At 28.5% G+C, this 120446-nt stretch overlaps 3 protein-coding genes across 4 annotated transcripts; 1 reads left to right on the top strand and 2 right to left on the bottom strand.

Annotated features, from left to right (window-relative positions):
* Positions 1 to 14097: 14097 nt before the first annotated feature.
* LOC100211414 (scm-like with four MBT domains protein 2) lies at positions 14098 to 50318 on the bottom strand. Its single transcript, XM_065811223.1, has 19 exons — positions 50199 to 50318; positions 49890 to 50067; positions 46680 to 46716; positions 45772 to 45839; positions 45096 to 45287; positions 44650 to 44707; positions 42786 to 42973; positions 42613 to 42706; positions 39134 to 39258; positions 37955 to 38213; positions 37494 to 37823; positions 25924 to 26012; positions 20356 to 20599; positions 19922 to 20007; positions 17775 to 18001; positions 16528 to 16781; positions 15972 to 16412; positions 15400 to 15764; positions 14098 to 14844 (listed from the first exon to the last, which is right to left on the bottom strand). Exons 2-19 carry the CDS (start codon positions 49920 to 49922, stop codon positions 14686 to 14688), a joined length of 3249 nt encoding a protein of 1082 aa, XP_065667295.1. The 5' UTR covers positions 49923 to 50067; positions 50199 to 50318; the 3' UTR covers positions 14098 to 14685.
* A 3873-nt stretch (positions 50319 to 54191) lies between these two features.
* On the top strand, positions 54192 to 109137 carry LOC100215007 (myotubularin-related protein 2). 2 transcript variants are annotated; one of them, XM_065811222.1, is made up of 23 exons: positions 54192 to 54400; positions 54690 to 54765; positions 65119 to 65210; positions 65440 to 65556; positions 65661 to 65732; positions 65850 to 65879; positions 72044 to 72127; positions 75090 to 75164; positions 78192 to 78266; positions 83121 to 83240; positions 93448 to 93528; positions 93688 to 93779; positions 93848 to 93941; positions 94043 to 94141; positions 94384 to 94443; positions 94846 to 94893; positions 94988 to 95080; positions 95161 to 95274; positions 95438 to 95485; positions 96392 to 96439; positions 97919 to 98002; positions 108806 to 108853; positions 108927 to 109137. In XM_065811222.1, exons 4-23 carry the CDS (start codon positions 65449 to 65451, stop codon positions 109050 to 109052), a joined length of 1599 nt encoding a protein of 532 aa, XP_065667294.1. In that variant the 5' UTR covers positions 54192 to 54400; positions 54690 to 54765; positions 65119 to 65210; positions 65440 to 65448; the 3' UTR covers positions 109053 to 109137. The 2 variants fall into 2 exon arrangements, with proteins under 2 accessions (XP_065667294.1, XP_065667293.1); XM_065811221.1 differs by having other exon boundaries at positions 54196 to 54383.
* LOC100206696 (beta-galactosidase) lies at positions 109073 to 111331 on the bottom strand. Its single transcript, XM_065811220.1, has one exon. The coding sequence runs from the start codon at positions 111083 to 111085 to the stop codon at positions 109223 to 109225; it is 1863 nt and encodes a 620-aa protein (XP_065667292.1). The 5' UTR covers positions 111086 to 111331; the 3' UTR covers positions 109073 to 109222.
* Between the last annotated feature and the right edge of the window lie 9115 nt (positions 111332 to 120446).

Below are 120446 nucleotides of genomic sequence, written 5' to 3'. Positions count from 1 at the left end.
TAGTTTATATAAAATTGTTACTATCGACGTCAGCGGTTGAATGGCTTCTTTTGATTTTTAAATTTTAAAAATGGCGTCCAAAACATAGTTTTTACATACTGGCCTTCATCAAGATTAATTCCGCGGTTTCGCGCAGAGCACATGTTGTTTTGTATTTCTAGTGCTTCTCTAATTTTTCTTTTAAACTTTTTATTTTCTACCTTTAACGTTCTTGTTTTTTCCCAAATAATATTTTCTTTGCAAAAGGTTTAACGAAATCCTAATGCAGATTGATTATATATATATATATACAGAGCCGGCTCGTGGGCATTTCTTAGTGTGTGCAAAAAAAATTGCCGCCTTAATTTTTAATTAACCTTTTAAAAATATCAGAGAACAACAATCGGCTTAAATGAATGAAATTTCCATCTTCATAGTGTTGATCGGGAAAAAGTTGCCCTAACAGCAGTTTGATCGGTGAACAGTGTTGATCGGACAAACAGCAGTTTATAAACTATTATTTTAGTTTATAAACTATTATTCAGTTTTTAAACTATTATTAACAGCAGTTTATAAACTATTAAATTATTCTTTTTAAAACATTATCCCATCGATCAATTTCATTCAAAAGTTGCTTTTCCGTTAAACAATCAACAGTTTTTGAGCTTTGAAGTCTTCTTTTCAACTCGATCCAATTGCCAATATGAATGATCCAATTGCTTTCAATATAATCAACACTAACTTCGTTAAATTTTTTGATAAATGCCTCCAGTCTCCAGAATCATTGTTGGGCCTATAAAATGTTTCTGAACTTAAAAAAGTATTTGTTTAAAAAATAGTTTGGTTTTTATTAGGGTTAGGACAATTATAATTGTAATAAAAACAATAACAGTAACAATAATTGTTCTTATTGCGTTAACTTAATTTAGAAACAATAACAATACTTGTGATTTACAACTATTGTAATTCTGTAATACAACAACAATAAATATTGTATTGCAATTCATCTTTATAAGACAATAACAATATCTGAAAAAAAAAATGTATTGTAATGACCCACAACAATAACAATAAATATTGTATTGTAATTCCTCTTTGTAATACAATAACAATATACTGTTATTGTAATAAAAGGCATTAACATTTTTATTTAAGAAGAATTATTATGTTTAACTGTTGTGTTACTAAAGTTAATTTTCATATATATTTTAAGTTCCTTTGCAGCATTAAAATCAAGAGGAAAAAATAAAAGGGCTGAATAAAATAATTTGTGACTGTTATTTTTCATAAAAGTAAGGCTATCATCAGACAGGCAATATTTTGAGGCCTTTTTTTTTTTTTTTTTTTTAAATTAAGGTTTTACAATAAATTGTGTAGGCATAAACTGCCTGTCAACCTAATTATATAATACTTGACAATTACAGAGTTTGTATAACTAATAGAAAATAAAATGTGGATTAGTCATAGAGAAGCCATTCATTTTTTAGATGATTGTCTAGAAGCAGTTTAAACGTTTTTAAAGATAACGCTGATACAATATGATTAGGAAGAGAGTTCCATTTATTTATTATTCTTAGAGAAAAAAAATTCATACGTAAATTTAATCGCGAAGATTGTTTTTTTAGTTTATATATATGACCACGAGTAATAAATTTACTATCTATTTCAAAAAGACTTCTGTCACTATTGTTGTTTTTGCACCATTTGTAGACGTTGATTAGGTCTGCACGAAGTAGCCTGTATTTTACAGTTGTCATATTTAATGCCAACAATCTTTGTTCATACGGTAGATCCTGTAATCCATTGATTCGTTTCGACGCTCTTCTTAACACATTTTCTAGTTGCCGTTTGTCTTTGAGAAGTCCAGGGTTACAGATTGATCCACAGTATTCTAGGTGAGGGCGGACTAGTGCTGAAAATAGTTTTTTGAAGGATAATAAGTCTGGATATGATGTAAATGTTCTTTTTATTATTCCTATTATTTGTGTGGCTTTGTTGACTTGAATAGTTGTGTGTTTGGAAAATAATAAGTTCGAATCTATGTGAACACCTAAATCTCGTTCGCAATTTGTGGTTTTAATGTTTACTCTTATATTTTTTTCTGGATCATGCATATTATAAGTATGGGATTTGTTGTTGTTTCCTAAGTGCATTACAGAACATTTATCAATGTTAAATTTCATTCCCCATTTTTGAGACCATGTAACAAGAGCGTCGATGTCATTTTGTAATTCTTGCGCAGATTGAGTATTTTCAATAGAACGGAAGATTTTGGTATCGTCAGCAAAAAGAGCAGCTTTTGATTTGATTACTTCAGGGATATCGTTGACATATAAAATAAAAAGTAAAGCTGAAAGGACGGAGGTTTGGGGAACTCCACTTTTAACGGGTACCCAGTTTGAATAATTACCATTAACAACAACTCTTTGTCTACGGTTTTTCAAAAAGTTTTTAATCCAATATAGTATTGATCCATTTATACCATAAGCTTTAAGTTTCGAAATAAGAAATTTATTTGGAACTTTGTCAAAGGCTTTTTCAAAATCAAGATAAATGTTGTCGATGGGAATATTATTATCAAGTGATGACGTCCAATAATTAATTACAGTTAAAAGGTTAGTTAAGCAGGAATGATCTGGACGAAATCCATATTGGTGTGGACTTAATAATTTATTTTTAATCAGGTGTGTCATAATATGATTTTTTATAATTTTTTCAAAGATTTTTATTAAAGTACAAGTTATACTGATAGGTCTATAATTAAGTGCTTTTGATCTGTCTCCTTTTTTGAATATGGGTGTAATTGTTGCGTCTTTCCATATTTGGGGTATTGATCCACTCAATCACACTGCTTAATCATTTTCCCCAACATCTTCTGCTTCTCCATCGTTGCTTTCTGCTGTAGGCCATTGCAGTAGTTTATTGTAAAAGTCAATATGGTCATGTGGGATATATTTAATACACTTTCTTAAGTCATTCAATTAAGCAGATTTTATTGGAATCTTTCCGTTAGGGTAAAGAAGCTGTTCAGGCAAGTTCACTTTGCTTTGAGTATTTTTTCTCATCATAAAAGTATGTTTGACAATACCATTGATAATTTCACTGGCTTTACATTGACCTATGTTGTCACAATCGTATTGAAAATGGTGAAATTTGCTTATTGCAAACTGAGTTTGTTGGCTTCTGGGTTTACCTATTGTTTCGATTGAGGTAACGTTTTTTTAATAATGAACTGGCCACCAACTTTTAACATCGTAAACTAGAGATGAACTCTCTACATCAACTACTAAAAACTTTCTTTGATTACTACATTTTAATATAATTTTTTTTATTTCTTGAATGCTGTACACTCTGTCATGTCTTCTTAACTCTCTTTTTATAATCGAAAAGTCACCGTCACAGAGTAAAAGCTGTGCCCTCTGATTGGGAAAAATTGATTGACCTTTTTAATCCACTTATTGTCAGTAAGCGCCATAAAAAGTTTTGAAAAGCAATGGTTTTTATTTTGCCCCCCACAATTATCGGCATAAAAGTTAAGTTCATCATACTCTTGAGGACAGGTAGACAGGTAGTGCAAAAGAACGGAGCAAGTTTCATTTGGAGACTTTCTAGCCTGCCCCTCGTGATAAAGGTAGAGCGTTGCAACATTTCTCTTCACATCATGAATAGAAAATACACTAACCGTTAACTGCCTTAGGTAAAATAACTCTTGCACAGGTATTTTGGGCAGTGAAATGTTTTGCATATAATCTACGGCTAGGGACAAAACATTTACATTTTTTTTCCCTAGCGTCCTGTACATCTTGTTTTATGGCTTGGTAAAATTTCTTTGCACGTCTTTTATGTACTGCCAAGTCAGTTACTGCTGCTTGCTTAGCAACTTCATTAAGGTGAGGTGATTTTATCTTTAGCTTTAACTCTTCGCATATGCAACATGTGTCTACTTGATGTTGTCCGAAATGTAAATGAAAGTGCTCATTGTAGTAGTTATAATAGGACGTGTAACTGAACTTTACCATTCATTTTTTTTCATGAACAGTTCATACATTAATTTCACGTTCAAATCTTCACTCAAAAAATACCTTTTCTTTCCGCCATAGTGGATCAGTTTTTTTGGAAAGGAGTCTATGTGAGTGAATACCTTAGCTAGTATATCATGACTGGTAATGTAACTCGTATGTACTCCTCTCAAGTCTTTAACTGCTTTTCCATCAATTTTTAAACCCCTTACTCTTCGAACCCTCTTTTCTGACACAGAAAATATTGATAAAAATGCCACAACACATACCTGTACTCGTTCATCTCCGATCAAAACATGGTACTTAAATTCCTTTTTGTTTCCGCCGTTACTTTTTCTTTTTCTTACAGTATCTTCATTGGCATCACGACTGTTTCCTTTGCTATCTCTTGAACCAGGCCTCTTCCTCACAATATCCGTAACGTCAATCAAGCCATGTAAAAATAAATCCTGCTCATCTTTTGTATTGAACTGGCTGTAGAAGTTTATAAATGCATCATTAAGGTTGTCTTTGCCAATAGATTAAAAACACTTTCTTGAACAACTGAAGAAAAAACATGATGTAATTTTACTTTACAAAAAAAATTATAGGTAGCCTAGTCTAGGAAACACAATAGAGTTTAGTTAAAATACGATTAGTAATTGTAGACTACCCTAAAAATGTTATTTTATTGTCTTTGGTCTACAAATATTTACAACCTAAACAAGCAATCAACAACCTAGGTCTATAGGCCAACTATAGAGTACAGAGCCTAAATCTGACCAAATTTTAAACAAATTAAATTTTAAATAAAATATGGCATAGACTTGTCATGAAATTAAGAATTATTGAGAATTATCTCTTACCTGAATGGATCTCCGATAGACTTTGCATCAACTTTTTGTCCCCTGTGGTTTTCATACGCCACACCAGTAAGCCTAGATTTTTTAATCTTGTTCCTTTTATAATTATCTGAGTTTCTTATCTTTTTTTATAACTTGTATGATCGGACTCACTACCACTATCACCCATTTAAAAAAGCAGTTAATCAATTTAAATCACTATTAAAATGATCAAACGTAATAAATCAACTTTATTTACCACGCTGTTGTACTATCAAAACAACAAAGTGAGTTACGTTTGATCCGCTGTCTTCAGCGCAAAGTTTCTTGTTTTTTGTTAAAAGGGCTGAAGTCCGGACTTCAGCCCTTTTAACAAAAAACCAAAACTTTTAGACACTGTATAGGCTAGAGAAAACTTTTGACAGACACCTTTTTAACACAAAATGAAGGAGCTATCCTTTGAATATACAAATTTGCAATTTTGTAAAATATGTGACTTCCGCCCTTTTAACATTTACCGATTCATATATAAATACGTTAAAATACGTTAGCTTTTCTACTTTAATGTAAAGTAATACACTACAATAGTTATTGTAATTGCTTTCATCAAAACAATACAGTAGTTATTGTAATTTTATTTCATTAAGACAATACAATACAATAGTTCTCGAATTTTATTGTATTGTTAGAAAAAAAACAGTACAATACTTATTGTAATTGTTTTTCATCGCAGCAATACAATACCAAAATAAAATTTTTTCATTGTTTCTGTAATATTACAATACAATATTATTGTATTACAATATATAATTGTATTTAATTTTTACAATTACAATTACAATTACAACCCTAGTTTTTATCACGTTTTTCCTGTTTCTTTAGCCATTTCAGATGGTACTGAAAACCGGACAACTTTTTTCTTTTATCAGTTTTCTAGAAATTTAATAACAATAAAAATTATATAAAGTTTCTCCCCTCTAAATAATATTTCTAATTAAAAACTCGTTAGACAATATTTAATACTTTCCTAATTATTGTTAAACATACTAATAAAAAAATAAAAATCACTAACATCTTATAAGGACTGATCAACTATAATAATAAAGTTATTATGATAACAAAATTGAAAACCCGTCAATTCAAAGAAACAAATTCTATTGGTACTAAAATATGTTGAATAAGCAAAAAAGAATCCTGAAACTTTCTTTAGAGACATTTTTATAAGTAAATTGTTCACAAAAATTAAATATTGAAATATCGATGTAATTTTTTAGATATATATATATGATAATAATTTTTATCAAAACAAAGTATTTTTTGGCAAATTTTCATTTAATGTTGATCTTAAAATTTGCCGTCCCTTGAAATTTGTCGCCTGTGTGCATTGCACACTTGGCACACGCCACCAGCCGACCCTGTATATATATATATATATATATATATATATATATATATATATATATATATATATATATATATATATATATGGACTTTCAAAATACTTGTAGCTATTAAGCTATATTGTAATGTAAATGACAATAAGATTGTTAAACTAATGATAACTTTTGTGTGTTATGTTATAGATAATATATAAAACATGAAAAGAATTGATCTCAAGAAATTAAAGAGCAAGGTTTCAATAAAGTTAATCTGCTTAAATCTTTGTTTAAAGAAGTTTTAAATGTTTATAACCTTCATGAAGATGACTTTGATAAATCAGAGCTTACCAACTTAAAGAATAAGTTGTCTGTTTTTAAAGCAAAAGTGGGAGCTAAATTAGATAAGCATAATAGAAACTATGACAGATTGATTTTAAAAGAAGATGTTTGGCTGCAGGTAAAGAAACAGAGTTATTTGTTAATAATTTTCTTTATGCAATCATTCTATTTAATTAAATTTCTATTTAATGGAGGAGTTTTTCCCCGATCTTGTTAAAAGAATTAAATTTAAAGAAGGTCCAGGTAGAAAAAATCAAGTTTGGGAAAATCTTGGTAAAAGAAGCAAAAGAGCTAAAGTTGCCCATTTAGCTGAAAACAATCACGAAGCACTGGCCTTAGCTTCTTTAAAAAGTGAAGCAACTGAATCCAACATTAATAAAAACAACTTTATTTTTATAGTAAAGAAGGCTTTACTATAAAAATAAAATTGGACCCAGATTAAGCAAATGAAATTAGGAAAAACATATCTATGCTTGAACCTGTTAAAACATAAGTTGAAGATGCTCTCAGCCTAAAAATTCAATGTGATCTGTCCGATGAACAATACCAGATAATCAGAAATAGCTCCTTATTACAAAATGCAAACATCTATCCGTCTCTTCATAAAATTTTAATTAATAAAAAGAAATGCTATCCTGATAATATGACTTTTTCAGAAACATCTGCAGTTTGCTCCCTTCAATCTCCTTTTAATCACACACTGTGTAGAATCTTGAGTCTAAATAGTTGCAACAAAATATTTTCTGAATTATCGGTTAAAGATATCAATCAACATGGAATGATGCATTTCAAAGGTGGTTTTGATGGAGCGTCTATCCAGAGTCTGTATAAACAAAAATATTTACATACAACTCTAGATGAAGTTATTAAAAATGAAGAGAGTATTTTCCAAACATCTATTGTGCCTCTTAAACTGACTGTTAATGATACAGTGATATGGTACAACAAAAAACCATCTAGTACACATTTCTGCAAACCAGTATGTTTGCAGTACAAAAAGGAAACAGATATGCTAATTAAAGAAGAAGAGGAACGATAACGAATTGAGATTCATATTCAGTTTAGAGTCAGAACCAGCTGATTCATCTTTGATGACAGCAATTATAAAGTATAATTTGGATTTGACTATGTTTGATGGAAAAGTTGTTAATGCACTGACAAGTACTACCTCTTCTCAAAGCTGTAATGTATGTTCAGCAAAGCCAACAGAGATGAATGACATTAAATTGATTAGATTTAAACCTGTCAATAAAGAAGCTTTATCTTTTAGTCTTTCACCTCTTCACCTTTGGATAAGATGCTTTGAGTACATTCTTCATCTTGGATACAAATTGAAAATTAGGTCATTTTATGCTAAAACCTCTGAGTAGAAAGAATCAGTTAAAGAAAGAAAAGCATTTATTCAAAATAAGTTTAGGGAAGAACTAAGTCTTATTGTTGACATGCCATAACAAGGTTTTGGAAACACTAATGATGGTAATACTGCCAGAAGAGCCTTTGAGGAATCAAATACTTTCTCTGAGATAATTAGTGTAGATATTGACATCATTTCTAGACTTAAAACAATTTTAAAAGAAGTTTGTTCAGGATATGATTTAGATCCAAGCTCTTTTCAAAATTATTGTAATGATACAACAGATAAAATTCTTTCTAAATATAATTGGTATGTTATTCCTCCAAGCGTTCACAAACTTTTAGAACATGGTTTACAGATTGCCGATGGATTAGAACTTCCCATTGGAGTTTATTCAGAAGAATCAGAGGCTCTTAACAAAGAGATTAGATATGCAAGATTAAATCATTCATGCAAAATTTCAAGGATAAATGTTATGAAGAACCAGTTTAACTTTCTTATGATAATGAGTGATCCAGTTATATCAAGCATCCAATTCACTAACCATAGATGTGAAAATGGGAAATTGCTTCCAGTAGAAGTTCTTTCTTTTCTTAAACAGTCGTGATTTTTTTGTGAAATTTTTTATATATAGTTAAATTTGCCATCAAAAATTAAATTTTTCTATGAATTAAAATTTACAATAGTTATAATAGTAATGCTCAGAGCATTCTATTATATACTCTTTGTTGATGACTAAATTATTATTATTTTTTTTTGTGAAAATTCTTTCAATTGTTGTTTTTTGCAAAAGGGGAGGGGCCCGGCAATAATTATGACTTAAATTTGGATGGTAGTGTACTGTGTTATCACGCCTGATTACAAGTTGGAGTGAGGTAAAAAGAGATTTAAAAGTAAATTATGTATTATGCAAACTATTACTTGATTCGAAAAGTAAAATTTAAAAAAAAAATCTGCTTGCGCGTGTAAAGTTTCATACGCGCGTGTTTTTTAGATACGCGCACGTTTTGCTGGTTGTTGCGCGTAAAAATAACTTAAAATCACATAACTGATTTTTAGACAAAAAAAAAAAAATTAACCATTCATTTAATACATATTAAAATCTGATGGTTATATAATTTTTGCCGTTTTTTCTTCACTTTGAGTCACTGTGCGGTGGATTAATATTAAACTTTCGCGGCATTTTATAATGCGCATGCGCAACTTTTATTAACAAAGAAAACGTTATTTTGCTTTTATTTTGCAATTTTTTTAAACCATACTTAGAAAAGTAGCTAATAGCTTTGCTATAAAGATGTATAATTGATATCCCATTATTTAAATTGATTTAAATATGGCCATGTAATGTATTTTTTTCACAACATTTAAATTTTTAAATTTGAGTATCTCAAAATACGCGGGAAAATCAGACTTGATTTTATGGTTATGTATTCTACTAAAGCTGGATAATTAGGCGCTTATTTAAATTTTTAGGCTTTAAAACCTAATATATTTTTAAACTAGAAGAGTTTATCTTTATATTAAAAAAAAAGTTAGACTTGGGTTACTTTTTTAAGTTTAAAAACAGTGTACATCAAATCCTATTTGGCTATAAATAAATATAAAAATAACTCTCAAATAACAAAAATAAGAAAATGATGTCGAATATGTGGAGAAAATCTGGGAAATCGTAGTGTTCTTTTAACAAACTATGTAATTAGAATAGAATTGCATTTTTTTATACGAATCGTCAAGGACAACCCAAAGATGCACCCACAGAAGATGTGTTACAGATGCTATTCAATAATGAGAAACATAGAAAAAGGTTCAAATACTAATCTTAAATTAAGAACCTGGATTAGCAATTGCAAGAAATGTGAATGTGTTTGCTTCAAAGTAAATGAAGGAAGGAAACCAAAGAAAACTGTAAAGGGAAGGCCCTTAAGTATTGCCAATGAAAAAATTTGGACTCAACAAGCAATAAATAACATACAAGCTAAACTTTCATCTCTACGAACATTAAATCTGAAACTACAAGACATTAACCAAAACTTTAACCCTCGTGTACATCTTTGTGTCAGTTATATTTGTAATGGTATTATGTATAAACCAGTTATTTTAAAAAACAGTCTGCATTCGTTTTGTGCACCATGTATATTACCACTTATCAATAACGAACTATTATCTTAAACAAAATCCCCTAAATGCTCCTTTTCAATTTTAATTGATTGATTGACCTACTCCAGCAATGTTATTGAAATGATAAATAATATTTAAGAAGAATGTAAGCAACGTTGTGGTAGATTATTTAAAGTGTCACAACAGTCAGAACGCATGAATCATCAAAATACTTATTAGACTCCAACACCAATTTCCTCAATCTTGACAACATCATCATCACAAATAAGTCTTTCAGATATATTTGCATTAAATTCAAAAAGTGTTATCACAAAGGATATTGATGCTGTTGTACTTCATGTTATTAAACAAAAAATGTTGCAAACATTTGGCAGTTAACAACCGAACACTTGACTGTGAAGAATTTAACAAATATATTGAGAAGCAACGTCAAATGAAAACAACTTAAGTACTCAGGATCTTGAAGATAAAACATGTATCATAACAGAAGCACTTGAAACTCACATATTATCTCACCCTGAAAATGAAGAATATATGAAGTTAGTATTTGAACCACGCATAAGTAACTTTGAAGAGAAAAAAGAAAAGAAAAGGTTACCATTTTAAAGTTTATTGTTCACTAAAAATATAAATCATAAAAAATGCATTTTGTTCGGATCCTAATAGATATGCTTTTTCTAATATTTTATGTTTTGATATTTTGTAATTATATCTGTATTTTATATTTATATGAGAATCAATTGCCATATTTATATTCATAGATCTCAGAATTAAAAATAATGAAAGAAACTAACCATGTAAAGATGTCATTTGGTCCACTAGTAAATAAACTCGAAGAGGTATTTAATTTGTTAGGCGTGCAAAGATAAGCATACCATTGGGAAAGTTTTGTTGGTAACCATGTTAACAAAATGTTAAAGGTAAACTAATCATATAGTTCTTACATATAAAGTAGTATATTCGTTTAATCCAAATTAAAAAAAAGTATATTTAAATAGTTATGGCCAGTATGTATTTGTTTATTTATATATGTGTATCTAATATATATATGAAAAAAGTGTAAATTGAAAGTGTAATTTAACATATATAACTTATTTTATTTAAAAAACATTATTAGATAAAAATTATCCTCAAACTATGCAACTCAATACCAAAGCTTGTAGTCAAACTTGAGTTCAACAATACTGACATACACAAAAAAACTATTGAACTTTGTCAGAACTCTAAAGTCCTATTTGATAAGTTTGGGGTTTGCCACAAGCTTATTAACTCCTGCAAGCAGTCCAAGAAAGAAAACATTCAAAATCTTGGTATGGCATGTATTATTATTATTATTATTATTATTATTATTATTATTATTATATACATTATTATTATTATATATTCACAGAAAATCAAATTGAAGATTTTATGAAATACTTCCGTGATAATTGGCCAAATGATTCAATTACACCTAAGCTTCATATGCTTGAATATCATGAGTCTTTCATTAGGAAACGGGGAGTAAAACTTGGTACTTATGGAGAACAGGGTGCAGAGAGTATTCATGCTGAATTCAACAACATGAAGAGTACCTTCTGGCACGTGAAAGGAACACATAAACTCAAATGTATAATTGATGAGCACTTTAAAAAAACTAACCAACTGTATAAAAATATCAACAAAAAGCTCTGCCTAAGAAGAGAAAAATTGCAGAAACTTAAAAATAATTTTATGAAACATTGCAAAAGGGTTTTCAAAATATAAATGGCAGTGTTATGGCGTAAATATTACTTCTGTCAATTCGAATAAAAAGAAAACTTATCAATTTTTAAAAGCATTAAATTATAACAAAAAAAAGTAACCCAGTTATAATTATAGTTTTAAATGATTGCCACACTACCATATTTTCAAAAAAAAACTAAAGGTAGTGACTACAAAATGTACAACTTTAAAATATAGACCATAATGTAACACAGGTTAAACTTTCACAGAAAAACAACAGTTTCACATCTTTTCTCCTCCTAATTTAAATGAAAACCTAAAATATTGTTTTGATATAATTTCTTAGAGATAATTTAGCATTATGCACAAATAACTAAAGTTTGAAGTGTATACAACTTTAATAAGAAATTCCTTAAAAACCGCAATTGTTTCTGTTTACAAACGTTTAAACAAAATACGACGCATGCGCGTGTTCAAAGTCCATTAAACCACCGTGTGTTAAAGCCAATTTTTTATTTTATATTTCACCACCCTGCGTATGGGAAGATATATTTTGCTAAGATTGGAAATTTAAAAAAAAATTATTCTTATTCTTTTTTTTTAATTTTGCTAAACAATTCTCTTATATCCAAAAACAATCTTGGCTTAGCATAAGAAAGTCAATAGAAAATAGTAACCGTAAAGAATATTCTAAAGTAGGGTCAGTTATTGTCCAACATTTTATTTAATATTTAGGATAGTTTTAGAATTCATCACTAACAATATATATATATTTTTTAAAGTTACTAAGGTGCTCCAAGAAGACCTATCGGTCTTATTGGGCTAGAGCCAGTTCGAACCACGAGCCTCTTGGTTTTGAGAAATCTAACCTTAGCTGCTCTAATTTGAAAAATTACGTTTTAATTTTGTGATTGCTAGTAATTTTATCGAAATGTGCCACGTGCGCTTCGAGTCTTACTTTTTATATTGTTTTGCTATTCTAGTATAATTATATAACTTTTGTACACCTTTTCAAGATGAAATTGAGAACTTGAAAGTTATAATTAAGAAACGTAAGATGTAATTGAGAAGATTGTAACTAATAAACGTAAGATGTAATTTAGAACATGGAAGATGTAATTAAGAAACGTAAAATGTAATTTAGAAGATGAAAGTTGTAATTGAGAAACGTAAGATGTAATTTAGAACATGAAAGTTGTAAATAAGAAATCGTAAGATGTAATTGAGAAGATAAAAGTTCTAACTAAGAAAAGTTTATAATATAGATTATTAGAAAGAAGTTCTTCGTATTTTTAATTGTGTTGCCTTAGTTTACCTTGTAATTTTAGGTTGGATCAACAAATTATATAAGTTGGTTTTCAATAAATAATATATTATCAATACAATAAAAAAGTGATAAAAAAGCCATTTGTGGTTTTGGCAGTAACTACACCTCTTCCAATGAAATTTAAATTTTCGCTGCGGACCCAACTGTATATAAATTTGACTCCTAAAGTTTGCGTCTGATTCACCCAATCGTTATTTCGCTCAGCACATTCAATAACTCTTCTTCTATCATTCGATGAAGATAAAACATGTTTTCCTTTAACTTGTTCGGTTGTATGTATTTCATGTCTACAAATTGGACAAGGTGGTTCTGGTTGCTCCAGAAGTGGATGTAAACAAATTTGATAAAGTAAATGCTTGCGCGGATTCAACTTAATAACAAACTTTCTGTTCATAGTGTATTGACAAATAACACAACGATATTTCAACTGTATTGATGGTGCATACAAATGCTAAATTTGATATTATTGACTTATCAAAATGCATGTCCAAGAAGATCTTTTATAATGACCTTTGAGCTTACATTGTGAATTTGCAATTACAAATAATGTATTCTCATTTACATAGTACTATTTCTTAATTACAACTTTCCTAATTTTAAAATTTCCTAATTAGATGTTGTTTCTTAATTACATATTTTGACTTCTAAATTACATGTTGTATTTCTCAATAACATCTTGAAAAGGTGTACTTTATATTTCTTCAATAGTTTTTTCATCTTTGCGGACCTGAAGGATAACGTCGGAATAGGAGCTTGAGAAGAGTCTACTATGGTTGGTTAAAACTTTAGATGAAAAAACTTTTAATTATAACTTTCCCCAGCAAAACCTTATTATTTTTTTGTTGCAGATTTTGAATTCCCTTCTTCACCAAAACTAGAAACTTTGACTTGCACTGATTTACTATCGTTATTTGCTACTTGAGAATATATGGAGACTGGGCCTTGTTAAACTCGCAACTGGAATTAAAAACGATTCACTCATTTAATCCAAGGGATTTTTCATATAGCTAGATTAAATTCTTTGGATGGGATATATGAAATATATAAAACACAAAAATTTTACTGTGGCAACCATTAAAAAACATGATTGTCACAAACTTTATAAAGAATTGTCCACATTGCAACCACTTTTAAATTTGCAGTCCGTGCTTAATTTTTAGTAAGCATATGGACCTAAACTTAAAAGTGGAGGCATCTGTAGTGCTTACAATCCAACGTATAAATTATGATTTATTTATTGACAATGATTCAATTTATCAAAAATAAAACTCTGACTCGCCCGCACCAATGTTTAAAGCAATTTCCCTCATCTAAAAAATGCTCGCCTATAAAACTGACAGAAAAGATTTAGAAAAGGAAACTGCACTAACATAGAGAGAGAGCGAGTACCAAACTTCAAAGCGGGATGCGTTAGCAAAAATATATACATAGCATATGACCCTTCTTATATTACAAAGCAAGTCCACGTCACCATATTTACAAAATAATTTTTAGATTAAAAAAAAGTTTCACAAGCGCAAGGAAAAAGTTCGATTGTGCTTTAAAAGCTCGATATTAAAAAAAATTTCGCGAAGAACATTTGCAAAATATCAGTTAAGTTAAAAAAAGCAACGCCTACTATTATCAGAAAAAAATATCAAAACTATCACGTTGTTGTAACGTGATTCGGAAGAGTCGTTATTTGCCACATTTTCTTTAAGCTTTTAATAGCATCTTTTAACTTAGTGATCGGACCAAGTTTGTTTTCCGTTAACGACTCTAACTCATCAAACGATAACAGGAACAACGCCTTACCGTCGATCTCCTAAAAAGCAGAATAATTTAAAATTTGTTATCTTTTTAAACTTTTTGCAAATTATTTTTAACTATGAGACACAAATTATAAGGCAATTGATTCATAAATCCAACACAAAACTATTTTACAATAGATAATAGAAATTTATAAAATTGTTGTGTGCCAGAAAGTGGAAAAAAACTATCAGGATCTTTGGATTTTGAAAAATATTTATTAGCTGTTTAATTACAAAGTGCAAACAAATATAAAACGAAAAAACAAACTAGGTTTGAGCTTATGCAATGAAAACAATTAAAACCAAGAAAACTAGCTCGCTACTCATCTGACCTTGTACCTTAAGCAACTTTATTAAACTTAATTGGCTAAAAGTTTTAACTAATTATTTTAACCAAAACTTTGAAAATTTATAAACTGTATTCTGTAATGCAACAAAATTAAGAGAAAAGAAACTCCCGTTGAAACAGTTTTATTGCCTTCCTCTACATACAATCAAGTCTAGATTCAACACAAAATTACCATTAGACAAACGCAAAATTGCAATACTACTTTTTATTAGATAATTACCTGTTTTTGAAAGGATGGGGCGTGAGCAGGACATCCAATAGCAGTCATAAAATCCATAACCTCTTGTACACTCCATTCGCGTGGATCCTTTGAACTTAAAAACTCTTGATCCAGTAAATTTAGAGGATCAATACCTCTATCAGCTGATGACGAAGAGGGGTTGCAAGGTGAATCTAATGATAAATGCCGTTGTGAGCTTGTAACAAAAGAATTAGAAGTCACTAATTTGTCAGATTGAGGAGAATATTCTTCCATTTTAGCATAATCTTTTTCATCGTAATCATCCATATTGTCATCATCAATAATTTTAACATTATGTTGAGAAATCCCATCAATATGTAATACAGATGAAGACCCATCTCTATCTGTAAAAACAACAATAAAAAACTAATATACAAGGGCTGCAACTCTGTGCTGCAAAAGTAACTATAAAAATAATTTTTAAATCACTTTAAATTATATTTATAAATTAATAATAGAATTTATAAATATAGTGTTTATAATGATTTCTAATATAACTTCTAATCAGCTATATTACTAGGTAGCTCTAATCTAGACTAGATAAAACTCACATATATTATGACAACCAGTGAGACATTTGCCTGACGGAAATCTTTCCTCCACAATCATATTTGGACAACATTGAAGCATTTCACAGATACGTCGCAAGTATTTGGAAAGAATACTGGATCTGCTAGGACCTCTAACACGCCTTAAAAAGCGTTTTCCATTTTTGCCCGTTATTTCAAGACATATTGAATTGTCTAATTTTAAATCCTTATGTCTTTTTGATTGATAAAACTCTCTACTAAATAATTCTAATAACTGGTTGGGATCAACCGCTGCATTAACAATTTCGTGTAAGCTTTTTCTTATACAGTTTTGATGAGGAGGTCCATTTAAATAACCACTTATTGAATCGGGTAGTTTTCTAATTTCATCTGGGTTCAGAAATGGACCGCAAGCACAATATTGATTAAAAGCAAATTGCACTTCTCCTCCTTTTCTCATTTCTGAAATTTAAAAAAATAATAATGATAACACAACAAACAACAAAAAAATATAAATAACACAACTTAAAATATATGTATATATATTGTTATAAACAAAAAACAACATAAAAATTACCTCGTAAATTTCCAAACCTTTGTTTCTCAAATGGAATATTTGATCCAGAAGGAGTACGCTTTAGTTTTCCTTGTTTGGCCTCAGCTTTTCCACCTTTAGCTCCCTTACCAGAAGAATTTCTTCCCGTTGAAGTTCTAGTAGTATGACTTTTATTTAAGGAGCCAGGAGGACGCCCAATACGCCCAGGTGTAGTTGTTCTGCGTTGAGATTTTTTCCCTCTGATTGCTTCAAGAACTGGGTCTGGCGACAGCGATCTATTCAAAAAAATTTTATGATTTAACTTATTAAGGTTTTTGCCTTAACTAAACAAAACAAACATATGAACAAAAAACAAAACATTGTTTTGTACCTTTAAAGTTTGTTAATACAAAAAAAACTACACAAAAATTGCTTTTTATCTTTGAAGTTTGTTAAAAAAAACAAGCATCGTTTTAAATATTGTTAAAATTAACTCATCAACTCAAAAACAATAAATTAAAAGAAAACCTTTAACGGAAACTGCAATGGATAAAATCCACACAACAAAAATTTATATATAAACTTATAGAACATTTAAAAATTTGTTCATGTTAACCTGCCTATAAAATATTCATCTTGAAAATGATTTGAAATTTGAAGCAATTTTTGATAAAACAATTTTAATTTTATCATAAGTTCACAAGAAAACTTTTCATATGAAAAGGAGTATAATGGTAATCTTTTATTAATGGAATATATTTAGAGAAAATCTTTTTCTAATTGAAAAAGATTTTCTCTAAAATTCCATTAATAAAAGATTAGTGATAAAGATAAAATGTTTGTTAGATATTGTTTGTAATCAAACAAAAATAAAGTGTAAACATTTAAGTAGACTACTACTACTACTACTACTACTACTACTACTACTACTACTACTACTACTACTACTACTACTACTACTACTACTACTACTACTACAACTACTACTACTTTCATTATTGCCAGTTAACATGTACAATTTACTGGTGTGGCAATTTTCTGCCACACTGGTAAATTAAAAATTTAAAAACTCATTACTAAGAAGTCTATCCTGTAAATTTTCTTAGAATATATAATACTGTTGGTTAGTTTTTTTATACCTAATCATTGGATTTTTAGATTGATCTTTTTTATGCATGTTTTTATTTAAGTGCGTTTTTAAAGTTTTAAAAAATATAAATCTCATTTTAGACTCCAATACAAAAATTAAACCATCAAATGAAATAAAAAATATAAATTGTATCACTCACCCTGGAGGTTGCAAAGATTTTCCATTTCTTTCACACCAATTTACTGGAAACAAATCATATGATTCGTGGCTAACCCATTGATCAAAAGTTGAATCCCATCCATCAAAGTGGACACGAAGTAAACTACCATGTATGGCAACAATAGTAGCAGGACAAATAAAAGAAGGTTCACGCAAATCCACCGCTTCAACTTTAGTTCCGATCTCAAATGGATATATTCTTTTTTTCTAAAAAAACAAAAACAAGATGATTCTTAAACTAATGTGTATATATAATATATATATATATATATATATATATATATATATATATATATATATATATATTTATATATATGAAGACCTCAGAGGAAAAACCGGCGTTGTCACATTTAAAAAGTATTGAGAAAGTACTTATTGATCATTAATAAAAGTCTTTATTTAAATCAAATGAAACTAAGCAATTTAAAAAAATTTATATTATAATTATTTTATTTAAAATTTATTCAAAACAAAACATTTTGTAATTTTTTATACAAAAATTTTTTTTTCTTTGCTTTAAATAAAGACATTTATTAATGATCAACAAATACTTTCTCAATACTTTTTAAATGTGACAACGCCAGTTTTTCCACTGAGGTCTTCACATATTATATATATATATATATATATATATATATATATATATATATATATATATATATATACACCAATTGTAAAGACTTTAATCATAAACATTTTTTGCAAAAAAAAAAAAAAAAAATTAAAAAATGTTAATAAATATATTACAATTTTTTTACTCATCTGGATTTATTTTTTGGTTTGTCCAAAACTAAACAATCTATGCAAGCAATACTCAGTGATGGATCCAGGAAGGAGCATACTCCCCCCTCCCCCCCCGCCAGAATCTGAAAGTCTTAAAATATCTTAGAAATATAGGACCTTATTTTTTTTTTGGAGACGCAAAAGTGATTAAAAAATATTGCAACATCCCCGCCCCCCCCCCCCCCAAAAAAAATCCTGGATCCACCACTGCCAAAACTAACTATGCAACCAAAAAAAATCAAGACAAAAATATAACTTATGCAATAAGTACAACCGTACAACCTATGCAACGACACTAAAATAACAAAACAAAACAAAAACAAAAATTTCAGTAAACCAAACCTCTCTCACTACATCAACGTTATACATACAACCTTATTTTATTATGCTTTAATTTGATTTGTTAAAAATATTTCAGAAAAAATTTTGTTGAAACTTTCAGCACTGATTGGTTGAAATTTTGTTTTAAAAAATAACTAGTCAAATTTTCTACCAGCACTCGCAATAAGCATTTTGCTTTAACCAAAAGAAAAAAGCTGCTAAGAGTTTATGCTTCAAGAAGTTTATGGTCAACATGCAGCAACTCAACAGACTTATGGTCAACATGCAGCAACTCAACAGACTTATGGTCAACATGCAGCAATTCAACAGAGTTATGGTCAACATGCAGCAACTCAACAGACTTGAAAACTGTAAGCCAGTTTTTAAAGATTGAAAAGTGGTGACATAGTTGCCGGTGATAAAGAATGTGGAATTCTGAAGAATTTACCAGAATTATTCAGCAGAAGAATTCTGGTAACCCAAAAAGTTTGAAGATGAATAATTGGATGTATTATTGAAGGAAAACTTAGCTCAAACATTTGCAGAACAGTTAAATGTTACTCAGGCAGCCATAAACAAACATTTACATGCCATGAAAATGATTAAAAAAAGAAGGAAAATAGGTACCACATGAGTTGACTGGAGACAAAATCAAAAATCATTTAATGGTTTGCAATTCTTTGTTTACAAAACTCTAAAGATGGCCTTTTTTGCATTAAATAATAACTAGTGATAAAACCCTTGCTTTAAATCTAAACACAAAAAATTATTTGTTCATTTAGAGATGAAAATTAAAACGAACCAGCAAAACATTCATCGAAGTAAGGTAGTGCTGTGCATTTAGTGGGATCAGGTAGGAGCAGTTTACTATGCTGTTAAAGCCTAATGAAACTGTTACTGTTGAAAGTTACCAACAACAATTATTAGGACTTGAACCATGCATTGAACAAAAAGCATAACATTCCAACCAATAAACAATATACTAACAAATATAAATATATAAACAATCTGTTTTAAACTTACTAGGTGCAAAAATAAATGAGCAGGGGCTGCAATAGAGTCACATTTAAGCAAATATTTATCCCAATCAAAAGGCTTCCCAATCATATCTAAACATATTAAAATAAAATATTATTACTAAAGACACAAGGAAATACAAACACAATGACACTGAGGAATACAAATACAATGACACTAAGAGAACACAATTGCCACTTGTTTTCCAACAGATAGCTATTAACTATTTGAGTTGTTTTAAACATAAATATTGACACGCATATTTGGTATTAATAAATCATATATACATGATTTAAATGGGTACATAATATGGGTGCTCTGAAATAAGATATATCTTATTTTAGATCACCCATACTTCATATACCAAACGCCAATATGCTTATATATGCTTAATATCTAAAACCAATAAATGTATGCTTATTTGCAATATTAAAAAATACCTTTGGGTGGAGTTAAAAACACTTTGTGCTGTTTAGACCAACCAACAGGAAAAATGCTATTGCTACTAGAATGACAAATAAAAAATACTTCTTGACCATCAAGTCCCACTACAAAATAATTAAAATGAAGTATTTTAACAACACTCGCAACTGTAAGACACAATGGATTGAATGGGTCTAAAGCTTCTAACTTCATTCCGATTTCAAATGATCCATTACTTGAAGGTGGAGTACCCATAGACTCCTAAAAAAAAGCATTAGAATAAATGTATTTTGTTTTTGATAATAAAAGCTTGATAATACTAAACTATTATCAAAAAATTCAATGTTTATTTTTAGTATTATTCATAATGTAACAATCAAAATTACTTTTTGTGAATGTGAATGTGGTAATGGTATACATACCATAACAAACATACACATATAAGTTTGATTTTATATGTATATATATATATATTTTGGTTACAATGGTAATTATACTTTTGAGAGAAAAAAATCTACTTTTGCAAGAGCGGTAAATTTCTCCCATAAACCATTTTAGTGGAGCGTGGGAGTGAGCTAAAGCTGTCGCTTCCCGCCAAGGTCTGCACATGCATTTTGATTTAACACCTAGATCATTTTGCTTCAGTGTATTTATTTAAATGCATCATCATAACATCTGTAAACGCGATGTTCAACTCTGGCATGCATTTACTTAGCACCACCATTGCCATACTTTAACACAAAATAAATTTGCTACAAAATGACACAGAACAATAATCTAATTTTTCTCCTTGAGATCTTCTTTTCACATTTAGAATACATACTTGAATACTATCTAGATCTTTCTCTTTATCAAAAATTATTTTGTTTAGTTCTTCTGTGTCTCAAGGACAGCCTTGTATGATCCATCATGTGAAAAGCAGCAAACTTTTTGTTTGTATCAAATATTTAATAACCACAAATATACCATTATACCAAACAACTTACACCTAGCTTTTTTTTTATTCATATAATTTGCCATAAAAAAAGAGACATTAACCAGACATGTTATACATTTTACAATACCAACAACAGAACATCTAAAAGATCACGAGGACCTTAATACGAAACCTTTACAATATACTTTAGTTTTAATAAAATTACAATTTTTGCAGTAAAATAATAATACATTTTGGCGTAAAAATTTTAAAAAGTTTATTCTTAAAATCTTATACACCAAAATGTCATTTTCATTGATTTTACAATTTATAAAAAAAATTTAAATCAATATACAAAAACAAATAAAAATAAATATAATTTCTACTAAAATAAGTACTTTTTTAAGTTCCTGCTTGAATAAAGCTCTAGTCAGTTCAACAGAAAAACCAAAATTTAATAAAACTATTTTGCTCCAGAGATAAAGACCAAATAAAAAACTTTTTTTTTGGAAAAAAAAAAGGGCAATAGGATAGTTATTACTGTATATATTATAATTGTTTTTAGGTTTCAAACTATAAAGAGTTTGAAATACATTTAAAGACAAATTTTCCTGACATTTAAACATAAAAATTTAGTTTCTATTGTTTATATTATAGCAAAAATTTCATGAACTTAAATCTTTTTATTTTTATTTGTCATTTTAAATTATTCATACATAGAACTTTAATGACTTAAAAATTTCAACTTTTTTCCTGCTATATCAGTAAATTTAAACTCAAGGAAAGATCATCCTTTTTTTTGAAGTTTTTTCAGCAATTGTTGTCTAAATGTTTTTAAACTGCATTTAAAACAATTTGAAAAATTCTCTCAGTTTTAAAATAGTGTAAAATCCATAGTAAAGATGATTTATTTAATTATATATACACACACACACACACACACACATATATATATATATATATATATATATATATATATATATATATATATATATATATATATTGTAGGGTGATGCAAAATTTTTAGGTTCAAAACTTTAGTTGTCCTCAAGCTTGCCCTTGTTCTATATGACAATAGTATTTATTTTCGAACATTTGAACCAAATCGGATGATATTTAGGGGTTGCCATGTCTTGTCACATTTTTGAATGAGGTTAAAAAAGTAAAAAAAAAATTATTTTTTTAATTATTTATTACACAGGTCAACAAAAAAAAAAAATTTTTCTGGTGCCGAGCAAACAATTTGTTTTTTGTATAGCATTTCTCATTTTGATTTCAAATATGTAACTCTTTTTTTACCATTAGGTCAAGTTGTAAAGATATTTAGGTTCAAATCTTAAGTATTTAGGGTAAAGTCCCTAATATTGTCAAAAAAAAAGTTATTCAAAAGTATGTCAACTTGGGTCTCAAAAGAAGCGTATTTTCATAGAGATTTTAGAAAACATAAATATTTTTCCTTAAAATTTATTGACAAAAAAATTATGTGAAAAAATGCTAAAGACTCTTAAAAAAAAGTTAACAGAATGTTATTCACCAAAAATACACAAAATACTTATTTTTATTACAAATGAATAACATTTTTAAAATCTCTATGAAAATATGCTTCTTTTGAGACCTAGGTTGACATACTTTTGAATAACTTTTTTTTCGACAATATTAGGGACTTTACCCTAAATACTTAAGATTTGAACCTAAATATCTTTACAACTTGACCTGATGGTAAAAAAAGAGTTGCATATTTGAAATCAAAATGAGAAATGCTATACAAAAAACAAACTGTTTGCTCGGCACCAGAAAAAAAAAAAATTTTTTGTTGACCTGTGTTATCAATTACTTATTATTATGTGGTGGATAGTGGTTTTTAATGTTAAACAAACAATAACATAATACTGTACTACTATGTAATTACACTAGGCAACAATAGATCAATCATTTACATCATTCAACAGTCATCTTCATCAGGGTAGACTTTGATGCAACTAGAAACTCCTTTCGGTGAAGATCAACCAATCGAAGAAGAAACTGCTTTTGGTTTTCATCTTTCGTAACGCTTTTGTTAAAGGATGTTATAAGTGCTATACCTTGTTCCGCGCAATCATTGACGACTTTCATTTGACGAACCTTGTGCTTCATTTCAAGATATGTTGAACCCATTTCCCACTTAGAAGATTCTTTCATTAAAAATGATTCAGCTTTTTCTTTGCCATTCTTCAAAATTAGATTGAAAAGTTCTGCGGTGCGTTGTGTAACGAAGGAAGACAATGTACTGTGACAATTGAATGTGGCAGCATCAAGTCTTTTGAGAGATTTCTGTTTTGGCTGTTGTTCCAGGTTGTTTGCCATGTCTCTCTTGGTGTTGTTGTCGACACAGGAATCAAAGAAATCCAATCCTATTAGATGTTCAAAAAAATACCACAGATGGCGATGAAAAGCTTTTGCTGCATTAATTGCAATTGTACGATTTGGATATTCTTGAATTCGTTGAAGAAGCTTGGCATCATTGAATGGTGCTTGTTTAGCTAACGGAGCTTCATTCCAAAACTGTCTGTATAAAAATGCCCCAAAAAGAATGTCTATTATTCCTTTCTTATCCGTTGCAGTAATAACAAATTGATCCTGAAAAAAATATATCTTCATTCAATATATAGCTTTTGTCATCCAATGTGCATTGTGTGTTGCACCTGGTGCCCGAAACTTTACATTCAACTCCGATGTTGCAGTTGATCCTCCAAGAAAAACAAGACACAAATTCAAGAGTTTTAAGTAATCATCCCTGGGTTGTTGACCTTTAATTGCTTTACCATAATACACTACCATTTCTTCACAGAGTTTGAGAAAAAAATCAGTTATACAATTCTTCATTTCCTATAGTGAACACCTCCTTGTTGATTGCTGGCCATTGCTTCTGGAAACGGGTAAAAATTTCAACTTCAGGTCCTCCACTGCTTCCAAATGCAATCATGAAAATGGAGGAAAGCATGACTTCAAAGACATGGTGTCTGCATGCTATTCACATAAGATTACGGTCAAGATTCTGCTCTATTATTGTGCAGGCACCTATGTTAAACCCAGTGTTGGATGAAGTAGTGTCAAAAACCAGTCCCTGAACAAGTTCTTCCAATTTCCAATCTTTAGGAGCCTTCATGCAAGCATCAGCCTGTTGCTCACCTGTACCTCGACCAATCTTTGGAACACCTAGCAATTTTTCCACCCCACCACCAGTCACAAGGATGGCAATTCTATCTACTTTTTTTTGACCACCAGTAATATCAGGTAAGAGCTTTCCATCCCAATGCAGAAGAAATGGATCATCAGGAGAGAAATCAACCTTGTCAGCTGTAATCAGCGCTTCACGAACAGATTGTCTTTCTCTGCGGATTGTGCTGTACGACAATGATAAATCTTTTAGAGAGTGACCAAGAGCCTGAGCAACTGTTCCAACCACGAAGAGTGCACGGTGATCAGAAATATTAACACGATCTAGAGACGATACAACATTATTTGTTAGAACTTTCATCTTCTTTTTCGTTGAACCACTTGTGCTCAGTGTGCTGGAAGCGGAAGGAGTCAGATGTTCATCATCATCCGAGGAACTTGAGCTACCTTCACTCACAATGGCAACTGCTGATGAAAAAGAAATGACTTCTGCTTTTTCCATCAGTTCCGCTTTACTGCTTTGACGCCTCAATTCCATTTTAGTTTCTCGGACTCGTTTCCGTGCCTCCCTAGCTGTTAAATTCCGATCAATTCCTGCCATGCTACAACTTAATGGATCTTCTTGCTGCTGATCTAAAAATGCTTTATCTTCATCGTTTTTCATAACTTCTGATGCATCTTTGGTTGATATATCTAAAAGTTCTTCAAGGTCAGCATGGAAAAGTCCTTCTTTCATTTGACAGCTGTCCAATTTTGATCATCTGTGTTTTTTCAGCAACAGATATTCATCAAAAAGTTTTTTTAACTTTCTTTCTGCATTGTCAATTCTTTGAGTTGGAATTCTTCCTCTCTCCCATATAACAAGAACTGCTTCAATTGTTTCCCGAATACTTCTATATGATGGAAGAGCAACCACCGAAGAATATCCCCTCTTGAAGGAAGTCTGGCAGTCGACAGAGGTTGTGTAGGTTTACCAACAAGCCACACCACAGCAGAAGATCTAGTGGTTGCCATATTAATTTCTATTCAATATATATATATATATATATATATATATATATATATATATATATATATATATATATGTATATATATATATATATATATATATATATATATGTATATATATATATATATATATATATATATATATATGTATATATATATATATATATATATATATATATGTATATATATATATATATATATATATATATATATATATATATATATATATATATATATATATATATATATATATATATATATATAAAGGAACACAGGCAACCTTGAGGAGAACGCTTTTTGTGAGTTTTTTTTTTTCAATTACAATATGAAACACCTTAATATATATATATATAAATATATATATATATATATATATAAATATAAATATATATATAAAATCTTAATTAATACTTTACATTTATTGCCAAGTTTAAGAAGAAAATCTTATATTGAATAAATAAAAAAATAAATGTAAATCTACTTTAAAATAGTGAAATAAACATACAGGAACAAAACAGTCTTGTGGGGCATCTTTTGAATCATGCAAGTCTTCTGCAAGAAATTCATTCCATTCTGTTAATGAATGCTTCCAACCTAATAAATTACAAAAATTTAAACTAAATTTAAAAAAATTTACAATGTCAAATTTATCCTCACGTGGTTTTAAATTATAATCCTTAAAAAAACTAAAATAATAATAATATATATATATATATATATATATATATATATATATATATATATATATATATATTCTTTAAAAGTCATTTTCTTGTTTTCTTGACATGTTCATTTTCTTGACAGATAATAATACTGCTTTATATAGCAAAAAGATGTTGATACCAAAAGTTACGAAGATATGAAATGCTAACGCAAAATAACAACTTGTTTTTCTTCAAAAGTACATGTCAAATAACATAACTCTAAAATTGTTTCAAATAAAAACTCCAATAATACTAAAAAAGCAAAGAACATAAGCAAGAAATACAGAAATAAGCTATTAGGTTCAAGCTTGTAATGAAGCAAAACACAGATTATATTCAAATAACAAATTAATTGACAAATTAAATACATTTCTAATAGATTAAACAACTATGAACTAATCAATAGTATAACTAACAAATTAAAAAATTACCATTATATTAAGAAAAAATAGGGAAATGAAAGAAAAACATAAATTACCCATTAATACATTGAATTAAAAAAAATACTCTTAAAACGGATCCTAATAATCAAATTGTTAAACATGTTTTAATTTAACTAATGTTATTCTAGATAAAACATTTGAACTACTTATTCTAGATCCTAAGTTTGTGCTACTATAAAAGAAAATCCCTTATATGGACATAATAACTAATATTGAAATGTGCGCTTTACGACTTGAAAAACTAGATAAATCAACACAGAGTTGTTAAGACAAAACTGTTCTAAAATTTTGATTAAAAGATAATTTAAATTTCTATAAGAAAATTAGAGATAAATTCAAATATTAAAATTTATCCTTTTGATAAAGGCACAGGTTTCGCATTGCTATACCAAAAGAATGCATCTCTTAAATTAGGAGAACAAATTACAAAGAGCAGAATTATTAATCTTGACTCAACACCCACATTTACAACCAAGTTTCAAAAACAATTGTGTAAACTAAGAAAAGAGGTCAAGTTAAACACAACTACATATCTTAAAATGTATTCATCTGATTGTGTGCCACCTAGAGTATTTGGAGTAATTATGGCGCACAAACCAGAAAAAGATTACCCAACGTGTCCTGTTGTATTAACAATCAGCACCACCATATCGAACATTCAAATACCTTGTTTACATCATTCAACCAACACTAAATAAAAACAAAAAGAGATCCCAATAAATTTCAAGTTTCATTTGATATGGTTAATTTATATCCATAAAAACCCATTGACAAAGCTATTCCAGTTATTATTGATATATTGAATAATGACATCAACAACTCAGACTCCAACTAAACTTTCTCTTGTAAACATACACTAATTAAAAGAGCTTTCATTGAGCTATGAAAACAAAATCCAAATATTACCTAATTCAGTTCCACTAGGTTTGTCTTTAATGGTTGTTAGTTAGGGTTTTTACAGAATATAGAATATATATATATATATATATATATATATATATATATATATATATATATATATATATATATATATATATATATATATATATACAACCCTTGGAATTAGAAAAAATAAGGTCGGCAATTATTTGCAGATCTCATAGAGTTTGGCATCAGGACGGCAAATAAAATTTGCCGTCCTGATGAAACACTTCTAGGTCGGCAGTTAGGTCTGCATTGCGGAATGCCGGCCCTAATTCTGAGGGCTGATATATATATACTTAAATTTTAATTATTAAAATTTATATATATAAAAAAAGACATCTCAATTAAACTCTTCTACAAGTTGTGGTCCTGAAAACATTCCTGTCATAGCCTTACAAAATTATTCTCCATAACTATCTTTAATTCTATCTAAACTATTTAGTAAGTGCTTTACTGAGTCTTGTTTTCCTGCCTGCTGGAAAATGACATCTGTTGTTCTGATTTTCAAAAACTCTGGAGAACATTCAGACCCCTCCAACTATTGTCTGATCAGTCCACTTTCTGTTCGCAAGGTTTTTGATCAACAAATTTCTCACAACCCATCTTGAGTCAAATAACTTAAAATCTTGAGTCAAATAACCAACAGACAATCAAAATGGCTTCTGATCTTCTCATTCTATGGCTGACTTGCTAACTGCTGTAACTGAAAGATTTTATCATGCATTAGAATAAGGTAGTGAGGCTAGAGCTATTGCTCTTGGCATATTTAAAACTTTCAACAAAGTTGTGCATTCTAATCTTCTGCATTAGCTTGTTTCATATGGAGATTATCAAATTGTTTCATTCTAATCGCTTTATTGAAGTCATCCTTGAAAGTCAACACTCTTCTTTATTTCCAATAACTTCTGGGGTACCTCAAGGCTCTAACCTTGGCCCTGTTATGTTCCTTATCTACATAAATGATCTTCCTGACAACCTTAAATCTAAAGTAGCTTTTTTTGCTAATAACTCAACTTTATACTCCTGTCTTGCATAAAGTCTTCTCTTTTGATCGCTTAGAACAGACAGCCGACCTTGAATCAGGTCTCACTTCTGTAACAGATTGAGGCTTACAGTGGCTTGTAAATTTCAACTTCAACAAAACTCAGTTGTTTACTGCAAACAACTATTGCAATTTGGTCAACATTTCTATATTAATTTTGGATTATCGTTTACTACTGACCTTTCATGGAAACCATATATACAATCGATTGCTAAATTAGCATTCACTAAGGTTGTTTCTCTTTATCATGCTCGCCATTGTCTTACTCTTGATTCCATTCTCTACTTCTACAAATCTCTTATTCATCCCTGTATTATACTGTTGTCATACTTGGGCTGGTTCTTCTAATGATGCTCTTCTCTTCTAGACAAGGTCCAAAAACAGATTGTAAATTGTTTTTCCCATCTCTTTCTCTTTTAAACAAATACTATCATGGTCGCTGCTTAAAGGAGCTATTACTTCTAGTTCTGTCAACTAAAACTCATTCTCGCTTGACTTATCATTTAGCAAAGTCTCATTAGTTTACTGTATTTGTCCCAGCATGCTCTAAAAGAATTTTATTACTCTAGTTTTTTCTCCCGCACTTTAACCATGAAACTTTAAGTTCCATTATAAAGTTATATTTTTTCATTTATATTATACATATATATATATATATATATATATATATATATATATATATATATATATATATATATATATATATATATATATATACATATATATATATATATATATATATATATATATATATATATATATATATATATATATATATATATATATACACACACACACTGCGACCATTTTCTATAAATGCATGTAGAATTTAGCGGATTTACAGTGTTACAGTGGTAATAAAATTGTTTTAACTTTTAATTTTCTATAGACGCATTAAAGTTTGTATGAGTTTTGTCGCAATTTTCTTATATCCTGTAGTATTTTTAATTTTGTGAGTTGAAATTAAGTTGAACTTAACCAAATGCCAAAAGGTCCTTACTGATATTGAAAAGGTCAAAAATCAAAGGCCAAAGAAATATAAGGTTTAAGGCCATAAAAAACGCAGAATTGTTCGACTTGCATAAAATTCATCAAAAAGTTTGAAAACAATTAAGTTAGATTTTGGTTTAAATGTTTGCAAGGAGACAATTAGGAAAGTTTTTAAGACAGCCCACACATTGTACGATCAAAAATGAATAAAGCACCAAATTTGAAGCCAGTTTACAAACAGAAACGGCAAAAGCAAGTTATAGTGTAATAAGAAAAAAGCAAGTTATAGTGTAATAAGCAAGTAACTTGTTTAATACTATTACGATTTACTTTTAGTAATTGTTTTTACTTAACATGATACTTAAAAAAGTTAAAGTAAAAAAAGTAGAAGTAAAAACGCAAATATTACAATATTTAAACCACTTTAATTAGTTATAGAAAACTATTTAATACTGCTGACGATAAAACAGGTGTTATTTTTAAAGAGTATTAAACTATTATTGTAAAAGGTAAAAGATTACTACATCTGTTCAACAACATCTGTGGAGTAGTCCAAGGTCATCTGCACACTTTTGTCCAAAATCATCTGTATTTTTCTTTTACTCTAATAACATCTTTCCAATATTATCTGAAAATTCAATGACCTCTAACAACACCTTTAGAAAGATGTAACTACATCTGGTAATTTTTCTCCAAGTCCAATAACATCTGGTTGAATTTTCTCCAGATGTAGTTTTTTTTTAGTCCATTTAACCAAAAATTGAAAAATTACAAGTTTTTATAATTTTTCAAAATTAGGTTAGGTGTCACTCATATAGTTGAAAACTAGTCATTGGAATGACACCTAAATAAAATAAACAAACAAACAAAATAATAATAAATAAAAGCATGTGTAAATTAAATCAATTTAAAAATAATAATAATAACAATAAAGCTATAATAAATTAAATAAGGCAAAACACAAAAACTACAATATGAAAATGCAAAGACATAAAACTTCTACATTAAATTAAGAAATTAAATTAAAAATAAAAACAATCTTTAGTTATTTTGGCGGAAAAAAAAAGGTGTAGAAAAATTATTAAATAGAAAAACAGTGAACAAAAATAAAAATAATTAGCAACAACAGCAAAAATAATTACAAACTTTATGCAAACGAAAAGGCAAAACACAAAAACTGCAAAATGAAAGCAAAAACTACAAAACGAAAATGCTAACACAAAAATTTCTACAAAATAAAAAATAAAAATAATAATTTTTTGTTATTTTCGGCGGAAAAAAAAAGGCGTAGAAAAGTTGGTAGCAACTTAGTACAAATAGATGTTCGAATTTTCTTTTCTTGGTTTTTTTAAGTGTTAATTTTGAGTATTTACTATTTAAGTGTTTCTTTGTTTATAATGACTTGTTTTTTTTTACTCTTTATTTTCTTTTGATATTTTTGAATTCTTTATTTTAACAATTGACAATTTTTGATTTTCTTTCTTTATCTCCTTTTTTTTCAACGGTTAAAAAAACACGACTGCCATCTGCGATAACTTTGCAAAGAAAGTTACATCTGAAAAAATTCCTAAATGTTTTTTTTTATCCATTTATTTAACCATAAAATTGAAATAATTACAAAGTGATTTATAATTTCACAAAATTAAGTTCAATTTCACTCATATAGTTAAAAATTAGTCATTGGAGTGACACCTTAACAAAATAAACAAATAAAGCATAAAAAAAGTAATATAGTAACCAAAATAAAATTAAACAAAAGAAAAAAAAAATTTAAAAAGTGGACAAATAACACAAAAAAGGGCAAAAGTAAATAAACTGACATGATAGATAACGAACGAATGAGATAACACAACGTTTGACGATCAGAAGAATGATTAAAATAATGAAGAAAATAAAAACACAACTACGTTTTATTTTAACTAGATGTAACTACATCTAGTTAAAATAGCGAACTATTAGTTAATATTTTTTTCCAGATGTAACTACATCTGAAAAAATCCTATATGTAACTACATCTGGTTAAAATAATGCATTATTAGTTAAATTTTTTTCCAGATGTAACTACATCTGAAAAAATTTATATATGCAATAAAATCAGGTTAAAATAATGCATTATTAGTTAATTCATATTAAAAACAACTTTATCTTAAAAATGTAGTTGCACAGATGTTATTACATTATGATAATTTAAAAGATGTAACTACATCTGTAGAACTTACAGATGTCGTTGCACAGATGTTATTACACTTTGATAATTTAAAAGATACATCTATAATATTCATTTAATTTTTGCACAGATGTTATTAGACACCAATAAAATTTCAGATGTTGTTGGACAGATGTTATTAGACATCAATGAAATTTCAGATGTTGTTGGACAGATGTTATTATACCTCATTATATTTACAGATGTTGTTGGACAAATGTTATTAATCTTAATCTAAAACTGCTTTATACAGTTTATAACATTAATAACACAAAATATGTTTAAAACAAAACAAAGTAATTAAATAGGACTGTTTTAATTAATCAAAAGATTATTGCCATAAAACTTCATATTTGCGCAAAAACATGCTACAGACCAAACAAGTACACTTTTTTTTTAATTTGTTGCTTCTTGATCTAGTGTACTATTAAAAATTTAAGTTTATTTAATTTTTTTATTCAAATGGTTTTTAAGTTGACATTTTCGTTCAAATTGTTTTGTAATAAAAAGTGAGAGAAAAATTTGATTTAATAAATCAAATTATATATTCCTTTAAGTATATGCATAAATTATTTTTTTGGAAAAAAATTTCTTTGAACAGAAGTTAAATAATTTATTTTTTTAAATTTAATTTGGGTTTAAGGTTTGCAATAATCACTGGTTTGATGTTTGGAATAGAATGTTTCTACTTTAAAAACTATTTTCAAGAAATAAAAAAAAATTAACTAGAAAACCTATAATAACTATTAACTATGATAATAATATAACAATTAACTAAAAACTCTATTAAAAATGTTTACTTAAATGTTTAATTTAATTTAATTTAAATGAAACTTTCTTTCATTTAAATTAAATTAAATTTGAGCCTTGGTGAATATAAATTAGTATTATTAAAAACTTAATAACAAAGTTAAAATTAATAACAAAGAGAAAACCTAAAAAGAATAAAAAGTCAATAAAACTTATGAAAGTTTATCTTCAAAAAATAAACAAACATTCTCTAGAAGATTTTGTAAAATATTTTTTAAACTTATTACTCAGCCTTTTTATAATTGATATCTGATAAAGACGCATTTTTTGCTAGGTCTTTTTTCTAAATTCTGAATTCCATGCAAAAGAACATTTGCCAAATGCCTAAAAAGATTTTTTGATGATAAACCAAAATCATAAAATGTATTCATTATAGACAGAATGTTTATGAGTCTTTTTCTACAAAATGCTCTATGTTTGGTTTTTTTCACAAAGCATAACCAAATTTTAACTAGCTGATAAGTACCCTCATGAGGAACTGTCAAATATCCTCATGAAATTTCTTCAATGAAGTCTTTGCCTTCATTTGTTAGTACAGGTTCATCCTCAGCATAAATTAGTTCGCCTTCACTTTTTTTCTCTTGTAACTCTGCCACATAGGCAGCAGAGTTCTCTTCAGTTTCTGAAACACTCACATCATAAATGCAAGCTTCAATTGAGGTCACATCTTCAAAACTGATTGATCTTCACATGTGTGATCTTTTTTATTGGATTGTTCTACTTCCACTAATTCTAGAAATGTTGCAGCAAATCAAGTTAAATGCTTTTTAAAAGCAGAAATAACATCCCCAGCTGCCATAAAACCATTTGCCCCCGTTGATTGTTTGTAAACAGAAAACTCTCCTTCAATTCTGTGACTTTGTAGCTCACAAAGCAGGATGTAATTAAAACTAACTGAAAACAAATGCTTGCAGACAGCTAGCAACCCTTCAGTGGTTTGAACAAGGGCTTTTTTGGTATCAAGGGTAGCACATTGAATTCGCTTGGGTCCATGCCCTGATTTCATAGATTTAAATAGTTCTTAAAATAATTACAGATTATTCAAATTTTTATCAAACCAGTTGTGGTCTCTTAGTCTAATATTCTGCCCTTTTGCAGAAACATTAACAAATTTCCACCAATCTAAAAACTGCTGAATAAAAGATGTTTCATGAGCTCCTTTTAGTTTTAAAGCAGCTTTCTCATCAAAAATTCTTAAAACATGTTGCACATTCTATAGTTGAAGTCTAGAAGGATAAACAGCGTCACAGGATATAGGAACTGTTTTCAAAATATAATTTTTTTCATATTGATATAGGTTTTTGACATCAGAAAAAGAACCAATGGTTTTATTGTCAAGAGATTTCGACACTTTTCAGAAATCCAGGTGTTACAAGATGAACTGTATCAAACTTTTGTTTGATACAGTTCATCTTCTTAAATGTTTACATTCTAATTTACAAAAATTTCTTAAATGAAAATTTTGCAGTATTGCTGATTGATTTTATGATTTATATCTCAGCTCTTGTTTTAAATAAAAATTGCTTAATGCATTAGCTTAATGCAGCATTTGACGTCATAAAATTCTCTTTATTTTTTATTTTTTAAAGACATTAACTTTTTTAAATTACTGCAATAATATTAATTACTGCAAAACAAGTTAAATGTTATTTAACAGCTTTTTTATTCCCAATGCTTTTATTAACTCATTGTCTCAGTTTGTCGTCTCTGTCTGTAAGCATCAAATCTTGCATTCAATTTTTGAGTCACTGATGATAGATTTTCTTCAAATTTTGCATACATACATTTGCTTGACATACATTTGCTTGACATAATATACAATAATTAGTTTTGCAATAAGTCAACTTAGTTAATTTTAAATAACTTTATTTTTTATATGGAAAAAAGAATAATAATTTTTAAAATAAGTCTAATATTTATTTTCTGCTTATACGCGGGTTTAGCTTATCTGGATAAGGAGTTGACTTAGAAAATGGAATGACTGAGGTTCGAGACCCGCCTCTTCCTGAATTATTTTTGTTTATTTACACACGCATACAGCTGAATGGTAATAAAATAAAATAGTAATATCAGAAAAAATTGATAGCAAAACTTGTGTTTTAACAACATATAAAAGCATTGGGTTTTTAAAATTCGTTTTTAATTTTACTTGTAATTACTATAAAGGAATGTTTGTTTTCTTTTATTTTTTTAATTATTAAATAGTTAAATTTAATATTGCATTTTTATATGTTTTATATTAACAAACTTCATTCTTTTCTCTACACATGCATAAATGAATTAAAATATGTTAAATTTTTGAGATTTTAAAATGATTATTTCTTAAATTTTTGATTGCGGCTTTGCAACTACAAATGATTTTTTATTTGAAAAAAATTAGAGAGTAACAAATAAAAAAATTACATTAATTTATTTACTTAACTTATTAAAAGTATATTAGTTTATTTTTTTATTATCAAAATTATATCGCTGTATATATTGTTTATTAAAAAATAACCGCTGCGATTTAACTTGCATTTTTATAAAAAAAGTTCAATTTACGTTTTGTGCAATCTTTTGACGCAGCCGTTTATTTAAAATAAAAAGTAAAAAAAAAAATGTTTAGGAAAGAAAACCGAAAAAACAATTGTGATAAAAATAGGCTCATTTTTTTTAAGAACAAATGAAATTTAAATATTGAACAATATTTAGTAATATTTTTAAATAGATTTGACAGTTAAGCTAAACCCAAGCATTAACTTTAATTTTAATAAACTTAAATATATTTTTTAAATCAAAATTAAATTATATATTTTTAAAATCTAAATTAATATATATATATATTTTTTTTATTTATCAGAACTAAATTGTATATTTTTACTAAATTAGTTTTAAAGTAAATCATATACTTTTTATCAGAATTAAATTATGTTTTTATAATCTTTGCTTCAAGCTTAAAAAATCAATCATTACAATAAAATAAAAACAAAAAAATAAACTTTTGATTTTATTTGAGTTTTTTTCATTAGTAAATAGCTCTTATATCAAACATAATTGTCATTCAAACTTTAGTAACAAATATATATACATAAACATCATTCAAAAGTTAATGACTTTTTTAAAAATTAATTACTGCTTCTTTTATCTTATTGCTTATTGAATAATTTAGAAGTTAAATACGGATAAGAATTTGCTTAACTGAAATCGCTTACTGCTTACATAAATCGCTCTACACGTAACGCTTTAAAACAAGGCCTGATTATCTGTTACAGATCCAAAATAATGGCACCATTCAACTATAACAACAGCTTCTTTGACAACAATCAATTGTACATAGATGTTAGTTTGTGAACAGGTGTAACAGAAACCATTAAACTAGGTCCACCATATAGGCATTTCATCATTACACAGCATAGAAGTTGCTTTAGACTCTGGATCATTTTTTATCATCCCATATAAAACTCCGCCTGAATAAGCAACTGTTGGTCTGATTATTACCCCATCAACTATCAAAAAAGCATTTTTCTGATGATCATTCTTTATTTTTTTAAATGTTTTTTGTAATACAAGATAGTTACTAAAAAATCAATAAATTGATCGCAGTTGCAGTTATAAAAACTTTTGTTACACAATTGTTTAAATTGTCTTGTAATAAAATTCAGTTTTTTTTGCTTGATAGCATCATTGATTTTAAATTCATATTCTGAAATAATAATTATCACCTTTTCGATAATATCATTAACATGCAGATTATAATAATAAACTAAATTATTAGCTTCAAACAACTGTGAGTAGAAGACTAAGCCATTATTGGGATTCAATATATTGCTTAATGGAACGCTAATACCATGTTTAAAAGCAGAAAAAGTCAGTGGTGAACACAATGTGCACTTATTGTAAACAAATATTGTCATGAAGTTCTCGTTAAAATCATTTGAGATAAAAATACATATGAATTTGTCTTTTTGCCAGAATATTATATTTTCATACTCTTTGTGTAATTTTTTGTTAGGATAGAATTCAGAAAACAAATTTATTTTGTCTCTTTTAAGAAAATAATTAAGTTGCTGATTCATAGGCTTAGATTGGTGAGGCACTGACTTTGGTGTTGGTAGACAAGAAAAGGAACATTAAAAATACTTGGTACACATTGTGGTTAAGTATAGCCACCAGGAAGCTTAATCATTTCTATATTCACATATAAAAACTTTAGATGGCTCTATAACATAATCTTCACAAGGAGGAAACACATTAATCCATTTCTGTTTCTCAACTTCATCTTTAGGTAATTTAAAAACATAACACTTATTAAGTTCATTATAATTCCCTTTATAATTCACAACTCCACATTTGTTTGGAATAATGAAAGAGATTTTCAAAAAACATTACTGCAATCTCAAAAACACTTCCACTTTGATAGAAATAATATGGCCTTCGCTAGCGAAATCAGAAAATCAACTTTGCGCGCCCTGCTATATAGTAGTCCTTGATATATATATATATATATATATATATATATATATATATATATATATATATATATATATATATATATATATATATATATATATATATATATATAATGCAGTCACAAAAATCATTTATATTAGATAACAAATCAAGACTGGAATTTTCGAACTTTTTTGTATTAGTTTCTCTAATACAAAACTATTTTAAGCAAAAAAAAATCGTGATTACCTCATGATTGCAACTTGCATAAAACTTATAGTTGTAAAAAAAAAAAAAAAAAAAAAAAAAAAGCAGTTTTTATTGTGAAATAAATATTGTAAAATATTTATTTCACAATAAAATTAAAAAATAACGCAATAGTATGTTTTAAATATAGAAATCAAAGTCAAGAAAATTACAACAGCACATTACAACTAAGAAAAACATTTTTAAAATTGTTATACATGATGATACAATGCTTTCTAAATCAATTATGAAATAAACTTCTTTAAAGACTGAATAGTTTACCTATTGGTGGAGATAATGTGTGTCCTACTAATTGAGACCAACCAACAGGATGAATGTCACTAGATAAAAAATGAGCCCATGAATCACTAGGAAACTCATCATCCAAACCATCATAGCGCAACCGCAATCTGTCTCCAACTATATCAATAATTGTTGCAACGCACATAGATAGCAAGTTCCGTTTGTCACACACCTCAACTTTACTACCAATTTCAAATTTATTATAATGTCCTTTTTGTACTTGTTCCATAAATTCTGCAGATAAAGTACGGCAACCTGAAAGCTCTTGAAATATATATTTTTGCCAATCTGATATTATGTTTCGTATCTCTAAAAGTAAGTGAAAAAAAGATAAAAAATTCTTTTTAAATTTGATTGTCCTAATATTATAAATGAGGTCTCAAGATTGAACCTTGTAAATGAAAAACATCATAGTAATTGATATAATAGAGAGTACAGACCTGCAGGGGGTACGAGACGGTATCGAGCTCTATAACACCAACCAACTGGGTGCAAATGTTTTGAACGTACATCAAACCAAAAATCTGAAGTATCATCAGGACAACCACAGTATCTTAACAACATCATGTTGCAATCTGTATTGATGACAGTGGCAACCCAAAAGCACACATCTGAATCATTGTTTTGTTCAGAATGATCATTTATTACTTCAACTTTTAAACCATGATGAACTTCTGATAGCCTAGGAGCTTTTACTACCTAATAAATTATTATTTTTAATCATTATTTATTACTAAATAAAAATTTTCAAACTTATCAAAAAGTACAAAAAAACTTTAAAAGTAAATAAAGCAAAGTTTAAATAAAACTAGTAAATATTGCTACTGTTGTTTATGAAAATAGATACTACTAGTAAATAATTTTTTTTAGCTGTGGAAAACTGTATGATATGCAATAGTTCTATATTCTATACAGACTTCATTTTCCAACTTTTAACAAGTGCTGTATAGCATCTATTTCATAGACAGAAGTAACATAACTACTAGTCTTAACTGACATTTATGGTATTATATGACATTATGTTAGCTTAAAACCAAAGTATATATCAAGCTTAAAACCAAAAACGCAAAAAATAAAATAAAAAAAACTGAAATGCTTAGAATTATCATTGTTTTTTTTTTTTTTAAAGTTATTAAGGTGCTCTAATAAGACCTAATGGTCTTATCACTGAGCACTGTGGAGAAGCATTTAACCAGGAAGTTTATGCGTTCTTCTGTTACTTATTGGGCTAAAGTTGGCATCAAACCCTAAACCTTTTACTTCTGAGCCAGAACTCTAACAACCTGCTCCACCCCTACTTTAACTATAAACCTCTTAAACATCTCTGCATGGAATTCCATTTAGGTTGTTTTTTTTTGTATTATTTTTCCTCTTTTTTCTTAAAGACAAGATCTAAAAACACTGTAAATGTAGTTAGACTTGTTCTAACTGCTTTAACGCATTGTCAGATGTTTGCATTTTTCCAATTTTTTAAGAATTCAGATAACATCATTGATATTCTTTATATTTTCTTCTTTCTAGTAGCTCTTAATGTAAATGATAATGCCTGCAGCTTTTATTAGAAATAAACATTGAAAGTAAATTTGTTGAATTAAAAAAAAATAATTAAATTTCCCTACATGTTTAAAAAGCCGTTCTGAAGCAGGTTTGTCACCAGTCTGTTCCAAATAATCTTTCCAATTAAACTCCTGATCAATCCAATTTCCACCATCTTCATTATTTTCTTCGTTTCTAGTAGAAAAATCTACACAAAAAAAAAAAAGGCATTTTATAATGAAAAAAGTTCAATCCTTTTTTTAAAAAAAATTCAAATTCACTTAAGACAGGCATCCACTCTAATAAAATGAATTTATAATACCTGGAAGCCATTATATAGCTAGTTTCCTTTATGTGGCTTAGCTAAATGTAGCAACATTAACTCAACTACTGTTAAGTTAAATAGAATCTTTAGTTTCAAGAAATTATGCATGATCTTTTTTAACTATGTTGATGTAATAATCTTTCGATTATGATGTAATGGAAAAGGAAAATTCAAAACTTCACAAAGCTATACATTTAAACTTACAGAACTTTACAGAATACAAAAATTTTGTTAATAATTGTATAGGAAAAATTTTGGACTTTGTACAGGATGTACAGATAATATCAAAATGAACTAAACAGATCGCTTTATTAAAACTGATTCAATAAATCACATCAAAAATAATCTAAACTAAACCCTTGACATTTGAAAACATTCTCACAGTTTCAATCTCAAATATCTAATTTTTAGTGTATATACCCTGGTTGTTAATTTTACAAAAATCATATTTATAAAAATATAAATATTACAAACATCAAAATTCTGTTTATTATAACATTTATTTTATAAATGGAGCCATCTATTTAAACTTGCAAAATACATGTACAAGCCTTGACAAAAATACTTTAGCTCGGTTCAAGAGGCGAACTAAGTGTTTGCAATGGCAAATTGGCCAAAGCCACTTAGCGATATTGAAAGTATATTATTTAAAGCCATATCAATCCCTTATTCTTATATTTCTGGGTATAAGTTTTTATGAAAAAAGGTTTTATTGATTTTAAAACAATGTTGATACAAAATAACCTGGTCAGATCAAAATAACTTTTGATTATTTGGCCATCTAATTTTAATATTAACGCGTGTACTTTTCGGACCACGAGTATCACTAATAAATGCTTGTCTTTTAAAAAACTTCAAAAAGACAAATAAAATTTTTTTATTTATTTGTCTTTTCGAAGTTGATTAAAGTAGTAACAGTTTTTATTTACCTTATTTCTGTTATTTTTTTAACTTTGGTATATAACAATAAGTTTTATTCTGTATTTGTAATACCTGGGTTAGCATTTGTTTATAAAAATGGCGAAAAACAGAGTGAAAAACATGTTTATACAAATAATATTCAAAACAAGTTTGTAGAGCCTTGTTTTTTGGTAAAGCTGGAGCAGCAAAAATCAAGTGGTTATCAAGTTTTTTTCAAATTGTTTTTGTTTGCTTGTGAAAAAGCATTCCTTTATTAATCAATTGTTTATTATGTCACAGTTCATATTGTTGCATTTAATTAGTCATCAATAATCAAGTTAATGATTGGTTAACAGAAACTTATTTTATTTATATATCAAGTCACATGATGCTTTTTTAATGTTTTTAATCAGCTAAAACATTTCAAAAATCTGTGTATCTCTTAACAAATCAATTCGCTCCACAAGCCTGATTCAAAACATAATAACTTTGAGAGTTCGATAAAAAAACGTTGCTATTTTTGTTGCAGTAGCTTAGTAGCTGTTTGAGTTAATTCACCCATGAGGTTCAAATCAGGTTTATTTTAATATTGCTAATGACATTTAATGTAATGTTAAATTTATTTAATGCATTGTAAAACAAAATGAACTTATTTAAAATTTACATAACAAATTCATAAAAAATTTATTTAATGATAAAACTTTATTAAAATATACACACAAAAAAAAAAAATCTGTTTATACCAATCTTAAAGCTTTTTTAAAAAGTTTTAAGATTGATATAAACATATAAAAAGTAATAAAAATACTAGGTTATATTTTTATTACGAACAAAAAAACTTTATTCAGAAATGATTTCCCTAATTATGATATTAAACTCATTCATTTTAAGTTTAATTAAAAACAATTTTTCTTTCTCTTATGATCTTATGATCTCTTCTTTATGATCTTCTCTTATGATCTTCTCTTATGATCTCTTATTTATAAAAAGAGAAAATGATACAATAAAAATTCAAACATCTTTTAAATCAGGGCTTGTGATGAAGAAAATCATCAAGCGTGTTATATCGCGCTCGTAAAATTAGAATATGTTTTTATCGAGCGTGATTATGTGCGCTCGAGATAACGTCGGCGAGCGCGATCATGAAAATTGCTGAAGGCAATGCTCAATAAAAGCTTTTTATTTTTTATATTTTTTTTTATTTGTTACATAATTCTTTCGTCAAAAAATGTTTGAATTAGTATCAAACTCATGAAACTACTTCAACAAAGTAGATTTTTATACTTCCAAACTTCTTGTATATTGTCAGATCGCGATTTTATTTTTAAATATTTATCATAAAACAAAAATATCAAACAAAAACGCAACTTCTTATTGATTTAGTATTGAAGTATAATTTAGTGACTTCGTTTTGCTTCGTTGTTTTGATAAAAGTATTTTAAAATGTTACGCTGTAAACTTAATTAACGGTTAATGGTTTTTATATTTCTTGATATTTTTTATTCAAATTAATTATTTAATTTTTTTCTAAAATTTCTTTTTTAAATTACGTTTTTTTATCTTAAAAAAATAACACAAGAATAATTTGAAATAATAATAAATAAGAATAATAACTTTCTATTTAATAAATATTGACTTTATTACTTTGTTTCCTTTTTAAATGTGCTTGATTGCAAACATTCTAAACAACAGAATCGTTTTAAATTTGAGTTAAAATAAATAATAGTTAATAAAAAACCTATACTATAAACAAAAACTAATTTTAAAAATTATTCTATTATTAATATTTATTTTTATTATAAACGATGTGTGGAATATTACAAACAATAAATCAAAGAAATCTTACTTGATATTTTCACAAGATTAAAAATACTCTGCAGTTTTAATTTTCTTATAATGGTATTCTAATTTTCTATTCTTATTTTATTTGCGCATTTTTATATTCACATTGTGTTTCCACGTGCACATTCCATTATTAAAATCAGTGACTATTAACGACTTTAAACTGCTCATTCATTACGTTAGTGCAAAAGAGAACGACGTAGTGCTTTTTATATTATATATCAGTGCTTTGATAATAGAATATCTTTATTAGAAATCTTTGTTAAATATTTTATGAAAACAAAAAAATAATCCCGAACTATAGAAAGAGCGCTATTTTATACGCTCATTATAAGCTGAACAAGCGTTGTTTATCGCGCCTAGAACGTTTGAAAATACCGATTACGGGCGCGTTTTACGAGCGGAGCGCGATCACGCTCGCTTCATCACAAGCCCTGTAAATGCTATAACGCAAAACCATTGAGGAAAAAAAAAGATGAAATTATTAGGACTCACTAGCTTGAGATTTGAACTCATTAATTGTAACTTGTTCCAAACTTGACTCTAATGTTGACAACATTACTGGGTCACTTGCTTGTTCTAGTTTAATCTGCATTTAAAAATTAAAAAAACCGTGATACTTCAAACCATGGTTGTTAAAAAATAAAAAATACAAACAAAAAATTAACCTTTTTTAACTTAGACTGAGGTCTTTCTTTTTTCCCTCTTTTTTGTGGCAGATTTAGTTGCCTAGTACCAGGTCCTTTTTTTTGGAATAATGCTGAGTACTTTTTTGAGCATTCCATTTTGCAGAAACGTTTGCTTTTTGAGTAAAATGAATCCTGAACTCCAACAACCCCACAGTATTCACATGTTGCTGAAAAACAAGCGTAACATTTTATAAGATTGTTCAAGTCAAGTGGTCAAAAGCACAACATATTTATGTTGTATTTTCCATAAATATGTATATCACAACATATCATACTTATGAAAGATAAAGATATTTTCATAGTTTCTTCGGTTTTTTGAAAAATAAAAAATAAAAAGTTCCCAAAGTTTCATGCCATTTGATTAATAAACAATAATAATAAGGAATAATTTTACGTTAATGGTGTTATTATAATGTGTATTATACATTGCATTGCCATGATCAGTTATCTTAAAATTTAATTTATCATAAAATAAAAATGTTGACACCCAAAGAAAAAAGATCATTCTGACTAGTTGAACCATTTGTTAGCTTTCATTATTTTCCAATTCATTAAAAGAACAAATAGTAAAGATTTAAAAAGCAATAAAAAGTTTGAAAAATGGATGATGATATTTAAATTTAGCAAAGTTGTAAATCAACATCAAAACAATTTTTTGATAAAAGTCTTATGATTTATGATATGAACAAAGTTTCATTATGCAAACAAAACATTGGTGAACACAGAAATTTCTCCTAGACATCATTTTTACAAAAAAAAAAAAAAAAAAAAAAAAAAATTAAATAACTTTTTGTATCAAGATAAATAATTCGGAAATATTAGTAACAAGTTTTCTTTTAATTAAATTTCTTTAATTTTGTTTACTTGTTTTCAAATAAAAGTAAATGGCACGACCTCATAAAAAAATATTTCAAAAATGACATGTAATATTTCGACAATGTTTACTTAAATACAAACACCTGTATTAATATATAGAGAGATTGAAATAGGTATTTTAGTATTAGTATATTAAGTTACACAAAACAGTACTTGAACTGTAAGCTCATCATTAACTAGCAAAGCTAGTTAATGATGAAAAATTATGTGCTACAGTATGAACGAAAAATTATCTGCTGCAGTAACCATTTTAGATCCTAGTCTTTTAGTTCACTTTTAAGTTATTGACTGAATAGGCATTTATGACATTGTCTGGTAAGGCATTCCATATGTTAGCCACATGGTTATTGAAAAAGTTACATCTAACTCTATGTTAATGGATGCCATATCCATAGTTGGGAGAAATTTTAATTGAAATAATAATATAACAGTTACTAAAATTACTTATCATCTAAATTAAAATATAATTTGTCATCTATTTTTTGTCACAGGTTTTAACTAATTTTAATAGTGCCCACCAAAATAATCTGTAATGATTATTTTGGTGGTAACTGTTTTATTTTATTCATTAAAGAAAATTTTATAATGATATAAATTTTCTATAACGAAAGACTTATATCTATACAAAACTTAATAACAAAAACAATTTTAAACATCTTTTAATAACAAAACCTTTTTAAACCTCTTTTAATAACAGAAACCTTTTTAAACCTTATATTAATAATAAAAACCTCTTTTAGCCTTTTAATAACTAAAACCTTTTTTAACTTAGTAATTTATCTTTTAAACACTAATTAAATGATACGTATTTTTAAAAAGTCCTTTAAATATAGATTAGAAATTGTGGAAAGAATTGACATTTTTTTACATTTAAATTTACAATTCAAAGTTTAAAATCAGTAATGGTGTTTGCACAACACTGTTGTATAATGTAATCAATGCAATAATAAAGTCAATCAATTCTTACCATTTCCATCAAAAGATTCAGGAGACAAATCATTATTCTCTTCAAAAATAAGTTCATCCTAAACAACCAAACAAAAAAATTAAATAAATTTAAAGCTCTATTTGAAAACCACAGATTTATTGCATGTAAATTGCCATTTTTTATTTATTATAAAATAAAAAATATAAATTTAAAGACAATTTTTTTAATTCTAAAGCATTAATTAAAAAAAAAAAATTAATTCTTGTTGTATGTAAAAACCACTGATTTGTCGTATGCAAACTGCCCTTTTTAATTTTTTTTTAATTGAAAAAATAATTTCTCGATTAAAGTATTAACTAAAATAAAAAAATAAATTCTTAAAAAATAAGTCTTAAATAAAATTAATTTTATTTAAAAATGTAACATTCGAATTATGACTCAAAAAAAAAAATTATAACTCAAAAAAAAAAAAAAAAAAAAAGTACCCTTTCAAATGCATGACTATTGTCTTCTGGCTCAAGACTGATGTCATTTGTTTCACTGATCATAGATAACTCACTTTCATTGGAAACCATCTCATTATGATGTGACATTATCTCACTGTGGTGCAGTGTATTGCTATCAATATTGTACAAACCAAGCACATCATTATCAATGTCAGAAAGTGGAGCATGGAACTATAAAAAATTCTCTATTTAATAAACAGAATTTATTTAACTTGTGAAAAAATAAATTGTTACCCGTCACAGTTTAACGCATAAATGATTCAAATTAACCCATTAAAGAACAATTTTTTTTGTTGTAAATTTTTTTAATTTTCTATTAGAATCCACGTATGTGAACACAGGAAAAAATATATTTTCACAAAACAAGGGTATTGATAATGTCTTTGGAGGATATAAATAAATGTTCCCATTTGGGAACGCTGGTCTTTATAGCAAGTAAATAAAAATAACAGAATTAGCAAAACATCAAATTACTTATTTGTTCCTATTTGGGAACGCTGGATCAATATGGGTTAAATTAAAATTGCTAGTTTTGAAAAAAATATTCCTTTTCAAAAAAAATTTTTTATTACTTGATTTTTTGTTGAACTATTTCACTAATATATCATAAGTACAACAATAATATAGTTTTGAAAAATCTTAAAGTCCAACTAACCATGATATTTGTATCTCTAATGTCTTCATGATTGCTTGAACTTAATCGTGTACTTCTGAGGACATCATCTAAAACAAATTCCTGTTAAAATTTATTAAATATTTCCAGTTAAATTAAGTTTTTTAAAATACTTTTAACTCCGGCACTTCAGGACTGTGGGCTTAAAATAATGTTTCAAGTAATTAAATTTCATGAGTTTTCTTTATATAGTAGGATCATAAGCCAAACAACATGTTCAGAGATTCTGGAAACCAGAGACCAAGAAAAAATAGAGATATAAAGCCGGAGTCTTTTTGGTACTCCACATCCTTGGTATTTACGCCAATCCCTATTTGTCAGTTGATGTTTGTATTTGTTATTCTTTAACATCAAATTAAAGTACTTTCCTTAAGTTTTCAGACCTATTTTTTTTATGACTCTGAATCAGTATATTCTATTCTATTATAATCAATTATAAAAACAGGGGAAGGGGGGGGGGGGGAAGAAATTCAAGTAGCACCTGAAATTACTGCACTGATCAACATTGCAAACAATTATTATTGAAAATATTATCTACTTAAATATATTTTTTTTTAAGTACAATATGATAAAATATAATACTTTATAACACTAAATTAAATTTGTTCCTGTAAAAATTTGCTTTTAGGATATAGAACTAAAAAAATTATATAAAAAGAGCATCCTCTCGGGTTTTAGTTTATAGTATAATAACTAGTTCATTATTATAAAGTTACAATCTTTTACAGTATTCAATTAACAACTTATAACAAGCAAATAAAGGTCATTTTGATTAAAAGAACAAGATTCTATGTTTAGCGAATCTTTAATTATCATTACACTGTATAATAAATTTTTTTTAAATTACAAAAAAAGTACATATTTCTTAAAAAAAATATATAAGCACTTACCTAAGTTTCCATTACCATTAGTTGATTGTGGGTCAAGCTAAAATAATATTAGGTTTATAAGTAATACGAAAAAAATCCACTGTATAAGAAACAAAAATTTAAAGTAAAAAAATTGGACATATTCTTTACTATATAATATTGATATTGTTCTGTTCTGTAAAAACATTACATTTAATATGACAAACAAATATATATATATATATATATATATATATATATATATATATATATATATATATATATACATATATATGTATATATATATATTTAGGGCTTGTGATGAAGAAAATCGCCAAGCGTGTTATATCACGCTTGTAAAATTATAACATGTTGTCATCAAGTGCAATTAAGTGCGGTTGGGGTCAGGGCTGCAAGAGCGACCTTGAAACTTGAAAATTGCGGAAGACTGTGTTTATAAAAAGCTTTCTTTTTGTGATATGACTTTCATTCGTCAATGTTTTTTTGTTTTTTTTGTTAATTCACTTCCTCAAGGTCAAGTAGGCCACTACAGACGACGAGGCTACTTATTTGTGGTATAATCCTCTCTCAACTCCGAAACACAAACCTTGACGAACAAGGCCGCTGCGCAGAGAAACAAGTTGAGCGCGGTACTACCAGGGACATGGTGGGGATCGAACTCAGAACTTCTTGCTTATGAAGCGAGCGCTCTACCACTACACCACTACCACATATGTTTGAAGTAGTATCTACAACAGCGCATTTATACTACTTCAACAATGTAGTTTTTTATAGTTCCCAACTTTTTGTTTTTAATTTGCACCAGATCGCTATTTTTATAAACCATTAATGGTAAAAAAAAAATGCAACCAAACAAAAACGCAAGTGCTTAATAAGTTCATATAATAGTATTGAAGAATACTTGTGGTTAAAATTTTTTGCTTTCGTTGTTTTAAAATGCATTTAAAACGCTGTTAACTTAATATTTACCATTAACAGTTTTTATAATTCTTCATATTTTTTTAATAGTTAATTTTTTTCATAAATTAATTAATTAATAATTATTTATTATATTTTTTATAATTTCTTATTTAAACTATACAAAAATGAAAAAAAAAATCTCCATTATAAAAATTTCTTGTTATTATAAACGATGTGTGGAATATTATTGACAATAAATCAAATAAATCTTACTTGACGTTTTTACAAAATTGAAAATATTCAGAATTTTTAACTTTCTTATAGTTATTTCCTAATTTTCTATTCCCATTTCATTTGCACGTTTTTATATTCACATTGTGTTTCCACGTGCACTAGGTTAAAATAGTTAACATTCCACTATTGAAATTAGCTTTAACAACTTCAAACTGTTCATTCATTATGTTAGTGCGAAACGGAAAAATGTTGACAAAACAGCAAAACAGAAACATGCAGAAAGCGCGAGTGACATAATGCTTATACTTTATATAAGTATTTCGTATAAGGATATAAGTATAACGAAGACGGAGTTTTACTCTTAAATCAACAAGCTTTATCATTACCTAAAAAATTTAATTACAAATATTTTATAAAAGCATTGCTTATCGCGTCTAGAAGGTTTAAAAATACCGTTTACGGGCATCTTTCACGAGAGTAGCGCGATTGTGCCCGCTTAATCACAAGCCCTGATATATATATATATATATATATATATATATATATATATATATATATATATATATATATATATTTATATATTAACATTGTTATTATAAATATAAAAAAAGAAGATACAAGCAAATATACATTTTTATTATTCTTTTATATATATAAATATAAATATATATATATATATATATATATATATATATTATTTTAATTTAATTTTATAAATCTTTATTTAAAATAGATTAGCATTACAAGTAATGAATTGTACAATTTTTTCTGTCCTTTAATATCAATAGTTTGCTAACACTACAGGGGAGGAATATTATTTATGCATCGAAAAGGCAGTAGAGCTTCCAATATTGCTTGGGAGGTAGAGGTCACTGACGCTATATATATATATATATATATATATATATATATATATATATATATATATATATATATATATATATATTTATATATTTAAACAACTTTAAAAAGTGTTCTACACAATAGAGTGCTCAATGTTCTTAAAAGAACAGAGCAATTATATATTAGTAAAAAATCACTTAACAAAAATTTTTTCCATTTAACACTGTGTTTCATCAACAAAGATTCATCAGAAATGCATTTCTGATGAATCTTTGTTGATGAAACACAGTGTTAAATCAGAAATGCATTTCTGATGAATCTTTCTTGATGAAACACAGTGTTAAATGGAAAAAAAAATTTTCAAGTGATTTTCTACTAATATATTTATATATGTATATATATATATATATATATATATATATATATATATATATATATATATATATATATATATACATATATATATATACATATACATAAATAGTTATAACCATAAGTATATATACTATAATATAAATTTCCTTAAGTATCATTATTGATAATTATATAATTTAAAAATATAAGTTTTAAAATTATAGTTTCTTAAAATAAAAGAAACTAAAATTTTATTAATGCTGTTGTAAAACATAAAGTTGTAAAATATAAAAATATTTATATAATTATAAAAAATATAAAATATAAAATCAAAACATAAAATATAAAATAATTATATAAAAAATATAAAATATATACTGTTGTAAAATATAAAAAATAGAACATCACTGTTGTAAAATATAAAATATAAAAATACTGTTGTAAAATATAAAGTTGTAAAATATAAGAAACTATAATTTTATAAATACTGTTATTGTCTTTGTTTATTATTTTATAAACTTTTGAATACTAAAATATAAATAACTATTTCATTTATGAAACTATTACAAATCCCAAAATACATTTAAAAACATCAAATAAATATACACTAAATTTTATTTATTTTTAATATTTTTATTTAATGCAGTTTTTATATTTGTATTTGATAGTTGTTACAATACCATGATATCAAATAAACAAAAAAAACTAAAAATTTTTCATTTTCAAAACATTATAGAAGTAGTCTATTCATAACTTATAAGACTTACCATATTTTATATTATTTAGCTTGTATCCCTTTACAATTAAGTAATAATAAATAAACATGAATGAAATTCCTAGCCGGTGTAAATACCTACATATACAATCTGAAACTATACGATGGTCGTACTATGGTCTTACCCCTAATGCATCAGAAGCTCCTAACGGATCCATATAAAAAAAAGGGAATTATGTTATTCACCATCGCTTAAGGTTCATGAGCCGTAGCGAAGATTTCTCATCATCTCATGCAAGGTCGTTGTCTCAGTAGATTCCAAAACAGGTCAAAAGTTTTTAGCTGCCATGTTTATCCACAACACTAAAATTTTTAAATACTACTAAGTAAAAGTACGAAAAATTTACTTCATAGTAAATATTGGGTTTGGAATATTTAACTTAGCATTTTATTTCATAAAACTTTTACCCTAAAACAAAAACATTTATGATTACCTGTGTTAATTTAATTTTAAAAAATTGAATTTTAAAATGAAATATTGTGTGAAAGACTACTATTTAGCGTAAAATCATAATCAGTAATCACGGCTTTCCTCAAAGGTTAAATAAAAATATGTTAGTTTTACGGATTTATTGTTGATTCATTTGCGTAAATACTTCTTGGAAAATGTCATAAAAAAGTCAGCATTAACAAAAGTGTATTTTGAAATATATAGGGAATAGGATCTACTGTGATCTTTTTGGGTTATTTTATTGCACATTTATGTGATATTAGTTATCTTCCTTCCGCGGCTGGAAGGTTAATCTTTTACTAGATAATTATTGTTTTTAATTTTTTTGTATTTTTGTTATTTTGTATTTTTGTACTTTTTAATTTTTGTCTTTTTTCTCTGTTTTCTTAATTCTTTATTGTACAAAATGGCTCTAGAGTCACAAAATCTTTTTTTACCATATGTATTTTTTGAAACTATTATCTTTAATAGACCATCATGTTAACTTGGATGAAGTCATTAAAGCTGATTGACGTTTCCCTTCAACAATTGATTTAATTAATTTCAGATCTGCTCTTTTATCTGTTAGTAGTTTAAGATTAAGTTTCTCTATTAATGGTGCTGCATGAGAGTTTCTTGTTGTTTTGCAAATGATTATTGTGGCTTGTTTTTTGTATGGTGTCTATTTTCCTTAAGTGAGTGTTAGGTAGTGAAATGTAAAGTAAACTAACAAGTTCAATATGACTTCGCACCATTCCATTAAAAGTTAATTTTAATAATTTTCTGAGTAGACTTGCTGCTGCTCTTGCCCACATTTTCAAAGAGGCGTGGCATTTTCTTTTTACAGGCTCAATCTGCTTGTTGAATTTCAGATGCTGGTCCGATGTTACTGCTAATAATTTCACATTGTTTTTAAGTTTTATTGTTAATTCATCTAATAGAAGTTGATAATCATCAGGCATTTGCTTCTTAGGAGGTCTACAATTTCTGCAATTGCTTGAAGTGATTAGCTTCAGATGCAGTTATATCATCAACAAACTGATATATTTCTTAATGTAAAGAATTTGGGAGTTCTCTTGTATAAGAATTGTATAATTTCACCTCCTTGTTGGAAATTCTTAGTAATTGTCTTCCACTAATTATATTTTTTATCAATTATAACTCTTTGCATTTTATTTTCCAGATACTTGGTGAATCATTTTCCTTGATGTAGTATATTATCAAAGCATTTGATAATATAACACATCAAGTTATTGATGTGGTATATTTTTAAATGCTTTGGATAGGTGTATTAACAGAGTACCTATGGATTTACCATAATCAATTGCTTTATACCGTGAGTTTGTAGCAGTGAATATAGGAGTTTCAACTCACAAGTATTTCCTGAAGCCAAATTGTTGTTTTAGAATTAGTTGATACCTATAACTGAAATTTTTGAGATTCTCAATTTTTGAGAAATCATTGATATTTGTATGGCAACTAATTTTTCAAAACTTCACCAAATATTGGCAATATAGAAATTATTCGATAGTTATTATCATCATTTTTTTACCTTTTCTTTCTCATATTGGTGTAATAATAATAATTTTTCTAAATTGATTATTATTATTCTATTATTATATTTTCTTTTTATTTTAGAGTTTTTTATTTTCTTTTAGAGTTTTATTTATAATAGTTTAAATATCCAATCTTTCTTCCACTCCTCAAGCTATTGTTGTTGTATTTTTTTTTTTTGTTTTGTTTTTTTATATTATATTATGATGGGAAAGTTCCATTTTTTAGTGACTTGTTGAAAATTAGAGTGAGATTATATTTAATCGATTTCAATTTTTCTTGAATATCATCATAACCCAAAGCTGAATTTGTTTTTAATGCATTTAGGAGTTTTTCTGTTTGATTTATTTTCATTGTCTTGTACTGGAACAGATTAAAAGTATCACATCCAGTTGGCCATAGTATTTTTTTTTTCAGGTTCAGTTATAAACGAGCTACTAAACATTGCTTCAGTAGTTCATGTAGAATAACTTAGATTTTTGAATTTACCCATAACAACTTTATTTATTTTATTTTTTAAGACAAAGAGTAGTGTAAGATAGTATTTATTACTGACTTACTATTTATTACTATAATCAGTTTGAAATGATCTTGATGCCATTACAGATTATTCTGAGTTATGAGAGCTTTCAAAGTTTCAAAAATGAGACTTAATTGAATGACGAGTCACATGAGAATAAATTTTAGTAGATGGCACAACAGACACTAGCTCTTTAGAGCAGCGCCCATTATAGTATTTATAGAAAAGAGAAAGAGAAGCAACATTATGGCAATGTAACAACAGTTGAAAGTTGGCTGCAAAAGCAGGTTCAACTATACTTATAATACGCTTTTGCACCTTGTCTAAAAGAGAAAGGACATCATTCCAAGATCTGCTCCAGATATGGCAACAGTATTCAATACAAGGATGGATTTGAGATTTATAGAGATAAAGAATAGATTCCTGAGTAAAAAAGTGGCGAGCACGTTAAAGAAATACAGCTTTAGCAGATGCTAATTTTGCAATGGGTTTGATATGTGGTTTCCAAGAAAGATCGGAATAATAGTTAATCCTAGAAGACAAAAGGGTAGATGACGCAACAAATACATTACGGTTTATAAATATAGAAGATCTTGATTGTTGCAATAAGAGTTAGCTGAAAAAAATTGAGTTTTATTTTAATTAGAGTTCACCAGCCACTGAGAGCCCCATGCTGTAGCAGAAATAAGATCCTTTTCAAGCTCAAATGCCACCTCCAAGCAATCAGAAAGTGGTGGTTTCTTATTTGAAGAAGAGTCTTTTTAAAGAAATCATTTTAGATACAGAAGCTAGAGTGATACGAATGTCAAGCAATAGATCAATTTGTTTGTTGGCTATATCAGGTAAGATGTGATTAGTGGAATTAAGAGATGAGGTTGATGAAAAATTAGAGAGAAAGTTAAAAGTTGACAGAAAACCTAAAAAAAATATTATGGTTGCTGCTTGTTTGAACAGCAACCATGATAATATATGTATATATGGGATAGTGTCTCGTGCTTGGCTGAAAGAGCAGTTTCAACTATTTTTAAAATACATTTTTGGTATTTGTCATGAAGATATCAAAGAGCATCAACATTAGATGCAGGGGTGAATAAAAGATTTGTAGAGTTAGAGAATAAATATGGGAGTAAGACAATGGCAGGCATGATAAAGAGAGACAACCTCTTTACAGAAGCATAGTAAAGAGAGGCAACCTCTTTATAGAAGACATAAAGTAAAAGACTCAGTAAGAGTATTTCCATTCATCAATAGGAATATCAGCAGTATTGCGATAATTAGTTGAGTTAAATAACTGAGTTTTGCTGGAGCTAAAATTCTCAAGCTATTACAACCTCTGACTGTTTAAGAAGAGAGATCAGATTCAAGAGGGAAGCCTGTTTTAAGTGATGACTTTTTGTCAAGATAGGAGTATAAAGGTACATATTCAGCAAATATGAGGTAATCAAGGTAACCACTTTAGAAGTAAGATTATCAGCAAGATCATTAATGTAGATAAAAAATGATACAGGACCATGAATAAAACCTTGTGGTACCCTAGAGGTTATTGGAATTGAGGAAGAGTGTTAGCCTCTTAGGATGTCTTTGATATTACAGTTAGAAAAAAATGATTTAATAATCTCAATAACTTTCACAGATATCCCATATAAAGCAATCTTATGGAGAAGACAAGCATGCTAAACTTAATAAAAAGCTTTTCATATGTCAAGAACCCAATAACTTATATGAATTCAAAAATTGATTTGACAAATTTATTATTGTCAATAGGTATCTGCTAACATATAAAGTATGTGTGTTCATCTCATGAAGTATGTGTGCTACACATACTTTATGAGAAATATTATTTTCTCATTGGAGGTTATTGTATTATGTTAAGTATAAATAGTTGTTATTTTTTACTGATATATAATTTTACTATCATATTTTAGGAAAATATTCAAATAAAAAATGTATGCATAGTTTCATTAATTTTTAAGAAGGACTGTTACTAGTTTGTTTAAACTTCTTGCGTATTCACTTATATATGTATTCCCAAGATATGAGCTAAAGATGTCTTATGAAAATGTTATTGAAGCTGGAATGTCAAACAATGATTCTGCTGATGAAGATGATAAAGATGTAATTTTTTATAAGTTGTATGTGAATAATTTTTTAAGTTCTACTCAATATTTTATTGCTGTTGTTGTTATTATTATTATAACTATTATTGTTATTATTATTATTATAATTATTATTATTATTATTATTATTATTATTATTATTATTGTCATATTTGATTTCTGTTGTTTTAAAATTTTTATTATGTTAATATATTTTTGATTAAATTTTTTTCTGATCCCCTTCGCCCTTGGCATTGAAGTAAGGGCAAGACAAAAGTCTACTATATTATATCATTATTATTTTTTTGTTTTTGTTTTTGTTTAGAATTTTGATGAAAAACCTGGAAGTGCAACAAATGGAGATTGCCCTTTATATAATGGTGAGAAGATTATATGCACAGGTAGTTACGGATTCCTAATTGTAAAATAAATGTTTGACTATTAAAATTAATTGCTTTATGTAATATATACATTTTCTCAATTATTAAATTAAAATTAAGCAATGCCATTTTACCTTTTATACATTTTTAATTGTAGTTTGACTGTTAAATGTCAAAAACTCACAAAATCTTAAAAAAAATAATTTTTAGACTTAAACAAATGAGGTACCTAACAGGATAAGGGACCAAGTCTTAGAAATGGAGTTATTAGCACTACTGTATAATAGAAAGAAAAATGATCAAAAAGAAAAAAAAAAATTTTTATTTTTGACCAAGTTATAGCTGTTTGTGCGGGACAACAACCAGAATAGCACTTTTGAGAAAATTAAAGTTGAAAGTTTGCATAATTTTAAAATGTTATAAATTCAATTTGATGAAGAAGTTAGTGGTTATTTTCTGTTTTTAAATGCATAATACAGTCTAGATTACGGGTACAAATTTTCACATCAAATAAATTTCAGTAACTCTTTAAAAATAGAAACATAACTGAAAAATCAAAAAAGTACCAACTCTTAATTAAATACAAAATTTTGTATCTGCTTTTCAATTGGGGCAAACTGGAACTGTTTTATTTATATGTCCAACTTGTTTGCAGTAAAAACACGTGGACGGCTTTCTTTTAACCGGAGGCAAACCCATTGAAAAATCTAGATTGACAACCCTTTCTTGAACTGTTTTGCGAATATTTGCTGCTCTGACCTAAAAATAAAAAATAATTTAAGATAATTAGTGATGTTTTCATTGTTCAAAACCTAAATATTAAGTCAAATATATCCGTTTTTTAATTTTCGTAATGATCGTAGGTTTTAAAAAATAAACCTGGGCAAACGTTATCCTGTCAACTTGTGGCTTTGGACAAATTAAATCTTTCCCGCATTCTGGAACAAAAATTCGGATGCTATCGTAGAGATACCATTGTCTTTCTGGTGAGAGAAGTTTAGGTTGTAATATTTGTGACATGGTAATTTTTGAGATAAGTCGGTGTTGCCACATTTGGAATTCTACCTCCGCACTGTCGGAATCAATCTTACAAGTAATCACTCTAGGTTTATCAAATTGAAATGTGAAAGAGTGCCATTGCTTGATATTAGGAATCATTTTAAAATTAGGTAAAAGCTGTTCTTGCCAATCATATGTTGGAACAAAAATTGAACCATTCTCGTCACCGACGATGACTGATTTATTTAATTTTGAAATTGGAGTACTACCTTCTATGCATGCAGCAAACTCTTTGACCAAAGCTCACTTCACCGAAACTTAGATTTCAGAATCCCTAATCCTGCACCTGGAGAGAATTTCGTGTGACCGACAGGCAAAAACATAATAGTTATTTTTTGGTTTAACCCTACTCTCCAAGAGAAATACTGCATTACAATGTTGTTTTTATTTTGCCTTACGCAGTTGTCAGCATGGCAAAACAGGGTATCTTTGATAGAACATTTATGTTCAATTGTTTTATCAATCAATAATTGTTGGTACTACAATTAAAAACATAACAAAAAATTTAATAAAATATTTGATCACCATACTCGGCTTAAAGGATTAATATATAACATAAAAATAAGTTATATTTTCAATAACTTCTTAGGATTTTCAATGATTATTAATCAAAAATAAAAAGTATTATATACTGGCACGCTAAAACTTAATAATACAGCATAACAAAATTATTAACAAGGATTTCTTTACTTCTAGAGGAGAGAACATTATCAAAACAGTTCTGATGAAGAGTTGATACCTTTACCACATTTAAAAAAAATCCTTTTTTGCAAAAAAAAATTTTCACAAAAAAACACCTAATATGTATTGTAATATGATAAAACTATAAAAAAAAAACAATAATCTTGTTTTTGAATTTTTTGACCTGACTAACTATTATGTCAAATTATGTTACTAGAAACTAAGACTTGGTACCTTTTTCTGTGAGGTGCCTCAAATAGTCAAAATAGTTTAATAAAGCTCAATTAAGCACCCTTTCTAAAAATTAAAATATTAAAAAACCCTGCGATTTTGTAATGGATTAATATAGTGTATTTTTTGGGTACTAATAATTAGCCACTGTAATGCTTAAGTATTGTAAGTAAAGTATTGTATATATTGTCAGGTCAGGTTATCCTGCTACTAGTAACATGTAAACCAGTACAATCTACTTCATGCACTGCTGCCTTGTAGGATACGCCTTTTTTGGCAAAGGCTAGGAGATTCCAACTCCGACTTAAAACACCCCCTGCCTTGGGGCTCTTGGTTAAGTAAAGGCTAGAGATGGTGTCTCAATAAATATATTCAGCTTAAACAGATGTTAAATGATTACAGCTACTGTCTTGTAGAAGGCTTCTTAGGCAAAGACTTAAGGAGTAAACAGATTGTATCTGTTGATAAGCCTTGCACCCCTTCTTCATCTATTAGGCTGGCATAAATATATTTTTAATACATTGCTTCCAGTTAAGGATGTTAAATGTTGGATCTTCTTGACTCAATGCATGGGTTTTGCTTCTGTCTCTGTTTTTATGACTAGGCAACTCATTCTATTATCTCCTAATGAGGGTACAGCTCTAAAACTCAGTTTTATGGTTTTGAGGCCAGCTGGTAGTCAGGTTTCCCGAACTCTGTGGTAGCTCTCAGAGAGGCTGATTCCATCAACAGCTGAAAAATATCAAAGTATTAACAGTGCCATGTTGCGCATGGATGTTGTCCCTGTTTGTACTTTTGATGTGCATTGCCAAGGCCACATTTGGAGCCCTTTGATAATGCTAAGGGTTAGTTAATACTAATGAGGCAATTCTTTAGGCTATTAAACAGTGTACTGAGTACTACCTATGCTTTGAGTCAAATTCTTTAACAAATTTAAAAATGACTAAAGTACCAAAAACTATAAAACATAAAAAACCATCAACATCACCAAGTTCACTAAATCTATCATTCACTAATATTTGTGGTCTTCGAAGTAACTTTTCTTCTGTTGAGTCTTATTTGAGTTCAGCTGTCTCATCTTGTGATCTTAGTGTTGATGGTTATCTTTCTTTAATTCGTAAAGGTTCCAATAGTCGCATGTTCAGCCTGGCATTTACAAGACCTCTCTCTTTATCCATCAGCTAATATTGTTGCTGTCAGTGACTTTAATGCTCATCACACTGAATGGCTTGGCTCTAGTGTCAGTGACTCTTTTGGCATTAAGGCCCTCAACTTTTGTCTTTCTCAATCTCTAACTCAAATAGTCAACTTTCCAACTCACTTTCCAGACAACCCGAATCATTTACCTTCTCTACTCGACTTATGTCTTGTTTCTGATCCTAGTCAGTGCACAGTGGGCCAGAATGCACTTTTACTGGACAAAATTCATAACTAATTTAATATTAGAGCTATATTCACTAAAATTAGTATGAGTACTAATATGATGTCTGCGCTTTTTATGAAGGTAATATTTTTTTATTTCGTTGCTATGGATACCTTTATTTTGCTTAGCAACAACCTACTTTTGTTATCTGCAGATATTTTATAAGTGCTATATTCACTAAATTTGGCATGAGTACCAATATGAGATCACACTTCTTACAAAAGTGATAATTTTTTAAATTTAGTTGTTATGGATACTTATATTGCTTAGTTACCGGATACTTTCCTTAGTTACAAAGTGGTAAATTGATATTTGAATATCTTATCGGATTTTTGACCCACCTATATTGAATAAAAATTGAGTATTTAGGTAAATAATGTTTTAGGAATAATAAAAGCAAAAAATAGTGCAAGAAAACGTTATCAATTTTAAATTACATCAAAAAATTATAAAACAATAATATCGTTTGAAGATTGTTTAAGTAATTGTAAAACATCTGAAGGAAATCCTTTATGATTTGTTTGGTGTGATGTTGATTTACGCAATGATGAAATAACAGGATCACTGGAAACTAGGAGTCTATTGATAAGATCAGTATTTGTTGCTTTTCTGGATGTTTTTCGGCTGAAATTTTCGCGATAAGATTTAAAGTCTTTATTTCTTGCCTCTTAAGCTTCCTCTGACATAAGTCCGATGGGTAATGTAAGGCTTTTAATTATGTCATGTCCATGTATCAATACTTTGTGAACTGATTGAGCCATGTAATACCATGGATAAAGGGACACATGTAGTCTAAAAGTGTCAAAACAATAATCCTTGAACTTTAAGCAGTCTATTTCATATCCTGAAGAAAGCGTTACCAAGATAATGTAAAATCTGAATATAAGGTTTTGGTCAATACCCAGAATTTCAGCTGTTTGTTCATATGCTGCAAAAGCACGCCTTGAGGTATTGCCATCATTACTTGTTCCAGAACCACCACTTTTAGGGAAATCAACAACAAGTCCCATTTTGTTTTCATAAAATCAGTCTGAATCTTTTGTTTAGCTACAGATGCCTTTTCTTTGTGTTCTTTAGATCTTGCTTGCCACTTTCTTGTTTCTTTTTTATATGCAATGTGCAATAACATCTCAAAAAATCAAATCCATGCATGAAGACTGGAAAGACCATATTTGAACTCTCTGTTAGTATAATCTATATTAAGGATATCAAGACTATTCATATTTTTTGGAGAGACACCACACACTGAACAGCATTGGTATGAGTTATTTTTTTCAGATAATATTGTTTGAACCTTCCCATCAATCATTGTAAGTTCAATAATACAATTCACTTCAATAGAAGATCCGCAAACCTCTAATAAAATCATACCCAAGCTTTCTATCTCACTTTTAATGTACTGATCTTCTTCAATCACAGATTCCTTGGATTCCATTTTGTATGCAAATCTTATGGGTCTACAATAGGCTGTGGAGGACGACTTTTGATTTCTCCAAATAGGCACCTTTTCGTTGCTGTTGTTAAATCCAGTCAAATCCAATGGGACAAGACAAGTAATAAATAATGATTCTTCACGCTTTAAATCTCTGTTAATGTCGGGTTCTGATAAAACTTGTTTATAAATTCTTTGGCCAGTAGCACCATCAAAACCAGCCTTACACGTTAGTGTCATTGTTTTTATTGCTTTGTCGTTCAATATCAAGTGCCTTAGCACAGGTTCCTGAACTGCACAGATTCTTTGCAAAGTATGAGTCATTAAATCTTTTAAAGGAACTGAAGCTGAATAGTCCTCTACTGTTATGTTTGCAGGATAACATTTCAATTTTGCATCTCTGACATCATTGTAAGCGGGGTAGATGTTATATTCTTTCTCCAAGGCTCCGCTTCTAATCAATTGATAGGAAGCTTTTGTCAGACTTGCATCAATTATTAAAGCCAGTGCTTCGTCTGCTGAATATTTAGTTGCTTTATCTGTATTTGATATATTTAAAACATTCTTGGCAGCAATAACAACAGATTCATCTCTAAATTTTTTATTAGCAGCAAAAAATAATTCATTGGATGAATGAGATTCAATTAAACAAGATACACGCCGTTTTTTAGTTTTATTAGAACTATTATCAAATGCAACTGGTTTTCGACCACGTCTACTTGCAGTTGGTTCATTGTCTTTTTTTCTGACAATTAAATATTCATTAAGCCAGTTCACAAACTTCTTTTCAAAATTTTTCACAGTATAGTTTGCAGATTTCCACTTTTTTTTATACAAGTAAACAAATCGTTGAACAGCATGTCTAAAATCAACGTCTTTAAAATCAGCAAATTTTGGCTGAATAAATTTTAATATATCTTCAGTAATATTTTGTTTTGAAATACTAAGATTGTTTTTTTGAAGAAAATTATGAATGTCTAAGTTTAACAAAACCATATCTAAATAATTATTGTAACAAGTATTTTGTATTTAAAAGTAAAATGTTATAATATATATGCCGCCTGGACTACTAATACTTGTTAGTAATTAAGTTACTACAAGTGTTAGTAATTAAAATTAAAAGTAATTAAATTACTGTCAGTGTTAGTAATTAAATTACTAACAACTACCGAAAATTTGTTGTTGTTGTTGCTATGTTATGCAATGTAAGGTATCCATAGTAACCAAAAAAAGTTAACCTCATAAGAATTCTGAATCTCATTTTAATACATACCCCCAATATTGTGTATTTAGCGCAAGTAAAATACTGTTAAAACAACGTTAATGTAAAAATGAGTTGTTGCTATGCAAAATTTAGTACCATAGCAACCAAGTTAAAACATACATAAAATCTGAACGGGGATTTAAGGGGACGAGCAATTAATTAAAACTCGATTGAAGCATCATATAGCTCAAATAAGTATAAGACAACACATGGCAAATTGTGGTAATTATTAGTTATTGTGCGGCAAAAAATAAGTTTCTTAAGAAATTTTTTTTTTTAATCTGTGATTTTCAAAGTATAACTGAGATAATATGCTATGACAAATTTATTTCACACATTGGTTTTTCTTATCTCTAAATACTCTAGAATAACATGTACTAATTTTTTGTTTCAAAAACGTAGATGTAATTGAAATATAACACAACGTTGATGTCACCGTTAATTACTTATTTATAATTTTTTTATTTTTTTATTTTATCTCAATATTCAAATGCTTAGAGTCCTGGTAACTAAGGGATTTAATATAAATAAATTATCAATAGATTTCTCCTAGTATATGTAGATACTAAAATTAAATAGGTTTTCAAGATTAGACAACTAAAATTTTTCCCATTTTGTCCACCTACTGGCCCACTGTGCAGTGCTCAGTTTCTCCACATTCACCCTTAAGTGCTTCTGATCACAGATCTCTCTAAAACTATTATCTAAAACTATTATTATCTCATTCTTCTTCATTATCTGAATCCCCCTATCATCATACCTCTTACAACTACCTTTAAGCTGACTGTGATTTTCTTCATGATGGCCCTTGGGTACAAATCTTTTGTCTTCCTGTTGACAAATGTGCTTTTTACATAACTTTGTGGATTCAGGCAGGCATGGAATCTTTTATTCCCTCTCGACGAATCCAGGTCAAGCCTCATTCTTCTATATGGTTTTCCTCACACTGTGCTGCTGCAATTGCCAATCGAAACCATTACTTCCATATATATATATATATATATATGTAATGGTTTCAAAACAATTTTCCAGAAAACAGACATCTGTTTATTACTACGAGAAACCATTGTAAAAAAGTTTTGTCTAATGCCAAAGCCTGCTATTCTCAGGTCATGAAATCACGTATTTCATCACAAAAAATAGGCTCTCGTGACTTCTGGAGAATCTTTAATAATATCAATAATAAGGACAAATCTATAATTCCACATCTCTTGTATGGTTCAGACTTTGTCACCTCACCTAAAGACAAAGCTGAATTGTTTGCTAAAAACTTTTCATCAATATCATCCCTTGATTCCACTAGTTGCATTCTATCTGATATAGCTGTCTAACAGGTTGATCCATTGCTTGACATTTGTATCACTCCAGCTTCTGTATCTTAAGTGATTTCCTGCTTAGACTCTTCTACAGCTTGTGGCCCGGACAACATAACTGTTATTGTCTTGCAGAAGTGTTCTCCGGAGGAGTCGCCTATACTCTCAAAACCATTCAACAAGTGCTTATCAGAGTCTTGTTTTCCTGCCTGCTGGAAAGTGGCATCTGTCATCCCTATTTTCAAAAATTCTGGAGAGCAATCTGATTTGTCTATCTACCGTCCCATTAGTCTTTTTCCTATCAAAAGCAAGGTTTTTGAATCTTTAATTAACAAACACTTTATCTCTCATCTTGAATCTCATAATTTACTTTTTGATCATCAATATGGATTTCGATCTTCTCGTTCTACAGCTGATTTGCTAACAGTAATAACCAATAGGTTTTATTGTGCATTAGATAAAGGTGGAGAGGTTAAGCCATCGCTCTTGACATTTCTAAAGCTTTTGATAAAGTTTGGCTGGTCTTTTCTATAAGCTTTCTTCTTATGGTGTATCTGGCAACATCTTTAAGATTATTGAATCCTTCCTTTTCAATTGTAGTATAAAAGTTGTCCTCAATGAACAGCACTCTTCTTATTCTGTAACTTCAGGGGTTCCTCCAGGTTCTATCCTTGTCCCTATACTCTTTTTAATTTACATTAACGATCTTCCAGATATTCTCACACCTAAGGTGTTATTGTTTGCTGATGATACTACCATTTGTTTTTGTTGTGATAAGAAGCCAACACTCTCTGATTGCTTGGAGGGGGCATTTAAGCTTGAAAAGGATCTCACTTCTGCTGCAGCATGGGGCTCACAGTGGCTGGTAAACTTTAATTCAGATAAAACTCATTTTTTTTAGCCAATTGTTATCGCAATAGTTTAGATCTTCCTATATTTATGAACGGTAATGTACTCGATGAGTCATCTACCCTTTACCTTCTAGGAATAATCTTACTTCTGATCTTTCTTGAAAACCATATATCAAATCCATTGCAAAATTAGCATCTGCTAAGGTTGCATCTCTGTATCAAGCTTGACTCTTTCTTACTCCTGATTCTATTCTCTATCTCTATAAATCTCAAATTTAGTCTTGTATGGAATACTGTTACCATATCTGGGGCTTTTAATGATATCGTTTTTCTTTTAGACAAGGTGCAAAAACGCATTGTAAACATAGTTGGATATGCTCTTGCAACCAACCTCCAACCATTATCACATCATTGTAGTGTTGCTTCTCTTTCTCTTTTCTAGAGATACTATAATGGGCACTGCTTTAAAGAGTTAGCGTCTCTTCTGCCATCTACTAAAATTCATTCTCGTGTAACTCGCCATTCAATTAAATTCTTTTTCTGTGACTGTTCGTAAGTGCTCCATAAACTCTTATTCATTTTTTTCCCAAACATCAGTTCTTTTTATTTCGCTTCCTTCATTTGCATATTAGATTAGTTAGATTTAATTTTTACTCAATGTTATTTGTTAACCAATTAAATACAAATCATGCTGTAATGTAAATTATTTATGTAAAAAAGTAGCTCCTTCACTCACATTACTTGCTAAATATATCTGCATTTAGTATGTCAGATCTTTTGTTGGGTCAAAACAAAATAGTTTTTAAAATTGCAGCATCAACTATTAAATTAAAATTTTTGTTTGTTGTTCCTTGATTGTCGTTATGAGGAAAAAAATTTTTAATAACGCTTTTACAGCTGATTTAATTTTGCATCTTATTAAGAAGAAAGAATTCTATTATTTTTAATTCTAAGCCAGCTCAAAAAAACCTCATAAAAAGCTTATAAAACAACCTCAACAAACAAACAAAAATTGCTTTGCACAATAATTTTTTTAACAAAGGTTTTTTAATAAGTGTCTAAAACATATACATGTATTTATAACATATTTGTATTCAAAATGTACATATAAACGTGTTTGGCAAGTGTGGCGAGTAGGATCTTCCCAATGTACATTGAACACGTTGATAAAATAAAATTTTTTATTAATTTAATTCCAGATATTAGAGATAGTAATTGTAAACACTTTATAGCATTTTGTTTTAATAACATGTTCAATTGATAGCTAGTTCAGACAAAGATTTCTATAACTATGTTTTTGTAGATTTTTGTACAAAATCATAAGACCAAAGCATCTTTTTAAGATGTCTTTTGATTTTCGATAACATTGTTTTACTGTTATTTATGATTTCATTATTATTTATAACACACTAACCATACTTTCAAACTTAAAGAAATTTTTTTACATAAACAAAATAGTAATGGTATTGCACCATAAATTTTTTCAAATGCACTTTCACTAGTTTAAAAAAAGTTTTATAAAAGACCTTCAATTTAATAAATTAGTGCAAAAATATAACATAATTTTTACTTTTCATTTTGACAAAAAGTTGTTGGTGAATAAAGTAATTATAAAAACTGATGCATCTAAAGATTTCACAAATTCGTGTACCAATAAATCCATTCATAAAATATTTAATGTTGTTTCATTTAATTAGGAGCATTTAATGTCGTTTTGCGTGCAAACCCTGCTATAAAATGAATGTAGGCTAAATAAAATACTTTTAATAAAGCTATTATTCTAATTAAAATATAATTAAAAATAAATGATTTAAGAGAGTTGTCGTGTGAAATGTATGGTTTTCTTGATTTTTTTTCATTAACGTTTATAATTCAGTAACAACAAAACAAACTAACTTTTGCATTAGAGTTAACCTTTAAAAAAACAACTAATTCACAAATATTTTATTTCACCTGATATCTTGTTTCATTATTATTATTATGTTTTACATCTTATTTGTTTTCTTAATTAAGCTGTGTATAAATAATAGGTAATTTCACAATTATAACATGTTATCAAATCCATTATTATTATCATTTTTTTTACAGGATATTTTCTATACAATTTTTTCTATTTTTAGCTTCTGACATAACATATTTTTGTCCATATTCTGGGAGGATTAAAGGAATCCTTTACATAACTAATTACAAACTCTTTTTTCAAGGAAATGAGGTTTGATATTTTTACTATTGTTTTGATGGTATTAAATAATGAATGATAACTATAAGCTTTTAGTATTATTTTAATTTGATACATTTTGTAAAGTTGTTCTTGCAAACATAAAAAAAGAAAGATTTTTTGCTCGATAGTTGACTTTTAATTTATTAAAAAATATAATATTATTTAATAGAATAGATTGTTTACAATTTTATTGTAATTGAAAATGAAAATATGTTTTTAGGAGAATGGTATGTTTAATGTTTCATGTCCATTAGGAAATATTTCAAAACTAGAAAAAGTAGGCAGTTCTGCTAAGCAAAAAACAGAAAGTGTATATGGACTAGAAATGTATTGTAAAGTATGTTTTTTGTTTTTGTTTTTTTTGTTTTAATATGTATTAGGATGCATAAAGATTGTTATCTATCTATACTTATTGTTATCTAGACATATTTTAATTTTTAGGATATGAGAAACTTAAAATTTGCTCTTAAATATGAAAATACACCTAGAAGAAAGTTGTTTGACGCTATACAGGTATTTTCAAGACCAAATATTTGAAGAAAAAAAAAATTTACTTTAAGTATGATATAAACAGTAAATAAAAAAGTAGAAGTAATTTTTAGAAATAAAAAAAAAATACTTTTTATTTAGAATAATGCTTTTCCAATATCAAATGGAAGGGTGAGTAGTTTTATTTTGAAAACATTAAATATAATTATATCAATTAAAATTTTAGAAAAACTAGATATTTTTATTTTACATTATACATTTGTTTATACATTAATCTTTTATTTATATGACATTTCATACAGAGTTATAAGTTACACACACATACATGCTCATGCATATATATATAAGGGCCGGTTTAAGGATTTTTTAATATAAATAAACCAATAATTTTTTATGACAGTTGTAATAAAAAAATCAAAATACAATGGTATGCGTATCATTAACTTATCATAAAATGTGTTTTTGGTAAATTGCGCATACTTATTAAAAACTCTAGAATACATTACAAACATAATATCATATTAAATGTTTACCGTATATTACTTATAACTGAATACATAATTGAAAGCACCGTAAAATTAATTTTTAAACAAAGAAATTAACAAATAGATATATTAAAAAATATATATGTATAAACATGTTGTCAGTAAAACTATCCAATGGAATAGTAAATATCATATTTTTTATGAACAAATAAATAACCCTAACAGTATTTTTTTTAGTTAGATTAATAATACAAAGTGACATAAAATAATAAACATCGTAAAATAACTTTTATAGACAATGTAAATAGCAAATCTAACATTCTATTGAATAATAATTTTAAAAAGTTGTAAAGCCTTTAACAAACACAAATTTTTTAGAATCTTTTAGAAACAAACTTTTCTCGCCTTAACTTTAGCAAAGTCTTTTAGAAATGAATCGGTTTCAATTGTACTCAGAACAAAATAATTGCTAATGTGGCCATCCCATTAAGGCGGTCCTGAGTTGATCGAGGTAATTTTTGATAATTTTCAATTTAGAAAAACTTCTTTCTCCACTGGCCACTGATACGGGGAGGGTAAGCAAAATTCTAAATGCTACATACACATTGGGAAAGATTTCAATCAAGCGTTTTTTTGTAATATAAGACAGTGTTGTTTTGGGGCAGCTATCGTTTGGCAACATTGGAGCTAAAATTACAGTTTCACAAAACAGTTCATTCCCATTGATGTCACTCTTGCCATCAGCTGTCAAAATGGATTGCAGGTTTTTGCACTTTTCTTTAATTGCATGTTTCACATTTGTTTATTTTTTTCAAGTTATAGAGGAATTTGAAAATGTTTGCTGTGATTTTCCATCACTTCAAATCTTTCTGCCAATGAATTAATTGCAGTGTCTAAAACTACAAAAAAGAAATTTACTTTGAAAGACTCTTTTGCCGACTTCACATATTCATCTTTGCTTTCATAAGAAAATTGCATTTTGATCTTTCTTGGCCTAACCACTACTTCATCAGAGATATTTGGATCGATGTTTAGTTTTTTGGCTAGTTCCTTTGCATCTGTAATAGCATTATTCAGTCCATTTTCTGATCTCAAGTTCTCCAAAAAATACTTAACACTTTCAATTAGTTTCAAAGCACTCTGCATATCAACAGTTTTCATCTGAAGTGTTTTGCTTACTAAATTAATTTTGAACAAAACATCATGCCAAGTGACTAAACAGCAGAGGAATTTGAAATCTGTAATTTTTTTGGCAATTCCCATAACGGTACATTTTCCAAAAGCATCGATCTTAGAATCTAACGTTGATTCATAGACAGCATCATAAATCTCATCAATGCGGTATTGCAAAGGTTCGAGGGCGTCTATCCTGCTCTCCCAACGGGTTTCACTTAAAGGTTTTACAGTCAAGTTAGTTACATGGTTTTTTAATATATTCCATCTATGGTTTGATCCAGAAAAAGTTATAAAGTTCCTGTATATTGTTGAAAAAGTTAACAGCTAAAGTGCAGGAAAGTGCTGCATTATTGACAACAAGGTTTAATGAATGACTTCCACAAGGAACAAAAAAAGCTCGTGGGTTAAGGTCAAGGATCCTTTTTTGTACTCCTACATTTTTTCCCTTCATATTTGACCCATTATCATAACCTTGGCCACGCATATTTTGTAAAGATATTCCTTTTTTTGAAAGCTCGTTTAACAAGCAAGCTGTCAACCCTTGTCCAGATGTATCTGAGACCTGAACAAATCCAAGAAAATGTTCCCTTACGTTTACTTCTTCACCTAGAACTGCATAGATAAACCAAACTACAAGAGTCATTCGTTCTTTATGACTTATGTCAGGAGTGCAGTCAAGAATTATAGAATAATACAAAGCTTTTTTCAGTTCATGTGTGAACTGAAAAAAGCTTTGTATTATTCTATAATTCTTATGTATATGAATTATAGAATAATATGCTCTGTAACTTTACAGGAAAGAAGAACAATTAACTCATTTTGAATTTGTTTGCTTAAATAATGCACATGAGTTTCTTTGGCAGTTATCCGATGAAGATGTTCAGAAAGGACAGTGTCAAATTTTAAAATGTGTTCAAAAATTTTTTAAAAGTTTCCATTGTTTTCTATGAAAACTGTTTCACTTGTTTCACAAAAAGCTAATCCTTGAGTGCCAAGGAGTTGCACAATACAAACAAGTCGTTTTAAAACTGCATAGCAATGGTCAGTTTCAGCTTGAATCATACGTTGATGTTTGGAATCAATAGTGTTGCCTAATTGCAATCTCGTGGCAAGCTCTCGATAAGAAATGGTTGCATTTCTGTGAGAGGTTGACCTTTCATGTGTACGTAAAACATTTGACATGTTTTGCCAATCAGAATACCCCTCTGTTCCAGAAAGATATATGTCATCAGTACTAAATAGCTTGCAAAAAAAACAAAATACTGAATTTTTAGATATTGAATACACTAGCCAATCCTTGTCAATGTCTTCTATTTGGCAACTTAGTTTTGTAATTGACAACTGTGAACGGTCTGCCTGAACTACTGTCAATAGGAAAGTTAATATTTTTAACCTGCACTGGTCCTTTTACAACAAGCACTTGATGAATGTCATCTGTGATTCTGGCTGGCCACATTTAGTCTTCAAGCGAGTCCTATGATAGTGACGAAGTGACTGCATTTTCCACGGCACCAGAGTTCTGAAACAATAACGATGTTTATTTTACTAAATGAGGTTTTATACAAATACAACATTATTTTTAAATTTTTAATAGTGGATGAAGGATGATTATTACAAAGGTTTTTAGTTGATTTTTTCCAACTTACATAACCCTACTTTTTTCACTTTTTTAAAATGGCATAGAAATCTTTTGTTTGTAAAATTTGTTAAAAGTATTTTTTTATATTTTATCTTTTATTTTTGTTTGTTTTTTGTTTTTACACCAAAAAAAATTAATTTGCCATATTTATTATCATTTATTTTATTTTGTTTACTAATTTCCAGAATTGTAATATATATTTATATGCATACAAATATACAACTGTATTTTGATTTAGTTTTTTTTTTAACTCACTTATTTGTGTGAAGAGTTTAATTTGTTGATTTTTTTAGCTTATATATTTTATAAAACTATTGTAAACATTCAACTAAAAATAAAGTTTTTAAATAAATAAAGACTAACGTGGTGGAAAAGTCCGCTTTAAATTCTTTGTAATCTTATACAATTTACGCTTGTTTAAGCAATAAACATAAGTAAATGGAAAAAAAGAAAAAATACCTTGGCATTATTTACTTATATTTTTAAAAACATTTTTTAATTTGCGGCAGATTTTTTTAACTAAATTCAAAATAGATTTTGTTGGAGAGGAGTTAAAATTAAAGTTTTTATTTTAAAACAAGACTTGATACTTTCAAAGACTTGGTACTTTCGAAGGCCTTTGACTGTATCTGTATATAATTTTCTTTTTCAACAAAATGCATATAAACTAACAAATTCAAAATCAAGCACAAATCTTAAATAAAGATGGTGAACTTGATGTACTCGTACTTGGTTGGTAATGTAAGCGTTCTCTTTAAGAAAAAGATTCAACCCCTTCCACAGGATTGTCTTTTAAAACTTGAGATTGTGGATTTTATTCCGACATCTTCTGCTCCTAGAGTACAAGTTATTTTTTTATTTTTTTTTTTTGTTATGACTTATAAATATGGTTGAAAGTACACCCAACTCCCAATATCAATAAAAAAAAGTGTTGTGAAAATAGCACACAATGGTTATTAAGGCTTAAATGACGGTCTAGTATCTCTCTAAATTATTATTATTGTATTTATTAACTAACTTAATAATGATAAATGCAGTCTTGTATTATTTCTTACCTGAAATTGATGCTGATTATCGTTTACATCTTGTTTTTCTAATATAGAAAAACAAGATGTCAACCCCTTCCACAGGATTGTCTTTTAAAACTTGAGATTGTGGATTTTATTCCGACATCTTCTGCTCCTAGAGTACAAGTTATTTTTTTTTTTTTTTTTTTTATGTTATGACTTATAAATATGGTTGAAAGTACACCCAACTCCCAATATCAATAAAAAAAAGTGTTGTGAAAATAGCACACAATGGTTATTAAGGCTTAAATGACGGTCTAGTATCTCTCTAAATTATTATTATTGTATTTATTAACTAACTTAATAATGATAAATGCAGTCTTGTATTATTTCTTACCTGAAATTGATGCTGATTATCGTTTACATCTTGTTTTTCTAATATAGAGAAAAATTTACTCAATGTCTTTGTTTGTTTTTTGTCTTCTCTCTCCATATCTGATTTGCGTTTTCTATAAAAGAAACCCGAAGTTTTCTTTTTTTCCGCCATAATAACTCACCCACTTATTTTTCCAAATATTTAACTAACAATTACTTTTAGTTGTAATTGTTTTTTCATTTAAGTGCTGAGCAAATACTTACAAAATCAATAGTTTAAAATATGAACTTTGGCGCCCCTAATATGTAAATATATAGTTACAATAAACATTTAACACAAAAACACGATTTAAATAAACAATAAACTAACAAACTTATTCTTTCAAACAATCACCTAACTACTACTTTTTGATTTAATTATTTTTTTCATTGAAGTGCTGAGCAAATGTTTACAAAATCAATAGCATATCTACTTTGGCGCCCCTAATATGTAAACAACTCACTACTTGTACACATTAAAAACGCCAAGTATTATTTTTAACTTTTACTTTTTTAAATCCAAATTAAAACTTAAAAAAAAAAATTTAGCTACGTCAGCGCGGCACCCCAGAAAAGCCTTCACCCTATGCGACTGCATAATTCGCATAGCCCTTGCACCGGCCCTGATATATATCTGTGTGTGTGTGTGTGCAATAGACAATATGTATCTAAGCATTGGATTTCCTAATATATGTTGTCTGCTTTAATTATTAAGATTTAATTTTTTAGAAAATTCAAAAAAAATAAAGATTAATGAAAAAAATGATTGCTGCCCTAACCCAAACTGTGTAATGGCACTCTCTTGCATGTTTTACCTAAATAGTCAGTCAGTTTGTGTAATAAAGCCCCTGCAGATACGCACACTGATGATGTCAGTATGACATCATTGTCTGATGCTGCATTTATATATATATATATATGAATATATATATATATGTGTGTGTCTGTGTGTATGTATATATATATATATATATATATATATATATATATATATGTGTGTGTGTGTGTGTGTGTGTGTATATATTCATATATAAATGGCTTCACTTCACTTCTCAAAATAAATATCATTTACAAGTGTAAAAGGTTGCTAAAAACCATGAGTTTTCTAGTGTGTGTGTATATGTATATATATGTGTGTTTGTGTCAGTCTTCTCCATTTAGTCAGCGCTTTCGCGCTCAAATATTTTCGCACTTGCCCACACACTTGCAAAAAAAGCGCTTGCCAAAAAAATAAAAGCATTTTGTTTTAAATTGCAAACAACTTTTTGTTCGTTTTTTTTTTAACTTTTATGAAAAATGGTTTTTTTACCAGTGTTTTTTTAAATTATTTTATCTAGTATTTATTCAAAGCATTCTGTTTTTATTTCAATTTAAATAGCAGAAAAAATATGTTTTTTAAATCGTGCAGGCTAACTTAAAAATGACCATCCTGTCAGCGCTTTTTCGTGCGCTGGCATTAAATTTTAAGTGGACTGAAATTTTCAAAATGTTTCTTTTATCCTAAATCATATATTTTTATATTAAATCATTTATTCTTTTATATTCAATTTAATAACATTTAATAGTTTAAAAAGACAAAAGGGTTAACAATAAGAAAATATTAACTTATTTTAGAGTTTTTTTGCATTTGAGTATCAAGATGAGTTTCGATTAAATGGTTGGGAAGTTTATGATGCTAATCGGGAAATGACACGGCTGGTTAGTACTTAACATCATGTGTTTTGCTCTCTATTTTGATCTGAGTATTAACTTATTTGTGTATGATTTTAAATGGATAAGTATTTTTATATCAAAGTATTTTTAAAATATTTTTCTTATATTAGCATAAAAATTTATAAAATTTTTTATTGAAATGATATTTTTTACCAGAAAGTTACAGGACACAATTACTAGTTTAATTTTTTATTGTTAAAATAATTAGTGTATAGCAAAAAAGATTTTTTTTTTTTTAACTTTTGCGTATTGTTTATTAAAAAGGAATATAAAAAAGTTTTTTGAAATATTTATTGGATGTTTTTGAGGCTAATCAACCATAATCCAGGATTTTTTTTGACAGGACTTTATATTCAGCCCTTGGAATTAAGGTCGGCATTTGGCAATGCTGACCTAAAAGTGTTTAAGGTTGGCAAAAAGTCTATTTTGCAAATTTGAAACAAAGGAGTTACCATAAATCATAGTTTTATGATTTATTGTAACTCCTTTGTTTCAATTTTGATTTTGCTGACCAGATGCCGATCTTTAACAGTTTGAGGCCGGCAATACATTGCCAACCTCATTTTTCCTAATTCGGAGGGTTATATATTATTGATATTCTTTTACATTTGATTAATCCTATTTTACAACTTATTGGGTTTTAACAGAAAAGAATTGGGAGTTAAGTTGGGTTTTAACAATAAGGAATTGGAAGTTAAGTTGGGAGCAGAAAAAGTTAAAGAGCAAGAAAAAATGCAGAAAAGAAGAAAAACTGTAAATTGTAATTCTTTTTTTGTAAGTCTTTGATTTTTCTTCAATTTATTTTCACTAGTTGTTAAAATTAAGTACAAATTACAAATCAGTTATTTGAGGTGAAAAAAAACTTTTAAGGGCACCTTTAAGATTTGTTAAAGGTTTAATTTATTTAAATATGTTTTCTAAGAAAAGTTTAAAAAATAACTGTTATTTATAAGTTGTTCTATTGTCTTAAAAAGTAAAACAAAACAAAAAAAAGAAAAACATACATAAAAGTGTAACAAAGTAATTAATTAAATAATATTTTCCAAAAAATATAACTTAAAATGTACTACATAAAAACAAATTCAAAAGTTTAATGCATCAAAAGCATATTTTTCAAAGAGCAACAAAACAACAAATGTTTGGTTTGTAATATCTCTTGTTAAAAATTAACATTGCTTTCCGATATAAAAAAAAGCTTAATTATAGTCCTTTATTTTTTATGATTTCCTTTTCTCTGACTGGGTACCCGGAATACAAAAGTGCCAGATATCTGGCTCGGTTGATTCCACCGATTTTTCAGGTACTCAGAATATATAGATGTGCAGGGTGCCTAGCTTGTACCCAGAAAAAACTGTCCGAAAAACAAGACTGAGGGAGGTATCTGTCTCTATCTCTATACATATATATATATACATATATTTATGTGTGTTTATTTATCTCCCTAAGGCTAAATTGACTACTAAAATTAATTGAACTTGGTACTTCTTGCTTCAAGTTGCAAAGTTTGTGAATATAGAAACATAGAGATGAAATTTTGCTCAAATGAAAGTTAAATATGTTCAGTTTTGTTTGTAAAAAAGAAAATATAAATAAAATTATAGAATAAAAGTTGCATTTTGTTATTAAAAGCAATTTATTCATTTTTAAATTAAAAGACACTTCTGCAGCACACTCGTTTGCACAAGTGCTAAGACTCAAGAACCATCACCGGATCCTAAGAAAAATCATAAAATGTTGCATGCATCCATAAATAAAAAAACCTAATGACCACAAAACTTTTGTTGCATTATAAACAAAATATTTATATACAAAACTGTTGTTAGTATATGAAACTATCTGCATAAGAAAAATCTTTAAATACTGGCTGCAAAACTACGCTTACATGCATCCTAAGAAAAATCTTCATATACTGACAACCAGACTGCTTTTACATGCATCCTGAGATAAATCTTAACAAATAATAAAAAGTATTTTAATATACTATACATAAATACTATATATAAGTACTATATATGTATGTATATATATGTATATATATATATATATATATATATATATATATATATATATATATATATATATATATATATATATACATACTATATATAAATACTATTATAAATACTATATATAAATATACAAGTATTTTAATATACTATCTGTGAATATGTGGTTCCTAAAAGTGTATTTACTAACTGTAAAACATTTATAGCTTGCATCAGAAAAATCATTTCATCTTCACATACTGCTTAAAAAGCTGTTTTTAACTATATAAAAAAAATTCTTGACACTTACTGCAAGTAGTTGCCTCCATACAAAAAAGTTTAACACACTAGCTACAAAGTTGTAGTTACCTGCATACAATAGGTCTTAACAATGCAAATTTTGAATTCATTTAATTCAGCAACTAATTAAAAAATTTATTAAAAAAAAATGTATTATTTAATTTAAAGAAGAAAAAAAAAGTGTCAAAAGCAAGACTTCAAAGTTTCCTTAACAAAGCTTCAAAGTTTTCATAACCAGCATTAAAATAAAAGAAATGTTTGATAATGTTGTGTATAATAAAGTTTGTTAATTGCTATTTCTTGTATCCTGAAAACTATATTTTTGTTGAATGTTATAATTAAAATCCTAAATTAAAGAATAACATAACAGCACATTAAAAAATCTTGTTTTTATTTATATTTGCTTTTATGTATTCATTATATAGAGCGAACCTGGGAATTTTTATATTTTCAGATGTAAATAAAGTTTACTATTTATACATTATTATGTTGACTCTTATTGGTAGACTACACTATTATGTTGACTCTCATTGGTAGTCATTATGTTCACTATTATTGGCTGATGTTGCTTATACAAGATTAAAATAAAATAGTAAAAAGGAAGGATATATTAGTTTTTCCTGATTATTTTTCAGTTTTTAATTGTTTTTATTTTATTTTAGGGTCTTCCAACTGATTGCTGGAGATTAACAGAATTGAATCGTGATTATCGATTATGTGATACATATCCTGCTGTTGTAAGAATCTCTCTTTTTTATCTTATTGAAAAACTTTTCACTCTCAACAGGACTGTAAAGAATTGAAAAACTTTTCACTCTCAACAGGACCGCTAATTATGTTAGGTTTAGTTAGGATCATAAAAATGGTTATTTTAAAAAAAATAATTGTTTCTTAAAAATAGATCTACAGATTTTTAATAAGTTCAAGGATAAAAGATGATGTGCAGATTATGTGAAACAATGGAGAAAAAAAGGTTGATGTTATGTCTCCAAGTAGAGACACTCATCTAGGGTGGTAAATGGAACTATGGAAATCTATATATATATATATATATATATATATATATATATATATATATATATATATATATATATATAGGGCCAGATTTGTAACCGGGGCTGCATCTATATATCTATATATATAGGGCTATATATATAGGTATATAGCCCTATATATATATATATATATATAGGTTTGTAACCAGGGCTGCATAAACATTTATACATCCTAAAGTATATTTTTTTCGAAATTCATGTTATATTTTACTTATATATTTATATTAAAACATCATGATATTATGATGTTTTTATATAAATATCCATGCATATTTATATAAAAAGCATGACAATGATAATGATTATAATCATTATCATCATCATCAAGCTTAAGCCTTCCCTTTTATGCTGTTTCTCTAATATAAACAATCTCAAGTATCTTCTTTCCATAACTAAAGCTTGTTCATACCATATGTAACATGCTCTCTCAAAGTTTTCTTACTTCTACTGCTACCATCTTCACCTGAAGCTGCTACCTCTACATGCTGATGCCCAAACCACTTCAATCTTCTCTGAAAAACATTCGATACAACTTTTTTTCTAATATCTGTTAAAGATTATGGTACCTTTTCTGGTCTTGTTAGAGTTGTACCACACATTTGTTTAATTATCATCTTTTCTTTCAGCAAATACTACACCATATAAATACTATAGTTTTAATAAGATGTTGGTATTCGCAATAAGACAAATAAAATTAATTAGGTGTTCACAATAAATGAATTGGTTCTTTACAATAAAACAATATTTAAGCAATAAATATTTTTTAGTGAAAAATAGGCTACTGTAGTTATTGAACTTTAAAGCAAGGCGCATCTAAATAGATAGCATCTAAATAAATAGCAAGCATATGTGTTTATATCCATATATATCCATATTATGTATGCATAAATGTGCCTCTTACCTAACCTCCTGGATCCAGGCAGATATGGAAGCTTTTGTTCCTTCTAGTCAGTCTTAAGTCAAGCCTAATTCTACTCCACATTTTTCACATTCTTTTGCAGTTGTTATATTAAATCATAATCATTTTTTGCATCTTTTTTACATAAATATCTCTCTTCAGAACAAATGACTTTTTATTGTTACAAGAAGTCAATGTAAAAAGTTCCTTTCTGATGCTAAGCTATGGTATTAAGCTTGCAGTATTGAAGTCATTCACACTCTTCTTCATTTACAGTAACTTTAGGAGTATTGCAAGGTTTTATCTATGCTCCTGTATTGCATCTTATCTACAATCACAATCTTACTGACAATCTTATATCTAAAGTGGCTCTTTTTGCTGACAATCCAACTTTATATTATTGCTGACGACTCAACTTTATACTCATGTCTTATATTATTGTCATGACATGACAAAATGTATTCACTTTTTGATTGTTTAAAACAAGGAGCCATTTTTAAAATTGATTTTTTTTCTGTAACAGCTTGAGTCGTGTAGTTGGTTGTGGATTTAACTCCAACAAAACTCAGTTATTTACTGCAAACAACTATTGCAATATTGTTGACATTTTTATATTGGCGAAAAACAACCCTCTCAGACAAGGTCCGAAAGCACATTATAAATGTAGTTGGACCTGCAATTGTTGTAAGGTTGTTTTTCTTTCTTTTTTCTACCAATTCTATAATGGTCAAATGATCAATCATTTCTAATTTGATCAACTTAAACTTATTCTTTCTTATCCTTTTTACTGAATCTATCCCTTAATGCTATAAAATTTTTTATTCCTGGATCCCGGTTACTTACTAGTTATTACCATGGTTTTCATCTTCTTGTGCAACTGCTATTTCTAGTCGTAAATTTTTTTTTTTTTTTTTTTGCACAAATACAACTTTTCCTGGGAATAACTCTTTTGAAAAAAAAAAAAATTTTTAACATTGGTAGAAATTGGTGCAAAAGCATATTGTCTGATGCTAAGGTCAATTATTCTTGGGTTACTAAATTTTGTATTTTATCTAAGTAGTTTTGTTATTTGAAAATAGAAAAAATTTTAACTGTATTATTAACTTATAAGTTTTTGTAAAATATTTAACTGTTAAGACAAGTCTAACATAAATCTGATCATATAACTTCTCCTCTAAGATAAAACAAAACCATTTGTAAAGAATCTTTTCTCTAATTCATCTCATGAATTTAATGATCACGCTCTTCCCATTGTCCAGAGAAATAGGTTAATACATTGTGAGACATCCAAATCACACTGGCTTTTGTTGCTAAAGTGACTCCTGTCACATTATTTCAAAATATACTTACTCTAGATTATTTAACATGTGTAACTGAATCGATTTTTTGTGTCTGATACAAAATTACATTGTAGTTTTATTGGTTACTTGTAGCCTTGCTGGAAGTGAATTTAATTTTTTAAAAATAACAGCTATTGAGTATTAAGTATTTTGACAACTATATTAAATGCAAAATAAAAGTTTTTAATTTAATATAGTTTTTATAAATTCTCATAATAATCATATAGTTTGCATAAATTTGCATAATAGTAATATAGTTTGTATATTTTGCATAATAGTACAATAGTTTGCCATGTCTATTACTTTAGGAAATTTCAAATAAACAAAAATGTTATTAGGTTGCAATTGTTATTAAGCAATATGGAATGAAATGAACTAAAAGTCTTTGTCCAGTTGGCACAAATTTAAGCTTAAATAAACTTTTTTTTTTTTTAATGGAAATATTTTTAAATTTGAAGTTTATATTTTTAGCTTGCTGTGCCTGCCACGATAGGAGATGATGAAGTTCAAAACTGTGCCACGTTTAGAAGCAAATCCAGATTTCCTGTATGAATGAAATTTTTTTTTCTCTATAATATTAACTTACATATCAGGCTTGGCCAGGAAGGCGTGCGATCGCACGCCTGTTTATGACCACGCAAATAATATTTTCTTTTGACGATTTGACCACGGTTTTTAACATTTCAAAAATGCGATGAAAAAAATTGTTTTTAATTACGTTAAAAATAAATAACTGCTACACTTTTAACTTTATTAACGTTTTTATATTAGCGAAACGCTTTTAAATAAACTAAAAAATTATTGTTAATGATTTTATTTAAAGTATCAATGAAAGTTTTATAAATTTTTATTTATATTACTTAGTTATATAATTTTTTTTTATGATATATGATATATATAAATTAATAAATGTAATTTAAAAAAATTATTTAAGTTTTATAAGCGACGACTTTAAACAACGATTGTCACTTTAATAAACTTCATATAAGAATCATTAAATTTAATCGACACTCGAAAAGATTTTGTTGAGAAAAAAAAAGACAAACTTTTTTGAAACTCATTTGAATTAAATAACTTTACTAATGATCTTTACTAATGTTTTTATATTATTGAAACGCTTTTATATAAAGTAACAAATCACTGTTAATGATTTTTTATATAAAGTATTAATGAATATCATATATATATTGTTATATTTATATAAGCATGTACTTTTTATAATAATTAAATAAAAAAATTATATAAATTTTATAAATAATATAATATACTCGAAAAGATAAAAAATTTTTTTGCAAGAACGTAAGTAAAAAGAAATATTAATATAAAATGTTTAGTAGTCGGATTCCGAAGTTGAAGTAAAACCGCCATTGCTGCTGCTTTCGTCGGAACTGTCGTTTGTTTCAATTCTAGTATCAACTCCCTCCATCGATTCAAGGCGAACAACTCTTCGTTTACTTAGGTAGATATCTACGGCAGTACTCAAAATCTCGTCTCGTTCATGAATGGTAAAATTTGAGTCATTCCCGGCTATCATTATTGAGTTTTCCATAGTCTGGTGGTTCATCTTTAAACGGAGATCAGTTAGTAGTATAGTCAAGATACTGAAAACGCGTTCCACAGACGAATTCGAGCAAGACATACACATGACAAGTTCAACTAGAAGTAGCAGGTTTGGGAACTTTATTTTATGATACAAAAACATTTTCTGCCATAGTTGTGAAGCTGTGACTCCTTTATAATCGGTGTTTATTTTTAGTTTTGCCGCTTCCCATTCGAAACTAACCAGTTTAACGTCCAATTTTGCAGCTTCTAAAGGAATTTTGTATTCGCTAAGCAATAAAGATATGCTGACATCGCAATACATATTGTCTTCTGTCCAAAGTTGTGGGTCTAACCAATCCATAGCTTCGAAGATAGGGTTTAACAAAGAGCTAAATCTAAGGTCTATCAATGGTAAAATGACGTCGATTGCAGATCTTCTTACTTGTATAGCAGAATTAATATTTTCGAAGTTAAGGTTAGCAATATTGTCAAGCTCAATCTCTACAAACTCTGGATTTGATTTTTTCAATTCGTGGCTACTTTTAAAGTAAGAAGAAACAAGATTGGTTAAACCATCTTTTTCAACGATTCTAAATTTAGTTAAATACGAATCAATAATATCATCGATTTCTTCATTTCTTGATTCAACTAAATTAGCCTTGGTTAAATCCACTGCTGGTTTTAATTCATGCACCATTAATGTATTCTTTTCAAAAATCAACGATAATGGACTCAACTTCTCTAAAACATCTAAATAACTACAGACCATACATAATAGTCTGTAGTCATGAAGACGTTTAGATATCCCAGAAAGTTTAGCGCGCATTTCTGCTTTAATACCGCGATCTGCAAGTGCGTTATTAAAACCCACAATAAGCGAAGGCCAATTATGCAATAATTTGGTGAATCCGCGTTTCCTATGACTGACGAAGCGTGTTCCGGATATTTTGGGCAAGGTATAGTGTGTGATGTTTAATGCCTCCGCAGCTTTTTTAACTTCGCCTTTTAATTTCCCAGAATTGCGAAGTAAATTGAATAAGGTTATATAAAAGCGTTCGCACTCTTTATACTGGACAATTTCTTTAACAGCACTTTTTATTGCCAATTCTAATCGGTGGTTAACGCAGTGAATCTTTGCAAGCCACGATCTATCGCCTTTCATTTGAGTTAGTACCCCATTGTAAATGCCGAAATTGACGCTAGCTCCGTCGGAAGTAACGCTGACAACTTTGTTTTTGTACGCTTCTTCAGTTAGAGGAATATTCCCCGTTTTATTGAAAATGCTATAATAGCCTTTTTAATAGCATTAGCGCCCGTACCTCCCAAATTATTCATCTCAAGTAGAGATACAACAAAATAGGCAGGGGTCCCTTCTCGCTCAATCCGCACAAGAACTAACTCTTTCTCGTCCTTAGTTTTTCTGGCTTGAGAACCATCGGAAAGACTGGAGAAAATATTTTTCTCGTTGACAATTTTAGCAACTTTATCTTTAACTGCAAAAAAAAGAAAAAATTTTAGGCAAAAAATTTACAAACAAAAAAAATTAAAATTTAATATTATTTTTGTCAATTCTATTAGTAATTATCAAATTGAACCATGAAAGTCAATAACCTGCTTTATTGTTGGTTTTTCCTTCTACAAGACATGCTCCGTTAACTGAAGGTTCCCTTAAAATAGCTATTTTGTTCCTTGCACAAAGCTTACACCATATTTTAATAACTAAACCATTTTCTTCCGTGTATCCGATCATTTCTTCTTTCCCCCACGAAAGAAAAGTTTTTATGTTCTTAGATATAGGTTTATTAATTTTTTTTGCTTTAGATGCCATTCTTAAAAACTCGAGATACTAACAATTATATTTTCTTCCCTCTCTTTTATAAACTCTTAAGAAATTGAAAGTAAAAAACCCTGACGCACTAAACATAATTAGGGTGTGTGAAGCAGTTCCGCTTCCTCTTGCTTTTTTTAGTTTATTATTTTATTTTAGATTTAACATTTTAGAATTTAAGTTAGTAGAAGTTTAGTTTTAAATATTATTTACGCAATTAAAACTTTTACTTTACAAAATAAAAAATTTAATTCACTTGCATATATAAATATCTTATATTTATTTTATAATCTATTTTATAGTATAATAAACCGACAAATTTAAATTTAGTAAATAGTATAATTAGCATTCAGTATGGATTCTGGCGATTGCAGAAAAATTGTGGCTACCGCAGTATTTTTTTTAACTTCACAAAGGCGACGCATTTGTGACAAAAAAAAAATTTTCTTTTGTTTACGTAACTTCGAAGAATTGTTCAGAATCTTTTTTTGTTAACTTTTAAATATGCGTATTTATTAAACAATCGTTAGTAGTAAATTGTTACTTTATTTAAGAGGGTTTCGCATAATGTTATATTATAAAAACATTAGTAAAGATAAGAGATTTAAAGTTATGTATTCCAAACGTAATTATAAAAGTAATTTAAATAATCATATCGTTATAATTTTTAATTTTTTGATTTTAGTTTTAGTTAAGTTATTTTTATTTTATTTTTCGTTATTATATTTTTTTGTTTTCAGAAGATTTCTTTTCTTTTTTTTAGGATAAGTTTTTTTTAAGTTTCTTTGTAGTTTAAATAATTTTTTTCAGCGCATTTTTAAAATGTATAAAAATTTTCAAAACATCTTAACAGCTGTGGTCAAACTTTCAAAATGAAATAGTATTTGCATGGTCATATTATGGCGTGCGATCGCACGCCTTCCTGGCCAAGCCTGCATATATGAAAAGCTTTTACTTACATAAATGTAAAAAAGTTAAAAAAACACTGGAAAAGTTCATAATAAAAAAAGACTCTAGAAGTTTATTCACGATTATTATGAAAGTCTATTAAAATTAAAACATTTTCAAAAGTTAATAAATTTATGTTATAAAACAAATTGAGCATGAGGAAACTGATGAATAAACCATCTTTTGTCTGTTGATTGTTTTTTTGTTTTTATTTTATTTTTTTATTTTTTTGAGTTCTTTAAAGTTAATGAAAGTTTAAACTTCTTGAAAAGTTTGTTCTTTTCATTTTAGAGGTATTACCGGACAGACCACAATAATTTGATTCTAACCACCTGACAGACCACAATATGATTCTAGTCACCTGACAGACCATGATATAATTCTAACCACCTAACAGACCCCAGTATGATTATAACCACCTGACAGGTCACAATATGATTCTAACCACCTGACAGATCACAATATGATTCTAACCACCTGACAGACCATAATATGATTCTAACCACCTGACAGACCATGATATGATTCTAACCACCTGACAGATCACAATATGATTCTAACCACCTGACAGATCACAATATGATTCTAACCATCTGACAGACCACTATGTGACTCTAACCACCTGGCAGACCATAATATGGCTCTAATCACCTGACTGGCTAGGATATGACTATAACCACCTGACAGACCACAATATGATTTTAATCACATTTTTATATCAATTAATTACTGCCTAAAACTATTTAAAAAGATTGTTTAAATATTCCAATTAAAAAAAGTTTTGGCATAATGTAAATGGCTTAACACTAGGTAAAACCACCATTTCACAGGTTATGCTGTTAACTGGTGATTTTGTCTGCATACATATAGTAACTTACAAGTGAGTGAACATCGATTTTATTTAGCAGTTTGATTTGGGCCTACTGTGTTTATATCATGTAGTTTTTATAAACTGAAGAGTTATATGTGTGATGATTTAACTATACTGTTCAGAGCAAGAGGTTTCTAAGCAAAATTTCTGGTTTATTTATAATTGCAATTTATGATAAAACTATATTAATACAAAATCCTTTTTAACTTAGGTTCTTTCCTGGCTGCATCCTTCAAATAATGCTTCTATAACAAGGTGTAGTCAACCAAATGTTGGTGTTGGAGTTGGTGGAGGTGGAAGAAGAAATAAAGATGATGAAAAATATATTCAAGTATTTTTTATACATTTGTTTTTTATTACACTTTAGAAGTTGTTTTTTTTTTTAATCTAAACCCTCTTGCCTCAAGCTTTTTAAACATTTTTGCTCTCAAGAGATTTATTGTGAATGACACTAAAACCAGTCATTTGAATGTCATGGTAGTTGTCAGTGGTGAATGAATAACAATAAAACCAGTTGTTTGAATGTCATTGTAGTTGTCAGTAGTGAATGAATAACACTAAAACCAGTCATTTGAATGTCATTATAGTTGTCAGTAGTGAATGAATAACGATAAAGTTGTTTATTTTTGTAAAGCTAATAATAATAATTTAGAATTTGTTAAAGTTGTTTAAAATTTTCATAATATTTGACTAGGTCGGGAGGCGTGAGCGATCGCTCTCAATTACTGAACACAGAAATAATATTTAGTTGCGAAAAACTGGCCAGAATTTTTTAGTCGTTTTGAGAACATTTCAAAAAACGAAAAAAAAGAGCAAAAAAGATTAATTGGACCAATGAGAGACAGTTACAAATAAAATAATAAACTAGGAAAAGAAAATAACTTTTAACACGAAAAAACTTTAAGCAAAATAAATTACGTTTAGAACAAATATTTTCGAAACATCTCTCTTTTATAATTTTTTTATAAAATTAAGCGACATTTTTTATATAAAGTAACATCTTACGACTGCTTAATAAGGAAACAAATGCTCTTTTATTTATCAAAGAGTATAACAATTTTTATTTATATACTCGTATCTTATTTCCAGTGCTGGATTAACAAGGGTTGGGTTTAGAGGGAGCTATAGTCCCAGGCCCCGCAATGTTAAGGGCCCCGAAATAGTCAAGAAGACCTTTTTTATTAGTCAATTTTACGTTGTTGCACATAAAAAAGGCCTCCAAAATAAAAATAGCCCCTGACTCCAAAAAATCCAACAAGATTCTAATAAAACTAATACTAGTTTTAGTTTTATTTAAGCTAAATTATTTTATAAATAAAAAAGTTAATTTTTTTAATAACTATTTTGTGCTTCGTGTAGTTTGAAAAGTTTAACACATTTGAAACAATTCTTTTTAGTAAGATGAACAAATGAAATAATTAAATCATTGAGTTACTGTAGAAATTAATTTAACTAGATAGAAATCAACTTGAAAGGTTAAATATACTTAATGAAGTGGAAGCGAAACTGCTTCACAATACCGCTGATGATAATTAGTGAATGGGCTTTTAAATTTTAATTAGTATTTAAAACAGAAACAAGTATAAAAATGTATAAGTAGAAAAAGGGGTCCGAATTAAACACTGAAAGTTTCAATATTTATCAGTTACTTATATGTTTTTTAATTCTTAAGACCAATTTTCACTTAAATATATATATATATATATATATATATATATATATATATATATATATATATATATATATATATATATATATATATATATATACATATACATATACACAACCCTCATACATATACATATACACAACCCTCAGAACTAGGGTCGGTATTCGCAAATGCCAACCTAACTGTCGATTAAGAAGTGTTTGAGGTCGGCAAAAAATTGCCGATCTTGTTTTTATGTTTTATGGTAAGGCCTTTGTATAAATTTTTTTTTTTTGCAAACCTGATGCTGACCTCTAAAAGATTGAGGTCGGCAAATTATTGCCGACCTCATTTTTCTTAATTTCAAGGGGATTAAGAAAATATATATATACACACACATGTATATATATATATATATATATATATATATACATACACATGTATATATATTTGTGTTCTGTCGTGACCTCAAGTGCAGTGCTTGTTCATCTGTGCTTGAGGTGTTTGTGTTTAGTAACCAGAAACTTCTTGTATGTTTATTTCATAATTAGTTTTATTAACTTTGATGATTATTAATAATTTTATTGAAAACACAATTATTGTTGAAAGTCTTTTTGTTTACAAAATAAAATGTAAAAATTGCTTTAAAATATTACATTAGAATAAAAAATAAATACACAAAATTACATTTACATGAAAAATACATACTTTTTAAATAAAAAATCAAAACATACTAATAAAATCTGTGATATATAATAAAGTTTCAAAATTTTGACAATTAAATAAATATATACTTAAAACATTTATTTTTGTAAACAAATAATAATAGTTTAAAAGATTTATGGCTTTGCAGATGTGGCTCCCAGAATGAGCCATAGTATTAAAATAATAGTTCGTTTGATAATATATTCCCAAACAATTTATGCTAGAAATCTCAAAACTTAACAAATCTCGAATAATAAAATTTTTAAAACATTTCAACAGAATACTCTAGAACTTTATTTCACTTAGTCATCATATTTTTTGAACCAATAGAATTAGTTTGTTCATAGATTTGGCGGGTTTTTAGTGTTTGCGAATATTCATTTTATTCTTCCACACCGAGATATTTTGAGAATGTTCAAGTTTATGCATGTTTTCATGTATGTCCGTAAAACAAAAGTTTTTTGTTTTACGGACATACACAAACTTAAATGTTCTTAAAAAGACTAAGTGAAGATGTTAAAAAAAAAAACGATGTTAGCACATATCATATTAACCATTAATGTCTATTGAGACAATAAAAATTTGAAAAATAGATAATAAGAATAGTATTATATTTCATATCGCATTATGCTTTGTGTTAAACATTTTATATTCATAGCAAGGCCTGGATAGGATGGAATTGTTTCTCAAGCTTTTGACAAAGTCTGTGAAATTTTTAAGGGAGTATTTTCAATACTATTGAATTGCTTTTTTTCCAATTATCTACATAATGGCTTTCCTAAATTGGGTTTATTTGCTTGCTTACTTCTGATTCTATATTATTTGCTTGCTTGCTTCTGATTCTATTTGTCAGCGTGGAAAACAATGGCCAGTCAACAGTTAACAATCTCCTGAAATGACTAAAATTGCTATTTTGACCTACCAAAATAAATTCTTGTCATGTTTGACTGGTTATAAAAAAAATCATATTTTTGAAAAAGAAGGTTTTACAAGTAATCATGATGTAATTTGGAAAATGCATATACTAAAATTTTAAATAATGCTCATTAAAATTACGCTTCTATTAAAAAAGGAAATAGGTTATTATTCCGAGAACCATAAAATATTTTGAAATAATTTTTACACAGGATATCATATATTTATTTTTCTGGTAAAAAAAACAACATATTTAAATATTTAAAAAACCAGATTATAAACATAATCTATCTTACCAACCTATCTATTATGATCTATCTAACCAACCTATCTATTAGAATTTATATCTATCTTACCAACCTATCTATTCGAATTCATATCTATCTTACCAACCTATATATTAGAATTCATCTATTTGGCTGGCACAAATATATATTTATAATACATTGTTTCCAGTTTAGGATGTTGAATGCTGGATCTTCTTGACTCAATGCATGAGTTTTGCTTGTACCTATTTTTATGACTAGGCAACTCATTCTATTATCTCCTAATGAGGGTACAGCTCTAAAACTCAGTTTCATGGTTCTGAGGCCAGCTGGTAGTCAGATTTCCCTAACTCTGTGGTAGCTCTCAGAGAGGCTGATTCCATCAACAGCTGAAAAATATCAAAGTATTAACAGTGCCATGTTGCGCATGGATGTTGTCCCTGTTTGTACTTTTGGTGTGCATTGCCAAGGCCACATTTGGAGTCTTTTGTTACAGCTTTGGGTTAATCAATTGTAATAAGCCAATTGCTTGGGCTATTAAACAGTGTACTAAGTACTGTCTATGCTTCGAGTCAAGTTCTTTAACAAATTTAAAAATGACTAAAGTACCAAAAACTATAAAACACAAAAAACCATCATCATCACTAAGTTCTCTAAACCTATCATTCATTAATATTCGTGGTATTCGAAGTAACTTTTCTTCTGTTGAGTCTTATATCTTGCAAAGCTCACCAGACCTACTTACTCTTTGTGAGACTAATTTGAGTTCAGCTGTCTCATCTTGTGATCTTAGTGTTGATGGTTATCTTCTTTTAATTCGTAAAGATTTCAATAGTCACATGCTCGGCCTGGGCATTTACATTCATAAGAATTCACCCATTTGTCATAAAACTAGTTTTGAATCCACAGACTATTCTTTTATGTGCTTTCAAATCAAATTGCCTAGCCTTCTCTCTTTATCCATCAGCTAATATTGTTGTTGTCAGTGACTTTAATGCTCATCACACTGAATGGCATCACACTGAATGGCTCTAGTGTCAGTGACTCTACTGGCATTAAGGCCCTCAACTTTTGCCTTTCTCAATAGTCAACTTTCCAACTCGCTTTCCAGACAACCCGAATCATTTACCTTCTCTACTTGACTTATGTCTTGTTTCTGATCCTAGTCAGTGCTCAGTTTCTCCACATTCACCCTTAGGTGCTTCTGATCACAGATCTCTCTAAAACTATTATCTCATTCATCTTTATCATCTGAATCCCCCTATCATCATACCTCTTACAACTACCTTTAAGCTGACTGGGACTCTTTCTGTGATTTTCTTCATGATGGCCCTTGGGTAGAAATATTTTGTCTTCCTGTTGACAAATGTGCTTTTTACATAACTTTGTGGATTCAGGCAGACATGGAACTCTTTCTACGATTCCAGGTCAAACCTCACTCTCGTCCATGGTTTTCCTCACACTGTGCTGCTGCAGTCGAAACCTTTACTTCCATATCTATCAGCAAAACAATTCTCCAAAAAACAGACGTCTGTTTATTACTGCTAGAAACCATTGTAAAAAGGTTTTGTCTAACGCCAAAGCCCACTATTCTCAGGTCATGAAATCTTTAATATTATCAATAATAAGGGCAAATCTGTAATTCCACCTCTCTTGTATGGTTCAGACTTTGTCACCTCACCTAAAGACAAAGCTGAATTGTTTGCTAAAAACTTTTCATCAATATCATCTCTTAATTCCACTAGTTATGTTCTACTTGATATAGCCAGCAAACAGGTTGATCCACTGCTTGACATTTGTATCACTTCAGCTTCTGTATCTAAAGTGATTTCCTGTATAGACTCTTCTACAGCTTGTGTCCCGGACAACATAACTGTTATTGTCTTGCAGAAGTGTTCTCCGGAGGAGTCGTCTATACTCTCAAAACCATTCAACAAGTGCTTATCAGAGTCTTGTTTTCCAGCCTGCTGGAAAGTGGCATCTGTCATCCCTATTTTCAAAAATTCTGGAGACCAATCTGATTTGTCTATCTACCGTCCCATTAGTCTTTTTCCTATCAAAAGCAAGGTTTTTGAATCTTTAATTAACAAACACTTTATCTCTCATCTTGAATCTCATAATTTACTTTTTGATTATCAATATGGATTTCGATCTTCTCGTTCTACAGCTGATTTGCTAACAGTAATAACCAATAGGTTTTATTGTGCATTAGATAAAGGTGGAGAGGTTAAGCCATCGCTCTTGACATTTCTAAAGCTTTTGATAAAGTTTGGCTGGTCTTTTCTATAAGCTTTCTTCTTATGGTGTATCTGGCAACATCTTTAAGATTATTGAATCCTTCCTTTTCAATTGTAGTATAAAAGTTGTCCTCAATGAACAGCACTCTTCTTATTCTGTAACTTCAGGGGTTCCTCCAGGTTCTATCCTTGTCCCTATACTCTTTTTAATTTACATTAACGATCTTCCAGATATTCTCACACCTAAGGTGTTATTGTTTGCTGATGATACTACCATTTGTTTTTGTTGTGATAAGAAGCCAACACTCTCTGATTGCTTGGAGGGGGCATTTAAGCTTGAAAAGGATCTCACTTCTGCTACAGCATGGGGCTCACAGTGGCTGGTAAACTTTAATTCAGATAAAACTCATTTTTTTTAGCCAATTGTTATCGCAATAGTTTAGATCTTCCTATATTTATGAACGGTGATGTACTCGATGAGTCATCCACTTTTCATCTTCTAGGATTAACTCTTACTTCTGATCTTTCTTGGAAACCATATTTCAAAACCATTGCAAAATTAGCATCTGCTAAGGTTGCATCTCTGTATCAAGCTTGACTCTTTCTAACTCCAGATTCTATTCTTTATCTCTCTAAATCTCAAATTTAGTCTTGTATGGAATACTGTTACCATATCTGGGGCTGGTCTTTTAATGATGTCGTTTTTCTTTTAGACAAAGTGCAAAAATGCATTGTAAACATAGTTGGACCTGCTCTTGCAACCAACCTCCAACCATATCACATCGTAATGTTGCTTCTCTTTCTCTTTTCTACAGATACGATAATGGGCACTGCTCTAAAGAGCTAGCGTCTCTTGTGCCATCTACTAAAATTCATTCTCTTGTTACTCGTCATTCAATTAAGTCTCATCCTTATTCTTTGACTGTTTCTAAGTTTTTTTCCTCGAACATCAGTTCTTTGGAATTCGCTTCCTTCATCTTGCTTTCCTGTTTTCTGTAATTTGCAATCTTTTATGTCATCTGACAATCGTTATCTTGCCCTAATCTTCATTTTTTCTTATCCAGTATCTTCCAACTTTAATTAGTGGTTGCTTGCAGCCTTGTTGGAAGCGACTATGTTTAAAAAAATTAAAAAAATTCTGTGGTTAGTTGGAAAATAGTTAGAAGATGTGAAGTGTATAACCTGACATCAAAATCATTCAAGTTATGCCCTAATGAAAAATATGAAATTATTTCAAACAATAACAACAGTTTATTAAATTAAAAAACTGAAATTATAATGAAACGTCGGCATAGAAATAAATTCCTTCTTTGTCGATTCGACACAAGGTAAAGTTAGACATGTAATTGATTTTTGACATCTGATCCCATTGCATTGTTTAATTTGTATTTTTAACGGTTTTTTAATTTCTTGATATAAAAGTATATGGCTAATGATTGCCGTCAGGCATGAAACCAACAAAAAAGTCGTATTTTTTTTATTTTAATATTTACTATATATATGTATATATATTTTTTTTTTCAGAAATTTTATGAATATTGAAAAAGGCTGAATATCATGGTTAACATATATTTTTTAGAAAATTTATGAATATTGAAAAAGCTGAATATCATGGTTAATAAGGTATTGCATATGGTTGTAAAACTGGATACAACAGTTGTGTAGAAGATATAAAAGATGCTTCTTTTCATTTTCTGTTAAAAAATCAACAATTGCTAAATTATTGGGTTCGTTTTGTAAACAGTTGTGTTTGGGTGCCATCAAATTCAATGAAAAGCATTCGAGGTATAAAATGCAAGTTAAATTGGAGTTTAAACTCTATTTATGAAATTTTCTCAATGGAATGCCTAAAAGGCCTTCCACACTACATCACCTATTACTTTGAGAAGGCCACCTCAAACTCGTATTTATCAAGAAGATAAACGTAGTTTTTTTTTTTTTAAATGATAAAAATAACTGAATGGAACAAGTTAAACAGTAAACATTTACCAGAATGTTTTCAACTTAAACATCTCAGTTGTGTAATTTATTACAATTTAAAATTTGATCCTTTTATGCATTTTTCATCTGTTCTTGAATCAATAAAAATTCATCATTTTTATGTGTAGTTTTGCAATATAAAAGAAATAATATTCCACTCCCTTTATAGTTAACTAAAAGTCATAATGGCAAGTTAACTAGTTTGAGTATGCTAGAGAATCTTGCATTGTACTGAAATGTCACAGCTTCTAATAAAAATATACTTCTTGATGAAATTAATAATAGAATATACTACAAAGCATAAGGTTAACCACAATATTCTGCAGATATAGTTAGACATGCTTTATTATTAAGATATGCATCTAAACAAATATATGGATTTTTACTTGAATGGTTTCCATTACTTTCAATTTCTTCATTAAATAAAATAAAACAAGGTGGATTTGATGCAATAAAAGCTGTTAAAACACCTCATGTGAAAGGTTAGAGGATACATGAAGATATAATACTAATTGTAGGTGAATTTTATCTTCAGAAACAGACCCAATATTGTAGTGGTGTCTATGTGGTTGCAGATGGCAATGGCAATCTGTACAAGGGAGTTGTTGCATTTATGATTGTTAGTTTAAAGAAATCTATTCCTTATATTATAAAAGCAGTTCCATAAGTGGTAAATGGCTTTCGGATCAAATATCAGATTCTATTATTTCTCTTTCTCTATCTCGTTTTAAAATTTGAGGAGTTACCAACAATCATCAAGCATTATCATCCTGATAGTTTAAATATTTAAATATACATATTTAATGATAGTGTTCACTTTGTTAAAAATATCAGAGATAATTTATTACACAGTAAAAAATTTTTCTTTCTATCATTTACATATAATATAAAAGATGACATCTATAATTGTTTAGCTGGTTATATTACTTGGAGAGATTTTAATCTTCTACATTCTAAAGATGAACAACTTCAAGCTAATTTAAAAAATGTTCTAAAAATTACTTATCAACCTGGTAATAAAAAGCAAAATGTTTCTCTTGCACTGTCAATTTTTGATGAAACAACAATTGCAACTTTTACAAGTTATTTTTCAGAACGAAACAGCATTTCTGGTTTTCTGAGCATTTTCAAAAATGATGAACTGTTTTAAATATAAAACAAGAATTTAGTTCAAATAATCTTGGTAATGCAATTATTTTTGATCATGGTAAAACAACTTTTTTTTAGGCAACTAATTAATTGGATTGAACTTTGGCAGAAATCTCAATTTTTTACTTTATCAAAACAAACATTGTCTGCTTCAACTTTCCATTCTCAAGCAATGCTTATAGATAAGTTTATCAAAGAAGAATATTTGTATGTGCTTACTTTACAATTTTAAAGTGACCATATAGAGTGTAGATTTTCTCAATATCAACAGATGAGTAGTGGGAGATTTTGAGTTAACTTACTTGAAGTTCAACATTCAGAAATTCATTATTTTACCATATCTGCCTTTAATTAAAGAAAATGTAAATTTTTGGGAGGAAGATTTAAAAATAAATACCCAATTATTAATGAATTACTAATAATATTAGGTTTAAACTCAAATGAGATATCTGAGTTAACCGTTTCACCTGAAAAAAAAGAAGTTGTAACAACAATTGCTGGTAATATAGCAAGGAAATTGAAAGAAGAAGCATATGCAACGATTGCAAATCTATGCTTGCTACAGATGCAAGCAATACAAGTATTTGTCCGTATCTATAAATACTTTCACTTGGTGGTTTTACTGTTCTTCCACTTTCACTTAAGGGTTTCACATGTGGGTGTTTTGCACTCTTGGATAATCTTTCAAATTTATTAACTAAACAAGGTGCTAATGTCAAACTTTGTTTTATCAAAATACTTTCCAACAGTTTGCTTTACCTGCTTTACACACAGAATGTGGGTTTAAATTTTATTTGTCCGTATCTATAAATACTTTCACTTGGTGGCACATGTGGGTGTTTTGCACTCTTGGATAATCTTTCAAATTTATTAACTAAACAAGGTGCTAATGTCAAACTTTGTTTTATCAAAATACTTTCCAACAGTTTGCTTTACCTGCTTTACACACAGAATGTGGGTTTAAATTTTCTTCTAAAATTAATGTCTTTTTTAACAATAAGCAGAAGGTATCAATGCCACTGTAGGAAAAGATGCTGTTAAATTTTCAAAAGTAGACAGAGGAATAAATAACATAAAATGGATAATAACAAAAATAAATTAAAACAGAAGAGCACAAATTTAACCACAGATTTTTTTTGTAAATTCCCAGTGTTGTCAATTTAAATGTGTAATGTACAAATATAAAAATAAATATTGTATATATTTATATATATATATATATATATATATATATATATATATATATATATATATATATACATAATATACATTGAAATATGTTTATTAATACACAAATCACTAGTATGAAAGGATAAAATGCCAGTTTTTTATGAATACTTTTTTATTTGTAATATTATATTTATACTATTTATTTAGTCTATATTATATTCCATATTATATTAGTCCATATAATATTATATTTATACTATTTATAACTGGTAATATTATATTTATACTATTTATTTAGTCCATATAAGATATAATAATACGTTTTCTCTATAGTTGCACAGCCATCTTTTTGTATAAATAGGCCTCTTAGAATCGACCTCTAAAATGTAATATATATGTCCGTGTAATATAGTAGGCCATGATATAGTGATTGCATTTTGTTACTTTGTCTTAAATGTGAATTTTTAGGCTATCTTGGAAGCAAATTTACAATGTCATAAACTTTTTATAATGGATGCAAGACCAAAGATTAATGCTGTGGCAAATAAGGTATTACGATAACTTATTTGAATTATTAGACAATCATTGGACAAAACTTCTTAAAGGTCTTCTAATTTATTTATTATTATTTATTATTCTTCAAATTTATTTATTATTATTTATTATTTAAATTTATTTATTCAATAGATAATAAAGAGATTTTTCTAGGCCAAAGGCGGAGGTTATGAAGACAATAATGATTATCCTAACACTGAGCTGGTGTTTCTTGACATTGCAAATATTCATGTTATGAGAGACAGGTATGTATCATGAAATATGCCTTTTTTACTGTTTTGTTTTGATATGTAAATATATATTTGGATTTTAGTTTACGTAAGCTTAAAGATATGGTATATCCAGAAGTCGATGATGCCCATTATTTATCAAACTTGGAAGCAACACGTTGGTTAGAACATTTGAAGGTAAAAAAATTTTGTGTTTGATATCTCAAACCATGAATAGAGTGCTTTTTTAAAGGTCATGTGTATTTTGTATTTTTTTATTCTTGTTTTGATGTATTAAGGCTGTTATCGCTGGAGCTGTTCGTATTGCAGATACTGTTGATAGATGTCGTACATCTTGCATTGTACACTGTAGTGATGGTTGGGACAGAACTCCACAAGTAAAAATATTTTAAGATTTGATGTTGAAATTGTTAACAGAAATGTTTAATATTTTTATTATAAGTGTTTTTTAAGTTATCTCTTAGATAAAATTTGTAAAAAATTTGAAGTTAAATGGAATTAAAATAAATATTTTTCATTTTCAACTTAAAAGAAAGAAAAAGTAAAACTTAAAAGAAAGTAAAGTTATTAGCAACCTTTTAAACAACTTTTTTAAATTTAAAATATATTTTTATATTAGCTGACATCATTGGCAATGTTACTTTTGGATCCTTATTACAGAACTGTTCAAGGTTTTGAGGTAAAATTTGAAGTTTTAAAGTAAACATTTTTAATATCAAAGTCCCTTCTTTTTAATAAGAATGTAAAGTTTTTAATAAGAACTCTCTTCTATTTAATAGGGGTTTAAAACATCCTTTACACCCCTATTAAATAGAAGAACCTCACATCCCTTCTTTTTAAAAGGGATGTGAGGTTCATTTTTTAAATCTGAAGTCCTAAAATCAAAAATCAAAAAGTTAGAACCTTGGGATTACTTTTGGTGATCACGTCCTCTGAGATGAACTTTATGCAGTGGTGTTCACATCCTCTGAGATGAACATTGCGCAGTGGTGTTTACCTTCTCTGAGCTCATATAGCAATATTTCACTTTTAGAGTTTAATTATTATTTAAGTTCTTGAGGATTTTTATTGATAATTATAGATTTTAATTGAAAAAGAGTGGTGTAGTTTTGGACACAAATTTTCTCAGGTATTTTAATTAAAAATCAAGGTTTATCTTTAACTACTTTTTATTTACTAAATTTCAATTACTTATAAATTAAAAATCTTCTTGATTTTTTCAGAGGTATGGTTTAGGGGATAAAAATCATTCAGATGATCAGCGATCTCCAATATTTGTACAGTTTATAGATGCTGTGTGGCAAATAACAAAACAAGTAATAATTCTTTTGTTGTTGTTATTTTGTAAGTTTATTTTATTATATATGTTTTTCTTTTTTCTTTTTCTTTTTTTTAGTTTCCATGTGCATTTGAATTCAATGAACATTTCCTTATCACAATTTTAACACATTTAAATAGTTGCTTATTTGGAACTTTTCTTTACAATTCAGAAACAGAAAGAGTAAAAGAGGTTTAAAATTTCCTAATCTTTCCTAATTTGAATTTTATAAAATGGAAACAATTGAGAAAGTTTATTTAGTTTGCTTAATAGTTTATTTATTTATCAAGTTTTTTATGTTACTAAAATCTAGCAAAGAAATAATTAGAGTATATAAGATACTTTATTTTAATAGGATATATGTAACAAAACACATTCACTTTGGTCTTTTGTGAACAGCCAGGTAAATTTATTTTTATTTTTTATACTTTAAGTTCATGTTATCATTACAGGTGCTTGCTTAATCTGACAACACATTTTTTGAATGCATTCTATAGTTATGACTTCATGTTGTTATATTTTATGTCACCATGCCTCAATTAAAAACTTTGAAGTGCTATTTAAACGGTTTACATAAAATTTGCTAGTCTCTTTAGAGATTCTCTTTTTTATTAATTATTAAATAATTTACAGCTCTGACTCTCTTATGTGATAATAAATTACTTATTACTCATTTAGTATGTTTGGATAGAGAAAAATATTTAAAAGTAAAAGTGGTGATAAATATCTTTTTGTTGACTTTTTTTTTGATTTCAAGTAGACCATATTATACAGTCATGCAAGATTTGTTGCAAATGACTATGCAAGTTTTTTGACCATAAAATTAAAATTTATATGAGTTTTTATTATTTCAAGTAGACCATATTGTCGGTTGACAAGTAAAACTCATTAAGTACAGTTTTATGGGAAATTGACTTTAATACACTATGATGCCCAAGTATTAACAACATATTGCAAGAAAAAGTCACTAAGTGCGTAAATCAATCCAAAATACTATTTCAGATTGATTTACACACTTAGTGACTTTTTCTTGCAATATGTTGTTAATATTTGGGCATCATAGTGTATAAAAGTCAATTTCCCATAAAACTGTACTTAATGAGTTTCACTTGTCAATTGACGATATTTTACAGTTATGTAAGCTTTGCTGCAAATGACTATGCAAGCTTTTTGACCAAAAAATTAAAGTTAATATGATTTTAAAATCCAAAAATTATTCCAAAAAATTAAAATTATTATGATCTTATTTTAAATCAAAATTTTTTTTTTGTTAAAGTTATTTTTTCAATTTATTTTTTAATTTTTTTAGATAGAAGAGTATTTGAACCCTTTGTATGCGAAACTACTGCATCAACATGTGCGTTTTTAAAAACAAAATATGTTTTTTTTTTTAATTTGCAGTTTCATTTAATACAGGTTGATCTTCAAGTAAATCATTGATCTTGATCTTTATGTAAATGGTTTCAATGAAAATTAATCCTCATTAATATAAACATTCTTTGCATCATAAATGTTTAGATTAATACTTTTTGATAAATGTTTAGGTTAATTTTTATTTTTTCCGGATATCCAAATAGTTTTCTGGAAATACAAGTTTAAAATTTTTTTTTTGTCATCAAATAATTACAACAGTAACGGTATCGTTCATCAATTACTTTATGCTATTTTTTACTTAGGAAAGGCATTATTTTTACAAATAATTTTTCTTATTTGTAGGCGTATATTTATTAATAAAGGGATTCCCAAGTGCTGAGACAAATTGAGTAATAAGAGCAGCTGTAGCGCAGTGGTTGCGCACTTGCCTCTGAAACATAAGATCCGCACCCCACCTCTGGGCAAGTTCTGGGCATTAAACCCCACCTCTGGGCAAGTTTTGCGACATCAGTTGGGTAGAAGACATAAACTTTCTATTAAATGCTCTTCCCCGGTGCTCTGTGATTAGACCATAAGGACTTCTTGGGGCACCTTTTTTGCTTATGTTTTGATAAATACTTTGTTTTGGAACGTTTAAATAATATAGAACTTATTTTTTAAGGATTATTTAAGATATGTAAACACTCAGCTCTTAGAGATCACTTTAATTATTTTGACTACTTCACCTAAAAATCTAGTGTAATTTAATTTATAAACTCTATTTAAGTAAGCATTAAAATACTTTACTATAGAAGAATGCCTGCCAAAAGTTTTCTTTTCAAGCACATGAGATATTCTTAAATACAAAAAAAGCATTTTTATTCCCGGTTTTTTCCAGATATGTCTTAAAAGTATTTTTCCGGATTTTTTCTCGATATTATAAGGAAAAAATTTTCCAGATTTTAAATATAAACCAGGATAATCTAAAATATATATATAAATAAATATATATATGTATATATATATATATATATATTTTTATATTATATATAAAAATATATAATATAAAAATATAAATGCATAATATAATCTATAAATAATATAATAATGTATTAAAATGCCCCATATTCTTTTTTTCGGTTTTTAAATTTTAAAAATAGATTTTGAGCAACTTAAAAATTTTTAATTGTTGTTACAACTTTCACTTTAAATCATAAACAAACATGTTTGATGCGGGGAAAAGATGAGCTTGGTACTACCAGGGGGTAAATTATTCTGATTACCTTTTTGTGTTATTCAATATTTTTGTCTTAATAACATAGTGCCACTATATCTTCTTTAACATTGTACTTCTTTAACATAGTTAAGAATTATTTTCTTTTTCTATCGCACAGGTTTTATTTATATTTATTTTTATTCATAAGTATTTTTTATTCCAAGTTATCCTCAGATCTTACGGCTGAGGCTCTATTTCTACTCATAGGTACTACTACCAGTTGCTAGTGTTCGTCACTTGAAACTTTGGAAAGCTTATTATATGCGTTGGAATCCAAGAATGCAACCACAGGTATTTTTTTAGTTTTTTTTTGTTTTATTTTAAAAATACAGCAATGTATGTAGTATTATGTAAATTTATGTAGCATCTACTTTGTAATGCATTCATACCGTGCAAATTGTTTACAAATTGCAGTATTATTTGCTTAATTCCATCCAAAAAAAATGAAGTAAAAAAAGTTGATCTAAAATAAAAAACCTTAAAGTTCAGGTGAATTTTTACCATGAGCAGGGCTTTATACATCTTGTTATTCATTTTCATAATTTTCTTATTTTTAAAAAAATTATTTTACATAAATATTTTATATTTTAAAAGCAATATAATCATAAATTGTTATCTAGAGATAAACAGAATTCACCTTACAGTTATTTTAGACTTTTTTTAGGAAGCTGTAGCACGCTGATTTGATCACCCATTTGTTATAGAACCCTAAATATTTTTTATTTTTGGTCCATTTTATACTTTGAAAACTTTCTTATCCCTATTATGCTGCTATCATAATTTTTTAAGAAATTTTTTTAAATCAGGAGCTAATTAATTATAGTTATAGGAGAACCAGTTGTTTGTAAATGCACTTTTTTACATGTATAAATTAATTATAGTTATTAATTATAGTTATTAATTATAGTTATTAATTATAGTTATTAATTATAGTTATTAATTATAGTTATTAATTATAGTTATTAATTATAGAACCAGTTGTTTGTAAATGCACTTTTTTACATGTATAAATTAATTATAGTTATTAATTATAGTTATTAATTATAGAACCAGTTGTTTGTAAATGCACTTTTTTACATGTATAAATTAATTATAGTTATTAATTATAGAACCAGTTGTTTGTAAATGCACTTTTTTACATGTATAAATTTTGAACAACGTGTTTCGTTTAATATTGTTTTTAGACATTTTTAGATGTGTATAGTGAACATTGATAAAGAATTTTAAAATTGTTTTTATAAAAAAAGGAAATTGCAATGTATCATTGATTCATAACATTGTGACTCTTCTGCATTTGAAGTTTGAGAAACAAATCTATATTGCTATTTATGACAATATACTTCAAACAGAGAGAATCATTTTTTTTTATGTCTTGTTCGGAATCAAGGCTAATTAAATGTCACATGGTAAGAGTTTATTAGAATGCTTGCATAACTTTTGCTCTAGTCATGCAGGATCAGGAGCTATAAAACATAATTTTTTGTTTGTTTTATTATTTGTAATACCTTACAGTTAAACAAGAAAATTAAAAAACTGCTTTTATAACTTTTCTTGCATCAAAGTTGTCTAAAACATATTCATAATTTTTGCTATATTCTAAAATATATTCATAATCTTTGCTGTATTCTAAAATATATTTATAGTCTTTGCTATTTTATGTTCAACAGAAAGAGTTACTCGATGATTGCATTTTATTGTCAAACATAAATTGCTTTTTATTATTTTAAATTGAATGGTAAAGAGTATTTAAAGACCAATGCATAATTGAGTGCGTAAATTTTTTCTTAATTAAAAATAGTTTTTTATACATTGTTTAAGGTAATGCATGGTTACATGTTGTTAACATGAGCATGTGTTAGAATAAATGTTTTTACAAATCATTCGTTGACAATAGTTTAAATTATTTTAACAGATGCAGTTGTTGAATGAACAAATATAACTATTTTTATCTGCATAAATTAAATTTTGTTAAAATTAAAATGCGTTACAGAACTTAATAATTGACAATTCTTAGAAAAAAAGTTTTAATCATAAATTAACACTTTTTATATCTTCAAGTAGACACAATCAGAACTGAATTGATATCTTTCAAATTATAATATTTCATTACAACTTTATAAAATTGTTGCTTATGTTCAGCATCTTGGAGAAGCTATTTTTCTGAAAATAGCATTACAAAAATATTCGAAAAAAATTTCTTGCAACTCTTGAAATTATTGTTAACTCTGTTAGCTACTTATTCCAATTGTTACAAATGAGCAAATTTTTTGTTCTAGCTCAATACATTGAAGAACAATAAGACAAGATTATTAAAGCATGACTGGTTTGCTTCATACTAATAATATGCAAAGACTTTTTAATTTAATTTCCAATAAACTTGCAATCACTATTTAAGTTAAAACTAAAACCAATAAAGATAATCGATCAAGAAAAGAAGACAAAAAAGAAATGAAGATAGTCGATCAAATTCAAGAAAAGAAGACGAAAAAGAAATTATTTTTTTTTTTTGTTATTCACCTCCCCAAGGCTGAGAAGGCCACTACAGATGAGGAGGCAACTTAATAGTGGTTATAAACCTCTCTTAACTCTATAACTCCAAAACACGAATCCTTGAAGAACAAGGCCGCTGCGCCGAGAAACAAGTTGAGCGCGGTACTACCAGGGACGTAGTGGGGATCAAACTAGGAACCTCTCGCCTATAAAGCGAGCGCTTTACCACTACACCACTACCGTATGTAATGCGGTATGTGGTGTAGTGGTAAAGCGCTCACTTTATAAGCGAGAATGAAGATAATCAATGAAGATAATCAATCAAATTCAAGAAAAGAAGACTTAAAAAACTGTACATTATATGAGTCAATAATTATTTATATTAGTTTATATTATATTTATATATAATATTACTATATTAATTATTATATTAATATAAATAATATTAATATTATTATATTAATGTTATTAATACTAATTAATTATATTTATATTATATTAATATTATTATATTAATATTATTAAATTAAATGCAGTAGTGGTGTAGTGGTAAGAGCGCTCGCTTTGAAAACGAGAGGTTCGGAGTTCGACTCCCACCCATCCCTGGAAGTATCGCGCTCAACTTAGTTTCTCCGCGCAGCGGCCTTGCTCGGCAAGGTTCCTGTTTCGGAGTTTAAGAGTTGAGAGAGGGTTGCATCACGAATAACAACTAAAAAATAAGAAACACAAAAAAATAGTAGCCTCCTCGACTGTAGTGGTACCCCTTGGGCCTTGGGGAGGTGAATAATCTAAAAAAAATATATATATATATAAATATATATTTATATTAATATATATTTACATAAAACAACTGTTTTGTTTGGGTTTTCACTAGCCACTGCAAACCTAATTCACTAGTAAATGCAATAGAAGGTATCACTTTCAAGATCAGCTACCTAAGTCCTGCCTATTCTATCATGCAGAGTGTATAGTTGTGTCATTAGCCACTTTAGAGTTTATTATCAGGAAGATTATTAATATAGTTGAGGAGTAACACAGGATCAAGGATGTAATTTATGAACCCCTTTAGTTACTGAAAATGAAAAAGAGTGTCATTTAATAAGTACTGCTTTTTTAACATAAACAACAAGATTTATTCTTTTCTGTATATGGGCTGTCCATAAATAATGTCAGTGATTTTTCTCAATTTTTCCCCACCCCTATATCAAACTCTATCAATTTTTGGCCAACTCCCTTTATATATGATGACAGTTTTTGTATTTCATTTAACCATTCAGTAGTTTTGAATTCTTCTGCAAGGCGACAACTGCCATAAATTCTGTCTGACACTTGGCAGCAATGCGAACTGATCAGACCCTTTTGATAGGAGGGAGTGTTAAAGCAGAAAAATGGATAGAAACGTGCTTTTTCAGCATAGCTTGAAAGGCAAAGTAGATAATCCACTTTTTACAGATTCTATCAGCTAGGCTAGACAGAATTGATGGACAAAATCCATGCAGAAGAATTGGAAATCCTTATTTATCCTTTATTTTTTACAAGATTTTATTTTGTTTATGATACGAAAATGCTGTCCCGTCTTTTTTAAATTTTCTGAAAGATACGAGTGCGCCGTTTTTATTTTGAAAAAGTTTGTATATGGCATATCTTTCGTTTCGCGTTAAGCATTTGTTTCCGTTTTTGAAATAAAATAATGGCTACTAAAATTCTGACGTTAAACGTCAATGGTCTCAACGACGAGATCAAAAGACGAAAAGTAATGCGCTTTTGCGAAATTCAAAACTATGACGTTTGTTTACTGCAAGAAACGCACGGATGCGACAAAACCACAGAAAAATGGACTAAAGAATGGCGAAGTTTAACAAGTAACGCTGATTTGATCACCCATTTGTTATAGAACCCTAAATATTTTTTATTTTTGGTCCATTTTATACTTTGAAAACTTTCTTATCCCTATTATGCTGCTATCATAATTTTTTAAGAAATTTTTTTAAATCAGGAGCTAATTAATTATAGTTATAGGAGAACCAGTTGTTTGTAAATGCACTTTTTTACATGTATAAATTAATTATAGTTATTAATTATAGTTATTAATTATAGTTATTAATTATAGTTATTAATTATAGTTATTAATTATAGAACCAGTTGTTTGTAAATGCACTTTTTTACATGTATAAATTAATTATAGTTATTAATTATAGTTATTAATTATAGAACCAGTTGTTTGTAAATGCACTTTTTTACATGTATAAATTAATTATAGTTATTAATTATAGAACCAGTTGTTTGTAAATGCACTTTTTTACATGTATAAATTTTGAACAACGTGTTTCGTTTAATATTGTTTTTAGACATTTTTAGATGTGTATAGTGAACATTGATAAAGAATTTTAAAATTGTTTTTATAAAAAAAGGAAATTGCAATGTATCATTGATTCATAACATTGTGACTCTTCTGCATTTGAAGTTTGAGAAACAAATCTATATTGCTATTTATGACAATATACTTCAAACAGAGAGAATCATTTTTTTTTTATGTCTTGTTCGGAATCAAGGCTTATTAAATGTCACATGGTAAAGAGTTTATTAGAATGCTAGCATAACTTTTGCTCTAGTCATGCAGGATCAGGAGCTATAAAACATAATTTTTTGTTTGTTTTATTATTTGTAATACCTTACAGTTAAACAAGAAAATTAAAAAACTGCTTTTATAACTTTTCTTTCATCAAAGTTGTCTAAAACATATTCATAATTTTTGCTATATTCTAAAATATATTCATAATCTTTGCTGTATTCTAAAATATATTTATAGTCTTTGCTATTTTATGTTCAACAGAAAGAGTTACTCGATGATTGCATTCTATTGTCAAACATAAATTGCTTTTTATTATTTTAAATTGAATGGTAAAGAGTATTTAAAGACCAATGCATAATTGAGGGCGTAAATTTTTTCTTAATTAAAAATAGTTTTTTATACATTGTTTAAGGTAATGCAGGGTTACTTGTTGTTAAATAGTTTTTTATACATTGTTTAAGGTAATGCATGGTTACATGTTGTTAACATTAGCATGTGTTAGAATAAATGTTTTTACAAATCATTCGTTGACAATAGTTTAAATTATTTTAACAGATGCAGTTGTTGAATGAACAAATATAACTATTTTTATCTGCATAAATTAAATTTTGTTAAAATTAAAATGCGTTACAGAACTTAATAATTGACAATTCTTAGAAAAAAAGTTTTAATCATAAATTAACACTTTTTATATCTTCAAGTAGACACAATCAGAACTGAATTGATATCTTTCAAATTATAATATTTCATTACAACTTTATAAAATTGTTGCTTATGTTCAGCATCTTGGAGAAGCTATTTTTCTGAAAATAGCATTACAAAAATATTCGAAAAAAATTTCTTGCAACTCTTGAAATTATTGTTAACTCTGTTAGCTACTTATTCCAATTGTTACAAATGAGCAAATTTTTTGTTCTAGCTCAATACATTGAAGAACAATAAGACAAGATTATTAAAGCATGACTGGTTTGCTTCATACTAATAATATGCAAAGACTTTTTAATTTAATTTCCAATAAACTTGCAATCACTATTTAAGTTAAAACTAAAACCAATAAAGATAATCGATCAAGAAAAGAAGACAAAAAAGAAATGAAGATAGTCGATCAAATTCAAGAAAAGAAGACGAAAAAGAAATTATTTTTTTTTTTTGTTATTCACCTCCCCAAGGCTGAGAAGGCCACTACAGATGAGGAGGCAGCTTAATAGTGGTTATAAACCTCTCTTAACTCTATAACTCCAAAACACGAATCCTTGAAGAACAAGGCCGCTGCGCCGAGAAACAAGTTGAGCGCGGTACTACCAGGGACGTAGTGGGGATCAAACTAGGAACCTCTCGCCTATAAAGCGAGCGCTTTACCACTACACCACTACTGTATGTAATGCGGTATGTGGTGTAGTGGTAAAGCGCTCACTTTATAAGCGAGAATGAAGATAATCAATGAAGATAATCAATCAAATTCAAGAAAAGAAGACTTAAAAAACTGTACATTATATGAGTCAATAATTTAATTGCAATAATTATTTATATTAGTTTATATTATATTTATATATAATATTACTATATTAATTATTATATTAATATAAATAATATTAATATTATTATATTAATGTTATTAATACTAATTAATTATATTTATATTATATTAATATTATTATATTAATATTATTAAATTAAATGCAGTAGTGGTGTAGTGGTAAGAGCGCTCGCTTTGAAAACGAGAGGTTCGGAGTTCGACTCCCACCACGTCCCTGGAAGTACCGCGCTCAACTTAGTTTCTCCGCGCAGCGGCCTTGCTCGGCAAGGTTCGTGTTTCGGAGTTTAAGAGTTGAGAGAGGGTTGCACCACGAATAACAACTAAAAAAGAAAAAATAAGAAACACAAAAAAATAGTAGCCTCCTCGACTGTAGTGGTACCCCTCGGGCCTTGGGGAGGTGAATAATCTAAAAAAAATATATATATATATAAATATATATTTATATTAATATATATTTACATAAAACAACTGTTTTGTTTGGGTTTTCACTAGCCACTGCAAACCTAATTCACTAGTAAATGCAATAGAAGGTATCACTTTCAAGATCAGCTACCTAAGTCCTGCCTATTCTATCATGCAGAGTGTATAGTTGTGTCATTAGCCACTTTAGAGTTTATTATCAGGAAGATTATTAATATAGTTGAGGAGTAACACAGGATCAAGGATGTAATTTATGAACCCCTTTAGTTACTGAAAATGAAAAAGAGTGTCATTTAATAAGTACTGCTTTTTTAACATAAACAACAAGATTTATTCTTTTCTGTATATGGGCTGTCCATAAATAATGTCAGTGATTTTTCTCAATTTTTCCCCACCCCTATATCAAACTTTATCAATTTTTGGCCAACTCCCTTTATATATGATGACAGTTTTTGTATTTCATTTAACCATTCAGTAGTTTTGAATTCTTCTGCAAGGCGACAACTGCCATAAATTCTGTCTGACACTTGGCAGCAATGCGAACTGATCAGACCCTTTTGATAGGAGGGAGTGTTAAAGCAGAAAAATGGATAGAAACGTGCTTTTTCAGCATAGCTTGAAAGGCAAAGTAGATAATCCACTTTTTACAGATTCTATCAGCTAGGCTAGACAGAATTGATGGACAAAATCCATGCAGAAGAATTGGAAATCCTTTAGCAGGTCAAGGAAGAATACCTTCAATGTTTGATGCAATAAGCATAAACAAAGATAATGGAAACAACTCTCTAGTTCCTTCTGAGACATCTACTGCTTTGAGACCTTCTCTTATTTGGCTGACCAGGATTGGTGGTGGAAGAAATTGTGCTCTAATAAGAGTAAAGTAAGAACTTCTTATAGTCCGACAACAAGAACAATTTTTGAATTTCATAATTCAAGTAAAATATTGACTCGTACAAAGATGATGGGCAATCCAATGTTGATCATGTAATAAAAGGCTCCTTGACTCTATCTTTGATTGGTTGGATAGTCATCAATTTTTGGGTAAGATCAAATATCTGCCAAAGCCTGTCCGCAAAAAGTTCTTTTTTTTTAAATCTTCCTCTATTGTCCTGCTGATTTAAAATGATATATTGACTATTATAGGTTAAAAACATATTATGAATTAACTTTTTTTAATGAATATTTGTAATTATCTTGAGAATCAAGATGAGTTCCATAATGTTCGTGTGGAAGAATCACTGCGCCTGAAACATTCTTTATGGTGAAAAGAGCATCAAGGTTATTTTCAAGAAATAGCAAATTCCAAGTCTAATCCATAAACAAAAGCAGTTGAGGATGTGTGTTTTCCTGATCAAACAGCAATGTTGGTAAGTCCAGAATAAGTAACAGCATCTGTTTTTCCAAGACCATCTCTTTTGCTACTAATTCTAGTATATACAGATGGTATAAGCTTGTGTTTAGCAGTCACAACCCAATCTTGGTCTGGAAGAGTTACCAGTTACTCCAAATGCATCAACAGCGGCACTTGTTGTTTGGCTGCTTTGATTCCAATCGGCACTCTGGCCTTGTTGTCTTGGCTAATGAATCACACTTCATCTGGTTCCAAAATAGAACAAACATCTTCAACATATTTTATAGTCGAACTGCTGAGAATCCATCAATGTATTTTAAATGAGATTCATTCTGAGCTCTGATCAATCTAAAAGGTACTGTTTTGATGTTTCTTTAGCTTTCTGATGTTCAATAACTTCTTGGAAGTAGACGAGTATAGAGGGCCCTCTTTCTGATTGCGAATCCAGTTTTGATCATCACTGATGAACAGGTTTCTTTCTGATTTTCGATTACTATTCAACTACTGGATGTTCCAAGCAGATTTACTCCATTCTAGCTTTTTTCAGTTCTCTAGTTTTCTTCTGTTGAGCTTGATCATACTTATTCTTGGCCAGCTCTTTGGTTAGATGAGCTAGTTTCCTCTTTTTCTTTTTCAAATCATCCTCTTCAGCTTCAACAATGAATCCACTTCTTTTTCTAATCTTCAGTCCAGCAACTTCATAATCCAAAGCTGCAATCTCAGAGTTTATATTATTTTGAGCGTAATTGAAAATAACAAGTATTATTTAACATTTTTTATGTTTTTTCATTTGTATAAAGTGTAAACATCTTGATGTTTATATTTTATACAGATTAAATCTTCGTTTTAAATTTTTTTTAAATTCTTTTTAAAATTTTCTTTTAAAATTCTAAAAGAAAAATTAAAATTCAAAACATAAGCGAGGCATGTTTTTAATGTCTTCATAACTTCACTTAAAACAATGAAAATTATAAGGAAACAATTATACAAAACAGGCGCTGTATTTAATTTCACGCTTTTTTTTATTGGTATTTAATTTCACGCTTTTTGTGAAGTTAAATTCTAATACGTAATACATTTTTTTAAGGTTTTACGCAATAAATTTTTTTAATACGTAATAAATTTTTTTAAACCCTGAAGGTAACCTTAAGGTAGAAAGAAGTGTGACGTTATAGTGAATCTGATGTACAAGATTTTCTCGAAATAATAGCATGAACCACCTCAATCGAACAAGCAAAGACTGAGCATAAGTTACGGTTAAAGATACAATTCAAATTATGGAGAGAAAAGAAGTGATTAAGGTTGTTTAGAAAATAAGTCAACAACTTAACTATCTGATTAGATTGAAAAATATAATAATTTTGAGCTCAAGTGTCAACAGGATCAATGGTGTTAAAACCAAACCATTCAATGTGATTAGCATTAGTCACCAATGTCGACATTATTGGTTGAGGGACATTTAGAAAAGGTTTGGTCAGTTTGATAAGAAACAACATCAAATAGAGTGCACAAGAAGGTGGAAGATAAAGAGCTAAAAGAAAGGTGTTGTGTGAAGAGGTGCTAAACAAAAAGATGAGAACACAGTAAGAAGATTCAAACCTGATTTCACAACATAATAAAGATGCAGAGTTTAAACTAGTTTAACAATTTTAAAATTGTTCTGGTAAATTTTGCAAAAGAATTTAATGGATTAAATGGTACTTTAAATAACGCAAATACTTATAAAAGATAGGTTTAAACAATTTAGTGGTAATGATTATTTATTGTATTAATCAAGAATTCGGATCAATTGTGGATAGTGAATGACACCCCTAGTATTAAGCCTGCTTTATATTACTGGAACAAACTACTAGAACAAGTTACTTGAACATATTAATCCAACAACATTTTACTGGATCAACGTGTTACTAAAGCAAGTTAGTGGAACATATTTCTGGAACAAGCTACTGAAACATAAAAATACGAAAAATAACTGCAAGCACTTAAGATTTTAAGATTGAATTTTAACGCCATCGATTCGATTTCATGCTATCGTTCCAATATATCTTCGGTATTTGAAATCACTGTGGTGGGTTTTTTTTTCATAGGTATTTAATGCTTTTTATGAGTGGGCTCTAAATCACTGGAGTGGGCTCTTCTTCACAGATATTTAATGTTTTTTTGTTTTTTATCAATTTAAAACCAAAAAAATTTTCCTCGTTTACGCTGTTTTTTTCTAAAATTAAACTAATTTAAATTAGTTGGAATAGAGTTTTTACTTGACCTAAGCCATACTAAATCCTGTTAAAATTATTTTCTTTTTTCTTTAAGTTTTTTTCCTGTTTGCTTTCCTTTTTTTACTGCACCTAATAAGTACATTCGCTTCATTATTCATTTGAAAAAGCAAAGAGAAAAAAAGATAACAAAAAATAACAGAAATATTTTATATGTATTAATAATTTATAGATTACTTCTTTATTCATAGTGAATTTAAGGTAGGGCCCTGAATCATCGGTGGCTCACGCAAATTGTTCCGTGTTTTTCCCCCGTGCAACTCCCCCCCCCCCCCTTGCAAAGGCACTGCTCGGACCTCCTTGTTTTTATGAATCTAAAAAAACATTTTGATAAAAGTGTGAGCAAGCACTTTCGTTTAGAAATGTTTTAAAATAACACCAAGTTTTATTTTTCCTATGTTTTAAAAAATCATAGTTTTAAAAAATTATAGAAAAATAATTTTCTGTTTAGGAATCTATGGAGCATATTAACAAGGTTCTATTTGCTCGCGTAAAGCAAGTGAGTGATTTTTTTTCCTTGACTGAGGTAACGGTTGGCTAATGTGTTTTTTTATTTATTTACTTTTTTTTAGTTAAGAACAATGTGTGAAAACTTGCAAAGTGAATTAGATGCACGCGCGACAGTTCAAGTATCTCCTGCAAATGAAACTCGCAATTCAGAAACTTGGTCTGGCACAATTTCTGTGACATCCTGTTAAGTAAAAAACAACACGTGGCATTTTTCTAACAAAAGTATCTTGTTGCTAAGTTAATATTTTTAATGAAAAAATATTTTGTTTATAAGTTAATATTTTTAATATAACATTAAGATTTCCATACCTGCAAAGAACATTTTTTTAAAGTAAGTTATGAATTAAAAAAAAAAATTTTAACCTAAGATAGGTTTATCAACAAATTCTATAAAACACTGTCGTATTTTAGAAAGTAAACAAGGCGCCTCATCAAGCTCAAAAATTGTAACAGTATTCTTTTTTTTTTTAAGAAAACTTTTTGGTATGTAAAGTGTCTGTTGAGGACCTATCGACCAGTATCTACCAATATTATAGTTGTTTATATAAATTTGACCTTTTTTCCATCCATTCATTTTAATATATGTATCACTTATTTTTTCTATAAAAAACGATGAGAAAAAAAACAATCCTGTTGAGTTTTGTTTTGTTGTTGATTTATTCATTTTTTGAAGATAGTTAACCACTGAATCATTAATGCGGAACATAAGCCATTCGTTAACGATCTTTTGATTAATTCTTACTTCACTTAAGATTCCCTTCACATCAGGAAGATATTTAACTCCTTTGGTTGCGTAAGCTAGTCTCCCTTGATTTTCAACTAGAATTTCCAATGTTTTTCCTTTGGTAATATTTAATGCCACTTGTCCTCGACTTGCGCAACCTTGCTTTACACCGTCTACATATATAGTTGAACGGTCGTTGACTTCTTCAATTTCTAAATAATTGTTTACATTTGCGTCGTGTAATTCCGTTTGATACAACATAAACCCATAGCCTAAATTTGCTTCTTCAAACCTTAAAGGATTTTTAAAATGTACTGGACGACTGATTAAGTGAAAAAGATTTATAGCTTGATTCAAATTTGTAAAACTTTTCATAAAGACTTTGCCATACGCCATTTTTACGGACGGTATGGGTACTGGTGGCAAAGGAAAGTCGGTGTATTTTTGAATAACGTTTCTAATAGAAAAAAATTTTGCTTGTAAATCTCCAGCCTCAGATATCGGTGCATCGTAATCATAACTTGTTGGTGAAATCAAAAACTGGCTATCGCTCATATCAGCACCATTCATATAGCCAAAGTTTGTTCCTCCTTGGAACATGTATAAATTTACCGAAGCGTTTAATTTTAAGATTTCATCAAGATGTAAGGCTATATTTCTTGCATTTCTCTTTTGATGGTTTTTACCCCAATAATCAAGCCATCCAGTATAAAATTCAGAGTTTACTAAAGGTCCTTTTTTTTGATAGTTTCTTAATAACTTGAAAGCTTCCTCTGCTGAGATCTCTGTTCCAAAGTCAATTGTAGTAAAAAGAGAAGGAATAGTACCACATTTTAAATAATCGTCAGTATACCCATCAGTTGTGAAAAGTACAACGTCGTTTCCAAGATGTAGTTGAAATAAGTTTTTCAATTCTTTCATATATTCGTGATCGCAAGCGTAGTAGTTCCCGTACTCATTTTCAACTTGCACAGCAATAATCGGTCCGCCATTTTTGTATAAATATTGTTTTATCATAGGCAGTAAAATACTAAACCAGTTTGAAACGTACTTCATGTAACTTTTGTCTCCTGATGTTCTCATTGTCATATTGCTTTTTGCCATCCACCAAGGAAAACCTCCGAACTCCCATTCAGCGTCAATATAAGGACCTGGTCGCAATATCACTAAAAGATCGTTTTGCTGGGCAAGATTTATAAAGTTGATTATATCTTTGTCATCTTTAAAGTCATAATGTCCTTCATTTATCTCATGAATATTCCATGCAATATAAGATTGAATTGTATTTAACCCCATCGACTTGGCTTTTTTCATGCTATCATTCCAATATAACTTCGGTATTCGAAAATAATGCATACTTCCAGATATATATCGGAATGGGCTTCCGTCTTTCAAAAAACAATTGTTTTCAAAATCTATTGAAAAGGACCGTTTTAAACGAGATTGACTAGTTTCGTAGATTACAAAAATGGATATTAAAACAAATATAGCCTTCATTTCTTATAATTTCATAGTTATTAAAAGTTGGTTGGTTTAGAAGAATAATACTGTCGTTAAATTTTATCAAGTATATAAATGCTATTATTTTGTTGTTTTAAAAATCCAACCAAAATTTAAAGTATTAACAAAAGTTCATATAACAATATATGTCATTTGCAGACTTCCTTTAGCAAACAGTAATTTTATTTATCATAAATCTTTGTTTGCGCATCATAAAGTTTGCACACTCAGTAGATTTTCATTGTTTATGTTTTAAATGTCTGAACTTTTGGTAAAATATAAGGAACTACTTTATTTATTTAATATATTAACATAAGATTCTTGAAACACGTTATGTAATTTTTACTTTGAAGCAATTTTTATTTGAAAATTTATTCGGTCCTTATGTCTAGAACAAATAATATTTTCAGACAAGTTTGCCGCAAAGTGAAATTTAAATGAATCATATTTATCGCCAACTTAAAGTTTTTTTATATTCTAATTTTGAACAATATTTTTGTTTGAACTTTTTGCATATATACTAGTAAAATTATGTTTTGGAGCACAACCACAACTTTCACTGTTCTTTTACCCTATTGAAAGTGTTTTGGGTGGATATAAAACTAATGTTTAGTTTTCTAATCCAACTGAAGTTGTTAGATGATACATTTTAAATAAATAATGCGGCGGGGGCGGATAAAATTTTTTTTTTAAATAAATTAAGGCGGGGGCGGATGGGGCTGCAGCCCCAGGCCCTTATAAAAAAAATAGGCCTAAGGCGCATGACTTTTTTTTTTTTTTTTACATTTTATTTTTTTTTTTTTAAGGAACCATATAAATATTCCTATGTTTCTCAGTTTTTTTAAATCAATTTATTGGGAGCTGCGGAGGCGTTGTGAATAAATAAATAAATAGAGATATACTATATCTCTATCTTCGTATATTTGGCGGAATTTTGGTATTCGCAAATATTTTTTAAATTATCTTTCCGCATAAAGATGTTTTGAGAACATTCAAGTTATTTATGTTTTCATCTATGTCCGCACAACTATCAGTTTTTTTTAGCGTGTATTTAAAAAACTAATAGTTGTGCGGACATAGATGGAAACATAAATAAACTTGAATGTTCTCAAACATTATTTCAAACTTTAGAGCTGTTGTTCAAACTCTTATTCAATCTGGAATCCGGTTTGCCCACCCAAGTTCTATTTCTTATATATATAAATTATTGGCAGTCCCTACCTTAACTTATGGTATGGAGATATGTGAAAATAATTCTGATTTGATGAAAAAGCTAGATGTAATTGGAAGGAGTGCACTAAAATCGCTTTTAAATGTTTCAAAACACAGTAAGAACTATACAAATTCGGTATTTAAAATCCAAGAAATTTCAAAAAGTATTCAACAAAATAAATTAAACTTGTTTCTTCGTCTTCTTAATAATAAAACAACTTCAGACATTATCTTTTCACAACTGAAACACCCCTCATTTAAACATTCGTTTGTTGGCGATATTCAGGACTTATGCCGTTTTCGGATGCTAAATTTTCAAAACTTAGTTCAAAATAAAAAGAAGATAAAAATAGCACTTTCTAAAAGTGAAATTCCCTCCGAAGTTGAACAAACTTTGAAACATGCAATAGAGTGCTGGAATGCGAAAGAGCAAAGAGGAATTTTTAAACAAATTCTGGAAGAAAAAATTCTTAAGTGAAAATTACGAGAAATGACTTTCTTATTATTCTTTTTTACCTTGTAAATTACATTGGGTGTTAAATAAATGAAATAATAATTAAAATATCAAAATTTTTTTTATTTTATTTTATTTTATGATCACTTCCGTTACCGCAGAAAATTACAGCATTGCTCATTCGTTTACAAAATTAAAATAAAAAATGAAAAGGAGCGGCCTGAGCGGTTGGGACAAAATGCAAAAAAAGAAGAAAAATGAGATTCAATTAAATGAATTATTGAACAAAAATAAAAAAATGACTAAGTTTTGTAATACTGCAAGTAGTGTCTCGGTATCAGCTACAGCGAGAGCGAGTTCAAATTCACTAACTTTTTTTTTTTTTTTTGTTATTCACCTCCTCAAGGCCATGAAGGCCACTACAGATGAGGAGGCTACTCAATAGTGGTTATAACCCTCTCTCAACTCTATAACTCCGAAACACGAACCTCGACGAACAAGGCCGCTGCGCGTAGAAACAAGTTGAGCGCGGTACTACCAGGGACGTGGTGGGGATCGAACTCGGAACCTCTCGCTTCTGAAGCGAGCGCTTTACCACTACACCACTACCGCATAACTATATACCGCACTATGTCAATAATGTCAGCACCAGTTCCAGGTAGTGCTAATAGTGTCCCTGCAGACTCAGCTACAGCGAGTTCAAACTCATTTAAGTCAGCACCAGTTCCAGATAGTTCAGCGAGTTCAAACTCATTTATGTCAGCACCAGTTCCAGATAGTTCAGCGAGTTCAAACTCATTTATGTCAGCACCAGTTCCAGGTAATTCTAATAGTGTCTCAGCAGACTCAGCTACAGCGAGTTCAAACTCATTTATGTCAGCACCAGTTCCAGGTAGTTCAGCGAGTTCAAACTCACTAACTATGTCAGCACCAGTTCCAGGTAATTCTAATAGTGTCTCAGCAGACTCAGCTACAGCAAGTTCAAGCGTCTCAACTATCTCAGCAGTGTTACCCCTGGCTCTGACGACCCACACTGTCAACACCGATGTGGCTGAGTGGATTATAACCGACGACCTGCGTGAGTATTTCAGCAAAAGTGCAGATGAAACCCCAAACCCCCCCGGCTGGGGCCTCCGGCCCACTGACCCCCGGGTTTAGCCTCGCTAACGCTCGGCATTTTTACCTTACCGCCACATTAGGCTCTCCTATACTTACAGCCCCAGGCCTAAAAATGTCCTAATCCGGCCCTGTAACCGAGAATATTATTTTCCTTTGCCTACATTAGCAATTGCTTCAGAAACTACGGCAAATATTGCAGATGGAATAAAAACAACATTCAAAATGTTACAGGAAACCTCAAAATACACCTCAGAAGAACTATACCAGAAGGTAGATGTTCATATGACTGACGGTACTGTTCATAATATAGGAATATCTAAAATCACAGCTGATATACTCGATAAAGAAATTACTGCTGGTCAACTGTTTTGCACTTCACATACAGCTTTAGGTTTTAACAGAGCTATTGAAAAAGTTTTAAACCAAATTGAAAATGAAATGAATATGGATAACCTTTTCAAAGGTTTTCTGTTAGATATATCTATTAACAAAAGTACGGAAACGTTATCCTTAACCTTTCTATCATGGGTACTAAACTTGTTTGGTCCGAGTTTTATTCAAAAACCATGGAATCATCATAAAGAATTTAAAACTTTTATGCAGCGTAAAAACAAAGATATTTTTCTTTTTGAATTTAAAGTTGTTCGATTTGAATGTCTTTAGAAATGATCTTTTATAGTTTGCTTTCACTGGAATGACTTTAAGGAGTTTTTAGACCGTCATGAATATATCACAAATAAACTTGCTTGTTTAATCCGAGATTCTATGAATTTTGATTACATTATAGTTACTTTAGTCGTGGTAGCAGCTTTTGGAATGCAAGTCATTTCACCATTTTTCTGTAAAACTAAAGGTAAAACCACGCATTATAAACTGCAAATACTCTTTAGTAAGATGTATACAACCTTTTCTAATGATGTCATAAATGAACAATTCTTTGAATTTAAAGAGCCACGTGTTCAAGGAGTATTAAAGAAACTTTTTGAAAATCTCATTAAAAAAGATTATGGCTTAGAAATTGTTGATGTAGTTCGAAAATACGCATCAAAGAACTTTGATGATTGCATTATTCTTGCAAATATAGTTGCAAGTTTAGTTATAGTTCTTCAACACCAAAGAGGAAAACATTATGGGTTTGGAGAAAGAAACAATGATCGATTACCTGATGAGTATTACATTTTTAATCAAGTTGTTGGAGTTGATAAAACAGTTACAAATAATATTGAACTTGAGCGTCAGTGTGAAACTCATAGCAATCGACTTCGAAAATAACCGTCACTTTCAACAGTTTCACGTGGTAATGTTCTTAAATATTCAAACCATTTAAGAAATGAAGATTCAAATAATTTAGAACTATTTCGGAAAATGGGTCCTATTGTTAGAAAAATTGAAAGTATAGAATACAGTTGGAATCAGCGACAGATTCAACTAGGCAAAGCGCCTTAACTAAAAAAGAACAACAAGCTTTACATCAGGCATCTAGGAGAAATTCTAATTTAACTTGTTTAAAACTACAAGGTGGCCCATTTACGAGTGGATCAGATGTCTGTGAATATATTGAAAAAGAGCAAGATCTAATAAAATGCCAAGAATGAAGTAATTTATTTTAGAGATACAAGTAGGTCATTGCCGCGGAAATCAACCCTATTTAAAATCATGATTTTTGATAAAAATACAAAAAAGCGCCGTCTTATGTCTATAGAAGAATATGCTACTAATTTGAAGGTTCTAATTGGAAAGTCATCACAGCAATCCACAATCACCTACGATGACTTCCACAAAGCTATTTCGCACTTTTAATAGAGGTCTAAACAAATTATTATTAATGTTAGACTATTTTGATGATGTACAATGTCTAATTTTTTGTGTTATTTATAACTAGGCATAGTGATTATATATTTTATTAATAAAATGAAAAAAAATATTTACTATGTGTTTTACATCGCTTTTATTTGAAAATAATAATGATTTCATTTAATTTAACAGTAAATTGTTTTGTCAAAATAATTTATTAAAATTGAAGTAGAAAAATATTGATAATGAAGTAAAAACTTTGTGAAATTCGAAATCAGCACCGAAAATTCATTAAGAAAAACTGGTTAAACTACAAAAAATCTAAAAAAAAATTATTTTATTTGATCTTTTTTTGATTTACTGATTAGCGCAGCAGTTTTATACCCATTAGGGTTTTTAATTTAATATCTATATTCTATTAAAAATGTATAAAGGGGCTCTATGAAATGATTGCGATGACGTATTGTCATTTTCATCTTCTTTGAGCCCCTGTCTAACTCTTTATTTTATAATGATCATTGTAAAAAAGAAAAGTTTTTATTTTTTATTGTATATACAAAAACGGTGCTTGTTGACAAGATTTTACTGTCTTCTTTGTTTCTACGGACATATTTTTATTTTTTTCTTGTATATATATGTTGATTATTTATTGTTAAACAGCAAAACAAAGAAAAACTTTTGGAAAAACACAATTTTATCGTGTATTTTCTAATTTACGTTGCACGAAAATTGCAAAAGTTCTTTCGTTATTTTCTTGAAACTTTCTTCATAAAAAAAATAATAATAATAATTAACCAACGATAAATTTAAGATGCCATTATTTCACTGAGAAAACATTAAATATATAAATGTTTCTACATGTCTCCTAAAGTTTTAAAGTTTTTTTATTACCGTCTCCTAAAGTTTTTATATTTTAATTCATTTTATCTCAAAATTTAAAAATCTAGAGATAAAACAAGATAATTTTAACGTCGTGAAATCATGTCAGTAATTTATCCTGGTTTTTTTACTCCCTCTTTGTCAAATTGTCAGTATTTAGTTGTCCCCTCCTTAAAAGTTATGTTAAAAAATAATAAAATACTCATTTACCATCAATTTTTTTATGGTATAAATTTAATTTTTTTTAACAATTTTTGTAAAATCTGCTTATAGATGGCGTAAATATGGACTTTTTCTTTAAAAAAAATTTATTTAAATTGAACATTGCTTTGTGTTAACAATTGTTGTCAAACTTTTTAGTAGGTCCTCCCCCCTCCCTTTCCCCTCTCCCTGCTCTTCTCTATTTACTGACATGATTTATGGATGGCCCTCAGTAGCGTAGCGACAAAAAATAATCCGGGCCCTTAAATTACTTCTCTGCTTCCCCCCTCTCCACTCTTTTCTTGACAAAAGTTATACACGAAAACGAAAATCTTATTTTTAAATACAATTTTGATTTAATTAAATAGAAACCAGTATGTTACACTATGCAAGTCTAGTAAGTATAAAGTCTAATGAAAGTTTTTTCTTGTCTTTATAGCTGCAAAATGGTGTATAACACCTTTTAAATTTAATTGAGCTGCTATTTCTGCTTCAGTAACTATTAAGTCTAGTGCAGACAAAACGATTTGCGCCGTTGTTGTTCTTAAATATGTTTTAATGTGCTTAAGGATCTTTTTGCAGTTGCTACGCTAATGGGTAATGTCAAATAAAAAAACATAAGTGCTGCTATTATACTTGTAAATGAGCAACTTATATCATAAATAAATAAAAAATTAATAAATAAATACACTCATATCATGTCATATCAACTAATATATATATATATAAAAAAAAACTCATACCATAAATAAAAAATGTTAAAAAAATAAATAAAAATGTATGTTATTGTGGACACGGGTAAAACGCAAAAATGCGGAAATTTTTAATGTGTAAAATGTGAAAAAAAGTGGGGAAAGTTTCTCTTAACCCTAAGCTTACTGCTGCACCAACCAAAACATTTAGTCAATGATGGTAAATTCAATCTTCTTGGTCTTTCGCAGTATTAAAGATGTCTTGCTGGAAGTCCATTTTGTTGCTTTGCGTGGAATAGATTCAACCATGGTTTTATAAGTTTTTAAATAAGAAGCCTAAATAGACTCTGTATATTTATGGTGTAGTCTAATAAACACTTTATATAACTTTAGAGCCATATTTTCATTAATGAAAGTGAATGTCTTTTTGCATACCAAGAATTTGTAAGAACTTTGAGACAACTGTTTGAAAATGTGTGCCCCACTTGGCGTTATATGAAATAATGACTTCTAAATTACGCATTTTAGTAGAGCTTTTTAGCGATCAATTTATTTTGTTTCCCATTTATTCCAAAATATCTTAATTTTAACGGAAGCCTGTTTTGAAGTAGAGATTGTTTTGAGGTAGAAACTGGTGAAACGCTATAGAAGATGAAACAAGATTAAAAGTTCCTATTAGATTTGTCACGCATAATTTATGCTGAAGAAAGCCATGCTGATTTGCAGAGAGCGTTTTATTATTGTTAATGTGCTTAAAGATTTTTTTCTTAACAAGTATTATGACTATTTTGCAGGCAACAGAGTTTAGTAAAATAGGTTGATAGTTTTCAGAAAATAACTTAACTTCCGTTTTTTTATAGACCGCGCTAAAATTTGCTGATTTCTAAAAAGTGGGTAGTATTCCAGAGTTAAAGAATTTATGAAAGATTTTTGTAAATGGAAAAAATATCTATAGGGGTTTAGATTGGTAAGTTAATAATGCCTGAAATAGAAAAATCCATGGTTTATGCAACCATAGGGAGGTAGGAAATGTGGTATGTTAAAATTACCGACAACGAAGCAGCCATCATAGGGCTTCCTAATTATGCTTTGAGCTAATTTGAAGGATTCAGCGATATATTATATTAAATTAGCTTCATTTGGTCTATGTATAACCTAGATCAGTATGTGTTTATTGTTATTTTTTACTGATACAAAAACTTGTTTGAGAAAAGTTATATAGAACTAATTAACTTTATGAGATATAAATACATCATATAGATAGCTACACTGCCACCTCGACGTCCGTCTAAGCAATCTTTTTTTTAAAGTGAACTATTGTTTTAATTCAATAGCTTTACTATTGTACTTAGCTTTAAAACCTTACGACATCATACTTACAACTTAACTAAATTGTATATTTACGAGTTAATACAGTCTGCTTTAATATTTTAGATATAAATAAATAAAAGGTCACAATTTGAAGTGTTAATCAAGAAATAGTCTGTTAAGTTTTAATTATTTTAGCTATATAATAATAGCAAAAATTGCTAATGTTGCTATGTTTATATACACGCATATTGTTTTTAAGAATGACAACTTTTAAAATAAAAAATTGAAATATTTGGCTTGGGCCCCTAATAACTCTGGGTCTCCCGCGGCTGCGGGCCCTTTGCTACGTTACTGTGGCCCCTATGGCTTTAGAAAGTATAAAGAAAATAATATATATATATATATATATATATATATATATATATATATATATATATATATATATATAACGTTATCAAGAAGGTCAAAGCCATGACAATCGTAAAAATATGAACGACGTAAAAAATGATGTACAGGCTCTAGAAAATATATCCTTGCGTTTTTCATGGTTCTGTCATATATTAAACCAAGTAATTCTTGATTCTGGGAAACCTAAAGTTACGATGTTTTTTATTTTCATTGATCAAGTTCCAAATTTTTTTCCTGACTATAATTTTCTTAAATATTACAATCTGGAAAAAGTTGGCGAATATTTGTTCTGTATAAAAAGTTGATTTTATTTTGGAAACAGAAAGAAATTTTACAACATGATCTGTTTTTAGAGAAAGAAAAAGAAATGGATTCTTTGGCGAATCTCCATATTTAACATCATATCTTTGATCGTCCATTTCGAACATCAGAAAGTTTAAAACTAGTTTCTTTTGGCCTAACACATTGTTTCATTTACTACTCCAATATTACATGGGCTACAGTTATAAAACTTCTTGACTAAAAGTTTATATAACAAAAAAATATATAAACATACAAAACCATTAATGAAAGACATGCAAATGGTGAACATGTTTGAAATCAATATTTACCAACACTTAGTTTTTATGTTTAAATATAACAGCAGCATAATTCCAAAAAAATTTTATGATAAATTTACCAAAAATGTGAACAAAACTATTTTCTTAGAACAAACCAATGGAATACTTATAAATTGTCAATTTTACAGGCCAAGCTGCAGAAGAGTCAAAAAACTTAACAAATTCTTGTTGCTTAGGATCCTAAGCAACAAGAATTTGTTAAGTTGGTTTAGTTAAGATGGTTTCTTTTTCACATTGAACTCATTAAATTTATTTGATTTGAAATATTTTTAAATTATACTATGGTATAAAAGATGTATAATTATTTTATTGTTACAAAAAATGTTTCTTTAAGAAAAGAATTTAACTTAAAACTAATACCATAAAAAGGTTTAATGAATAGTAATTCAGATACTTGAATTTCAAACAACTTTTAACAATAAATAAAATAATTACATATAAAAAACAAAAAAAACAATTTACTCCCACCAAAGCTGTAAGCAACCACTAATTAAGTTAAGAATTAACATAAAACAAAACAAAAAAGTTATAGAGAAATAAATAAAAGCGATTGACAGAAGACTTAAAAAACTCAGTTTGCAAATTCGACAACGTAAATCAAAATACTTAAAAAATGTATGCAGCCTGCGTAATGACACAAATAAATCCGTTGATAAGAAATGTATTAT

The sequence above is a fragment of the Hydra vulgaris genome, chromosome 12 (genome assembly GCF_038396675.1).
Source record: "Hydra vulgaris chromosome 12, alternate assembly HydraT2T_AEP".
NCBI lineage: Eukaryota > Metazoa > Cnidaria > Hydrozoa > Anthoathecata > Hydridae > Hydra > Hydra vulgaris.
The sequence above is the reverse complement of the archived record's forward strand: the minus strand, read 5'-3'. Positions and strand labels throughout refer to the sequence as shown.

Coding starts and splice junctions, on each gene's coding strand:
- LOC100211414 (XM_065811223.1), bottom strand. CDS start 49,922: ATGGATCCGTTAGGAGCTTCTGATGCATTAGGG. Junction 26,013..37,493: donor CACATTATCTCCACCAATAG/GTAAACTATTCA, acceptor GTAATTTATTAG/GTTGGAAGCATTCATTAACA. Junction 20,600..25,923: donor CACAAGACTGTTTTGTTCCT/GTATGTTTATTT, acceptor GCTTTTTTTTAG/GAGTCTATGGGTACTCCACC.
- LOC100215007 (XM_065811221.1), top strand. CDS start 54,315: ATGTCTTATGAAAATGTTATTGAAGCTGGAATGTCAAACAATGATTCT. Junction 65,557..65,660: donor GACTAGAAATGTATTGTAAA/GTATGTTTTTTG, acceptor TTTAATTTTTAG/GATATGAGAAACTTAAAATT. Junction 65,880..72,043: donor TTCCAATATCAAATGGAAGG/GTGAGTAGTTTT, acceptor AACTTATTTTAG/AGTTTTTTTGCATTTGAGTA.
- LOC100206696 (XM_065811220.1), bottom strand. CDS start 111,085: ATGAAGGCTATATTTGTTTTAATATCCATTTTTGTAATCTACGAAACT.